The sequence below is a fragment of the Tachyglossus aculeatus genome, chromosome 14 (genome assembly GCF_015852505.1).
Source record: "Tachyglossus aculeatus isolate mTacAcu1 chromosome 14, mTacAcu1.pri, whole genome shotgun sequence".
NCBI lineage: Eukaryota > Metazoa > Chordata > Mammalia > Monotremata > Tachyglossidae > Tachyglossus > Tachyglossus aculeatus.
Window position 1 is genome coordinate 48,991,979 of NC_052079.1, and position 137,412 is coordinate 49,129,390.

At 50.8% G+C, this 137,412-nt stretch overlaps 1 protein-coding gene and 1 long non-coding RNA gene across 3 annotated transcripts; both read right to left on the bottom strand.

Annotated features, from left to right (window-relative positions):
* Positions 1–45,845: 45,845 nt before the first annotated feature.
* On the bottom strand, positions 45,846–48,342 carry ELFN2 (extracellular leucine rich repeat and fibronectin type III domain containing 2). The gene has a single exon (XM_038756629.1). The coding sequence runs from the start codon at positions 48,340–48,342 to the stop codon at positions 45,865–45,867; it is 2,478 nt and encodes an 825-aa protein (XP_038612557.1). The 3' UTR covers positions 45,846–45,864.
* Positions 48,343–48,615: 273 nt separating this feature from the next.
* Positions 48,616–97,934, bottom strand: LOC119937249. Of its 2 annotated transcripts, XR_005453957.1 has the most exons (4): positions 97,788–97,934; positions 85,918–86,146; positions 73,622–73,843; positions 48,616–48,799 (listed from the first exon to the last, which is right to left on the bottom strand). It is a non-coding gene; the product is annotated as an uncharacterized LOC119937249 (long non-coding RNA). The 2 variants fall into 2 exon arrangements; XR_005453958.1 differs by lacking the exon at positions 85,918–86,146.
* Positions 97,935–137,412: the final 39,478 nt, after the last annotated feature.

Here is a 137,412-nt window from a genome sequence, read left to right on the forward strand (position 1 = left end):
GGGCAACAGCTGTCACTTGATGGGGGCTCTGGGACAATCAGGAGGCAAGTGTGGGAGTGTTATAAAACCATAATGGCATCCTTTAATTGCTTACTTGGAGCCAAACTCTAGGATAGATGCAAGAAAATTAGATCAGCCAGGGTCTCTGTTCCATTCAGAGCTCATAATCGAAGAGGGAGGACAAGACCTACTCCAGTTTTACAGATGAGAAAACTAAGGCATAGAGAAGTGAAAAGACTTCCCCAAGGTCCCACAGCAGACAAGTGGTAGAGTTGGCATTCATTCGTTCATTCAATCATATTTATTGAGCACTTACTGGGTGCAGAGCACTGTACTAAGCGCTTGGGAAGTACAAGTTGGCAACATATAGAGAGGGTCCCTACGCAACAATGGCCTCACAGTCTAGAAGGGGGAGACAAACAACAAAACAAAACAAAATGCTATTATTATTATTATTATTATTATTATTATTATTATTATTATTATTACTACTACTACTACTACTATTATGTGGACAGGTGTCAAGTCATCAGAACAAAAAGAATTAAAGCAAAATACACATCATTAAAAAAATAAATAGAATAGTAAATACATACAAGTACAATGAGAACCCAGGTCTTCTGACACCCAAGTCCACGCTCTAACCACCAGGTAACCTGGCCTCTGCTGTGAGGCTTGCCCAGGTAGCCTCAGTCCTGGCCAGAATTGGGAGTAAATTTGTCCAGGGCAGGGATAGGGGCAGGGCTAGCTCCGTGCTGGACGGATTGGAGGTGAGGAGAGGGGGTTCTCAACCCACAGTGGTCTAATCCCTCCCTCACTGAGGTTCCTGGAATTCCCTCTGGGCTCAGCCACTCATTCTTATGGTGACTAAACACTGGAGTCTCGGGATTCTGGATTTTATCGCTCTGTGTGGGAGCGTGGGCTGTTTTCTTGTGATCAGTACAGATTTCACAGCATAGCAGTCGGCTTCTCCTTTCTGACACTTTCAAGCCCCACAGAATACCAGGTGCTTTCTGGAAACTGGACAGGAAAATGGCAATAATAATAGTATTTGTTAAATGCTTAATATGTGCTAAACACCGTGCCAAGTGCTAGGGCAGATACAAGGTAATCAGATCGGTCCATTTCCTGTCCAACATGAGACTCACAGTCCGAGAGGGAGGGAGAAAAGACATTAATTATATCCCCCATTTTATAGATGGGGGAATTGGGGCACACAGAGGTTAAGTGAACTGCCCAAGGTCATACGGCAGCCCGTGGTGAACCCGGGATTAGAACCCAGCTCTTCTGACTTCCAGGCCATGTTGTATCCTACCTGCCTAAGCCATGCTGTCACCCCTCTTGGTCTCAGTTTCTGCTTCTGTAAAATGGACGTTCCACATTCTTGCCGCCTTCCTGGAAGGCATGGACTGAGGAAGGATGGGCCTTCCTTCCTTCCTTCAAGCTTTCTTTCTGACTCCTGGCCCGATGCTCTTTCCACAAGACATGCTGCTTTTTTAATATGCCAAATCTATCTAGCTTCGAGCCCTATAATCCCAAACTCCCCAGATCAGCAATGGGGCACAGTGGATCTCATACATAGATGATGCTACCCATCTACTAGGGGGCCACTCTTAGCCCTGGGGAGAGCGACCAAACTCCAGATTCATTCATTTATTCATTCAATCGTATTTATTGAGCGCTTAATGTGTGCAGAGCATTGTACTAAGCGCTTGGGAAGTACAAGTTGGCAACAGATAGAGATGGTCCCTACCCAACAACGGGCTCACAGTCTAGACAGACAACAAAACAAAACATGTTGACAGGTGTCAAAATTGTCGGAACAAATAGAATTAAAGCTATATGCACATCATTAACAAAATAAATAGAATAGTAAATACGGACAAGTAAAATAAATAGAGTAATAAATCTGTACAAATATATATATATATATATATATATATATATATATATACAAGTGCTGTGGGGAGGGGAAGGAGGTAGGGCAGGGGGGATAGGGAGGAGGAGAGGAGAAAGGGAGCTCAGTCTGGGAAGGCCTTCTGGAGGAGGTGAGCTCTCAGTAGGGCTTTGAAGGGAGGAAGAGAGCTAGCTTGGCGGAGGTGGGGAGGGAGGACATTCCAGGCCAGGGGAAGGACATGGGCCGGGGGTTGACGGCGGGACAGGTGAGAATGAGGTACAGTGAGGAGGTGAGCAGCAACAGAGGAGCAGAGGGTGCAGGCTGAGAGGGAGAAGGAGAGAAGGGAGGTGAGGTAGGAGGGAGCGAGGTGATGGAGAGCCTGGAAGCTGAGAGTGAGGAGTTTTTGTTTGATAATAATAATAATAATGATGGTATTTATTAAGCCTTTACTATGTGCAAAGCACTGTTCTAAGCGCTGATGTACTTGATACTATGTGAGTTACTCCAGGCCAAATGTGATGACACTGTCCACCCCATCTTGCGGAAGTCATCTCAGGCCAACCTCAACTAGAGCTTTTCTCTGGGTGATCCCTGTCCTCCCAACAGCCACTCTATTCCAAAGCCATTGTGTTCCCTTACCAGGTTCCTATAAAACCAGGCATCGTTTCTGGGCCACAAAATTAGGAGGCAGGATCCACGGCAGAAGGGGGCAGAGGACTGAAAAATTAAACCTCAGACATAAAGGTGTCCAGTGCCAAGGCCAAGCCAGTTAGAGGAAAGGCAATAATAATAATACATGTGGTATTTGCTATGTGCTAATTATGTGCCAAACACTACTAAGTGCTGGAGTAGATCAAGATAATCAGGTTCCACATGAGGCTCACAAGGAGGGAGAACAGATATTAAATCCCCATTTTGCAAATGAGGGAACTGAGGCACAGAGAAATGATGTGATTTGCCCAAGAACATACTGCAGGCAAATGGCAGAGACGGGATTAGAACCCAGATCTTTCTGACCCCTGAGCCCATGCTCTTTACACTAGGCCATGCTGCTTCTGAAAAGCAGCTGAAATGTGGTCTACCCATCTGAGAACTAGACAAATGTCCATCCCGTCCCCACCTGAGGAGTCCAGCCCCCCCCAGATAGTTGGCCACAGGTGACCCACAGACTCCAAAGGAGGAGCCAGTGTCGGAAGCAATCACAGACGCCTGGCTTGTGACGTTCTCTCCCTGGCTGCAGCAGCTCTTGGACGCAGACCAGGGCTGGAGGAGGAGAAAGAGAGGGAAGCCAGACCTCAGTTTCCGGGGTCCGGGGTCGGAGGGATCTCGGAGAGTGGAATGAGAGCTTCTCTGGGGCCCTCCCCCAGCCAGGTGCTCAGCAAGCGCTGCCCGGCAATGGAGGCCGCATTCTCCCCGATCACAGACCAAGCAACACGCTCCGCTGCCATGGCAACTGGTTCTGGCTGGGCACTTGGAGAGATGAAGGCTGAGGGGGGAAGACTGGGGGGTCTGGTTCTGGAAGGATCGATTGGTGCGAGGCCAAGTCCCAGGCTGGAAGTCGGAGCTGTGGGCAGTCGGTGGAACCTTCTGATTGAGGGCAGGGCTGTAGGGGAGCGAGTCAGACTCCCTCATCACAGGCTCATAACCCCCTCAGCTCTCCCAAGCTCCAAACCCCCACAGCCACCCATTCCTCATACCGCCTCAGTTCTGTCATAGTGTACTCACCCAAGCACTTAGTAAAGTGCCCTGCACATAGAAAGCACTCAATACATGCCATTGATTTTGACTGATTCACCCACCCACTTTCCCAGCTCTCTCACCTCCCCGAAGACCCCCAGCCTGTCCCCTACAGTACTCTCTCCTAGCCCAGCCCCCACTCACAGCCTTCCCCCTTCTACCCTGAGCCTTAGCCCAGCTACTCCTTCCCCTCTTTAGAATCAAAGCTGCCTCCTCCAGGGAGCTTTCCCTGATTCACCCCCCACTATTTCCCCACGAAGTGTGACCAACTCCTTCCTAGACTGTAAGCTCCTTGTGGGCTGGGAATGCATCCGTTTATTGTTGTATTGTACTCTCCAAAGCTCTTAGTAAAGTGCTGTGCACACAGTAAGCACTCAATAAATACCACTGAATGAATGTATGAATGAATTAATTTTCAACTCTTTGGTATATCTGTTTGTGTGTGTTGTTGCTGATTTATAGATTTGGCATATTAGAAAAGCAGCATGTCTCTGTGGAAAGAGCATCGGGCCAGGAGTCAGAAAACCTGGGTTCTAATCCAGCTCTGCTGCTTGTCTGCTGTGGGACCTTGGGCACGGGTCTTCAGGCCTCAATGTCCTTACCTGTAAAATGGGGATTAAATGACTTTTCTCCCTCCCCTTAGACTAAGAACTCCATGAGGAACAGGACCTGTTTCGGGACTGATTGTATCCTAGCTACCCCAGAACTTAAGCTATTATATACCAATTATAATATATATATATATTATATATATACAGACACACACAAATATGCATGCAATGAAAACAGAGTAAGGGACTCTAGTGTGAATGTATGTACAGATGGCAGTGGGGGTATAAACCCAAGCATACCCAAAGTTCCTTACTTCCAATGCCCCCTTCCCACCCACAAGCTGATTTCGGGGACGGAGAGATTCTAAAATGGAAGCGAGCCAGCCTCTCGTGCCTCTGACTATGAAAACAGAAATTATCCTACTGAAAACATCCCACATGAAAACCGAGACTTCCTCTCAAAGGAGGAGAGAATAGGGCCGTCCAAACCTAAGGAGTCCTGACTTTTCTCTGATTTCCCCCTAGACCCTCTCCCAGCTAGGACTTGGATATCCATCCTGAAGAAACAAACATTCTGTGCTTTTCAGGCCTGACAGTAGCCTTGCAACTCCCTCTGAGGGTGGGAAGCGGTAAACAACTTCTTTCCATTATTCAGATGAGAGAGAGAGAGAAAGAGGGAGGGACAGAGAGGGGAGAGAGACAGAGAGACAGAGACAGACTAACACAGAGTCTAGGACTAAAATCTATGTGGTGGGCTATACTTTTCTAGAAAGCGCAAGATAGGAGGAAGAGAGAAGGAAAACTCGATCTAATAATACTAATAGTGGCATTTGTATGAATGAATGGATGTATGAATTAATTAATTTTCAACTCTTTGGTATATCTGTTTGCGTATGTTGTTGCTGATTTATAGATTTGGCATATTAGAAAAGCAGCATGTCTTTGTGGAAAGAACATCGGGCCAGGAGTCAGAAAACCTGGGTTCTAATCCGGCTCTGCTGCTTGTCTGCTGTGGGACCTTGGGCACGGGTCTTCAGACCTCAATTTCCTCACCTGTAAAATGGGGATTAAATTAAATGCCAAGCACTGCATTAAACACTGGGGTAGATACAAGATAATCAGTTGGGACACAGACCCTGCTCCACATTGGGCTCATAGTCTAAGAGGGAGAATGGGTATTGAATCCCTGTTTTATGGGTGAGGAAACTGAGGCCCAGTGAAAAGACTTCCCTCTGCACATCTGCCAAGCTAGCTCTATTCCTCCCTTCAAAGCCCTACTGAGAGCTCACCTCCTCCAGGAGCCCTTCCCAGACTGAGCCCCCAATTTCCTCTCCCGCTACTCCCCCTCCCCATCCCCCCGCCTTACCTCCTTCCCCTCCCCACAGCACCTGTCTATATGTATATATGTTTGTACATATTTATTACTCTGTTTTACTTGTACATATTTATTCTATTTATTTTATTTGGTTAATATGTTTTGTTTTGTTGTCTGTCTCCCCCTTCTAGACTGTGAGGCCATTGTTGGGTAGGGACCGTCTCTATATGTTGCCAACTTGTACTTCCCAAGCGCTTAGTATAGTGCTCTGCACACAGTAAATGCTCAATAAATACGATTGAATGAATGAATGAAAAGGTCACACAGTAGACAAGTGGTGCAGTCCTAGGCCTTTGCTGTTTCCACTTGGTCATTGTGCTTCCCTGGAGCTAGGCTCAGCCCAGCCCTCATGACAATACATAAGACACCTCCAGTCACCAGAGGCCTGACCCATTTGCGCACCTCAAAGTTAGAGTCTGACTGGTCAGCCTGAAGTCCCGGGAGCCGGCCTGGCCAGACCTGACCCAAGCCCCAGCATAGCTGGAACCCAACCTTAGGATCGTGAACTCCTTGTTTTGTCTTGCCTTATGCCATCGAGTAGCTTCCGACCCGTAGTGACACCACAGACACATCTCCCCCAGAATTCCCCGCTCTCCATCTGCAATCGTTCTGGTAGTGCATCCATAGAGTTTTCTCGGTAAAAATCCAGAAGTGGTTTACCATTACGGCCTTCCGCACAGGAAACTCAAGTGTCCGCCCTCAGTTCTCCCCAGTGACGCTGCTGCCCTGCCTGGGTGAGTTTATAGAGAAGCAGTGTGGCTCAGTGGAAAGAGCACAGACTTTGGAGTCTCAGAGGTCATGGGTTCGAATCCCGACTCCGCCACATCTGCTGTGTGACCTTGGGTAAGTCACTTAACTTCTCTGAGCCTCAGTTACCTCATCTGTAAAATGGGGATTAAGACTGTGAGCCCCACGTGGGACAACCTGATCACTTGTATCCCTCACCAGCACTTAGAACAGTGCTCTGCACATAGTAAGTGCTTAACAAATGCTATTATTATTATTATTATTATTATTATTATTATTATTATTATTATAACCTGGACTGAAATCCAGGACCTAGGGCCTTTCTCCTAGGAGTGTTGGATGTGTCAAGAAGCGTGGTTGCCCTTGGAGCTCTTGGGGCTTCTGTCAGTGAGCACATAGACTTTTCTTTTATGGTATTTGTTAAGCCAGGCACTGTACTACGCAATGGGGTAGATACAAACTAAGCAAGTTGGACACATTCCATGTCCCACAAAGGGCTCACAGCCTGAATCCTCATTTTACAGATGAGGTAATCGAGGCACAGAAAAGTTAAGTGACTTGCCCAAGGTCACACCACAGGCAAGTGGAGGAACTGGGATAAGAACACAGCTCCTTCTGATTCCCAGGCCTGGGACTTCCGTGCATTTAGAGTGGCTTGCCTGTGCATGACAACGGAATCAGTCAGTTGGTCAATCATATTTATTGAACGCTCACTGTGTGCAAAGCACTGTACTAAGAATTTGGGAGAGTACAATACAACGATATAACAGTAGAGCAGTACCTCAGTCAACCCACTTATCAGGAGACACTGTACCCTCCTTCAAATGGAAAAGATGTGAAACAGCTGGGGACGGGGAGTGGTTTAGTCCTGGTTTGAGCCCACCCTGCATTCCCAGGTCTCGGCCTGTGCAGAGCCCACCTGGGGGACAGCGCATCATAGGAATTTGCCTCAATGAGAAGGAGAGCTTAGATCCTGGTGACTGGGCCAAAAATAGAGCCCAGACATCCTGCCTCCCAGCCCAAAGAACTAGGCCATAATCCTTCCCCTCCCCCTTCTCCCTGTTCCCATCCTCCCTGCCTTACCTCCTTCCCCTCCGCACAGGACCAGTATATATGTTTGTACATATTTATTACTCTATGTATTTATTTATTTTACTTGTATATATTTATTCTATTTATTTTACTTTGTTAATATGTTTTGTTTTGTCCGTCTCCCTCTTCTAGACTGTGAGCCCACTGTTGGGTAGGGACTGCTCTATATGTTGCCAACTTGTACTTCCCAAGCGCTTAGTACAGTGCTCTGCTCTCAGTAAGCACTCAATAAATACGATTGAATGAATGAATGAATGAATCACAAAACTTGGTTGTCATGTCGATTGCATGGTGTCCTGTCCCCTTTCAGCCCCCAGAAACAGAGGTGCCCTTCCACAGAGGCGATGGCCCCCATGGAGGGGAGAGCTGAGCTCCCAGCCTCACTTACCCTAAGCCTGGAAAGATCCAATAGAGTGGCTTCCTGACACATTAATGCACCCTCCCCAGTAAAACCCCAATCCTTTTTCTGCTCCCCTGCTCACTGCAAAAAGTTGGTGCTTCTGCCCAGAGCAATATGGTGCAGTGAATAGAACACAGGCCTGGGATTCAGAGGGACGTGGTTTCTAATCCTGGCTCCACCACTTGTCTGCTGTGTGACCTTGGGTGATTCACTTCAATTCTCTGTGCCTCAGTTTCCTCATCAGTTACCACGTGGAACAAGGACTGTGTCCAACCCAATTTGCTAGTATCCACCCCAGCTTTTAGTATAGTGTCTGACACATAGTAAACACTTAATACCACAATTATTATTATTAAGTAGGTCTTGCTTTACCCACAGAGAGGTGGCAATGCCAGTGGGGAGTTTGCCACCCAAGGGCCCTATGAGGTAGGGGCTTCTTGCTTCTCTCTTTGTCTCTCTGGGACCTAAAACTGCCCTCCCACCCCCAACCCAAGAGCTGGCCAAACTCGGCTACTGAAGGGCATTGCAGAGGCAAGCTTCATGGCAGAGAAAACAGCTGAGATGCCAGAACGCAGCCAATTAAGAACTAAATGTAACAGATAAACAGTCCCAGAGTTTGGAATTGCCTGCTCTTCCCATTCATCATGCCTGCTCCCACCCCTGTCCCCATCCCACTCTTTTCCAGCCCCTCCCTATCAAGAAACAAGAAGAGGCAGCTCTCTGGGACATGAAATGGAATTTTTTTAAAAGGAACTCTGGGAAAGAGAGCCATGGATGACAACAGAGTCAGCAGAGGGAAAGGGGAGGGGGCAGGGGGTCACGTCAGTATTTGGGGGGATGGAAGAGGCTCAGACAGCTGCTGGCTGGACAGGTAATTAGCATCTGTCATGGTCGCATCCCACGGCTCCGTGGGGTGGAGGGTGAGTGGGATGGATGGACAACCCCAGGAGGCCACAAAGAGAACAAATGTGAGGAGAAGACTTGTGCCACTAAGAGGGTTAGAGGTAAGCAGGAGTGTCTATGGGGTGAGGGTGGGAGCCAGCACTGGGAGTTCAAAAACTAAGCCTTCGATGACCTTGACCTGAGTTGCCTTCCCAAAGTGGGACTTCCTCTGCCCAGTCAGCTAGGAGAAGTCAGAAGGTGAAGCATCTGGGATCGCAGGGCTTCTGGAGATCGTGAATGCCTTAATAATAATAACTGTGGTATTTGTTAAGTGCTTACTGTGTGCCAGGCACTGTACTAAGCACTGGAGTGGATACGAGCAAATAGGTTGGGCACAGGCCCTGTCCCACCTGGGGCCCACAGTCTCAATCCCCGTTTCCCGGATGAGGTAACTGAGGCCCAGAAAAGTGAAGTGACTTGCCCAAGGTCACTCAGCAGACAAGAGGCAGAGCCAGACTGAGAACCCATGACCTGCTAACTTCCAGGCCCATGCTCTATCCTGTATTCCATGCTGCTTCACAATGCCCACAAGCTGGTTGAAGACTGGGGCAAAAGTGGTGGCTCCCATCCCGAGTTCCCCGCCATGTCTGCCCTCTCAACCTTCAAAAGTGTGGGCACTCACCTTCCTCTCAGCCAGTGTCCGTCCAATCGGGAGGCTCCCTCTACCCAATCCTGAAGGAAAGCCAGGTCTAAAACTCCCACCCCAAAACCTTCTCTGCCCAGGGCCATCCTCAAGAGCCTGGGCCTTTCAAGAGATCTGGTCAAAGGGCAGTCATAATAACAATAACAATAATAACAATAATAATAATAATAATGGCATTTGTTAAGCACTTACTATGTGCAAAGCACTGTTCTTAGTGCTGGAGGGGTACAAGGTGATCAGGTTGTCCCACGTGGGGCTCACAATCTTAATCCCCATTTTACAGATGAGGTAACTGAGGCACAGAGAAGTTAAGTGACTTGCCCAAAGTCACACAGCCAATAAGTGGCGGAGCCGGGATTAGAACCCATGACCTCTGACTCCCAAGCCCGTGCTCTTTCCACTGAGCCACTCCCCAGAGTATCTCGGCCAGCAGGTCCCTAGAGGCATATAGAGCACTGGCTGGGAGTCAGAAGGTCCTGGGTTCTATTACCGGTTCCATCACTCATCTGCTATGTGACCTTGGGCAAGTCACTTGACTTCTCTGGGCCTCAGTTACCTCATCTGTAAAATGGGAATTGAGAGTGTGAGCACCATATGGGACAGAGACTGTGTCCAACCTGATTAAATTGTACCTACCCCAGTGCTTAAAACAGTGCTTGGCACATAATGAGCACTTAACAGTAGGGACTGTGTCCAACCTGATTAAATTGTATCTACCCCAGAGCTTAAAACAGTGCTTGGCCCATAATAAGCACTGAATAGTATCATAATAATTATTATTATTATCATTAGGTCCTTCAGAGTCCACTCCAGAGTCATCCCCATGATGAGAGAGGCAGTGTTGTCTAATGGTTAGAGCACAGGTCTGTGAGTCAAAGGGAACTGAGTTCTTATACTGGCTCCATCACTTGTCTGCTGTGTGACCTCAGGTAAGTCAGTTCACTTCTCTGTGTCTCAGTTACCTGATCTGTAAAACAGAGATTAAGGCTGTGAGCCCCATGTAGGATCGGGTCTGTATCCTACCTGATTTGCTTCTATCTACTCCAGCACTGAGTAAAGTGCCTGGAACATAGTAAGTGCTTAACAAATACCACAGTTATTATTATTATTATGGTTGATCTTCCAATTGGCAGACCAGGTTCCCAGCGAGGGCCAGACCCAGAGCAGAAAATGTGCTGTCATTTGGCCAAATGACTCTCTCCTCGAGGGATGGAGGTGGGGGTGGGAAGGGGCAGGCTGGGGCTATCCTGGGGAGTTTTTGCCTGTTGGTAGCACATAGTAATAATAATAATAATAATAATGGTATTTGTTAAGCGCTTACTATGTGCAAAGCACTGTTCTAAGCGCTGGGGGGATACAAGGTGATCAGGTTGTCCCACATGGGGCTCACAGTCTTCATCCCCATTTTACAGGTGAGGGAACTGAGGCCCAGAGAAATGAAGTGACTTGCTCAAAGTCACACAGCTGACAACTGGCAGTGCCAGGATTTGAATCTATGACCTCTGACTCCAAAGCCCGGGCTCCTTCCACTGAGCCATGCTGCTTCTCTAAGTAAGTGCTCAATAAATACGATTGACTGACTGACTGACAGACTGATCCATGCCCAGTGTCCTGATTGTCCAGGAGCCCTCTGCCCCACTGCTCCCAGGTTGCTGCTACTCGGCAACCCTTCCCTTCTTCCTTTCTGTGAGTAGGGGCCGGGGGGCGGCCCGGGAAGCCAGGGGAGCAGCCACCATTTCCAGGAGACAGTGAGCTCATTAGTCGAACAGCATGAGCTTTAATTAATGCTGGGAAACGGTGCCCACCGCCGCTGCGGCACCGCGGGCTCTAATGGCATCAGCGGGCACAGATGGGCAGCAGTGGGGGGAGGGCAGGGGCCGGGTGACCGGGGAAGGGTGAGATGTGGGGGAGTCAAAAGGCTGCTGCTCTGCTCTGGGAGCTCTTCTTCCCCTATTCCCAGCTTTTTGTTGTTTTTGTTGTTGTTATAGTACATGTTAAGTGCTTATTATGTATCAAGCAAGAGAAGCAGAGAGGCCTATTGGATAGAGCCCGGGCCTGGAGTCAGAAGGACCTAGGTTCTAATCCTGGCTCTGCCACTTGTCTTCTGTATGACCTTGGGTGAGTCACTTTACTTCTCTGGGCCTCAGTTACCTCATCTGTAAAATGGAGATTAACACTTTGAGCCCCATGTGGGCTAAAGACTGTGTCCAATCTGATTACATTGTATCTACTCCAGCATTTAGAAAAGTGCCTGGTTCATTCACTCATTCATTCATTCAATCGAATTTATTGAGCGCTTACTGTGTGCAGAGCACTGTAAGCACTTAACAAATACCATAAAATTAAAAAAAGCACTGTCCTAAGCCCTGGGGTAGATACTAGTCAATCGGACAGGTTATAGTCCCTGTCCCACAAGGGGCTTACAGTCTAAGTTGGAAGGAGGACAGATATTGAATTCCCATTTTACAGCTGAGGAAACTGAGGCACAGGGTCATTAAGTGACTTGCCCAAAGTCTTACAGCCAGCAAAGTGGAGGATCTAGGAGAGGCAGCGTGGCTCAGTGGAAAGAGCATGGGCTTTGGAGTCAGAGGTTATGGGTTCAAATCCCGGCTCTGCCCATTGTCAGTTTTGTGACTGGAGCAAGTCACTTCACTTCTCTGTGCCTCAGTAAACTCATCTGTAAAATGGGGATGAAGACTGTGAGCCCCCCGTGGGACATCCTGATCACCTTGTATCCCCCCAGCTCTTAGAATTGTGCTTTGCACATAGTAAGCGCTTAACAACTACTATCATTATTATTCAGCACTTAGAACAGTGCTTTGCATATAGTAAGTGCTTAATAAATGCCATCATCATCATCATCTAGGAATAGAGCCCAGGTCCTCTGGTTCCCAGGCCCATGTCCGCATTCCTACTCCAGGGGTGGGGCAGAGCCAGGGGTGAAGGCGTTGGCATATTGCTGGGTGCTGGCTACCTTCTCTGGCTTGTGTGGGTCCCCACCCGGGCTGAGCAGAGTGAACCCCAGCCCTGCCACTGCCCCAAGAACTAGTAGGTAGTAGGAGAGAACCAGTAGGAGGGAAGAGGGAAAAAGCATTTGCAGCTGCTGTGGCTGATCTGGTCCATTGCAGATGCAAGTACACACATAATCAGGTAACCACAGCAGCAGGTACACACCTGCTCACGCAACAGCTGATACACACACCCACACATACACTCATGCAGCAGCAGCAGCAGCAGAAGGTCCTGGGGGCAGCTGGCAGTTGGAAACCAATTGATTGCGACCGAGCTTCAACCAGAGATGGTTTGGGGCTCCTGTGCTTCTCACTTTAATAATAATAATAATGATGATGGCATTTATTAAGCACTTACTATGCCCTAAGCGCTGGGGAGGTTACAAGGTGATCAGGTTGTCCCATCGTGGACTCACAGTCTTCATCCCCATTTTACAGATGAGGTCACTGAGGCACAGAGAAGTGAAGTGACTTGCCCAAAGGCACACTGCTGAAAAGCAGCGGAGCCAGGATTGGAACCCATGACCTCTGACTCCCAAGCGTGGGCTCTTTCCACTGAGCCACCCTGTTTCTCTGACCCCAGACTGGTTAGCTGGCATCAAGCTAACAGGGCTGTCTCCCGCTGAGACAGCAGTCGGAACTGAGAGACCAAGTGCAGAGCAAATTAAGTGGAAGAGCTTCAGAGAAGTCAAAGCACAGCAGATCCAAACACTCCCTAGTCACAACACAACCGATACGGATTCACGCTCTTGCTTACTCTTTCTCTGTCTTTCTCTCTTCCTCCCCTCTCAGCAGTCACCTCCCTGTCTCTCACAAAGCCTCCTCTTTCTCCCTTTCATTCTGTTTCCACTGTGCTTTATGTGCATATCCGTAATTTCTGTATTCATATTTATTTATTCATTCTGTCTCCCCTTCTAGACTGTAACCTCCTTGTGGGAGGGGAACATGCCTAACAACTCTATGTTGTAGTCCTCTAAGTGCTTAGTACAGTGCTCTGCACACAGTAGATGCTCAATAAATATGATTGATGGATAATTGTTTCTGTTCACTCCTCCCTCTACCATTCTTCCCTTCTCTCCCCTCACCCCATCTTCATTCTCCCCATCTCCTTTCACCCTCTCACTCATCCTTTCTTCTCCCTCTCTCTATCCCTCTCTCTCTAACCTCACCTGTCTTTCCTTCGTCCTCTGGAATGCTCACATCTGCCCCAACTCCTTGTTTCCCAGCTTGCTGAAGGTCTGGGAAGCAGCAGGAGGGAGCTGGGGTAGAGAAGGAGGGCCCAGCTGGGCAAGTTTGCATCCCCTATTACCAGCCTCAAATATGCAGACAGCTTGTCTGGATGGACTGGGCAGATTTTTCTTCCCATCTTCCTAGAGAAGCAGCGTGGTTTAGTGGAAAGAGCACGAGCTTGGGAGTCAGAGGTCACGGGTTCTAACCCCAGCTCTGCCACTTGTCAACTGTGTGACTTTGGGCAAGTCACTTAACTTCTCTATTGCCTCAGTTACCTCATCTGTAAAATAGAGATCAAGACTGTGAGCCCCAAGTGGGACAACCTGATAACCTTGCATCTATCCCAGCTTTTAGAACAGTGCTTGTTTGTAAGTGCCTAACAGATACCATCATTTTTACCATAGTAATAGTAATACTATTACTATTATTATTATCTCTTCCAAATCCTGGGCCCTTCAGGACCTGTTGTCCCCTAAATCAGTGGCACAATATCAGACTGGGTTGACTAGAGGGTGGTGGGGAGTGGAGGGAGAGGGCAGGAACCAGCAGAAAGGAGACACTGCTACCTCAATACACAGATAGGCCTTGGTCTTTTGGTGTCACCAGTTCTGTCCAGATTGCACAAATGCCCTTCCCCCTACCCCAGGCCCCACTTTTTTTAGTGTACTCAGTCACACCTTGTGCACAGGAAACATGTCTACCAACTCTGTTATATTGTTATATTGTACTTTCCCAAGCATTTAGGATGCTGCTCTGCACAAAGTAAGTGCTCAATTAATATGATTGATTGATTGAATGATCATGAATAGCTGTAAGTTCATCCTCTAGACTGGAAGCTCATTGTGGACAGGGAATGTGTCTGTTTACTATTATATTGTACTCTCCCAAGGGCTTAGTACAGTGCTCAGCACACAGTAAGTGCTCAATACCTATGACTGAATGAATGAAGCTCTGATGGAATGCCTGCATCTTCTTCCCCGATTGATTCCCAGCATCCCAAATCATATTGCCTCTCACCCCCACAAGCAAATTCCCCAATTTACCGTTCAGGTTGCTACTTCATAGAAATAGATTTCAGGTATTGTGACTGAGGAAAGGACCTCTGACAGGAAGAGACTGAAAGGGCAGAGGTTCTTCATGGGTTTGGTATTCAATTTTCACTTCTTTCTCTACAAAAAGATTCAAAGTGAACAACAGACCTCACCCAGACAGTGTTCAAGTGCTTACTACAGTGCTCTGCTCACAGTAAGTGCTCAATAAATATGATTGAATGAAAGAAAAGCCAAGCCAGGTCGGGGGAGAAATGGTGAGAAGGGGACTGTAAAACCCAGTGGGCTTCAAGGAGATGGGACTGACAGTGGACAGACTGTAGGTTCCTGGAAAAGGCCACTGTGGAACCATTAACCCTTAGGAATTCTTGGATAGCCCGGGAGTCCCTGAAATTGGGAAAGAGCCAAGGCTGAGTCCATCTTTAAGGCAGGAAAGATTGCCACCCATCCAGTTTAACAGGGACTATCCTGGAACAGATCATCAGTCAATTTGAAACACTCTGGAAGAGCAGAAGACACTGGAAAGTCCCTGCACAGTTTTGTGAAGAGCAAATGGCACTAAATTTCACATCTCCCTCTGCTAGAGGAATGGACCCCACAGTCCAGAGGGAAGAGGTGTGGGAACTATCCCAGCTGCAGGAAGGAAACTCCACAAGCAGACCGGGAAAGAGGGGACTGAGCTGGCTGCTGACTCGAGGTTCATCTCCAAAGGGCAGATAGTGGCAATTCTTTGTGGGCAAGAAACAGGTCTCTTCCTTCTTTTGTACTTTCCCAAGCTCTTAGTACAGAGCCCGTGGTAGAACTGTGGAGGACTGAGCGGGGAGAGACTGCGATGGACCAGACCCTGCAGACATTACCAGGCTCTGGGAGTCATTTTGGCCAGGATGGAGGCTGAGGAGAGAGACTGGATGGAGATAGGAAGGAGCCCCTACAACCTCAGAGTGCCAGGCAGCCCTGAGCCTCCATGTGACTGGTCATCCGGAGGTCAGAGGAGACAGATCGGGCTCTTCTTTCCTGGGGCCATGCAAGGCGTCCCTGGCAGAGCAGGCCAGCAAGTGGGCAGACTAACAAGAGAAGGGCTGAGGCAAAATTGCCTAAAGGGCCCTCTTCCTGCCTCATCACTGGCAGCCTGCTGGTTCTTCCTGGGAAAGCGCCAGTGCAAGCAACATAACAACTGCTCTGCAGTACGTGCCCTCCTGGAGCCCAGTCAATTGGACCACACCCCTGCCACCCCTGCTCTTATAATAATAATAATATTTGTTAAGCACTTACTATGTGCCAAGCACTGCACTAGAAGCAGATCAAGTGCAGTCCCTGACTCACACAGTTCACAGGGAGGCCTACTGTATAGATTACAGGCCTGGGTGTCAGAAGAGCCTGGGTTTTAATCCCAGGTCTGCCACTTGTCTGCTTTATGTCCTTGGGCAAGTCACTTCACTTCTCCATACCTCAATTATCTCATCTGTAAAATGGAGATTAAAACTGTAAACCTGCTGTGGGTAGGGATTGCCTCTCTGTTGCTGAATTGTACTTTCCAAGCGCTTAGTACAGTGTTCTGCACGCAGTAACTGCTCCATAAATATGATTGAATGAATGAATGTATGACCGTGAGCCCCATTTGGGACAGGAACTGTGTCCAACCTCATAAGCTTGTATCCATCCTGCGCTTACTACAGTGCCTGGAACAAAGGAAGTGCTTAACAAATACCATATATCATCATAAGGGGGAGAGAGAACAGGTATTGAAAATGAGGAAACTAAGGCAGAGAAAAGTGAATAATAATGATGGTATTTGTTAAGCGCTTACTATGTGCAGAGCACTGTTCTTAGCGCTGGGGGAGGGGGATACAAGGTGATGAAGTTGTCCCACGTGGGGCTCACAGTCTTAATCCCCATTTTACAGATGAGGTCACTGAGGCTCAGAGAAGTTAAGTGACTTGCCCAAGGTCACACAGCAGACATGTGGTGGAGCCGGGATTCGAATCCCTGACCTCTGACTCCAAAGCCCGTGCTCTTTCCACTGAGCCATGCTGAAATGACTTGCCCCAGGTCTCAGACAAGGGGCAAGGTCCCCACTCTTTCCATTAAGCCACATGGCTTCCATGCTGCTTCTCCTGAGAGGTGGCAGCAGGCGTGAAGGTGAGTGGGCCCAACAAGGAAGAGAGGGAAACTGTACCAAGTTCACTGGGATTTGGAGCTACCACTCTGCAGCCTCCAAGCAAATTCCCACATGGTAGGCTGCTCTTGCCACCTAATGCACTAATGCAGGGTCAAGTGGGAGAGGAGCCAACAAGGAAGAGAGGGAAACCATGCCAAGTTCGCCGGGATTTGGGGCTACCTTCTGCAGCCTCCAAGCAAGTTTCCACGTTCATTCATTCAATTGTATTTATTGAGCGCTTACTGTGTGCAGAGCACTGTGGCATACTCCTTTCACCCCTAATGCACTGATGACCAGAATTCCTAAGTGCCCCGTCATGCAGACTGTTCTGGCCTTTGTTATTCACTGGAGCTCATGTGAGAAGGGAGAAAGAGAGGCAGAGCAGAAAATGGGTCTGGGGGACAGATATTCTGAGGTGGGGGCAGAATCTACCTCTGGAACTAAGGGGTCTTGGGTTTTATTACTGACAAGTTCATCCAAAGCCTCCGAACCAGGGCCTAGTGGAAAGAGCACAGGAGTCAGGAGACCTGGGTTTTAGAGGTTCCGGCTTTACTATTTGGCTGCTGCATGACCCTGGACAAGTCACCTGACTTGTCGGGGTCTCAGTCTCGTCATCTGTAAAATGGGGATTAAACACCTTTCTCCCTCCCCCTTAGATTGTAACATATGGGACAGGGACTACCTTTGATCTGATGGCATTGTACCTACCCCTGAGCCTAGTATAGTGTGTATCACATAGTAAGTGAATAACAAAGACTGTTAATATTATTATGTTTTTACCACCCACAAAAGATAGCTGTCTCCACCCTCTTCTAAGAGCCTCTCCGTCCCCTCTATCAGAGAGTTGTGGGGCTGTATGTGAAAAGAGGGGCTATATGCCCAACTGAATCATACCTTCCTTCTCCCTGGGATTAGCTTGGTCCTAACAACCTCTCATTATCTTGCCAACAGCCGATCTACCCACTGCCAGGACTGTAATAAATCTGAAATTGGACAACGATAGCCCTGACCCTCAGCCACCGCCATTGTCAGTCCATAAGGTATCTCTGAACTGCCTGGTTCCCCCTCAGCCCCCACTGGAAAAGAGTGGGTTTAGTCCTGCAGGAGAGGGGCTGGCCAAGGACTGAAGATACCTGTTATTTACTCACTCATTCCTTCAATCGTATTTTTTGAGTGCTAACTGTTTGCAGGGCACTATGTTAAGTGTTTGGGAGAGTACAACAATAAAAAATAAATTACAGATCTATACTTAGATCTATACTTAAGTGTTGTGGGGCTGGGAGGGGGAAAAAACAAAGGGGGCAAGTCAGGGAGATGCAGAAGGGAGTGGGAGAAGAGGAAAGCGGGGATTAGTAAAGGAAGGCCAGAGAAGACGTGCCTTCAATAAGGCTTTGAAGGTGGGGAGAAAGCTAAGGGAAGGAGCCAAAGACGTGAGGATTGGCTGCTGCCCGCCTCCACTGAGTCCCGGAGGAGAGGAAATGAGCTTGAATAGCAGTTGGAGGGACTCAGGATAGACAGGGGGATGTCTCTGCTAGGATGAAGGGTACCTTACTGGAATGGGGCACAGTGGAGACTTCCCTGGAGGTGGAAATACAACTCAATCCCCATCAGCCTAGGGTTTAGTTTAGTTCATTCATTCATTCATTCAATCTATTTATTGAACACTTACTGTGTGCAGATCACTGTACTAAGCGCTTGGGAAAGCACAATACAGCAATAAAGAGAGACAATCCCTGCCCACAACAAGCTCACAGTCTAGGGGTAGGGGAGGCAGGGGAACTCTCCCCAGATGCAGGGGAATGAAATTCAGATGCCTTCTGGAGTTTCTAGACTCTGAGTTCCATCCAGGTCTTCGATTCTGGGAGATTTTTCAATTGGGCCTAAAGGATTCTGTGCCTAGAGGAAAGCACCAGGAACAGGTCTAACACACTGGGTGTGGAGCGCCAAGCTAAGCCAAACTAGAACCACCGGGGCAATAGGGGGAAAGAGCCGCTGGCTTTTTGGCTGCAGACTCATGGCCAGTTTGGTTTGGCTCCACAGACCGCAGACCCCAACCCCATGACCATGGGAGGCAGATCAGTTCCAAAATCTTCTGTGGGATTGATCCACTTTGTTGTGTGTGGGCCAGCCAGCTGACCACATTCAGTCTAGGGCACATACAGTCCCTACCCCAGTGGAGGGCAGGACAGTGACTCCAACCTCCCCCCTGGCCTGGTTTCATCTTCAGAGGGTCCTCCACACTGGTTGTAGCTGGAGATCAACCTGAACTCCCAGGACCTGAACTGAAAGTCAGGAGGAAGTAGTGTGGCCTAGTGCAAAGAGCACGGGACCAGGAATTGGAGGACCTGGGCTCTAATCTTGGCTCTGCCACTTGTCTGCTTTGTGACCTTGGGCAAGTCACTTCTCTTTTCTGTGCTTGTTACCTCATCTTTGGGAATTAAGACTTTGAGCCCCATGTGGGATGTGGATTGCGTCCAACCTGATTAGCTTGCATCTACCCAAATGCTTAGTAAGTACATAGTAAGCGCTTAACAAATACCATTTTGAAAAAAGTCCCCCTCCCCTATCAACTCTCCCCAAGACTTCCCCAAGCCCCCCAACAGTGACTGAGAGATGTCTGGGGGAGGAGGGGCCTGACAGATGAAGGTAAGGAGCAGGTTGCTGGGAGGATGAAGCAAGAACCCTTAATGGGAAGGAGAGTCAGGGGTGTCAGTCAGCCCTCCAGCAGGGTTCAGCTCCTCCCCGGGGGTCCCAGCAGGCAGGCTGGGGGCAGGGGAAGGGGGGAAGGGGAGAAGGAACTTAGCTGATGTCAGTTCTCGCTGCCTAGAAGCATGTGAAAAGAGCAGTTGATTCAAATCAGTGTTGCCAGTGCCCCTTCAGCCATGGGTAATGGGCTTGGGCACAGGCAGCATGAAAACAGTCTGGAATCTCTAACTCCAGACTCAGGCTACCTGTTCCACTCCGGTTCCTAATTCTGACAGCGTGGGGAGAAAGAAATAACAAGTAACTAGTTTTCCTCAGTTGCCTCCAGGGTTAGAGCACCCAGGATCTGGCCCTGGCTCCCCTCCCTCCCCCTCCTTTTCCCTCCCTGCTCGGCTCCTTCATTTCCGCAGCCCTGAACAAAGGTGTCGCCTGCTTCTCCAAGACATTAGAGTTCCCATCCACCTCCCAGACCGAAGAGTCTGAAAAATAGCTGGGTTCAGTCCTGGGTAGATTCAGACACCCGCTGCAGGGGTCTGGGTTTCCCCCCATCCTTTGGATTCAGACACCCTGTGCAGTGGGTCTGGGTCTCTCTACCCCTTCAACCTCCCCATTCTACCTCAGATTCAGACATCCCTTGCCCCTGGGCTAGGTGACTTTAGCCCAGCCGCTGAGGCCCTGTAATGTGGGTGATTTTAACCATATGTAGTTGTCCCCTGGGCTGAGGGGACTGTAACTCCCAGCATTCTATGAGGCACCTACCCACCCACACCCAGCAGAATCTCCTAGAAAGGAGGACTCACTGATGGAGTGATTGACTTATTGACAAACCTAGTTGCAGCCCTCAACAGGAGCCATCCCAGTCCCCAAAACTTGGGCCCCACAAAGTCAGCTAGGTCAATCATTGAAGATCTCAAAGGTGCCAGTTGAGGGGTAGGAATGGCAAGAAAGCTCCCTCTTTGGGACTGGGTGAGAGGGCCAGAGATCAACCTTTCAGTGTGGTGTGGTGGGGCCAGCCCATGGCTGTTACTGGTGAACTCTGTAACACACCAGGGAGGGCTCCTCTTCCTGGAAGACCTCCACGCCTCAAGTCTCCCCAGGGAGCCAGCTCTGGAAACCCGGGGGCCCCAACCCTGAGAGAAACAGTGTGACCTAGTGAATGGGCCATCCTAGTGCATACTGTATGTGCCTGGGAGTCAGAAGAACCTGGATTCTAGTCCTGGCTCTGCCACTTCTCTGCTGCATGACCTTGGGGAAGTCACTTAACTTCTCTGTGCCTCAATTACTTTATCTGTAAAATAGGGATTAGGACTGTGAGCCCCATGTGGGACATGGACTATGTCCAACCTAATTACATTGTATCCACTCCAGTGCTTAAGAAAGTATCTGGCTCATAGTAAATACCAACCAAAAAAAAAAAAACCAACAGGAAAGCTCTGGGCCCTCAAGTCGCTTCCCATTCCTCCACTTTTACCGCTCTCCATCGGGGAACAGGTGACAGTTTGCTTCGTTTCAGTCCCTCCTGGCCTGTGGCTTGTCCTGGGGAAGCAGTGTAGGTCTTGTCAAAGAGGAAGGAGGAGAAAAAGAACCCAGATAATCCCCTGTCTGGGGGTTCAGCTCCCTAGGAACCTCCAAGCAGAAGCAGAAGCCTCCAAACACAGCCTCCAGGATCCTGAATCTGTAGCAAGGAACCCCACATACTTGGCCCAGGCCTGTGGCTTGAGGGCAAGTCCTGGGACCAGGAGCAAGGGATGGTCAGGCAGAGGAGCAGGAATTAAAGGACATGGGGATGGGGAGGAGTTGGAGAGGCAGAGCTAGGGAAGACGTAGGAGGTGAAGGGAGCAGGAAACTGCACCACTGTAAAAGTCCCTGGAGAAAGGTTGCAGAGAAATAGAGGCCTCCCCTGACTGAACTCTCCTTTCCTCTTCTCCCACTCCCTTCTGCATCACCCTGACTTGCTCCCTTCATTCATCCCCACTCCCAGCCCCACAGCACTTATGTACATAACCTGTAATTTCATTTACATGTATTAATTCCTTTCTCCCGCTCTAGATTGTAAGCTCATTATGGGTAGGGAATGTGTCTGTTTATTGTTATACCTACTCTCCCAAGCTCTTAGGATGGTGCTCCAAACATAGTAAGCACTCAATAAATATGACTGACTGACTGAGAGGGTTGGAAGCAAATGGGAAAATGGGAGGTAGAGAGGGGAGAAGAGCGCAAGGGTTTGAAAGGGAAAGAGAGAGAGAGAGAAAAGCAGCCTGGCCTTGTGGATAGAGCCCCAGCCTGGGAGTTGGAAGGACCTGGATTCTAATGCCGGCTTGGCTAATTGTCTCCTATGGGAACTTGGGCAAGTCACTTCACTTCTCTTTGCCTCAGTTCCCTCATCTGTGAGCTCCACGTAGAACAGGGACTATATCCAACCTGATAACCAGTGGTTGGTACAGTGCCTGGCATGTAATAAGTGGTTAACAAATATCATTAAAAAAATAGAAGGGAGGTGGGAGAGAGGAGGAGTTGGATGCAGGGCGGATCGGGGGCGGAGGGGCGGGGGAGGTCATTACCAGAGGCTGTTAGGAGGCAATAAAAATGGAAATTCTCTCGAGGTGGATCGATGCCACATCAGCAGATGAAACAAGGAGCCAAAAAGCAAAACCCAAACAAGGCAGTCCTGGTTGTCCGTTTAACTCCATCCCCAGTCTCCGCCCATAGCTTGCCCTTCTCTCCCTTTCATGTGGCCCATCTGATTGAGTTTGTGGCACCAACATTTAACTGGAGATCTGGGAGACAGTGGTGAGGGGGGTGGGCTTGGCTCTGAGGGGGAGGCCCTGGGTCTCCTCTGCAGGCTCTGGGACCAACCTCCTCCCCGTCCCCCAAGCCGGGCTCTCACTCTTCTCTGGCACTGGGATGCCTCCTCTCCTGGTCACACACAGGCCAGGAGGTGCCGTCACCATGGCGACCTCCCTCTTCCGCTCCAGCCGGCTTCCTTCTCTTCTGCTGTGCTGGCCATTTTCTAACGGGCCCTGAGAGAGCCATCAGCCTTCTTAATAGCCCCTGGGGCCCAAACCACTAAATGCCCATCTTTATCCGTTAATAATTTAATTACTCCCTCCCCGCAAGCTCCATTGGCTGCTAGGACCAAGATAGAGAGGGCAAGCTCTCATTGGCAGGTCCCTGGCCCTGTGGAACGATAATAGAGAGGTGGTCCTCAGTTCCTAGAAACCCAGAATCATTAGAGGTGGGAGCAGGAGAATGGCTGAAGTCACCACCTGGTCCATGTCTTGCCTCTGGACTGGAATGCCCTCCTCCTCAAATCCAACAGACAATTACTCTCCCTTCTTTCAAAGCCTTCTTGAAGGCACATCTCCTCCAAGAGGTCTTCCCAGACTAAGCCCAAATTTTCCTCATCTCCTACTTCCTTCTGCATCACCCTGACTTGCTCCTTTCGCTCTTCCCCCCCTTCCCAGCCCCACAGCACATATAAATATTTAAGTATTATATTTATATCTGTAATTTTATGTATTTGTATATCTGTATTGATGTCTGTCTCCCCTCCTCCAGACTGTGAACTAGATGTGGACAGGGAATGTCACTGTTTATTGTAGAGAAGCAGCGTGACTTAGTGGAAAGAGCCCAGGCTTTGGAGTCAGAGGTCATGGGTTCAAATCCTGGCTCCACCAATTGTCAGCTGTGTGACTTTGGGCAAGTCACTTAACTTCTCTGTGCCTCAGTTACCTCATCTGTAAAATGGGGATAAAGACTGTGAGCCCCCCATGGGACAACCTGATCACCTTGTAACCTCCCCAGCGCTTAGAACAGTGCTTTGCACATAGTAAGCGCTTAATAAATGCCATCATTATTATTCCAGTGCTTAGTACAGTGCTCTGCATACAGTAAGCACTCAATAAGTACGATTAAATGAATGAGGGTGGGCATGGCCGCTTTCCCACTCTTAGACTGTGAGCCCTGTGTGGGATGGGGACTGTGTCTGGCCTGGATTACCCTGTGTCTTGGCCCATAGTTAGTAATTAATAAAAACAGGCTCTATTAGTATTAATATTAATAAAAATGTTAAGAATATTAAATAATGACGCTAATAAAATCATAATCACAATCGGGGTGAGGAGAGAGGCATGACAGTATCAGGGGGACAGAGTTACTCCTTCACTTTGCCCCCCTGGGACCAGACGAGAAAGCAGAGGGAAATGAGGAATGTGGAGGGAGAAGGGACCTCACTTTGTCTCCCTCTGGACCACAAATCTCTTTCCCTCCTGAAGCCACTTACTGAAACAGGTAATCTGGTCATTAAGATTGGTTTATCCATCTGCCGGAGCTGGTTCCCCACCCAACACTATTGTTTGGGTGACAGCGTCTGACTGGGGCAATCCCCTGACCTGTCACCACTCTCCAGTACAGTGGGATGTCATGGGCATTCTCCATCTCCCAGCTCCTGCCTGGCCACAGGAACCCAGGGTGGACAGTGGTGAGAGGAGGGTGGTGTGAGGAGGCTGCCCACATCAAGAGGTCGGGGGGGAATAAGGGATCTCTATACCGTCCCCCTACCCCACCGCACACACACCACACACACATATTCCAGGTCACATGTCACATTGGCTGCCCAAAGCCCCTGCTCCCTTACTCAGGCTCTGCCTCCTCCCATTCCCACCCCCGCCTCTTCGGCCTCTCCTCAGGAAGTCCAAGCAGGTTTCTTCGGGGCTGGAAGCTGCTGGCTTCTGTGTTGATTTTTCACAAGTGATTATCGGAGTCGGAATTTGTCACCTGCACAAGGAAAGGAAAATGAACCTTTAATCAGAGACTCTGACTGGCCCCTGCAGGGGAAGCCATGGGAGGGAGGGAGGAGAGGAAATGGGAGATGGGGGTGGGGTGGTGGCGGAAGGGAGGAAGGAATTTAGAGGGGAGGCAGAGGGGAAAAGCCTCCAAAGAGAAGAGTGGGAGACAAAGAGGGAGGGAGAACAACCCATGTTTGGGAAATAGGACGTGGGACCTGGAGTTCATGGTAGAGGGAGGGGAGGGGAGGAAGAGGCCCAGTGGAATTCCCTCCTCAGCCTCTGCTCCTGCTGATGGAACTCTTCCCAGAGAGATTCTACCCGAGCAGCCTCCTCCAGACACCATCAGTCTTCATCATTCTCCGCTACCCTCTGCCACCCTCCACTACCCTCTGTCATCCTCTGTCAGCCTCTGCCAGCCACCACCAGCCATCACCAACCTCCACCAGCTACTGCCAGCCTCTACCATCCACCACCACCCTCTGCCAGCCTCCTCCACCCTCTGCACAGGCAGGGTTTCCCAACTTCCGGCTCGAGTTTTTTCTCCCTTGTTTCAAACCATCACTCCAGTTTTACCTCTTTGTTGCTCCTAAACAATTCCTCTTCCCACCCCCCGCCACCCGGTTCCCAAGACGCCACCCTCCAACCACTGACTGCCACCAGGGCTCAGGGATGATGATCAAAACCTGCTTTCCTTGTCCCTCAGCAGAGCTGCTCTTTGCCAGCTCCTTTCATCTTTGCTCATAAATCAATCCATCCCTCCAGCCCCCTAATCAAACTGTTGTTCTTTTCTCTGCTCCTCCCATTTGTCTTCATCTCTCCAGTGCCAGGGACTCTGCCATTCCAGGCCTAGCCAAACCAGAGCCCAGTGGAAGTGGCCTTAAATCAATTCAGTTTGGCACAGCAACAACCAGACTGCCATGGACACATAGGATGGGCACACCAGAGACAAACATACACACACACATACGGCCACCCACTCCTCCTGTATTCTCACTCACACATGTCCAATCCTTTCCACTTTTCCTCCCCCACACCTTCACACCCTCAGCCCATCCCTTCACAGTATTCACTTTACCCCTTGGGGGTGGTCTCCCCAAGTTCCCTGCTTGTGGGGTGGAGGGGCTGTTTCTTCCTCCAATGAGGGTTGTTCCTTTCTGATTAAGGGAGCCAGACAGTAAAAGGGAGAGAAGTGATGCCCAAAGGCAAGAGCTGACTTGTCTGCTGCGTGACCTTGGGCGAGTCACTCAACTTCTTTATGCCTCAGTTACCTCATCTGCAAAATGGAGATTAAGACTGTGAACCCATGTGGGACATGGACTGCGTCCAACCCTATTAGCTGGTATCTACCCCAGTGCTTAGTCCACACTGGGCTTGTGGTCTCAGAGGGAGAACAGGCATTTTATCCCCATTTTAAAGATGAGAAAACTGAGGTATAGAGAAGTGACATCACTTACAAGCAAGCAAGCAAGTTGAAGAGCTGCGATTAGATCACAAATCCCCTAACCCCCAGGCCAGTGCTCTTTTCCCTAGGCCACAATGCCTCCATGCTTCTTACCCCAAGTTGGCCAGTGACCTGCCATGTGGGAAAGTCATTTGATTGCTCTGTGCCTCAGTGTCCTAATCTGTAAAATGGGGAAAAGATAGCTACTCTTCTCTCTAAAACCATGGACTCTGTGAGGGGTGGAACTGTGTCCTATCTGATCCTTTTACACCCACCCCAGTATTTAGTACAATGTTTGGCACATAAGAAGTGCTTATTAATTGCCATAGTAACTAATAATAATGAAAAATAAGGACAGCCTGAAGTCAACCATTAGGAGTTTCTGTTATGGAAAGAGTAAGAAAGCCATTGGGAGATTTTGAGGAGGGAGGAAGTGCAATAGGAATGGTGTTTCAGGGGGCTGCCCAGCTGAGGGTAGGACGACTTGAAGAGGTGAAAGTCAAGGCTCTTCAAGGTGGGTGAGCTGGGGCAGGGCTAGCAATGAGGCCATCACTCATGTGCTTTGCACTCAGTAAGCGCTCATTAAAAACCATTGATCGATTGATGTTGGGAAAATTAGGAGGGGGAGGGGGTTCGAAAAGGAAGACATGGAGTTCGGGTTTGGCTACACTGAGTGGATATCCATGTCGAGATGTCCTGGAGGCAAGAGGAAAGAAAAAGAGAGAAAGGATGGGGAAGGGTTGGGGAGAAAGAAAGGGGGAAGAGATGAGAAGGAGGGGAGGTGGAGGAAAGAGGAGAAGCCCTTCCCAACTCCCCTGTTGCCAAATTGCACTGTCACCATCAACAGCAATGGGGAAAGCACCTCTGCTGGTCAGAGAGCTGAGCTAGGGGCTTGAGAACAGAAGCAGAAGTCTTTTACTGTAAAGCATCTCCCTTCTGAGGACTCTCCCCCTTCACAATCATGGGCTGCAGGGGCCAAAGGCCGGGCCCAGAGCAGTCTGATCCCCCAGAAGATCACTGGCTGGATTCAGTTCTCCAAAAGCCACTCAACCTTTAAGTGGCCAGAGCCTTTAGAGGCCACTCAGGCCCGGACTTGAGCCCCACCCCCTCAAGCAGGCCGCCACCCACAACTCAGGCATCTAAAGATCCTGGGGAGGGGTGTGGCAGGGCATAGGGGCTGGGCCAAGGTTCTTACCATTGCCGATTCACAGGATGAACCTCTGGATCATCCCAACTGGGGTTGACTTGCAGGTCTTAGACTGCATCCTTCTTCTCTTCCTCCTGCTCCTCTTCTTCCTCCTCCTCCTTCTCCTCCATCTCTTCCTCTATATCCTCTTCCTCCTCCTCCTTTTCTTCCTCTTCTTCCTCCTCCTCCTTCTCCACCTCTTCCTCCTTGCGCTCTTCCTCCTCCTTTTCCTCCTCTTCCTTTTCCTCCTCCTCTCTTCCTCCTCCTTCTTTCCCTCCTCCTCCTTCTCCTCTTTTCCTCCTCCTCTTCCACCTCTTCCTCTTCTCCCTCCTTCTTCACCTCCTCTTCTTACTCTTTTTCCTCCACCTCCTCCTCCTCTTCCTCCATGCCCTCCTCCTCCCCAACACCCTCCTCTGCCTTCCTTTCCTCCTCCTCTTTCTCTTCCTTCCCCATCACTTCCTCCCCCTTCCTGCCCCAGCCCGTTTCCTCCCACACTCTTATGTGTTTTTATTTCTCCTTGGTGTAACTACATAGAAAGTTCATTTCAAAAGAAATCGATTCTCAAGCCACTATGAGCTGCGATTTTGTTTTTCATTTTGAAGAAATGATTGCTAAGGAAAAGTTTGGTGACTATATCATTGGACAGCACCACTTAAATCAAGAATTTTTATGCCCTCTGTCTGAGACCCAATGTGCACACAAAGGGACTCTTTCCCAAGAATGCCTTCCACATATACACAGACACACAGACACAGACACAGACACAGACACACACACACACACACACACACACACACACACACACACACTCACACATCTACTCCCGAACAAGTCCAAATTCCCCAACCCCATCCATCCAAACCCACCCGGGATGTCGAGCAAGGGCCAAGCGGGTGGCTTGTGCAGGAAGAACGGTGGGCTTGAGGGTATGGAGAGGGGACTTACTGGTGTATGAATAAGGGTGTCCTCTGTATTAACACACACGCGAGTGTGTGAGTGTGTCGGTGTGTCTTCCTCTTCCTCCCAGGTCTCCGGCTCCATGGGGACTCTCTGGGGGCTCTGTAAAGCAGGCTCAGAGGGCCAGTATGGAAGCAGCAGCAGCAAGTAGGGACTGGGACCCAGGAGTCCACCGGGATCCCAGCTTGGTGGCCAGGGCTGCCCCAGTTGTCGAGGGACCAGGAACCACAGGGGAAGTAGGGGGGATGGGGCAGGGAGGGAGCAAGAGAGCGAGTGAGCAAAGGAGGAGAGAGAGAAGAAGGGAAGAAGGAGGTGGAGTGGAAGAAGGAGAGAGGGAGGGAGGCGAGAAGGGTGGGAGAGAGAGAGGAAGAGAATGGAGAAGGGAAAAAGGAAATGGGGAAGGGAAAAGAGAAAGGAGGAGGGAGGGGAGGAAGGAGAGGAGAGTTGGAGGGGGAAGGAGAGGAGGAAGGAGAGAGGGAGAGAGGGAGAGTGGAGAAAGGAGAAAGGGAGGAAGGAAAGAGGGAAAGAGAGATAGGAGGGAGGCAGGGAGAGGAGGAAGGAGGGAGGAGAGAGGGGAGAGGGAAGGGAAAGGAAGGCTGGGAGGGCGAACAGAAACTTCTGGTTTCCTTCACTGGCACAAGGCTGGGCTCCCTGGGCTGCAGAGACTTGAGGGGGACAGTTCTAAGCCCCCTCTCTTCATCCCTCCCCCCACCCCATCCTACACATACAAACACAAGCCCCCGCCCTGCTTCCCCTTCTTTCCTCGAGTAAGGTCCAGGGGCGTGGGGAGGAGGCGGAAGAGAAAGGCCTCGGCTGCAGGGGGAGGAGAGGAGGGAGAACTCAGCGTAGGCGAGAAAAGCAGCCTCCATTTCCCCTCCTCCTTTAATTAGAGCCAAACTGTGCTTAGGCGGGAGCAGGCAGCCGAGAGACAGAGGCTGCCCTGGGGGAGGCGAGGGGAAGCAGGAAAGAAACCAGGATGGAAGAGGAGGGGGCCAGCTAGACGCTGGTTCCTGAAAGACGGGGGAGATGGGATGGGGAGGGAAATTGTAGCTGGTATCTACCCCAGCGCTTAGAACAGTGCTCGATGCAAAGCAAGCGCTTAACAAATATCATCGTTATTATTATTATTACGGGAGAGAAACCGAGGGGCAGAGGGAGAGTCGATGGGGAGGGAGATGGGGTGGGGAGAGAAATCGGGTGGAAGAAGAGAGCTGATGGGAAGAAGATGGGATGGGGGGAGATGGGTTGGGGAAATAAATTGGGTGGAGGAGAGAGACCTGAAGAGTGAGGGATGGGCAGTGGAGGGAAATGGGATGGAGAAGAGAGGGAAAGGGGAAGAGGAGGAGGGAGGGAGGGAAAAAGGAAAGAGGGAAAAGGAGATAGGAGGGAGGCAGGGAGAGAGGAGAGAAATAAGGAGGGAGAGAAGGAGGAAGGGAGGGAGAAAGGGGAGAGGGAGGGGAGAAAAATCGGGTGGAGAAGGGAGAGCTGATGGGGGAGATTAGTTGGGGAGAAGAAGGGATGGGAAGAAGATGGCATGGAGGAGATGGAATAAGAAGATAAATAAAGTGGAGGAGGAAGAACTGATGGGGGAAATGGGATGGGGAGGGAGAGTGTGTGAGAGGAGTTGGGATGGGAAGGAAGAGCAAGCAGATTGGAGAGAGGACCAGCCTTAGGCTCCCACCAATCTGGGGGACAAGGGTGAAGTGCAGGGGTGGATGGGTCCCTCACAGCAGGTAGGACAGCGGATCAGCCGAACAGCAGGACAGGGGCCCTGGCACAGGAGTCTGTTAGAGAAGGAATGAGGACCTGCCTCCCCCCGCCCCCCACCAACTGGGAGAGAGAAGAAAAGGGGGAAGGAAGAGACCAGTAGGCTGCATCTGGAGATACAGGGTGCCCACCCAGACAGCTTCTTTTTTACGCTATACTATGTGACAGGCACTATGCTAAGCACTGGGGTAGATACAAGCTAATAAGGTTGGGCACAGTCCATGTCCCACATGGCTCCCAGTCTTCATCCCCATTTTACAGATGAGATAACTGAGGTACAGAGAAGTTAAGTGATTTGCCCAAGGTCACACAACAGACAAGCAACAGAGCCAGGGTTAGAACCTACATCCTTCTGGCCCTTAGGCCCGTGTTCTTTTCACCAGTGCACGCTGCTTCTCTCGCTCCCCACAGATGGGGAAGGGGTGGTGGGGCTGGAGTGTAAGGTGGGGCAATTCATTCATTCAATCGTATTTATTGAGCGCTTACTGTGTGCAGAGCACTGCATTAAGCGCTTGGTCAATGGGGTATGTGCTAGGGGACAGGCAAGAAGGGCACAGAGAAGAGAGACTAGGGCAGGGTCTCCGAGTCATAGCTTCTGCCTCTCCAGAAATAGTCTGCGCAGCCGTCTTGGGCGGGGGCCGCGGGAGGCGGTGCCCACTCAACTCAAAGGGTCAGCTGTCAGAGCTTACAGTCAGTCAGTCAGTCAGTCAGTAGCATTTATTAAGCACTTACTGTGTGCAGAGCACTCTACTAAGTGCTTGGGAAAGTACCATTGAGAAGGAGTGTGGCTCAGTGGAAAGAGCATGGGCTTGGGAGTCAGAGGTCATGGGTTCTAATCCCAGCTCTGCCACTTATCAGCTGTGTGACTTTGGGCAAGTCACTTAACTTCTCTGTGCCTCAGTTCTCTCATCTGGAAAATGGGGATTAAGACTGTGAGCACCATGTGGGACAACCTGATTACCTTGTATCTCCCCCAGCGCTTAGAACAGTGCTTGGCACATAGTAAGCACTTAACAAATACCAAAATTATTATTATTACTATTATTATTATTAATAACAGAAACATTCCACCCCAACACTCAGTAGAGTGCCTGGCACATAGTAAGCGCTTAACAAATACCACAATTACTGTTCCCTGCCCACAGTTAGCTTGCGGCCTAGAGGAAAGGTTGAAGCCTCAGACAAACACCCAAAGCCATGGTCAAGGATCACACTGGGGCCTGGTTGCCAGTTTCTGCTAGAGCCGAATGCCGCCTGTCTTTGGAGCTGGATCTTCCCGCCCCTCCCTCCCACCCCCAACCGCCCCCCCGAGACCATCCTGTCTGGTTTTCCTCTTCCGAACTGGCTCCGTCTCAGAGACTGACCAAAATAAATGAGCCCCTGTGTGCCAGCTCCCAACCCCCCATCTCCCACCCCTCCAGGCTCCTCCAGATGTCAGCGCCAGCAGAGGCTCACGGGACGGGTCAGTGTCCATGACCTCTGCCTGTAAATGCTCTTATCTCTGCACTCGCTTAAGTGCGGGCTCAGACCTTGTCTCCACACGTCACATAGATAATAATGATGGTATTTGTTAAGTGCTTACTATGTCCCAAGCACTGTTTCAAACTCTGGATGACTGGGGGGTGGGGGCTATGTCATGGGTGAGGCTGGAGGCTGGGGTGGGAACCAGGGGATGGGAACCAGGTCAGGGCTGGGGAGCTGGCACTGACAGCTCTCTGTGTTCTCCATGGGGGGCACTGCCTTCGTGCCACCCACCTCTGCCCGCATCTTTAGGGGATCCAGAAGTCCTGCTTTCTCCAAGAGAGCGAATACCTGTTCCTATGTGCCCCGTATCCAGTCCCTACCCTACATGGGGCTCACAGCCTAAGGTGGGGGGAGAACAGGCATTTTATTCCTATTTTACAGATGAGGAAACTGAAGCCCAGAGAAGTGAAGTCGCTTGCCCAAGGCCATAAAGCAGCCAAGTGGCAGAGCCAAGATTAGAACCCAGGTCCTCTGACTCTTAGGCCTGAGCTCAATCCCCTCAAGCTAGAGCTATTTCTAGCCTCTCCCAAGACACAAGGGGCAGCAGAAATGCCCCCCCCCCCCCCCCCGAGCCAGATACCCTCTTTCTGGCTGCAGGCCTGGTCTCTTGGTTACCTGGCCCCTCAGTTCCCTGGTCAGCAAGGTTCCCCACTGTTGCCCCTTAGGTGTGGCCTTCTGGAAAGAGAGCAGGCCTGGGTAGGGGGCGGAGTGGGATGGCAAGGTGTTAGCTCTGGAAGGGGCTTTCTCTCGGGGCACAGCCTGGCACCAGATTGCTGCCCCCCACCCCCAATTTAAGGGGATGTCAGAATGAAGGCTTGCAGGCCTCTTTGCCAAAGGTCCCTTGGGCACTAGACTGGATTTTGCCAGCCTGCCTCATCCCCCGCTGCCTCCAGGGAGCAAGGAGATTTCGGTTCTTACCAGGTTGATCGCCTGCCAAGCCAGAGGCAACCAGCTGGGGTAGGAAGGGAAGCTGAGGCTGGGATGATTGCTGAGGCTGCTGCTACAGCATGGCCTAGTGGCAAGATCACGGGCTTGTGAATCAGAGGATGTGGCTTCTATTCCTGGCTCTGCCACTTTTCTGCTGTGGGACCTTGAAGCAAAGTCATTTAACTTCTCTGTGCCTCAGTTACCTCACCTGTAAAATGGGGATTATGACTGTGATCCTCGTGTTGGACAGGGACTCTGTCCAACCTGATTACCTTGTACCTACCCCAGTGCTTAGGAAAGTACTTGGCACATAGTAAGCGCTTAACAGATGTCATAATTATTATTACTATTACTATTATTAGTAGTATTACTGCTGCTGCTATAGCTCCTGCTACAGCTGCCACCACCTAGGAAATAAACATCCCAAGCTAAAATTTTTGCTCTTCCCCTCTCTTCCCCTCCCCGCTCCTCCTGCTTCTCCTTTCATTCAATTGTATTTATTGAACAGTTACTGTGTGCAGAGCACTGTACTAAGCGCTTGGCACTGTACTAAGCGCTCTTCCTCCACCTCTTCTTCCTACCCCTGAAGCCACTCCCATGGCTACCCCATCCTGTAAACCCAGGCCAACGATGAGAGAAAGCAGTGTGCCCTATTGGAAAGAGCACAGGACTGGAAGTCAGAGGATCTGGGAGTCCACCACTTGAGGGCTGTGAGACCTTGGGCAAATCATTTTACTTCTCTGGACCTCTCTCTAAATGGATCTCTAAACTAATCTCTAAAATGGGGATTAAATACCTGCACTCCACCCCTCAATTAGACTGTGAGCCCCACGTGGGTCAGGAACTGTGTTGGATCTGATCATATTTATCCTCTCCAGCACTTGGCAAAGGGTAAGTGTTTAGCAAATACAACAATTATTAGATTTATTACGGATTTTTCAAAGGCGCCTTCCCCACTCCACCCACCCAGGCAGCCTCAGGGTAGCTCAGCCTGCTGCTGTCAGTCTCCATTTGGCGTGTGCTGCTTCTGAGACATGACAGCCGGGTGGCAGAGGGCCCTGATCCCTAGAAGTCTAAGGGATTTGGGGACCCTTGGTCTGGGCAGAGAAGCAACGTAGCCTAGTGGATAGAGCCCAGGCCTGGGAGTGAGAAGGACTTGGGTTCTAATTTTGTCTGCCGCATGACCTGGGTCAAGTCGCTTATCTTCTCTATACCTCATCTGTAAAATGGGAATTAAGACTCTGAGTCTCACGTGGGACATGGACTGTGTCCAAGGTTGTATCTACGCCAGCACTTAGTACAGTGCCGGGCACATAGTAACCACTTAACAAGTACCATAAAAAAGGGACAGGGTGCAGAGCCAACTCTGGGGCCAAGCAACAGGTCTTGGGTTCTAATCCCGACTCCACCACTTGTCTGCTGTGTGAACTTGGGCAAGTCACTTAACTTTGTTCCTCGGTTACCTCCTCTGTAAAATGGAGATTAAGACTGTGAGCCCCACGTGGAACAACCTGATTACCTGTATCTACCCCAGCGCTTAGAACAGTACTTGGCACATAGTAAGGGCTTAACAAAAACCATTAAAAAAAATGAATTGCATTCCTGGTGTGGGCACCAAGGTGCCACTGGGCAGACCAACAGTGTATGTCACAATGGTAATAACAATAATAATAATTGTGGTATTTGTTAAGCACTTACTATGTGCCAGGCACTGTACTAAGTGCAGGGGTGGGTACAAGTAAATTGGTTTGGGCATAGTCCCTGTCCCACGTGGGGCTTACAGTCTCAATCCCCATTTTACAGATGAGGTAACTGAGGCACAGAGAAGTGAAGTGACTTGTCCAAAGCCACATTGCAGACAAGTGGCGGAGCCAGAATTAGAATCCATGACCTTCTGACTCCCAGGACCGTGGGAGTCAGGCCCGCTGTACCTAGCATTCACTATGCTAGGTACAGCGAAGATGAGCTGTCCTGTGTGACTGCACAGTTGCTCACTGCTTCCCGTTCCCCACATGGATCCCCAGGCTTCTGTTACTTCTCCCTCCCCATCCCAGGGATGCCCTGTCCCTGTTCCTTCTCCCACTCTCGCAGGATCCCCCCTCCACCTGCAATCCCAAGCAGCAGCTCCTGGGCGCTCAGTAGGGCCCCCTCACCTCAACACCAAACCCAGAGCCTTATCCCCTCCTTCAAACACCAAACCAACCCCAGAGCCCTACAGGTCCGACTTGGGCAAATGGGCTGGGATCAAGGGCCCTGTCTCTTCCTCCCTGAGGAATTGGTCCAGTTGGGTATCGCAGTTCACATCCCCTCTCGGTGCTCCAGCTGTACAACAGGAACATTAGCAAGGAGATGAACACCGACCAAAACCAAAACTCCCAGCGACCCAGGGCCGGTGCACAGAAAGAATGTAAAGTGCTTGGAGCTCCTCCGGAGAAAGGCATCATATAAATCAGCCTGACAGAACCATCAACACAGCCTCCATCTCCCTAGCCCTTCCCACACTTAGTAGTGTCATAGCAGAGAGGCAGCAAATAGCTACAAATTCTGAAGAAATACCAAATCCACGCTGGGTGGTTAATTTCTATTTTTGCTATCATTCTTACTAGCTAACAACCTGGTTCCTATTAGGTTTGGCCTGCTTTCTTACAAGTCATGACCAATGACCCAAGCTAAATTGCTTAAGCTGATGTAAATGCCAGTTATTAGAAAGCCAGTAAATTCCAGTCAAATCTTATTCTGAACGTCCCCTCTCCCTCACTGCCCGCTCCACCCAGCCCTTCAGTGCCTGCCAGGAGTTTTCACTGGAACCCAACCCAACGGCCCAGCTTCCGTGTCAGACCCAAAGGTGGCCAGAGGAGAGTTGGGTATTGGTATTGGGGCAGCCACGGAAGGGCCACCTAGAATGATGGATCCACCAAGCCACAGAGAAATGACAAGCAGGACGAGAATGAGGAATTTCCATGCCAACGGGTGAACGAATTTCATCTCCAGGAACACAGCCCCTCACAGCTGAAGCGTCAAGATCTGGAAGAGATAGGAAGTCCTCATTGAAAGGTGCCACATCATGGGAAGTGAGGGGACCATCCCTCCCCTGAGCACAAGGTATTAGCTAGGCCTCAACCTCACTATCTTGCCTTCATCCTTCCTAGTTCCTCGCTCTCCTAGATACTCCCAGAATCCCTAGGGAAGGAGGGATACCCAGGATCTCGTGCCAGGCACAATCCTGATGGCTGTGATGGATGCCCTCCTCCGTCTCCCTACCCCAGGCACGAGAAAGCAGGGAAGCCCGAAGGCCGGCTGTGGAGCCCATTCCCTCTCTCTGGGCCATGAGCTTCCCCTTCTCTCGTTGCACTTCCCCCAAAGACGGACCTGAAAGCGGGCATTAACACCCCTGAGCCTGTAAGGAAAATGAGAGCCCCATAATCTTGCAATTAGCCCTAATTACTTCAATCATCGCCTGGTTGTAGCGGCTCTCGCCACAGAACACTCAACAGACGGTGTCAAAAATACCAATTATCTCCCAGGCTGCCACTCCAGTGAGCACGAGAGAGAGGGTGGGGTACTGCAGGGTGGCCACGTGGACATCAGGGAAAGGCATAGAGCCAGGGAAGGCAGCTCTTCTCCCCTACCTCCTCCCCCACTTCCCTCACGCCAAACTGGAGGGAAGAATCAGCCAAGCTCCAGACCAACCCCCACTCTTAAATCTCTCTCCTTTCGCCCCCCTACCATATCCAACTTGTACTTCCCAAGCGCTTAGTACAGTGCTCTGCACACAGTAAGCGCTCAATAAATACGATTGAATGAATGAATGTCCCTGAACCAAGGAAAACGGCGGGGGGGATTGGAAGAGACGTCAGAAGAGGCGGGAAGCGCTTAATACAGAAGCGCTCAACAAATACGATTGATTGATTGATCGATTGAAACGCTTCATCGACTTAAAGAGGGCAGGTCAGGGACTCAGAATTCAGTCCACTGCCGAACACCCCCTCAGGCCACTCTCAGGGCCAGCCCCCAACACACGTTTCAAGCACCCACTGAAACTTGTTAAGGAGAGAATCGCGGGTGTGAACATCCCATTTGGGGGCCGGGAGCAAGGGCCTATTAGCCGTGCTGTGCTCTACCGACGCCCACAAACGTATGCCCAGCCTCCAATAAGGACAGAAGTATCTCGTCCATCCTTACCAAGGCCTCTTGCCGACAGATCCTCCTCTTTCCTGAACCCCTGTCCGAGATAGAATTAATCCCCCGAAAAATCAAAGTTGTCCCGAGAGGTGTGATGGAGCGAGGGAGACTCTTGTCCTGGGTGCTGAATTGTTGCCGCTGTCCTCATGGCTGCCCCAGACGATAGTCGTAGTAGTCGTAGCAGCAGTGGCAGGAGGAGGAGGAGCAGCAGCAGCAGCAGTCGAAGTTGTAGTTGTAATCTCCTTACGGTCGTCACTGTAGTAGTTGTATGGCATTTGTTAAGCTCTTAGTATGTGTCAAGCACTGCTCTAAACGCTGGGTAGATACAGTACAATCAGGTCGGACACCGTCCCTTTCCCACGTGGGGCTCACAGTCTAAGAAGGAAGGAGAACAGGCATTGAATTCTACAGATGAAGAAACTGGAATACAGAGATGTTAAATGACTTACCCAAGGTCACATAGCAGACAAGTATCAGAGCCGGGATTAGAACCCAGGTCCTCTGACTCCCAGCCCTGTGCTCTATCCACTAGGCTCCTGGTAGTAGTATTTTAAGCATTTACTGGGTGCAGAGAGCGCTGTACTAAGCACCGGGAAAAATGCATGGGTGAGAATAAGTCCCAGTCCCTGGTCTTCAGGGGGTTCACAATTTTAAAATTAAAAGGGGAGCAGGGACTGGCGACAGACACATGAGAGATGAACAAAACATTACAATCCCATAAAGACAAAAAAGACAACTCAGTAAGGTAGTATCACCTGTGCCACAACCCTGTCCTCGAAGGTCATATGCACGTACCCCTGGTGACCCAAAAGCCAGAGGGGCTAGGGGTCAAGCCCAGACCTCTGGCTTATCCGGCCTGGGACTGTCTCCGGATGCTTGGGCTGGTTGCCCTCGTGGTCATCCTTCCTCTTAATGCCTAGGACTAGAGCCTCCAACAACCCTACTGTTTTCCCATTACATCCCAACTGTCCTGCTAGCAACCATTATGGACGGCTCGTCCATGGATTTACCCAAACCCCTCTTGAACCTGCTGTTATTTTCGGCCGGGCAGGCTTCCTGTCGGGTTGGATTTCCCCAGCTGCATAAAGAAATGTTTTCATTTCTCTCACCCTGGATGAGAGGGTCAGGGGTGCCCCAGGGAGAAGCACTGGATTCCTGCGTGGGCCTCTCCAATCCAGCAGAAGAGCTCTGACCCGGAGGTAGTTCTGCCCTGGGCTGGAAGGAGGATGGGGGCTCTCCCCTGCCCCAGCTCCTACTTCTCTTCTCCCCAGACCCACTCTCCTATCCATGCCCTGGACCCCAGTTTCTCGAGCTACTTCCAGAAGAAACAGCCCTTCTTCTGAAGCTCCTACTCGCTCCCAAGAAAGATTGAATATTCCTTCCTCCACCCACTGAGATGTTACCAGCCTTCTCCACCCCCTCTCCGGTTTGGGTCAGCGTTTCCCCTTTCCCCCTCCTCCTGCTTCTCTTCCTCCTTCTCCTCCTCATCCTCATTTCTCTTTCGTCAATTAGGCTTGGCTCAGGCCAGAGCAGAGTGAGGAAAGCAAGACAGAGCACTCAGCTGGAAAATTGGGTGGCGGGAGCTGCCCTGAATTCCTAATGTCCTCTTTCCTGCGTTTATTTTGAGTCTGGCAAGGCCTTCTCCCTCACCTCTTCCCTGCCTGGCCCGGGCCCAGGCCCCTGCCCTAGGTCCAATCGGTTGATGTAAGGTCCACTGAGCGAAGGCCATGGGGAGCCAGGAATTAGCCTAACCACCGCCCACCTGCTGCCTGCATTCTGTAGCACTGAGCTGTGCCCCCCGAGGGCCTGCATCCTCTAGCTCACCCCTCTACCTCGCCCCGCTACTCTGCTCAGGCCGACTCAGCCCGGGACTCAGGGATATCGCCCTTTTCCACCCTCGGAGCTGCTCCCCGCCCCCCGCCCCCAAAATGGAGTCACTGGGCAACCAGGCCCAGCCCCAGGCCCTTAAATTGACCAGGTTACGAGGCCCCTTTGAACTCACCAGACTGGTAACCCCAGCCTTGAGCCCCTGGGCTACCAGCCCCAGCCCCAGGACCCTGAACTCCCCTGGCCATCAGGCCCAGCCCCAGGCCCCTGAACTCACCGCAATTTTGAGAGCCACTCACCGCAACTTGGAGAGCCACAGCAATCGGTCCAAGCGACTCAGAACAGCAGCTGCGGGCTTGGGAGACCCGAAGCCCAGCTCACCCTGAGCTGGCCTTACTCCTGGTACTCCAGGGCAGGACAGAGACAGCCAAGGGGGCGACAATGACCTCCCACTCAAAGGGAGGACTTTGCTGGAAGAGGACCGAGTGACCCCTGGAGGGAAAGGACAAAGAAGGGGACACTGGGACCCTCAGGAGAGACAGAAAGAGGATGGATTCCTGGGAGAGGGGCAAGAGACTGGAGAATGTAGCTGGGAAGGGCGAGGGGGGAGGCAGCAGGGAAACAAGGAGAGCTGCCTGTAGAGTCTGGGGACATGGACCCGTGGGTAATGAGAAAGGATGTGGGCGCAGGGATGGGGTGGTAAATGCAGATGGGGGGCGGTTGGTTCGGGGAAGGAGTGTGGATGCAGAAAGGGAGGTTGAGGGCTGAACCTGAAGGTAACACCTGACTGCTGAGAGATCCCTCTGCAGCCACCCCAACAAGGGAGGCATTTAGCCTAATCAGAATTAGAGAAGCAGCGTGGAAATTGGTTAGAACACGAGCCTGGGAGTCAGAAGGCCATGGGCTCTAATTCCAGCTCCGCCGCTTGTCTGCTGTGTGACCTTGGGCAAGTCACTTCACTTCTCTGAGCCTCAGTTGCCTCATCTGAAAAATGGGGATTTAGATTGTGAGACCTACATGAGACAGGGACTGTGTCCAACCCGATTATCTCGTATCTACCCCGCTGCTTAGAACAGTGCCTGACACATAGTAATGATTTAACAAATACAATCATTATTATTATTATCATTATTATTAAGAATAATAGTAATAATCCTCACCCCCACCCCCGAGTCCCTGCTCACCCCACGACCAGCATCCAGGTGGGAGCGGAAGCCCAGGAGAGCAACTTTCACCAGCCCCTCCCTCCTCCAGCCCCCGCCGGCCCCCAGACCCCCGCGCCCTTCATATTCCCGGCCCTGCCCACTAGAAGCTCTCCCTCTAGCTCTCTCCCATCTCCTACCCTCTCAAGCACCCGACGGCCACTCTCTGACCCCTGGGACAGATGACCCTGGAGGAGCGAGGCAGAGGGCTAAGTGTGAGGGGCAACGTGCTGAGAAGAGCAGGGAACCCACCCACCCACCCACCATGGGGAGACCGGGCAGGGTCGAACCCAGGGGTCTGATGTGATGGCGCCAGAAAACAGTAGTCGAGGGAAAAGAGGGGATGGGAGAAAAAATGGAGGAAAAATGGAGTTATAATAATGGTGGTATTTGTTAAGTGCTTACTCTCTGCCAAGCACTGTGCTAAGGGCTGGAGCATGAGGAACAGTGTGGCTTAGTGGAAAGAACACGGGTTTGAGAGTCAGAGTTCGTGGGTTCTCATCCCAGCTCCTCCAGTTGTCAGCTGTGTGACGTTGGGCAAGTCACTTCACTTCTCTGTGCCTCAGTTACCTCAACTGTAAAATGGGGATAAAGACTGTGAGCCCCGCGTGGGACAACATGATTACCTTGTATCTACTCCAGGGCTTAGAACAGTGCTAGTAAGCGCTTAACAAATACTATTATTATTATTATTATTATTATTAAACAATATAGTCAGACCAGACACAGTCCCTGCCCCACCTGGGGCACACAGTCTGAGGGGGAAGGAGAACGGGTGTCTTATGCACATTTTTACAGAGGAAGAGCTGAGGCCCAGAGAAGTGAAGTGACTTGCCCAAGATCACACAGGAGACAAGTGGCCGATCCGGAATTAGAACCCAGGTCTCCTGACTCCCAGGGCTGTGTTCTTGCCACGAGGCCTCGCTGAGAGAAAAGGACGAGAACAAAAGAGAGAGGGAAGAGGGAGGAAAGAAAGGAGGATGGGAAGAAGAGAAGGAGGCGCCCAGGCGATGGTTACCTGAGGGAAGTGGGAAGAGGCCGGCCGCTCACACAGACCCAGACCCGCCCAGACTTGGTTTTAAATAAGAAATTTATTGCAAATATAGAAATTGATTTCTCCATACAGGAATCTCCGATTTGAGGAAAACGATTTCGTGCCATTCAGTTTAAAACAGGGAAAAAAAAAAACTAAAAGAAAATTAAACCAAATGAACAAACGCAGAAGAGGAGGAGGGAGAGGGGCAGGAAAGTGGTGGGAGGGAGAGCGGGGAGGAGAGAGGGGAGAAGGCCGGACCCGGAGGGGACAAGGATAATGTCCTCCGGGGTGGATCGGGCCGGACCGGGCCCGGCGGCAGGAGCTGGGGACTCTGCGGGCGGCTGCGAGGGGACGGGGAGGGCCAGGGGCCCGTGTGGCCGGAGCCCCCTCCTCCGCCGTGGGGTGACCCCGGGCTGTGCTTGCTGTGGGGGCTGCGGGGGCAGAACTGTGCCTTCTGATCATCGCCCCCGCCCCCCTTACCCCGCTCCCCTTGGGGGCAGAGGCCCAGAGCAGCCCGAGAAGAAGTAAGGCTTTAGAGGCTTGGGGTCGGGAGTGGAAGGGCTTGGGACCACGCCGAGGGTAGAATGGGTGTCCCCCGACTTCCAGAGGTGGGGGTTGGAAGCATTTCATAGGGGAGAAGGCGGGGGGACGAGAGATCACCTTGGGGGTGCTCCTGGGGGGGGGGGGATGGCCTCCTCTGGCCGTGAAAGCGGAGGGGGTGGGGGGACAGGTTTGGGAGGGAAGGGTAGGGAGCCCAGAGGGGAGTGGGCTGCCAATTGAGCCACAGCTCGAGGAGGCTCCCCCGGGCCTGGGTCCGGAGTCCAGCGCTGAGACAGGTCTCCGAGAGGACCCTGGCTAGCTCCTTGGCCGGAAAGACCGGAACAAACCGAGGCGGGACGGGGGCGGGGACGGGGTGGGAGGGGTCCCCACCAGCTATCAGGAAAAGCAGCGTGGCTTAGTGGCAAGGGCACGGGTTTAGGGAATCAGAGGACGTGGTTTCTAATCCCGACTCTGCCACTTGTCTGCTGTGTGACCTTGGGCAAGCCACTTAACTTCTCTGTGCCTCAGTTACCTCATCTGTAAAATGGGGATTAAGACTGCGAGCCCCACGTGGGACAACTTGATTACTTTGTAACTACCCCAGCGCTTTGAACAGTGCTTGGCACATAGTAAGCGCTTAACAAATACAATAATAATAATAATAATAGTTATTATTATTATTATTACCAGCTCCAACCACATCCGGCCCTGCCCCGTGCTCTGGGGCAAGCTGATCTCTCTGGCTCAGCTCTCCAGAGATGGGGACAGGTCAATGGGGCATCGGTGACGGAGGCACCCAACTCGGCGTGTGGGATTGGGGGACCCTTACAGCAAAGAGCAAATGGGCAGTTTCTCTTCCCTGGGCCTCTACACTGAGGGCCCCTCCTCCCAGCCCCTGCCTCCAGGACGCCCACCCTCCCTTCACCCTCCTTTCCCCATAGCAGCCCGCTCCTGCTCTTGCCCTTCGGGGTCTCCGCGTCCCCTCGGAATGAGTCCGTTGTTGGGTAGGGACCGTCTCTATATGTTGCCGACTTGTACTTCCCAGTCGCTTAGTATAGTGCTCTGCACACAGTAAGCGCTCAATAAATACGATTGAAGGAAAGAATGAATCTCAGCTTCCTGCGGAGCCGGCCAGCCGGGATCCGGGCTGGGATTCGGGCCGTGATCCGGGCCGGGATCGTGGGCTGATTAGCATTGCAAACACACGGACACCGCCTCAGCCAAGATTTCTTGACATAAATTTTCATTTGTCGTTCATGAATATTTCACGCCCGCCTCGGGAGGAATTCTCCGATGCGGGACGCAGGGCGGCGGGCAGGAGGAGGAACCCGCACTGCAGCCTCTCAAGGTGGGACGGCCCCCGACCTCCCCCTGCAGCGCTGCATGACTTCACCCCAACACACGCAGAAAGGCACCGGCTCCTCCAGGAAGCCTTCCTTGATTCATCTCTCATCTCCCCACCGCATTTCCCTCATCCTTGGTTTGTTCTGTTGTCTGTCTCCCCCTTCTAGACTGGGAGCCCGTTGTTGGGTAGGGACCGTCTCTATATGTTGCCGACTTGGACTTCCCAAGCGCTTAGTACAGTGCTCTGCACACAGTAAGCGCTCAATAAGTACGAATGAATGAATGAATCCTTATGCACTTCAGCCCTCACCCCCTAAACAGTTGGGGAGTCAGCCCCTCACCTCTCCCCCAGAGTACTTACATACATATCCGTATACTCTGTGGTTTCCCCTAGCTGTAATGTATTTCGTGGTAGACTAAACGCTTCTCGAGGTCAGGCATCGAGACTACCCACTCTACTGTCTTGTGCTCTGTTCAATGCTTAGTCCAGTGCTCCACACACAGTAAGGGCTCGGTAAATCCCATTTGATGGATGGATTCATCGACAGGTCAACTCCGTCACTCTAATTCCTGGGACCCACCGGGCTGCCCCAGCGCGCCCCCCGCCCCCAAACCCGAATTCCAGTCTGGTCCAAGGCCTCCCTTTCTACCCTGGGGTCTCCCATCCAGCCCCGGGCGCAGGGAAAGGAGGGGTGGAGGCAGAGGGGGCGGGAGGAAGGGTGGGATGGAAAAGAATAGATGGAAGAATTAGAGGTGGGGGCTAGGGGAGGCAGCACTAGTGAGGCGAAGGGCTCCCGGCCAGGAAGGAGCTGGGAAGGGAGCTGTGGGGGGCGGGAAGGGGACCCTCAAGGGTCCCCTTGGTTGGGGTTAAAGAGGCCTCGCCCCTCAGATTTTTCAGTTGCTCATCAAATCACAACAGTGGGGAATCCGGAGGGTCGGGAGGGATGGGCCGCCGGGAAGAGGGGAGGGAAAGGCGGAGGGAAGCGGGGGAAATCTCGACAAACTGGCACATACACAACAGATGTTTGCTCAGAAAAATACAGTAAAATCATCATGCAAATATAATTTCTCACATCAGCGGCTTCTCCGTGTACATTGTTTTCTGTTTCTCAGATCGGGTGTGGGGAGGAAGAGAAGGAGGATGTGGGCAGGGGGAACAGAGGAACCGGCCGGTTTCTCCCTCCCCTTTCCCCTTCCCCTTTCTCCTCCCCCCGCTCCCCGAAACAGTCCTCCTGTGCAAACTGGGCTCTGGGCTCTTGCCTGTTCTCCGGAACCGGGGTGAGGGGGAGGCTGGCACGCCTGCCCCCTTCACCCCCAACAGGAAGATCCTGGAAAATACACAAGGGGACCTCAAGAGATTTCAGATCAAACATAGCAGCTGCAACTCCTCATCCACCTCTCTCTCCCCACCCCGCGATCCCGCCCGCAGCTTTCTCCTCGTCGTCCCGCCACCCGGATTTTGCCAATGGGGACTCTGCAGCCCCCGCCCCCTCGTTTCTCCCCATCCAGCCTCCTCAGTCCCCAGGGACCCAAACTGAGGGAGATTGCTGAGGAGGAGAACGGGTCCCGACCGAAGGTCAGGGGAAGAGCGATGGGGTGGGGATGGATGCCAGAGTCGGGCCCCCTGAGATATCTTCCCGCTGGGCCTGGGTCTCCGCGGGAAGCCCAGATTGAGGACCGCCAGAAAGAAGATGTCTTAAGGGTCTCCTCCAGGATTCCTCTCCCCAGCCCCAATCCCTCTTACTGCCTCACCTCCTCCCTCCCGCCTCTCGTCGCGACCTCCCAAGGACGCATCCATCCCGCCTGGGCCCGGATGGGGCTCGCCTTGGTGGTCACTGAGGTCCTGGGAGTGGGGGAGACCGGCCCGGGTTTGGGGAGTAAGGAAGGGGAGCAATCAATCGCAAAATTCTGATTGGTCCCTACCCCCCACCCTCCCACCCATTTTTCCCCACAAACCCCACCTCCCTTCCCCCAAACCCTCCACGCTCAAGTGGCTGCCACAGATTGTGCTTTTTCGGGTACAGCCACTCCCCACCCTGCTCCCACAGAATCCCTCCCCCGCCTCCGGCCTCGGATGGGGTGTCAACCGCTGAGGGTCCCGGTTAGATGGGGCCCAGGAGTCGAGGAAAGGGGAGGGGCGTCCTTCCGTAGGGCTGCCGGCTGGAGTGGGGAAGAAAACGTTGTGGGGGGGCCCTTCTGGGTCCTCTCCCCAAAGTCAAAGGCAGGGATCAGAAGCCTCCAGAAAAACCCCATCCTTCCGCAACCCCACCTGGCTGCAGCTCCTCAAACTCTCTTCCCACAACCCCTACTTTGGGCCAAGTGGGATAGGAGAGGCAGAAAGCTGGGTTTTACCAGGGGGTGGGGGTGGGGAGAGGGGGGAATAAACAAGGAGGGAGGGGAAGAACTTCCCTGTGGCCCTCTCCCACAATCACGCTCTCACTCTCTCTCTCTCTCACGCACGCATATACACCCACATTTTCAGAGCACCCCTAAGGGATCGAGCCTCTGGGCTGGGGGAGCCCCAGGGCCATCGCAGAGGAGCTGGCGTTTGGGGGGGGGGGGGCAGAGGAAGCACCTCCTTTTTCCCCCAAAAAAATTACAAAGGGGAAAAACCCCCGATGCCCTTTGGATACTCGGGGGCGGGCGGGCCTTACTGCCACTCCCCTCGGCCTCTCCCCCAAGCCAGGGACCCACGTCGCCTGGGTCACATTCCTAATCACTACTTGGAAGACACTTAAAAAAAATTCTGACAGGGTGACCCCTTTCCCCTAAGGAGCAAGCACCTTCTCCGTCGGATTCAGGGAGAGGGACTGGGAAGGGCGTAAATGAGGGGGCTCTCCTCTCTAACCCCCCCTCCCCCGCCCCTGCTCTGGGCGGGGGGAGGGAATTGGAGGGCTTCTGAGGCCTTTCTCTAAGGTTGGGGCAGGACTGACTGGCTGGGCCGGCTTGGGACGAAAGCCACAAGGCCTCGGGAAACAGGCGGGACGTGGGGAACCCTGTGGGAGTGAAAGAGTAACTCCCTCCTGTCTGGCTTCATGTTTCCAGAAGCTTCTGCTTTCCTCCGAGACGGGAGGGGCCGGGGAAGACCCCGGGGAGGGGCGGCGACCCTCTCCCTCCCCCGGCAAAGTCCGGAACGGAACTCCGTTAGCCCCGTCGCGTGGTTGGGTGAGGACTCCGTCTCCTCCCCCTCTTCAACCCTCGACTTTTCGCACCTCTCCCCGCTCCACCCGCGGAGCGCTCCCACCAAACGCGCCCGCCCCCGGGGTCCTCCCGAACCTCTCGTCGGAACAGTCCCCTCGGCACACAGTAGAGACAATTAGTTTCGGTTTGTAAACTTTAAGATTTTTTTTTTTTCCTGTCCGTTTTCATAGGGTTTTTCACAGTCAGGTGGTGGTCAGGTGTGCGTGTGCGCGCGCGCGCGTGTCTGTGTACAGTTGTGTGTGAGAGAGTGCGTGCGAGTGTGTGTATGTGTCTGCTCCTCCTCCTTTTTCCCTCCCTCCCTCCTCCTCCTCCCTCCCGCACCCCCACCGGCTCCCCTCCCCTCCCCCCCCTCCCCGCCCCTTCGTCCCCCTCCCCAGCCCACCCCGGCCTCACCGCAGGAGGGCCAAGTCAGAGCTTCTGCTGGGCCGAGACCCCCTTCCAGTAATCCAGGATGTCGTGGAGGTCCTCGTCCTTGGCGAACTGAACCTTCTTGCGCAGGGCGTGTCCGGCGGCCATGCACACCTCCTCCCGGGGGTGCTTCTTGTAGGGGCGGAAGCGCTCCCAGATCTTGTGGGTGCTTTCGGAGGAGTACTCGGGGCTGGAGGAGTAGCCCGAGAAGTAGTGTCTGGGGGACAGCTGGGAATAGGCAGAGTCCCGCTTGGAGCGGGCCAGGGGCTTGAGGAAGGGCATTCGCGGGCTCAGGGTGTCGGCGCTCTCTTCGTAGTAGAGGGCCGGAAAGGAGTGGCGGTGCTCGCTGCAGTGATAGGGGGGCTGGACCTCCAGGTGCTGGATGGCTCCGGCCGACACCAGGGGCAGCCGGTCGAGGGGCCCGCCCTGGTCCAGGTACTTGGCGTCCAGGCCCTGGCCCAGCCCCGGGGGCGGCGGCGGCGGCTCCGGGACGTCCAGGCTGAACACCTTGGCGCTCTTGATGGACCCGCTGGACGAGACGCTGCAGGTCTTGCGGGCCACGGCGGCGTCGGCGCTCAGCTGCCGCTGCAGGGGGTGGTGGGCGCTCTCCTTGTAGGGGGGCGAGAGGAAGCCCGGCCGGTCCAGCCCCGTGGCCGAGCCGGCGGGGATGGACTGGCAGTCGAAGGCCAGGTCCGGGTCGCCCCCGGCCCCCCCGACGCCGCCGCCGCCGCCGCCGCCCAGGAAGGAGGCCGTGTCCAGCTTGAGGGCGTCGATGCAGTTGTTGATGATCTGGTTGACCTTGTCCACCTCCTTGGCGATGGTGGAGATCTCGGCGGCCGAGCCCCGGCCGTTGTCCAGGTCCCGGAGGTCGTCGTCGGGCCGGACCAGCCCGTCGCCCCCGCCCCCGCGCACTTCCATGTAGTTGCCCTTGGTGGCCGCCCTGGGGGTGTCCGGCCCGGCGTCCAGCCCCTTGGGCGGGGGAGGGGGCTTCTCGCCGATCATGGAGGGGATGGAGGACATCCGGGAGACGGGCAGGACCGGAGGGTCCCCCAGCTTCGGGCCCGCCTCGGCCTCCGCCCCGTAGCGCATCTCCAGGATGGTCTTCTTGACGCTGAGCGACTTCTGCTTCTCCTCCCGCCTCCGCCGCTTCCGCAGGCAGTAGTAGACGGCCCCGAGGACGAGGACCATGCCGAAGAGGCAGCCCAGGATGGTCATGATGTAATGGGTGGTGGTGGACGTGCTGGGCGCCGGGTCGCCGGGGACCGGGTCCCGCGTGGCGAAGGACAGGCAGGTGTGGTTGTAGCGCTTGGAGTTGCGGATGGAGGCCACGCAGAAAGTGTAGTCCGTGCGGGCCCTGAGCTTGCTGAGCGTGACGATCTCCTTCTTGTTCTTCAGGGTCATGACGTCCGACACGAAGCTGTCGTTGTACTGCACCAGGACGTACATCTTGCTGAAGGGCGACGGGATGGTCACCACCAGGGTGGCCGAGGTGAAGGTGACGTGGTGGAGCTTGATGGTGGGGCTGAAGGCGGAGTCGGTGGTGGAGGACGACGACGAGGACGACGACGAGGAGGAGGACGACGACGAGGACGAGGAGGAGGAGGACGACGACGACGAGGCCGGGGGCTCCACCGACAGGAAGTCCCCCGGGTTGAACCCGGAGTTCTCGTCCGGGTCCCTCTGGGGGTCCGGGGCGAAGGGCGTGGGGCGGCCGGAGGGGCGGGACGGGGCGGCCCCGTCCCGGCACATGGCCTGGAAGATAGTGATGGCGTTGCGGCTGTGGTGCGGCCTGGGCACGAGCAGCGGGTAGCCGGCGAACTCCCGGGGCGCCTCGCACTGCAGCCGGTCGTAGTTCTTGGTCACGTTGTTGAAGGCCACCAGCCAGGCCAGGAAGCCGTACAGGCCGCAGTCGCAGCGGAAGGGGTTGCCCGCCAACTCGCACACCATCAGCCCGCCCAGCCCGGCGAAGGTGGTGCCGTCCAGGCGGCTGAGCCGGTTGGAGGACAGGTCGATGCTGATGAGGCCCGGGCACTCGGAGAAGGCCGCGGGCGTGACGGCCTCGATCAGGTTGTGCTGCACGAAGAGGAACTGCAGGCGGGCCATGCCCCGCAGCATGCCCTCCGTCAGGTTGCTCAGCTTGTTGTAGCCCAGCTGCAGCACCTGCAGGTTCACCTGGCCCAGGAAGGCCCCGTCCTCGATGTAGGAGATCTCGTTCTTGGTCAGGTTGAGGTCCGTCAGGTTGCCGAAGCGGCTCAGGGAGGAATACAGCACGGCCTTCAGCTTGTTCTCGTTGAGGCGCAGGTCGTGCACCGTGCTGTTGATGTGCTGGGGGATGGTCTCGTAGGGCGGCTGGTTCTGGCTGCAGATGGCCAGCCACACGTAGCCCTTGTCCCCTTCGATCAGCCAGCAGTCGCCCCGGGCCGGGCCGGGCTGGCAGGCGCAGAGCAGGGCGGTGGCCCACAGCCCCAGGCGCAGCATGGTGGGCGGGGGGCTGGGGGGCTGGGGGGCCGGGAGGGAGGGAGGGAGGGAGGGAGGCGCTGGGCGAGGGGAGGGGGCCCCGGAGGACGGGCTAGCGACCACGGGGAGATCCGGCCGTCGCCGGCCGCCCCGGGGCGACCACCATCTCAGGGCCCGGGCCGGGCCCTCCTCGGGGCTCTGCCCGGGGGGAGCGGGCTCTCGGCCGGGTGTCGGGCCGGGTCGGGGGCACGCCTCCCCCTCCCCCCCGCCGCCCCCCTCCTCCTCCTCCTCCTCTTCCTCCTCTTCCTCCTCGTCGTCGTCTTGGTCCTCGTCCTCCCGGGCCACGTGCCTCTCGCCCGCCCGTCCTCCTCGCGGCCCGGCCCCGCCCGCGGAGGCGTACTAGACGCTCGGATGGCCCACGGGGCTAGCGAGGCGGCAGCGCCGGGGACGGGTTGACCGGTCCATCGGCCCGAGGAGCCTGGAAAGGAAAAGCCCGGACAGGGTCGGCTGTCAGGGAGGGGCTCCCGGCGGTCGGGGACCGGGGGGAACAATAATAATAACAACAACAATAATAATCATAACGGTGTTCGTTAAGCGCTTACTACGTGCCAAGCACCCTACTAAGCCCCGACGTGGATACCCCTCCTCCCCCTCCCCATCCCCCCCCACCTTACCTCCTTCCCCTCCCCACAGCACCTGTATATACGTATATATGTTTGTACGTATTTATTACTCGATTTATTTATTTATTTTATTTGTACATATTTATTCTATGTATTTTAGTTTGTTAATACGTTTTGTTTTGTTGTCTGTCTCCCCCTTCTAGACTGTGAGCCCGCTGTTGGGTAGGGACCGTCTCTAGATGTTGCCCGACTTGTACTTCCCAAGCGCTTAGTACAGTGCTCTGCACACAGTAAGCGCTCAGTAAATGCGATTGAATGAATGAATGCATGAATGCAAGCAAATCGGGTTGGATGCAGTCCCTGTCCCGCCTAGGACCCATGGTCTTATTCCCCATTTTATGGGTGAGATAACTGAGGCACAGAGAAGTGAAGCGATTTGCCTAAAGTCACACAGCAGACAAGTGGCAGAGCTGGGATTAGAACTCATGACCGTCTAACTCTAGACTGTGAGCCCGTTGTTGGGTAGGGACCGCCTCCATCTGTTGTCGACTTGTACTTCCCAAGCGCTTAGTACAGAGCTCCGCACACAGTAAGCACTCAATAAATATGAATGAATGAACTCCCAGGCCCGTGCTCTATCCACTACAGCATGCTGCTTGATTTCCCTTCTGTTCCGCTGGGCGGGGGTGGGGAGAGCGGAGGCTGCTGCCAGCTCAGCTCCCAGGGAGGCACCCCGAAATCCTCTCCTGTTTCAGCGAGGGCTCCTGGACCTCGTTACATAAGGGAGGAACTGGCAGCTGGGTGGAAGCGAGAGGAGGAGGAGGTGGTGGTGGTGGTAGTTGGGGATGGGTGGGTGGCAGGGAGACACTTGGGAAGAAGAGGGGTAGGGAGAAGGGAGACTGAGCTCATAGGGAGGTGGGGCGCGGGGGGGAATCAGGGGGCCCTCAGCATCTTTTACCATCTCAATCCCCCCGGGAAAGAAGGTGGTTTAGGGGCAGCAGCGTGGCTCGGTGGAAAGAGCACGGGCTTTGGAGTCAGAGGTCAGGGGTTCAAATCCTGGCTCCGCCAATTGTCAGCTGTGTGACTCTGGGCAAGTCACTTAATAATAATAATAATAATAATAATGGCATTTATTAAGTGCTTACTATGTGCAAAGCACTGTTCTAAGAGCAGGGGAGGTTACAAGGTGATGAGGTTGTCCCACGGGGGGCTCACAGGCTTCATCCCCATTTTACAGATGAGGGAACTGAGGCACAGAGAAGTTAAGTGACTTGCCCAAAGTCACACAGCTGACAATAATGGCGGAGCCGGGATTTGAACCCCTGACCTCTGACTCCAAAGTCCGTGCTCCTTCCGCTGAGCCACGTTGCTTCCCCAACTTCTCTGTGCCTCAGTTCCCTCATCTGTAAAATGGGGATTAAGACTGTGAGCCCCCTGTGGGACAACCTGATCACCTTGTAACCTCCCCAGCGCTTAGAACAGTGCTTTGCACATAGTAAACGATTTATAAATGCCATCATTATTATTAAGGTGGTTTAGGAGCACATGGAAACACACGCGGTGCAGGTGGGCCTACAAGAATTCAAGTGATGACATGCAAACAGGTGTGTGCACCTGTGCGCACACACACATACACACACACACACACACACACACACACACACACACTGGTGAGTCAATCAATCATACTTATTGGGCGCTTACTGTGTGCAGAGCATTGAACTAAGCGCTTGGGAGGGTGCTCTAAGCCAGTTGTACATGTAAACTATCATCCAGGCATATATGCAAGTTTGCACGCACTCCCGCCCTTCTTTCCAAGATCAACGGCCAAGAAGCCGGGTTCAATGCCTTTCCTTCTCAGAGTGAAAAAGGGAAATAATTCACGTGTCGGGTGCCCACTCTACTGCAGAAAACAACTCCCGTGTGTCCAACCTGGAGCCAAGGCCGAGGGAGGGTCAGCAGGGGCCTGGGGCTCAGGATGCCATCACATGATGGGGTTGGGGCCTGCAGGATGGAGCACAGAAGAGGCATCTCCCTTCAAGGGGGATATCTGATCCGACACTCCTCAGATGGGAAGGGCCCCCCACCCCCACCCCGGTTCCCAGACAGGACCCCTCCTTGCCTTGGAGAGAGGTGTCTTCCCCCTCTCCATCTCTATCCTAGAGGATAGGTCCAGGGAGAAGGGAGAAAGAAGAAGGAGAAGAGGGAAGACAGAAGGGAGGGAGGAAAGAGGAAAGAAGGGGAGAGCAGAGAAGGAGAGAAGAAAGAGATGGGAGGCAAGCTTAGGAGGGAATAGGAGGCGGCAGGCGCGAAGAGGAGGGGAAGGAGAGACAAAGACGATAGAAGGGGGAAAGGGAAAATTCAATGGAGAAAAATGAAGGTTTGGATAAGTCTATGACTCCACACTCCCTCTCATCGGAACACTCTCCCCTCCCCGTTCCTGGGGGGAAATCCACAAAAGCAATTGTTAAAATAAACACTTTGCTGTTAAAGCTAAACCAATTTGCAGCCCTGGGTCTCACAGGGCAGGAAAAGAAGGAAGAGAAAATAAAACAGGGAAAATCCTAATCATCAAACCTTGAGGACTAGGGCTTCCATCCAGCAAGATAGCTGACTGATCTGGGTCTGGATTCCAGGCTCAGAGACTGGGAGAGACTGATACGTGGATATTCCATAAATCAGAAAGGAGAGGGAGGTGGGGGTGAGAAGAGATGAGCAGAGGGAGGAGGGATGGGGGGTGGGAGGTGGGCAGAGGGGGTGAGCGGAGATGAGAAAAGTAGTACCTGGGAGAGGGAGGAGAGGGTAAGGGGAGATAACCACTCTCCCCCTCTAGAGTGTAAACTTGCTGTGGGTAGGGAATGTGTCTATTCACTCTGTTGTAGTGTACAGTGCTCTGCACACAGTAAGCGCTCAATAAATTCCACTGATGATGATGAAGAAGATGATGATCCCTGGAGAGGGAATAGGAAGGGAGGGGTAATGAACAAGAGGGTGGTCCCCTGGAGAAGGAAGAGGGGGTGAGGAGAGATGAGCATAGGCTGTTCTCTGGGAAAGGGAAAAGCCAGAGAGAGCCCCTGTTCAGATTGTAAGGCCCATTAGGGAACAAGGATTGCTCTTTCCACTAGGTCACGGAGCTTCCCCATGATGTACAACAGCCATTTCTCTCCGTCCCTCACCAATCAGCTCCAGGGAGTGGAAAACCTGATAGACAGCTCTAACCCTCCATTCTGAGCCCCATTGCTGAGTGGCCCACGAATTCTGCCAGGAAAACGGGGTTCTGGGCTCCCCTCCCCAGGGAGGGAGGAGACCACAGCAGCGTGGCTCAGTGGAAAGAGCACGGGCTTTGGACTCAGAGGTCATGGGTTCGAATCCCGGCTCTGCTGATTGTCAGCTGTGTGACTTTGGGTAAGTCACTTCACTTCTCTGTGCCTCAGTTACCTCATCTGTAAAATGGGGAATATGACTGTGAGCCCCACATGGGACAACCTGATCACCTTGTAACTTCCCCAGCGCTTAGAACAATGCTTTGCACATAGTAAGCGCTTAATAAATGCCATTATTATTATTATTATTACAGATCATCTTGCCTATTTCTTCCTACCAGTCACCCCTGCAGCCCACCCATTCCCCTGCTTGGTGCCCCTGAACCTCCATGATTACTAAGGCTCCATCCAGGACCCAAGACAGGCTCTAAAAGTCTCCCCCTCCTTGCTCGCCAGCCCTCGATCACCTTGCCCCCTTCTACCTAACCTGGCTACTCTCCTACTATAACCCAGCCCACATACTTCACTCCTCTAATGCCATTCTTCTCACTGTACCTCAATCTCGTCTATCTTGCCACCAACCTCTCATCCATGTCCTGCCTCTGTCCTGGAAACCCCTCTCTCCTCATATCTGTCAGAAGATTACTCTCCCTGCCTTCAAACGGTTATTGAAGACCCATCTCCTCCAAGAGGCCTTCCCTGACTAAGCCCTCCTTTCCTCTTCTCCAACTCCCTTCAACGTCACCCTGACCTTCCAGCCCCACAGTACTTATGTCCATATCTGTAATTTATTTGTTTCTAGTAATGTCTAACTCCCCCTCTAGACTGTAAGCTCATTGAGGGCAGGGAATGTGTTTGTTTATTGTTATATAGTACCCTCCCAAGAGCTTAATTCAGTGCTCTGCCCACAGTAAGCACTCAACAAATATGATCAACTGACTGACTGATTCTCCCAGCCCCCCTCCACCCCCAAATCCCTCGATCAGCCGGCCCCGGGCTGACGTAGCCATGGAGATGGGCATGGGCTGGCATTGAGGGTGGGAGAGAGCAATCTGGCCTTTCTTGACCAGAATGGGGCTGACACCAGAACTTGGCCCCAAGCCCAGGGCTCAGCTCATCACGGGCCACAGCAAGGTGACCGGAAACAGAGGCTGAGAGTGGCCAGGGAGGAGGATCACCTCGGAAACCAAGAAGGGGAGGACCAGCTTGTACCGCACAGCTGGGCAAGTAAAGAAGGTGCCAGAGAGTGGAAGAGCGAGGGTGGGCTGGAGGTCTGGGAACAGAAAGGGCAATGGTGGTCCCACAAGAAAGGGCCATTGTGGGGGTGCAAGAGGTTTGCCTTGGAAAGAGAGAGAGATTCGGCAGGTGTCTGCCACCTCCCTGGTGACCCTCCCTGACTTTCCCAGGGCTTGGGAAAGAGAGCTGATTGGTCAAGGTTTGGGGGTGTGACAGAGGAGGTGCGAAAACTTGCTGGGTACACAGACATGAGTGGCAAGGGACCCGAGGCAGAGACGGTTGGGGTGAGGGGAGAAAAGCAGAGAGAAGAAAAAAGGACCTGAGGCAGAGACAGGTGGGGTGAGGGGAGTAAAGCAGAGAGAAGGAAAAAGGAAGGGAGAGAGGGGAGAGAGAGAGAGAGAGAGAGAGAGAGAGAGAGAGAGAGAGAGAGAGAGAAAAGGGGAGGGGGGAGAAATTGCATTGTCAAACAGAAACTGTGGTTTCTGGCCCTGAAATTAAAATGCAGTCAGTGCCCACAACCCAGTGGATGTTGGGAAACCAGGGTTATTCTACTGTTGCCTGAACTGTGCTAGGAGCTGCCCCATTGCAGACAGGAATCTTTATGCCCACAACGAGCCCCAGGCCTCTCTAAAGAATGGTTACCAAGACTCAACAGGGTCTCTCTCTCTCTCTCTCTCTCTCTCTCTCTCTCTCTCTCTCTCTCTCTCTCTCTCTCTCTCTCTCTCTCTCTCTCTCTCTCTCTCTCTCTCTCTCTCTTTCCCAACCCCCTGTCCCTGCCTCCATATGCAGCTGTTCACTGTCCACTGCCCACTGCCTCCTCTGCCTTTGGGGAAGAAAGGAAGGAAGGAAGGAAGGGGGAAGGGAGGGAGGGAGGAAATGAGGAAGGGAGGAAGGAAGGAAGGAAGGAAGGGAGGAAGGAAGGAAGGAAGGAAGGAAGGAAGGAAGGAAGGAAGGAAGGAAGGAAGGAAGGGAGGAAGGGAGGAAGGGAGGAAGGGAGGGAGGGAGGGAGGAAGGAAGGAAGGAAGGAAGGAAGGAAGGAAGGAAGGAAGGAAGGAAGGAAGGAAGGAACGAAGGAAGGCCGACAAAACCTGCAGTGAGATCGGGTCTTTCTGCAGGGCTTCTCCCCTGGCGGAAAACCGACAGGTGGGATTGGGAGCTGGGGAGGGGGAATCACATCCGGGGACCGAAAAGCTTGCAACGCGGGAGAGAGGCTGAGCCTTGGAAATCTCATTTGCCACCATTAAGCTTTGGCATTGGGTTCTCCCGTCTCGCTGTCGGCTCCCCTGTTAGGGTGGGGAGGGAGGTGGGATCACCTCTGAGGTGAAATTGGGACCTTTTGAATTCGCATCGTCGTGAGGGATTCCGGAGGGTTTGTATCGGGCCCCTCGGCTGCCCCGGCCCCAAGAGAGGAGGAGGTTGGTTTGGCCGGGGCCAAAGGGAAGGCCTGAGCCTCCAGAAGGAGCCTCAGTCCAAAAGCCTGCTGGGGGTGGAGGAAGGAAGGAAGGAAGGAAGGAAGGCAAGTGATGGAGCTGGGATTAGTACCCAGTTGCCCCAACTCCCTGTCCTGTGCTCTAACCACTAGGCCAAGCAGCTTCTGAAATTAATTCAAATTCTTCTTGGGCCTATTGATATCTTCTTCCTGCCCAACCCATTGTAGTAATGAGCTCCATCTTCTTCCTGTTCCCTGGCTGGAGAAGTGTTTCCATGTGTTTGTCTGGAATCAACAATATTTGAGCTTTGATGGGAGCCCCTTAGCCTGGGTTGGGAAGCACACCTTGCCCTGACATTGCCCTCCATTTTGCTGCTTGTTGCCTGGTGTTTTGCTGCCCGCCACTGCAGTTGAAACCAACCCCTCGAGGGTGAGCAGTGCCAGGGTCTGTGTGACCCCTCTCCTGAGCTGGGGCTGTAGCTGGGAGCTGTGCACCCGATAATGGCTGGCTTCCAATGACAATAGGGCTGGCACTCCAATGGGAGGAATGGCATAGGGGCAGTGGGGACACGAGGGAGTGGAGGAACGACACTGTGGGTTCCCGGAGGGCATGGTCTTCCTCCGGCTGCGCACTCAAGTTGCGGCTGTAGCTGGGAGCTGCGCGCCTTGTGCGCGCCTTCCATTATATCTCCTGATATGCATCACCTCAGTTATCCCTAGATGCCTGTAGAGTGATCACAAGGGTTCAGCTCAGTCCATAGCTCTCAGGCCTCCCTCTGTTGAACCTAGACCTAAACCCTGGGATCACCCCAGTCCGATCAACATCCTCGAGGGCTCACTGGACCAGGACCAGCCTGGGCCTGAAATGGGCCACCCAGGGCAGACCCCTTCCCTATGGTTTGCTGGGCCACCCCTCTGACCCCCAAGGCAGTCCAAACCAACTTGGGTTCTTCCACGGGCCTGGGGCACACCTGGGACTGGCTTCCAAAGATAAGCAAGGTAAACCATTGCCTCAGAATGCTAAGGGAAGGGGGTGATCTCAAAGGGCCTCCCAAAGATGGCAGCCACACAGGAACTTCCAAAGATGGCTCCCAAAAGGGACCTCCCAAAGAAAGATGGCAGCACTTTGCCCTCCTCAGGTATAGCCAAGTGATCTATCTGTTAACAGACTGGGGCTGAGCTGCCCTGATCCTGGCCAAGGGGCAGCCACAGGAGCTGTTGGGGCAGGACAGCAGTGACAAAGCATTAGAGAAATGCTCTTCTGCAAAATTTTGGCATGACATCATGTTATGATGTAAGTGCACACAGTGTGACATCAGATGGAGCAGGGGTGTGGTGATTTTTCCCAGCCTTGGGGTTGCTGATATCTGAAGCCTGGAGGGACGGATGCTCCCCTTCACCTGGGTACCTGGGGGACCACCGCCCCGCCCTTCTGTTTCTTCCCTACCTTCTCTCCCCTGCCCCACCCTTCCTGCTTGCTCTAGTGCCTTCCTGGGTTTCTCTTCCACTGCCAAAACACAATGACTGTTATAATTAACAGATTATCTCAGTGCGACAGCTGTGGTCCTTTGAAAATTAGGTTGAATAACAACATCCTGGCGTATGGTAATTTCTTTTCTTTTCATCGCTGGAATATTTCTCTCTCTCCCCGCCTTGTTATGCACTGGGGTTTCTCTCCCTTCCCCTCCCGGCACACGCCTTTTCCTCCGGAGTGCTACTTCTAGGGGTGAGGCCAGGTTGCGGGCTGCTCCGCTTTCTTTACTTCTCGCCTCCCCATTCATACCCTGCCGTGGGAGTGGGAGGTGGGGTGGGTAGGGGAAGAGAAAGGGGCGATGGGAAGGGCTTCACTCTGGCCCCAGGAGGAGGGCAGAGAGGAGACTTCACCCAGAATCTGGAACTCCCAGTGTGTTGGCTTCTCCAGTTTGCCCTCGGCCCTTGGCCTTGGGAGCATCAACCAGGCCATCAGGAGTTGGCACTGAGCCCCCACGGTTCATGAAGCCCTGTAGGGAGGGGCAGAGGCAGAATAAAGTTAGTTCTTGCCCTCCGTGGAGGAGCTGTGCGGTGTAATGACATCACCCAAAAGCAGTCTGGAAGCAATGTGGCCTCCTGGCAGGATCCTGGGAGTCAAGGTAGCTGGCTTCTAAGCCCAACTCCACTACTTGCCTGCTGTGTCACCTTGGGCAAGTCCTTTGACTTCTCTGGGCTTCATCTGTAAAATGGGGATTCAATACCTGTTCTTCTTCTCCCTTAGACTGTAAGCCCCATGTGGGACCTGGACTGTATTTAGTGGGCGCTTACTGTGTGCAAAGCTCTGTACTAAGTACTTGGGAAAGTACAATATCATCATAAACAGACACATTCCCTGCCCACAATGAATTTATCCACCCCAGCTCTTAGCATATAGTAAGCACTTAACAAATACTACCATGATTTTTGCGAAAATCTGTCTGAACATGAGAAGTATAGTGGATGGAGCACGAGTCTGGGAGTCAGAAGAACCTGGTCTGCCACTTTTCTTCTGTGTGACCCTGGGCAAGTCACTTAAATTTGAGAGGCAGCATGGCATAGTGGGTAGAGTCCGGCCCTGGGAGTCGGAAGGTCATGGGTTCTAATATCACCTCTGCCACATTCTGCTGTGTGACCTCCAGGCAAGTCACTTCACTTCTCTGGGCTTCAGTTCCCTCATGTGTAAAATGGGGATTGAGACTGCGAGCCCCATTTGGGACTGTGAGCCCCATTTGGAACAGGGACTGTGTCCAACTCAATTTGCTTGTGTCCACCCAGCTCTTAGTACAGTGCTTGACACATTGTAAGTGACTAACAAATACAATTATTATTATTATTATTCTCTGTACCTCAGTTACCTCATCTGTAAAATGGGGGTCAAGACACTGAACCCCACGTGGGACACAGACTGTCCAACCCAATTTCCTTGTGCTCACCTCAGGGCTGAGTACAGTGCCTGACACACAGGAAGAACTTAAGAAATACCACAGTTATTATTAAAAGCAATTAACAAATACCAGTTATTATTTTTTATGACCACCCTCTAAATTATTGCAGATTCATCCCTCAAATCTTCCTCCTCCATCCCCAATCAGAGTTCTTCAACTCTCCCGCTCTCTCCAGCTCCATATTACCCTTGTTTGCTTATGCGATTCTTCCAGTTCATTAATACCCACCTGCTCAATGGTTGATCCAACTTCCCATAGACATGCAATATTCATATTTCCATAATCAGTGACTCACGCACCCTTTCAGAGGCCTTCAGAAGTCCCATTAATCATTTAGACACACCTGCATATTCATTGCCTTCTGTATTAATACATGCCTCCTTATTACCACAAGTCGGCTGCCTGCATTAAATGATGCACTTCAACTTCATTCATTATTAAATTCCACTGATAAATGATCATATCGCACTTTCGGAGAAGGGGTTGGCCCTCGGTGTGTTACATTGGAAGCCGGGAGACCTGGGTTCCATTTTTAACCTCGGGACCAACTCCCTGGGTGACCTTGAGCAAGGTGCTTGCCCTCTCTGGGCCTGCTACCTTCTCTTTAAGGGAAGACGGGCTTCCTGTGCCTGGTGCTGAGACTAAAGGTTCCCTCCAAAAAGCAATGAAAATGGTGTCCTTACATCTGCTGGTTAGACTGACTTAGGATCCCCCTTTCCAGCAATAGCAAAACAGAAATTATTGAGCATCATCATCATCATCATCAATCGTATTTATTGAGCGCTTACTATGTGCAGAGCACTGTACTAAGCGCTTGGGAAGTACAAATTGGCAACATATACAGTGATGCAGTGCATTGTGGAAAACCACAACACAAAGAAGAGACAAATTCTCAGGCCCACAAGGAGCTTTTGAGGGAGGTGAAATGCCCCCCCACCCCACCCCCACCCCAGGACATCTTCACAAGGTTGATGAAACCCCTTGAGGGCAGGCCCTGTACATTGCATTTTTCTTGGATTCTCCCCTCAGTTCCTGATCCAGGGTTCTGCACACAGAGGAAGCTCTATTGAGGCTGAATCTTTCCCCCTGTCTCCTATCAGGGCCGGATTTTACTTTCCCATTTTATACAAGGCAGGAGAGGCCCAGAGAGGCTCAGTTAGTGACTAAGAGAAGCATCATGACCTAGTGGAAAGTGCATAGCACTGGGAGTTGAGGGAATTGGATTCTAATCCAGCTGCTGTGTGACTTCAGTTTCCTCATCCATAAAATGAAGATTAATTTATTCTCCCTCCCCATTAGACTGAGAGAACCCCACATGAGTCAGGGACTGTGTCCAATCTGATTATCTTGTATCTGCCCAAGTACAGAGTGTGGCACACAGTAAGCCCTTAAATACTATTATTATTATTATTATTGTTACTATTATTATTATTACTGCATGCAGAGCACCCTACTAAGCATTTGGGAGAGTACCATAGAAATAGTAGACATGATTCCTATCCTCAAGGAGCTTATGATAAAGCAAGGGAGAGAGACCCACAAATAAATTCCAGATAGGAGGAAGTAGTCGAGCATAAAGATCTGTACCCAAGTGTTGAACTGGGATTGGATTGGCAGAGGGTTGAGGGTGAGTATATTGGTGCTTACGTGATGTAGAAGTGCTGAATTGACCATTGGGAGCATAAAGTACTCAATAAATAAGACAATGAATAAAATGGAGAGATTCAAAACTTGGGAGACCAGAAATCAATGGGAAAACTGGTTACTTTACTGTCATTTTTTTAATATCATATTTCTTTCTTTCTGTTACTATGTACCAGGTTCTGTACTAAGAACAGAGGGAGGTACAAGCAAATCAGGTTAAACACAGTCCATGTCCCAAATAACAATAATAATAATAATGACATTTTTAAGCACTATGTGCAAAGCACTGTTCTAAGCACTGGGGAGGTAACAAGGTGATCAGGTCATAGATCACAGTCTTAATCCTCATTTTACAGATGAGGTAACTGAGGCACAGAGAGGTGAAGTCACTTGCCCAAAGTCACACAGGTGATGATTGGTGGAGCCGGGATTTGAACCCATGACTTCTGACTCCAAAGCTCGGGCTCTTGCCACTGAGCCACACTGCTTCTCTTATGATGCTCACAGTCTTAAACTCCATTTTACAGATGAGGTAACTGAGGCCCAGAGAAGTGAAGTGATTTGCCCAAGATCACACATCAGAGATGGGATTAGAACCCAGGTCCTTCCGACTCTCAGGCCAGCGTTCTTTCCAGTAGGCCATGCTACTTCTCATGGGGGAGGGGGGTGCTCTCCCGATGCAATGACAACCCAGGACAGGACAAAGGAGGAAAGAGAGGGACAGAGGCAGTGGAAAGAGTCAAGTAGAGAAGGTATCACCCAAAGTGTTCCCCATTTCATCACCCATCCGCTATGCATCCGTTTTGTGATCTTTAATTCCCAGGTTACTATAGCCATCTGATCCCAGGTCCACCACTGAGTGACCTTGAGCAAGTCACTTGACTTCTCTGGGCCTCAGATTTCTCAGGTTACTATAGCCATCTGATCCCAGGTCCACCACTGAGTGACCTTGAGCAAGTCACTTGACTTCTCTGGGCCTCAGATTCCTCATCTGTAAAAGGGGACTGAGCCCCCTCCTTCCTCTCCCCCTCCTCCCCATCCCCCCCCCGCCTTACTTCCTTCCCCTCCCCACTGCACCTGTATATATGTATATATGTTTGTACATATTTATTACTCTATTTATTTATTTTACTTGTACAACTTTATTCTATTTATTTTATTTTGCTAATATGTTTTGTTTTGTTGTCTGTCTCCCCCTTCTAGACTGTGAACCCGCTGTTGAGTAGGGACCATTTCTATATGTTACCAACTTATGCTTCCCAAGCGCTTAGTACAGTGCTCTGCCCACAGTAAGTGCTCAATAAATATGATTGAATGAATGAATACCTTGTTCTCCCTCCTCCTTAGACTGTGAACACTGGGTGTGACAGCAACTGTGTTCAACCTGATTATCATGTATCTACCCCAGTGTTTAGCATTATGTTTGGCACCTAGTAAGAACTTAACAAATGTCACTATTAAAATTACTAGCTTGCAAGACATTTACAGAGGAAAAGCAAGGCATGGGGGCACAACCCCTGCCTTTGAGGTGCTCAGAGTCTACTGGGGTAGACAGAACACACACAATAAATGCACAGTATGCAAACAGATCTAAAACATCAGAAACGCAGATATGTCCATGGACAAACATTCCCATAATTTAGATTGCATTATTATTATTCATGATACTAATAATTGCTATAATAAATAATGTATAATTAAATAATATGCGATTATTTGCATATAAATGGAAATTTATATGTGAATTAATTGTATGTTGTGTAATTAAATAATAATTATGGTAATATGTTGTAATGTAATGTTGTATTATTTACAATAATAATAGAACAGTGCTTGGCGCATAGTAAGCACTCAAATACTATTATCATTATTATTAATCATACCTTGGCTTTTATATATTATCTCATTTTTTCCCTCACAACAACCTGTGAGGTAGGAAGAAAAGCAACTAGTATCATCCCGGTTTGCAGGTGAGAAAACTGAGTTAGGGTGATTTATAAATTCTGGGAGGAACTGGAGTCATTAGGGACCGTCTCTATATGTTGCCGACTTGTACTTCCCAAGCGCTTAGTACAGTGTTCTGCACAAAGTAAAGTGCTCAATAAATACGATTGAATGAATGAAAGAAGGATTTTTTTCCCCAGTTTGCAGGTGAGGAAACTGAGGTAGAGTGATTTATAAATTCTGGGAGAAACTGGAGTCATTGGAGGAACCAAGAGGGATTTTTTTAATGGTATTTGTTAAGGACTTACTATGTGCTAAGTACTGTACTAAACGCTGGGTCAGAGAAAAGTGAATCAGATTGGACACAGCCCATCCCCCACTAGGGCTCACAGTCTTAATTCCATTTTACAGATGAGGTAATTGAGGCATAGAGAAGTTTAGTGACTTGTCCAAGGCCACAACACAGACAAGCAGCAGAACCAGAGTTAGAACCCAGGTCCTCTGACTCACATATCCGTGCCCTTTCCCCTAGATCATACTGCCAGTTTGTACTTCCCAAGCGCTTAGTACAGTGCTCTGCACACAGTAAGCGCTCAATAAATACGATTGAATGAATGAATGAATGCTTCCCAAATATTTAAGCACTAACTCATCTATACATCCTTTTCCTTCTTCCTCCTATTTGTAATTCTTTTAATGTCTGTCTCCCCTTCTAAACTGTAAGCTCCTTGAGGGAAGCGATCGTGCCTAGCAACAATATTAAACCGTACTTTCCCGAGAGTTTACTACAGTGCTGTGCACACACAGTCGACGCTCCAAAAACAGCTGGGTTTTCATTGGCTGGTTGATTGGAATTCGGAACTTGAACAGGGGTACAGGAGAAGAGGGCAGTTAACAGGTGATCCCTTGGGGATCCAGAATTTGAACTGGGGCCTATTCCTCACCACCCTCTGATGCCTCAGTTTCCCAAGTGAAAAAAAGTGCATAATATGCATCCCTCCCTCCAACACTTGTCAGGAAGCTCAGAAAGTATACATGCCTACTTTACCAAGCTAATGTTCCCTAGGATTCAGGACCCAGACAGAGAAGCTGTGTGGCCTATTGGATAGAGAACGGGGCGGGGAACCAGAAGGACCTATGTTCTAATTCAGGCTCTGCCATTTGTCTGCTGTGTGACCTTGGGCAAGTCACTCAGATTCTCTGTGCCTCAGTTCCCTCATCTGTAAAATGGGGATGAAGACTGTAAGCCTCATGTGGAACATAGACTCTGTCCAACCTGATTAGCTTGAATCAACCTCAGCGCCTAGTTTAGTGCCTGGCACATAGTTAGTGCTTAACAAATACTATTAAAAAAATAGGCACCTGCTTATGGACTCATTTCTACATGCCCGAGGAATTCACTCCCCTTCCATACTGTAAGCTCGTTGTGGGTGGGGAATATGCCTGTTATATTGTATTCTCCCAAGCGCTTAGTATGGTGCTCTGCACACAGTAAGCATTCAGTAAATACAACTAACTGACTGACTGACTGACTCACAGGGCAGTGGAAACGCTAGGCTGTTTGACTACAGACATCCAGCTAACTGGGTACTTACTCTCCTTGCCTACCTGTGGTCAGGAAAAATGCCTGTTTGGAAATTGGCAGGACAAGGTCTAGCATTAAGAAGCTGGAAGCCCACCTGCAGTCACTGAGAGGGAGGTAAGTGGCTGGGGGTGGGGGCATGAAGGAGGAAGTAGGGAAGGAGGGCTCAGAGACAGCGTGAAAGGAAATAAATTTCTCCATGAAACATTGAAATACCTCTTTCTCCTTTTCCCCTCCCCCCAGTTCCAAACTAGGCAAGCCAAAGGGAAAAAAAAGAGAGAGAGAAATTAAACAAACAAGTGATAGCTGATCAGCCAGGGAAGAATAACTGATTTTTTTTATGAGCTTGTTAACATTTGTGAAGTTAAGTAATCCTAAATTTATGCCATTAATTTGCATGTATTAAAGATTTCTCTCCTCGCTGTAGGTTCATAGTCATTGTGAAACCTTTTTTAAAACACCATTCTCCCCCCCCCCCCAATAGTTTTGTTTAGCACCATTGATATCATTGTTTATTTGTGCACAAACCCCCAGTCCTTTCCTTAACGCCCCCCTTCCGACCCCAACTCTTGTCCCAGAAGAGACTCCCTTCTCTTCCTCCCCCTGTGAGGGGGTGTCCTTTGGTCCTAGGTAGGATGCCCCAGAAACAGGAGAATTTGGTGGGTCCCTCTCTCAGTCCCAACCAAACCTAAGTGGTTGTGGGGTACCCTTGTCTTGGCTAAATCCTGGAAAAGAAAGGGTTAACAGCAGGCCAGAGTTGGTTCCAGGTTTCACACTCGGCTCCTTCTGGAGCTGGCGGGATTGGCAGACACCTCATAAAGGGCTGGAGCACCCCAACCCCGACTCCCCCAAGGGCCCGAGAAGAGGGTGTCACCCACTTGGGTTCCAGTATCAGCCTCACCACCCCACCCCATCGCACCCGGAGGAGCTCCTTAATCCACCTAGGGTCTTACTCCCCATCATCCTTCCCTGACTAAGTCCTCATTTCCCTTTCTTTCCCTCCCTTCTGCGTTGCCCTGATTCGCTCCCTTTATTCGCCACCCCTTCCTCAGGTGGCAGCACTTATGTCCATATCTGTAATTTATTTATTTATATTAATATCTGTCTCCCCCTCTAGCCTGTAAGCTCATCGGAGGCAAGGAATGTGTCTGCTTATTGCTGTATTATACTCTCCCAAACAGTACAGTGCTCTGCACACAGCGAGTGTTCAATAAATATGATTGATGGATTCATTCATTCGTTCATCCTCCACCCCCAGATGTCCCATTGGGGCCACGTGCAGGGGAGCAGAATGGTCACTGGGGTGCTTTCCTCCCTACGTGGACCCAGGGGGTTGAGAAAACGGGGTGAGGAGAGGTTTTCAGCCACCCCGATTCTGTGGACACCCCAGCTTGACCCAAGAGGCTCAGGTCTAGCAAATGTCACAGCTTCTCCATGCCCTCTCCTAGGCAGCCCCTTCCAGGCCCGATCACCTCCCACGGGTCCCTGGGAGGGGCCAGTTTCCTGCTTGTCAGTCCCGTCTTGGGGTGCCAAGCCCTTGGGAGAGGCGAGGCGGGCAGGGGAGGATGGGTTCCTTTACACTCTGGTTTTCTGTTGCTCTGGCAACGCGAATAATGACTTTGCACTAAGGATCCATCTGCGATGTGCTGTAATAGGTGGTTTGGGTCCTCCATTTGTCTGTTTGTTTGTTTGTTTGTTTGCTTGGAGGATAAGAGTAGTGCGGAGATGAGCAAAGGAGTGGGGGGAGCTAGTGGGTAGGAGTGGCACGTGACATGCTCTCTCCCAGACACCCAGACAGGCAAACACACAGACACAAACACAGAGTTGTGGGCACCTGCACCATCTCCCACAGACACCCGGACAACCACCCCTCTCAACACCCACGCAGTTGACACACACAGTCCTGCATAATCCTACCCTGGTACAGGAATTCAAATCTGGGCACCAATGCACCAATGTTGGGAAACACGCCAATACACACCCAAACCCCTCCCCGCCCCCCCCCAACCCCAGCCCTCCCCTCACACCCCTTGACGATCTGGCACAAGGCAAGCCTGGAGGGGCATGGTTTTTAATTATGGTATTTGTTAAGCATTTACTACATGCCAGGCACTGTACTAAACACTGGGGTAGATGCAAGCAAATTGGGTTGGGTACAGTCCCTGTCCCTCATGGGGCTCACAGTCTCAATCCCTGTTTTACAGACGAGGTAAGTGAGGCCCAGAGAAGTGAATTGACTTTTCTCAAGGTCACACAGCAGACAGGTGGCAGAGCTGGGATTAGAACCCATGACCTTTGGACTCCCAGGCCTGTGTTCTATCCTTTATCCCCCATGCTGTGGTTGTCACATGCACCTCCAGGCATCCCTGCCCCGCATGGTTTGTGGGAACAGTTCCTCACGGCGCACCCTGGTTGGCTCTCTTCCTGGCATTCCAGGCCAGGCACTGCCCAACTCCCTGTCCCCCTTCAGCCTGTGCCTAGGCCTCTCCCTCTGCCATCACAGCTGAGGGGGAACGGGATCTCCTTCGTTCCTTAGCTGCGCTCCTCCCCCTTTCCTGTCTGCTCACCTCTACAACTTCCTAGCTCTGATCCTGAGTACTACAGCAAGGCCTCCTCAGCTCTTTTGAGGGATGGGGTCTCCCCACCTACCCCACCTCCTGGACCCCTGCTATCTCATGAGAAAAAGCCCGATTAGCAATCAATCAGTCTTATTTATTGAGTGCTTACTGTGTGCAAGAGCACTGTACTAAGCGCTTAGGAGAGTACAATATAAGGCCGAGACTCTTTAGCCCCCACCCTTTTGGGATCAAGCTTGGGAGTGGGGTCCGTCCCAGATGGAGTTGCTTTCTAGAGAGGGAAGAGGAGGCTAGAGATAGGAATCTTCCAGGAGGCTGGCCAGCCCCTGGCTACTGAAACTGTCCCCAAGATCTGGGCTGAGGCCCCTCAAGTCAAGAGCTCCCAGGACCTGGCCAGGAGGGGGAACTTCCCTGGGGCAGGGCTGGTGGAGGCTCACTTTACCTGGGAGGTACTATCCGGCCTAGGCCTAGGCTAGAAAAAGAGTCATGTCCCCTCCCTTTCTCCCTCCCTCCCTCCAGCTCTGGGTAGCCCAAAAGGCTTTCGGCTTCCAATTAGACTTCGCTGATGCTTCCCTTCCCAACCCTCCATCTGCTCAATTAGGGAAACGGGAAGTGGGAAAACAAATACTCAATTTTTAATCTAATCAGTCCTCCTCTCCCTAACTCACATCCTCTTGGCTCAGGGGCCCACTTCCTGGGGACGGGAGGGGGACAGCGAGTAGGACTGGGATGCCAGCCCTCCCTCTGCACCCTGTCTGCACAACTTTGGAAATGGGAAGACAGTTGAGTGTGTTTGTGGGGGTTGGGGGAGGGGGGAGTCAAGTGAATGGCACCCCCTCCCCTCAGGGGGGTTGAAACTGGCCTGGGACCATCCCTTCCAGCCCCTCTCCCAATCCAGTCCTTATCATCTCTATCCCAGGAAAAGACTTGGCAGGAGGATCCTGGGACCACCAGGTGCTTGCTGAAAGAGGGAGGGGGTGCTCAGCCAGGCAGCAGCGGCAGGGAGTTGGGGTGGGGCAGCATATGTGAGAAGCAGCTTGGCTCAGTGGAAAGAGCACGGGCTTTGGAGCCCTCTGGGTCATGGGTTCAAATCCCGGCTCCACCAATTGTCAGCTGTGTGACTTTGGGCAAGTCACTTAACTTCCCTGGGCCTCAGTTCCCTCATCTGGAAAATAAGGATGAAGATTGTGAGCCCCCCGTGGGACAACCTGATCATCTTGTAACCTCCCCAGGGCTTAGAACAGTGCTTTGCACATAGTATGCACTTAATACATGCTATCATTATTATTAGTAGTAGTATTAGTAGTAGTAGTATTATATGCTGGTCACTGTCCAGCTTTCTGGCACCACCAAATCATGTGAAACCATCACATCCAAGGCTTCATAGTTGGGGCGGGGGGCTCAGCAGGCTACCGGGGTTGGGAGTCGCTCAGCTCCTCGTGGCTCTCCCATCTCCAGTAGCAGCTACTGTCAGGGTGGCATGACTCCCGGGGGTCAGACTGGGCTGGGGTATCCCCAAACACAAGCCACGTGGCCCAGTAGATAGAGCACGGACCTCGGAGTCGAAAGGACCTAGGTCTAATCCTACTTGTTTGCTCTGTGACCTTGGGCAAGTCACATCACTTCTTTGGGCCTCAGTTTTCTCATCTGTAAAATAGGGTTTAAGACTGTAAGCCCCCTGTGGGACAGGGGCTGTGTCCAACCTGCTTTGCTTGTATCTATCCCAACCTTCAGTACAGTGCCTGGCACATAGTAAGTGCCTAACAAATACCACATTCATTACTATTACTATTTGTTACATTTATTACTATTATTACCATGAGCCAGGGAGAGAGAGGAGGCGAGGGAAACTCCCAGAGGTGAAGTTAGGGAAATTTCAAGAGCTGTCAAGAGAGAAGGAAAATCACAAGGGGCAAGAAAGAAAAAGTCCCCCAAAAGTATAGTCAACTGTTGCAGGGAAAGAGGAACTTTTTTATGGTATTTGTTAAGTGCTTACTATGTGCCAGGCACTGTTCTATGCGCTGGAGTAGATACAAGCTAATCAGGTTGGACACAGTCCATGTCCCACATGAGGCTCACAATCTTAGTCTTCATTTTACAAATGAGGTAACCGAGGCCCTCAGAAGTGACATGCCCAAGATCACACTGCAGACAAGTGGCAGATCTGGGATTAGAACCCAGATCCTTCTGAATCCCAAGCCCATGCTCTATCCACTAGGCCATGCTGCTTCTCTGCCTCAGAGCAACTCAATAATAATAATTGTGGTATTTTTTAAATGTTTACTATATGCCAAGCATTGTGGCAAATACAATACAATCAGATTGGACTCAGTCCCTGTCCAAAAAGGGGCTCTAGCCTAAGGGGGAGGCAGAACAGGCATTTAATCCCAATTTTGCATCTGATCAAAGTGAGGCCCAGAGAAGTTAAATGACTTGCCCAAAGTCACACAGCAGCTGAAAGGAGAAACTTGGATTAGAACCCAAGTCTCCCAATGCTTAATTTTCCACTAGGCCATGTGGAGGGCAAATCAGCAAAAGAAAGGGGGCTTCGAGAGTCTGGAAGGCAAAGACTGAAATCAGAGAAACTTGCTGTAACAGAAGAGGTAGAAGGGGAGAGAGAGGAGAGATGGAGACCACAGAAGAGAAGGAAGGAAAAGAAAAGGAGCGAAGGAAAACTTCTTTCCTTTCCCTGTCTGACCCTAAACCTGGCTCCTAAAATCCAGAGTCTCAGCCAAGCCAATCCCCCAAAACTGAGAAGTCAGTCCTCCAAGACTGAGTTGAGTGAGTCTGACCTATTCCCCACCGGGCCAACTGTCCTCCAATTCTCCTCCCTCACCTTCACCCAGGCCTCATTAGCTCCCTCAGCCCTCTGCTTCCTCCAACGATCCTAGCCATGGATTCTTCCCCTTCCTCCCTGCCTGATTCTCACTCCCACCTCCCACCTGTTCCCCTGCCCAGTAAGGCTGGTAGCCCTCATTTGCCCCAGCCAGTGCCAGGGGGGCAGGATGCCCACACACCCCTCCCCTTTGGGCACCACCAAGGGCCCAGCCCTCTCACCCCTTCTTCTAGGCAGCTCAGGGTCCCAACCCCCTTCTTCCTCTGGCTCTTTCCCTGCTCCATTCCCCAGATCCTGTAGGGGGAAGGGGAGAGCCCTCTCCACTTTCCAGAAGGATCCACAGGGAAGTTGAGAACCACTTTCCTGTCTATCTCTCCCAGCCAGGCCAAGAGCAGAGATTAAGATCACTGAAGGCATGACCCAGGTATCCGTGCTGGCCACAGCTCCATCTAGACACAACTTTCCAACCAACAGAATTGGGGCGGCTTTGTTTCAGCCTCCAGCTGGATTTCCAGGTGACCCATGGTGGCCCTCCTATGCTCCCGTAGCCCCAGACTGGAAGGGGCCTTCTGAGGCATCCTGTCCAGCCCCCTACCTCCAGGCAGTGAATGCTTACCCCATTCAAGAATAACAGGGGGGCTCATCTTTTTTTTTCCTAGCCACCTCCAGGAACAGAGACTTGGTGGTTCCTCCCAGAAGCCTGCACCAAAATTTCATCCCCTTGACAGTCCAGAAGTTCTTCCTTGGGTCTTCCCAGACTGCCCTTTCCCTCCTGTTTGGTCCTCCATGAGGAGAGAGAAATGGGCCAGCAGCCTCCTTTCCCACCTCAAAGGGAGAAGAAAAGTCTGGGTTTGCCCAAATCTCAGCTTTCTGCCGATGCTAAAACAATTTCTCTGAGGCTGGGATCTGCAGCTCCAGGGAAGAAACTGAGGCCCAGAGAGGGTGATGGATAAAAAGCCCCACAGGAAGTCAGCAGAAGTCCCAGGAATAGAACCCAAACAACCTGAGTCCCAGCCCCTAGCTCCATCCAATGGCCCCCACTACCTTTCAGAGAGAGAGAGAGAGAGAGAGTGAGAGAGGGAGAGAGAGTGCGAGCCAGCAGCTCTCCTGAAAAGCAGCACTGGATCCCCACCATGGAACTAAGGAAATTTTCCCATCTCAACCCCCACTGACACCCCCAAATCTGGCCTAGAGTGTTGGCCCCAGATCGAAAAAGTCAAGTTTTGGGTGGTTGACTGGATCCAAGACACTGGGGGGAAAACTGGTTCGAGGAGGACAGTGGATCTAGTTTCCCCACGGGGAAGATATTAGTGAGTGTTGTACTGTCCCAAGGACTTAGCACTGTGAGTTGAATAATAGAGTTGGTAAACACATTCTCTGCCCAAAAGGAGCTTACAAACCAGAGGGGAAGATAGACTTTACAATAAATTACAGATATGTTCATAAATACTGTGGAGTTGAGGGTGGATGAAAATCAACTGATTGTGGGAGTAAAGAGTCAAGTGCATAGGTGGCATAGCAAGAAGGGCAAGTAGTGGGAAATGAAGGCTTAATTGGGGAAGGCCTCTTGAAGGAGATGTGATTTTAATAAGACTTTAAAGGTGGTGAAAGTTGTGGTCTGTTAGATATGGAGTTCCAAGCCAGAAGGAGAATGTGGATAAAGGGTCAGTGGTGACATAGATGAGAAGTATGGTGAGTAGATTGGCATCCGAGGAGCGAACTGTGTGGGTAGTTATAGTAGAAAATCAAGAAGGTAAGGTAGGAGGGGGCAAGTGACTTAAAGACAAGGATAAGGAGTTTCTGTTTGAGGCAGAGGTGAAGGAGTAACTACTGGAGGCTCCTGAGGAGTGGGGAGACATGGGCTGAACATCTTTTTAGAAAAATGGTCCGGGTAGCAGAGTGAAGTATGAACTGGAGTGCGGAGAGACAGGAGGCAGGAAGGTCAGCAAGGAGGCTGACGCAGTAGTCATGGTGGGATATGACAAGTGCTTGGATCAGTGTGGTAACAGTTTGGATGAAGAGGAATGAGCAGATTCTAGAGATGCTGAGGCAGAATCGACAGGATTTGGTGACAGACTGAATGAGAGAGATGAGTCATGGATAATGCCAAGGGCAGGGGAGTTAAAGAGGATAGAGAGGTATTGTTGCCGGGCGGAGGAGAGGGCAGAATTAAAGTAGGCGAGGATAAGTTTGAGATGGACAAGGTCAGCCTGGTGTCTGGATTTCTGCCAGCAGCGCTCCCCGTCTCCTGCACAAGAGCAGAGGAAGTGTATTTGTGGAGGTGATCAAGGGCTGTGGGTTGGTAGCACAAGATCACAGAGGGACAAGGAAGGGAAAGAGCTGAGTTCAGTGGAGAGGCGGATGTTGAGGGTGGGGATTTTTATGTTACGAGGTGGTAGATTGGTTATGGAGACCAAATGGGGCATGATGAGTTTGGATAATGGGAGGGGGTCAAAGGATCAGAGGTCTCTGTAGGGGAACCAGACAGATCTGCAGGGAGAGGGTGAGTGGGAGAAAAGGCAGGTCAGGAGGTTGTAGTCGGAGAGTGGAATTTCAGAGTTGGTGAGGTTGGAGGTGGCTCAGTGACTAGAGGTGATGAGATACAGTGGGTGTCCAAATTGGTGAGAGGGTGAGGTGGAGAGGAGCAGGAGGTCGGTGGAGTTGAGGAGTGAGAGGATGAGGGCAGCAGGAAGGTCACTGGAAACATCCACGTGGTTACTGAAGTCCCAGAGAATCAATGTAGGGATGGAGAAAGATAAGATTAGAGGTTTTAGCTAAGCTCTGTCCGCAGAACTTGGGTTTTGTATAAATGTCTTCTCCAACGTACTGGAGGAATTAGGCTGTTTTTATTAAGTGATTTTAGAAGGCTTTCTCTGGACTGTACCCTTTATTCACCCCAACCCCCAGCTCCACAGCACTTATGTACATATCCATAATTTCTGTTTTAATAGGCTAAGTGGAAACAGCATGGGCTAGGGGATCAAAGGACATGGGTTCTAATTCCAGCTCCACCACTTGTCTGCTGTGTGACCTTGGGCAAGCCACTTAACTTCTCTGTGCCTCAGTTTACCTCTTCTGTAAAATAGGGATTAAGACTGTGAGCCCTACGTGGGACAACCTGATTACCTTGTATCTACCCCAGTGCTTAGAACAGGGCTTGGCAAAGAGTAAGTACTTAACAAATATCATAATTATTACTGTAAACAGGAAATGTATCTTTCAACTGTTCTACTGTACTCACCCAAGTATTTACTACAGTGCTCTGAGCACAGTAAGTGTTCACTAAGTAACTGATTGACTGGAGTAAATCCCAAAGTACAAGATAAATTAATGTTTGCATTCTGCAAGGGAAAGTCATTTGCAATTTCCCAGGCACCAGGCCACTGCCCGTTTTCCAAGAGAGCTAGCATTAAACTCCTAACCGTTGGCTTCAAAGCTCTCCCGCAGCAGTTTCCTTTCTGCTATCCTCTAACAATGGTATTGACTGGGCACTTACTGTGTGCACAGCACTGTACTAAGTGCTCTTCCCCCACTGCAACCCAGTTTGTGCTCTTTATACCTCGGTCTCAACTCTCCCATTTCCACCCCACTGTTCACAGCTTTCCCCCAACCGAGAGCTCTGCCTCAAATGTACCAAAACCCAACCCCCTCTCAAAGCCCTCCCAAAACCCTCCTCCTCCAGAAAGTCGTCCTAGACTTATTTCCACTCATCCCATCAGCCCCACCACTTAGCATGCAGGTGAATTTCTGATTGTGGATTAATTTGCCTACTTTCTATCATTTTTATCACTGCTCATCCTATAATAGCTTGGCAATTTATGCCTGCCTGTCTCCACCAACGAACTGTAAGCTTCTCAAGTGCAGGAGTGAATCTTTGACTCTTATGGTATGTTCCCCTAGTACAGCCTCTACACACATAGGATTCTCAATAAATACTGGTGGAAGTGGGGATATGGATGTGAACAGAGCTGTGACGTAAACTCCTCACTATTGGCTTCAAAGCTCTCCATCACCTTGCCCCCTCCTCCCTCACCTCCCTTCGCTCCTTCTGCATCCCAGCCCACACAGTCTGCTCCTCTGGTGCTAACCTTTCTGTGCCTCGTTCTCACCTGTCTCACCATTGACCCCTGACCCACATTTTAACTCTGGCCTGGAATACCCTCCCTCCTTAAATCTGCCAAACAATCACATTTCTTCCCTTCAAAGCCCTGCTGAAGGCTCACCTTCTCCAAGAGGCCTTCCCCAACTAAGCCCCCCTTTTCCTCAGCTCCCCCACACCTCCCCACTGCCCCAACTCGTTCCCTTTGCTCTACCCCTCTCCTCACCCCACAGCACTTGTATGTATGTATATATATATATATATATATATATATATATATATATATATATATATATATATATAAATAATTCTATTTATTTATATTAATGCCTGTTTACTTGTTTTCGTATGTATGGTTCAATAATTCTATTTATTTATATTGATGCTATTAATGCCTATTTACTGGTTTTGATGTCTGTCTCACCCCTTCTAGATTGCAAGCCCGTTGTGGGCAGGGATTGTCTTTATTACTGAATTGTACTTTCCAAGCACTTAGTACAGTGCTCTGCACACAGTAAGCACTCAATAAACATGATTGAATGAATTAATAAATATCATTATGTAAATAGCCTCATACTGTACTACTTCCCCCCATCTGCAATTGATTTTAATGATATTTCCCTTGTAAGCCCTTTGTGGATAGGAATCATGTCTACCAATTCTATTATACTGAAGAACAGTGTACCCTAGTGGAAAGAGCATAAGCCTAGGAGAAAGAGGACCTGGGTTCGAATCCCAGCTCTGCCATTTACCGCTATGTGACCCTGGGCAAGTCACTCAACTTCTCTGGGCCTCAACTCCCTCATCTACAAATGGGGATTTAATATGCATCCTTCTTCCTATCTAGACTGTGAGCCCCCTGTCGGGGTTTGGACTATGTCAAACCTGATTAGCCTGTACCTACCCCAGCACTTGGCTCATTGTAAGCGCTTAAAAAATAATACAATTATTGTTATTAAATAGCATAATCATTACATTTCCCAAGCACTTAGTCCAGTGCTCTGCACACAATAAGTGCTCAATAAATACAATTGATGGATCGACTGACTGATGCTGATGATACCCTTTGGGGACTTCTTCCCTGAGATGACACACAAGAGAATGAACTGCTTACCAGATCAGAAATAGGGTCTGGGCTCAGGTCTGGAGAAAAGGATCCTAGAGAAGACTGGTAGAAATCTCTCCTCTATGGTCTCTAGACAGCCAAGGAGTCGAGAACCCAGGCAGAACTCGGAAAGCCTTGTTGCTGTACAGCACACCGTGTGCTGAAAGTTGAGGCAGGCAGAAGGCTTCCTTGGAACGGGGAGGGCTGAGCAGGCTTCTGGAGTCTGAAGACCTGAAATTATAGTTCCAAATTAAGTCTAAGGAAAGAAAAGAATGTACTTTTAAAATGGTTTTCATTTCATGCATTTTGCTGATGTTGTTTAGAACAGTAAAGTCCACGCTTGCTAAATACGAATTGCTGGTTTGTTCTTTTCCTAATCTCCAAAAGCTCTGGGTTTTTTATTTTTAATAAAAAGAAATGCCTGTATACACTGTTTCAGGTCTCCCCCATTCTTGAATCTAACCCCATCACCAAGAGAGGGGTCAGTGCCCCTTAAGTAGCTGTATTTTAGGCCAGACCAGAAAACCCAAGGGTTTCCAGTACTCTTTTTGGAGGGTCATTTTCCAATTTGTAGCATGTTGGCGGTGTATTGTTGAAGGACACTCAAACAGGGAAATACTGCCTCAAATCATTAGAGAAACAGCATGGCCTAGTGGATAGAACACAAGCCTGGGAGTCAGAAGGACCTGGGTTCTAAACCCGGCTCCGTCACTTGTCTGCTCCGTGACCTTGGGCAAATCACTTCACTTCTCTGTGCCTCAGTTCCCTCATCTATATAATGGGGGTTAAAATGTGAGCCCCTTGTGGTACAGGGACTGTGTCCAATCTGATTAGCTTGTATCTACCCCAGCGCTTAGAACAGCGCATGACACGTAGCAAGGGGTTAACAAACGCCATCATTGTTATTTTTATTATTAAAGTCCAGCAGAGACCTTGGGTTCAGGTTCTGCTACTTCTTGTCCTAGAGGCCTTGAGCAAGAACAGTCCTGGGGCACTGGGTATTATAGGACATTTTGACAGGCATGTTTCTGGAATCTGGTCCTGGGTGTGTGTATTTGTGTGTGTGTGTGTGTGTGTGTGTGTGTGTGCGCGCGCGCGCGCACGCGTGTGTACACACTGTGCCGTACCTTCAGTGAGTCCACACTAGGCACTGTGAGGAGCTACAAAGGAAAAGAGAGATAATTGCACTCAAAGAGCGTTTGGTGCTACGTGTCAGCCTGGGGCAGTCCCAAATAGGCCAGCCAAGCCCAGATAGCCTCAGTTTCCCCTCCTCTACTTCCTCCTCAGGCAAGCAATGATAAATTCCCAAAGATGCCATGGATCACCCCCCACAGCGGCCTGGCTCAGAGGGTGGTCCCCGGCTCCCACTGTGAGAGGCCAGGGACCCCTGGGGGCCCCTGGGCACCTGTGGAAATTGTGGACCCCTGGTCCTTCAGAGGGAGTTTCGGGTCCTAGCGCTAGGCAGGATAGGAACAGGGAGGTGAGAGCCTGAGGTCAGAGAGGTGAAGACAGGACGGTCACCAGGAGAGAACCACTGTGGCAGCATTCATGCTCACCCCCTGTGTGGAGCAGAGGGGCAGGTGGAGGCCCAGCGTTGGGTGCCTTGAGCACGGGGAGAACTCAGAGGGTCTGTGGGTGGGGAGCTTACAGTCGGAACCGGCTGTTGCTGCTGCCCGTTTTTCCTTTTCTAATCTCTGTGATGTAAATCCATTCCCAGCCACTGCCTACGGACTTTTAATTCCATTGGCATTAGGCTCCCTAAAACCTCTATTACCAAAAGCTTTTAGGATTTTCCCTGCAATCTATAAGGGACAGGGCATTCTCTCCTTCTCGGGGGCAGTAAAAATTAATTTGTGCATTCTCCAGGTTGAGACTGACCCACTAAGACCTGAGGCGAACAGACACGGGCACCCAAATCCTGCAATGATGCCCAAGAGAAGCAGCATGGCCTAGCAAATGATAATTAGTAGTAGTAGTAGTAGTATTGTGGTATTTGTTAAGCACTTACTAGGTGCCAAGCACTGTTCTAAGTGCTTGGGTACATATAAGGTCAGCAGGTTGTCCCACATGGGGGTCAGCAGGTTGTCCCACATGGGGCTCAGGTAACTGAGGCACAGAGAAGTTAAGTGGCTTGCCCAAGGTCACCCAGCAGACAAGTGGCAAGAGAAGCAGCATGGCCTCGTGAATAGAGCATGGACCTGAGACTCAGAAGGACCTGGGTTCTAATTCCAGCTCAGCCACTTGTCTGCTGTGTGACCTGAGATAAGTCACTTCACTTCTCTGTGCCTCAGTTACCCATATGTAAAATGGGGATTAAGACTGTGAGCCCCTTGAGGAAAATGGACTGTGCCCAACCTGATTTCCTTGCATCTACCCCAATGCTTAGTGCAGTGCTTGGCACATGGTAAGCACTTAACAAATATATTTTTAAAAAAAGGACTGTGTAGGTGGGTGGGCAGACAGCATTCCTGCTCTTCACTGGTCTACACCCTGGTCTAGGCCAGCCAAGTGGGCCCGAGGGCATTGTCTGCTGGTGGTGACCAGTTGTCCTATCACTTTGAGAATGTCCAGTTCTCAGAGAAGGGTGGAAGCAAAGAGACTGCAAGAAGCCCCATGGCTATATCCCTGTCTGCTGTGGAGGACTAGGGGTGAGGCTTTGCCTCAGTTACCGCATCTGTAAAATGGGGACTGAGTGAGCCCCTTGTGAGACATGGATTTTGTCCAATCTGATTAACTTGTATTTACCCCAGCGCTTAGAACAGTACATGACACATAGTAAGCACTTAACAAGTACCATAATTATTATTATTGCTATTCTGGGCATTGCTGATTGCCCAGCTTCTCCCTCAGATTGCAATGGAGATGCCAGCTGAGGAAGGAAAAACAGCGGCATCCACACGATGCCATCCCCCAGGGAGGGGCATCCAGGTTCCAGGCTCCGGATGAGAGCCTGCAACAATAATTAAATAATTAATTGTGGTATTTGTTAAGCACTTACTACGTGACAAATAGCGTTCTAAGAGCTGGGGTGAACACAAGCAAATCCGATTGGACACGGTCCCTGTCCCAGATGGGGTGAGCAATCTTAATGCCCATTTTACAGATGAGGAACTGAGGCACAGAGAAGTGAAGTGATTTGCCCAAGATCACACAGCAGACACATGATGGAGCCGGTACTAGAACCCAGATAATAATAATAATGATAATAATGGCATTTATTAAGCGCTTAACTATGTGCAAAGCACTGTTCTAAGTGCCGGAGAGGTTACAAGATGATGAGGTTGTCCCACGGGGGGCTCACAGTCTTAATCCCCATTTTGCAGATGAGGTAACTGAGGCACAGAGAAATTAAGTGACTTGCACAAAGTCACACAGCGGACAATTGGTGGAGCTGGGATTTGAACCCATGACCTCTGACTCCAAAGTCTGTGCTCTTTGCACTGAGCCACGCTACTTCATCCCTTTGACTCCCAGGCCAGTGTGCTAACCATTGGGCCACGCTGCTTCTCTAAGGCCAGGAGTGGAACGGCTAGGCTAGTTTGCTAATCAGACCTGCATGTGCCCCTATTCGGGTCGGGAGACAACTGGGCATTTCGCCCCTGGCTGACATGTAGCCCCCAAAATTATCAGATTGGTTGTGGGTGCGAGACGTCCAGACCCTGGTGCCCAGGCTTGGTAACGGGAGGAGGTCCAATAAAGCGGTTACTGGGTTTCCCACCTCTGCCAGCCCTGAGACAGGGCTGTTTCCCCAGCTCTGGGTAGCCCCAGTGAGGATTCCAGTAGGCCAGAGGCTGGGCAACCTGAGATCAACTGATGCTGCCCCTCTCTTCCTATTACTTCGGTTTGTTTGGGTTTTTTTCAAATTGTATTTAAGCTCTTACTATATGTTTGCCCTGCTCTAAGAACTGAGATAGGGGTGAACTTTTTAAAATAGTATGTGTTAAGCGCTTACTATGTGTTTGCACTGTTCTAAGCGCTGAGATAGAAACCAGTGGATTTTTAAGAGTATTTGTTAAGCGCTTACTATGTGTTTGCACCATCCTAAGCGCTGAGATAGAAACAGTGGATTTTTAAAAGAGTATTTGTTCGGCACTTACTGTGTTTGCACTGTCCTAAGTTCTGAGATAGAAACAAGTGGATTTTTAAAATGTTATTTGTTAAGTGCTTACCATGTGTTTGCGCAATCCTAAGTGCTGAGATAGAAACAAGTGAATTTTTTAAAATGGCATTTGTCAAAGTACTTACTATGTGTTTCCACTTTTCTAAGTGCCGTGATAGAAGCAAGTGAATTAGGATGGACACAGTCCCTGCCCCGCATGGGGTTCACTGTCTAAGAAGGGAGAAGAGGAGAACTGAGGCACAGAGAGGTTAAGTGATTTGCCAAGGTCACACAGCAACCACTTGGCAGAGCCAGGGTTAGAACCCAGGGCCTCTGACTCCCAGGACCAAACTGGTTCTAGCTCAGGCCTAGATGAGTCCTTACGGGTGTGTCTGAGGATAGGTGTCGGAGTGACGGGGACTGGTGTGAATGTCTGTACATCTGAGTCTGAGAACAGATGCCAGGCTGTGTGTATCTGTGTGTGTGTGTGTGTGTGTGTGTGTGTGTGTGTGAGTGTGTGTGTGTGTGCGCGCGTCAGACTGAGGACAGGTGTCAGAGTGTGTGTGTGTGTGAATCTGTGTGTGTGTGTGAAAGTCTGAGAATAGGTGTCTGTGGGGGTTGGGGGGAGGAAGAAAGGACCAATCAGCAGCAGAGGCTAAGGACCTGCCCAGGCAGGGAGCTTGAGAAAGAAGCTGTCAGTAGTCTGTATCCCACGAGGAAACGGCCAATTACCCAGTTTCTGAAGGAACAAATGAATCTGGGTGACAGTCTATCCTGCCTCATACCCAGAGGTGACCAATTCCTGCAATTCCCTACACACTGATCCTACAGTATTCCTGCTGTTCCCCCAACCTGATCCTAGAGAATTCCTGCTGCTCCCAGACCAGACCTTTCCCCTCCCCTTCACACCCCGCAGATCCCAAACAGCCTGAAATCTGTTCCGTGAACTCAATGCAAATCCCCACCCCCGCAAAAAAGATATCCTCCATATTCCTTTCCTTGGGACTTCCAATCTGCTGTAGCCCCTTGTCAGCCCCCCATCCCTTTCCCTCCTCTGATCCCATCCTATTTCACAGCTCTTCAGCAAAGCCAGCCTATTTGGAAAAAAAAACAAGGCTAGGGGTCAGGAGACCTGGATTCTAGTCCCAGCTCTGCCACTTGCCTGCTGTGTGACCTTGGATGAGTCACTTAACCTCTCAGCCTCAGTTTCCACCTGCAAGATGGGACAGGGACTGTGTCCAGTCTGATTACTTTGTATCTACCCCAGACTTTAGCACAGTCCTTGACACATAGTAAATATTTTAAACAAATACCAATCATATTTATTATCAATCAGTGGTATTTATTGAGTGCTTACTAGGTGCAGAGCACTGTACTAAGCGCTTGGGAGAGTATAATACAACAGAATTAGCAGAGTTTCCTGCCCACACCAAGCCAAAGCATATTGTGTGCACAGCACTGTACTAAGTGTTTGGGAGAGTACAGTATAAGAGTTGGTAGACACATTCCTTGCCCACAAGGAGTTTACAGTCCTGGAAGTTGATAGCGTAGCAGAGATTATTATTGCTTCTCTCCCACAACTGGGCAGAGGACAGAGAGCAGCAGTGGTCCGGTCCGAATCCTGGAAAGGGAACCGCACGCAGAAATCAAGGAGCAGGCGCTTCCAGCCCCTCCCCCAACACCTGTGGACAAGGCTCCACATGAGCCCGAAGTCAAACTGTCACTTTTGGGGACCCTAACCCTGTCCCGGGGCTGGGGGTTTCCAAATCCTTCACAGCTCTGCGGACCCAAACCCCCTTCCTATGGTATTTGTTAAGCACTTACTACATGGTAGTCACTGTTCTAAGCACTGGGATAGATAGCAAGTTGTCACGTTGGACAGAGTCCCTGTCTCGTATAATAATAATAATGATGGCATTTATTAAGCGCTTACTATGTGCAAAGCACTGTTCTAAGCGCTGGGGAGGTTACAAGGTGATCAGGTTGTCCCACAGGGGGCTCACAGTCTTCATCCCCATTTTACAGATGAGGGAACTGAGGCCCAGAGAAGTGAAGTGACTTGCCCAAAGTCACACAGCTGACAAGTGGAGGGGTCGGGATTTGAACCCATGACCTCTGACTCCAAAGCCCGGGCTCGTTCCACTGGGCCACGCTGCTGCTCCGCTCACAATCTTAATCCTCATTTTACAGATGAGGAAACTGAAGCACAGAGAAGTAAAGTGACTTCAATCAATCAATCGTATCTTATGGAGCATTTACTATGTGCAGATCACTGTGCATGGTAGAGTACAATTCAACAGAATTAGCAGACATGTTCCCTTCCCATAATGAACTTGTCTAAGGTCACACAGCAGATAAGTGACGGATCTGGGATTCGACCCCTGCTCCCACATGCCAAACCACAGCTCCTCCTTCCCCCTCCTACCCTTCCCCAACGGCCTGGCTATTTAACTTGACTACTCTAAACCAGCCACCCCTGCAGACCCTCAGATCCCCCCCTACTCTTCCCTCAACGGTGCTCCGAGGTCCAGGCTCACTCTGGGTTAATTCTATAGTCCACTAAGCCAAAGGCGACTCGAGGACTACCAGGCAGGCCTAGAGCTAAATTGAGGTCAGAACTGCCCTGGGCCCTCAGGAAATCTTCGCTGCCAAGAAAGGTGGCATTGACAAGGTCTGAGCCACCCTGCTTCCTCTCTTGCAGGGTTCCTGTCTGCTCCCTTAATTCTAATCCTGGCTTTGCCACTTGTCTGCTGTGTGAGCTTGGGCAAGTCATTTTATTTCTCTGTGCCTCAGTTACCTCATCTGTACAGTGGGGATTGAGATTGTGAGCCTTATGTGGGACAGGTACTGTGTCCAACCCGATTTGCTTATATCTACCCCAGGGCTTAGTACAGTACAGCCTGGGTTGAGGTGGGGGGCAGGGTTTTGGTTGTGGAGGGAGGCAGGGTTAAATGGTATTTGTTAAGCACCTACCTATCTCCCAGGCACTGTACTAAGCACTGGGGTAAATACAAGCTAATCAGGTTGGACACAGTCCATGTCCCACATGGGACTCACAGTCTTAATTCTCATTTTCCAGATGAGGTAACAGGCACAGAGAAGTGAAGTGACTCCTCAAGGTCCCACAGCAGACAAGTGGTGGAACCAGAATCAAAACTCAGGTCCTTTAACTCCCAGGCCCATGTTCTTTCCACATAGGCCACGCTGTTTCTATTTCTTCCCCTCTTCACGCTCCCTTGCTCTGCCTTTCTTTCATTCAGTACTGTTTCTGATGTGGGTGGGTTCTCTCCCTCTCTCTCTCTTTCACCACATATCTCTCCATCCCACCCGCTCTCTTCCTCTCAGACCCATTTCCTTACTTGTGTGGGCACAGTGCGTACCCAAGTCAGGCTCCTGGCCAACCTCCAACCCTGCCCTGTATCAGGCTTCCCTCGGCATCCCTGGCACACGGGCCGTGAGGCTGCCCCACCCACCCTAGCGTCCCCCTCCCCGCCCCCCGTTCCCCATGAATCCCCTCTCTGTTGCTGGAGGGGAAGGCCACAGACCTCCTTTTCTCACTGGCAAACAAACGGAGTCTTCAGAGAGAAAGAGACACTGCCACGGCCCTAGAAAACAATGGGGGTTCTATTCCTCGTGTCTCTTCTCTACCCTCTCATTACTGGCCAGAGCCACTGCAAGGCCCTTCCCTCCGGCCCCTCGAGGGCTGGCTCAGGTTGGCAGTCAGTCCAGAGGGGGATGCTGGGGGCCGGGGAAGGGGAGGGAGCTCCGACTGTCACATCTCAGCCCTGGATCTGGAAATGGATATAAAATTCAGTGTCCCTTCCACGGGCCCGTCTCCCAAGTTCAACCTTTATCACCAGCCAAGAAACCACCACCACCACCATGACTGACACCGCCATCAACACCAAGGCAAAAACCACTACCAACACCACTACCCCAGCGTTTAGTAAGCACTTAACAAATACCATCATTATTATTAACACCATCCTGCCTGTCTATGATGCAATCACCATCATCTCTACCCTCTGAGCAGTCCAGAATGAAGCTTTTTTTTACGATATTTGTTAAAGGGTTAGTATGTGCCAGGCACTGTACTAAGCGCTGGGGTAGATACAAATTTATCAGATTGGACACAGTCTATGTCCCACCTAGGGCTCACAGTCTTAATCCCCAATTTACAAATGAGGTAACTGAGGCACAGATAAATTGAGTGACTTACCCAGGGTCACACAGTAGACTAGTGGTGGAGCCGGGATCAGAATCCAAGGCTTTCTGACTTCCAAGTCCCTGTTGTATGCATTAGGACATGCTGCTTCTCTATGCTTCCCTGGACTGTCTACCCACCAGGCAACTTTGAGAGATACTGTCACCTAATTCTAGATCCCTCCGAGCCTCGGACAATCCTCCTGCTGCCCACCTTCTCCCCCTCCTTAAATCCCACCTATACCTTCCCTACTTTCTTCTTTATTTCTTTAATGGTATTTGTTGAGCACTTACTATGTGCCAGGCACCGTATAAGCCCTGGGCTAGAGACAAGGTCATCAGGTTTGTCACAGTCCCTGTCCCACATGGCGCTCAGTCTTAATCCTCATTTTACAGATGAGGTAACTGAGATAGAAAGAAGTGAAGCGATTTGCCCTAGGTGACACAGCAGATGAGTGGTGGAACAGGATTCGAACCCAGGTCCTCCTGACTCCCAAGCCCCTGCTCTACCCACTAGGCCATGCTTGTAGAGATCCAGCCCTTCAGGGGCAAGTCCATGACCAGCCTGGTGTACCTCTCCCATGATCAATCAATCGATCATATTTATTGAGTGCTTACTGTGTGCTGAGCACTGTACTAAGCACTTGGGAGAGTACAATATAACAGAATTGGTAGACGTGTTCCCTGCCCACAATGTGATGATCTCAAAAGCTACAGGTTGTGGAAGGGAAGAGATGGAGAGTTTGGGGTGCTCTGCAGGATGAGTTTAGGCAGAAGGAGGAAGGGAAGAGAGCCAGAGTTCTCCCTAGAGAACCAGCTCTGTTGGGTTCAGTTCCCTTTCTGTTTTATTGGGGTCCTGCCTTCTGTCCAGCCTCTGAGAACTGACTTCCACCCTCAACTCTGACCCTCCTAGAGCCCATGGGTTCAGCAGGGGCTGAGAGGGCAGAACCTCTGCCAGGAAAGCAAGGGGGAGAGAGAGATGCTCGGTAACTATTGCCGTAGAAGGGTGCCTGCAGGGAGGTAGCACTTGTAAAAGCAGAGACGGAGGGAGAGTCTGGTGGCCAGGTTTTCCCTTTGGGGGCTCCGATGCCTGAGCAAGCAGAGGGAGGAAAGCTGAGCTGAGCAGGGCCCAGCCTGGTCCCACTGGGCAATGGGAGGGGGCACTTAGTCAGAGCGGCTTGTCCAAATTTCTAAAGAGGGAGGGGAGGGGAGGGAAGGAAAGAGGAATCAACAGCTCCTGACAGAGACCCACCTCCTTCTTTGTGGTGGCCACCAACACGAGGACACCGACCCCTGACCCCCACAAGTGGTGGCTACCAACACTGTGACAGGGACACCAAATCCCTTCACCTGGTAGCCACCAAAACTGACGCAGGAACATCAACCCCAACAAAATGGTGGCTATCAACTCTGTGACAGGAACACCAAGCACTTCACGTAGTGGCTGCCACCACTATGACAGTGACACCAAATCCCTTCACATCAAAGTAGCGTGGCCTAGTGGGTAGAACATGAGCCTGGGAGTTAGAAGGATCTGGGTTCTAGACCCAGCCCCTCCATTTGTCTGCTGTGTGACCTTGGGCAAGTCACTTCACTTTTCTGGGTCTCAGTTACCTCATCGGTAAAATGAGGATTAAGAGAGTAAGTCCCATGTGGGACAGGAACTGTATCCAACTTGATTTCCTTGTATCTACTCCAGCATTTAAAACAGTGCCTGGCACATAGTAAGCACTTAACAAATACCATTTAAAAAAAAATGGAACCACCAACACTGTGACTGGAACATATCTTTCCACGTGTGAAGGGACAGAAACAACATCTCCCTCTAAAGAGGGTCAGGGACCCCCTACCTGTCTCCACATAGTACTCTCCCGAGGGCCTTAGTGCAGAGCTCTGCACACAGTAAGCACTCAATAAATACGATTGAATTAATTAATTAATAGAAGACCCAACTCTAAGCCAATGACAGTTTTGTCCAGAGTAGATCGGCAGGAAGTACCTGCCAGGGAGAGGGACCACATGTCCCAGCAGGTGAGGTGTAGGCCTGGTCTTTCCAGGACTGTGACCCTTCCCAACCCGGTTTCTCTCTCCAGAGAGGGGGTGAGCCAGGCTTCGGCCCCCTTCTTTAAGGTGGCTACCAACACAAGGACACCGATCCCCTCCCCCAACAAGTGGTGGCTACCAACACTGCGACAGAGACACCAAATCCCTTCACCTGGTAGCCACCGAAACTGACATATGCATATCAACTCCCGAGCTCACCCCCCACTCAGCCCCGCCACCCCCTCTAGACAATACAATTGAATGAATGAATGAATGAATGAATGTAAACTCTTTGTGGGCAGGGAATGTGTCTGTTTAGTTTTGTATTGTACTCTCCCAAATGCTTAGTACAGTGCTCCATACAGTCCACACTCAATAAATATGATTGACTGACTCTCCTTCCACCTGGGCTGCTATGGGGGTGACTCCAGATACACTTGCCATGGCCCTGTGCCAGGCTGATCGGCAGCAGGAACTGTCATTCAACCCGGCACCCCCGGCTAATCCTAGTAATAATAATGGCATTTATTAAGCTCTTACTATGTGCAAAGCACTGTTCTAAGCACTAGGGAGGTTACAAGGTGATCAGATTGTCCCACGGGGGGCTCACAGTTTTCATCCCCATTTTACAGATGAGGTAACTGAGGCCCAGAGAAGTGAAGTGACTTGCCCAAAGTCACACAGCTGGCAATTGGCAGAGCCGGAATTTGAACCCATGACCTCTGACTCCAAAGCCCATGCTCTTTCCAATGAGCCACGCTGCTTCTCTTCTAGTAGAGCCCAGGCCCTTCCCCCTGCCATTGGCTCCACCCAAGCAAGCACAACCACCCTCACCCCAGGGGCTCCCGAGAGGCTGACGATGCCAGCCACCCCCAAGACCCCCCTGTGCTCCTACGGGAGTCCCACCCATGCCACAGCCTCCTCTTCCCCTCCTGCCTCAGCATCACAACCCCTTCTAATAATAATAATAATAATAATAATAATAATAATTGCGGTATTTGTTAAGCGCTTAGTATGTGCCAGGCACTGTACTAAGAACTAGACAGGATACAAGCAAAGTGGGTTGGACACAGTCCCTGTCCCACGTGGGGCTCACAGTTTCAATTCCCATTTTGCAGATGAGAGAATTGAGGCCCAGAGAAGTTAAGTTGACTTGCCCAAGGACACACAGCAGGCAAGTGGAGGAGTCAGAATTAGAACCCATGACCTTTTCTGACTCTCAGACCTGTGCTCTATCCATTAGGCCACACTTCTCCTCTCTACTTCTCTCTCCCGCTCTGGCCCCGAGCAGCCTGGTGGCACGGGTGAGAGGCCTCCCTCTGCCCCCCGGAGCCTCGGTACCAAGCTCCCCCCACCCCCTAGAACTCCCCTCTTCTAACCACAATTCTTGTCCAAAGGAGACCAGGAAAGAAAGAGAAATCTCTGGAGGGAGAGGCCAGAGCCCCACTCTGCCTGTCTTCATTTCCCAGTCTGGAAGCCCACCCGCTGCTTCCAGAAATGCGGAGAGACCCCTCAGAATGGCTGGCATGGGCAGAGGAGCTCAGAGGTCTCACCCCTTCACTCCCAGCTCACCGGGGGTGACGGACAGATAGGGAACCCAGCTCTCCGGGATGATTGATGTGTGAGAGAGAGAGAGAGAGAAGGGAGAAAGAGAAGAGGGAGAGAGAGAGAGGATGGGGGTGGGCAGGGGCAGGGGGCAAGCTCCCTGGGGGGACAGACAGAGAAGCCCAGCTCTCCAGCTTCCCTGGAGGGATGGACGAGTGGTTAGCTCCCTGGGAGAATGGATGTGGGGCATGCTTCTCTTTAGCCCTGGACCATCTTACCTAGCGGTGTGGGCCTTGGCCTTCCCTCAGCGCCAGTCGCTACCCTTTCCTGCACACACACACACAACCATACACGTGTACACACGCACACATGACCCACAGAGCAGGAAACCCCAGTGCCAAGCTCAGCCCCTTACCCCCAGCCTCAGGGTCCAGGAACACGATGCCTCCGGCTCAGGGAAAGCTCCAGCCTCCCTGCCTTTCCTGGCCCCTCTCTGGGCCTCGACCCCCGGATGCTGCTGCTGAGGTGGGGGCGTCTGGGGAGGGGGCGACGACCACGTCCCAGGCCAAGGTGGTGGCGTCTCCGGCCCGGAGCTCCGGGCCCAGCTTCCCCTGAGAAGACTGCCTCACCGAAGTGTTCGCCTTCTGCAAGGAGAGGGAGGAAAAAACGCTCGTGTCTTGAAGGGTACGCTCACTTTTTTCTTAGGTTTCCCATGGCAACGGAATATACCACAAATGAATATCCAGGGCTAGCGCGTGCGTGCATGTGTGTGTGTGAGAGAGAGAGAGAGAGAAGGGAAAGACAGAGAGAGAGGAGGGAGAGGAGAGAGGAGGGAGGGAGAGAGGAGGAGAAAGAGGAGGGAGAGAGAAAGAGAAGGAGGAGAGAGGAAGGTGAGAGAAAGAGAAGGGGGAGAGAGAGGAGGGAGAGAGAGAGGAGAAAGAGGAGAGAGAGTGGACAACTGGGCATTCAAGGTAGGACCGGGAGCTGGGGGAGGGTGAACATGGTTGGGAGGCCCAGTGCCTAACGCCGGGCAGCGGGCCACGGCTGTGGTCATGGGGAGAGGAGCATAAGGGCAGCCCAGGACCCCCAGACCACCCCACCGTGGACTGGCCACGGCTGCTTCTGTCCCAGAAGCCTCAGCGGGATGGGGAGGGTCCAGCCCCGGCCATGACCAGGTCATGACCGGGCAATGACCGGGCCAGAGTGGGCAGGAGCGAGCCCAAGGACAGGCCTGGGGGTGGAGAGGGGGGCTGCATCCATATCCCACAGGCTCCACACACATTTACACCAAACACACACACACACACACACACACACACACACACACGCACACACACACCCTGCTTCACACCCCACAGCCACTACGCATAACCCCCAACTCCACAAGCAGTACATACATACTGGTCTCACACAACTATAAGCACACCCTACAACACACTACCCCGACACAGGCACAACTTTGCTAGCCCCCACCCTCCATGGGGACACACGCACACTGCTCATGCATCTTCACAGATCCCGCCCATCCCCCTCTCCCCCTCCTCCTCCCCCCCCCACCCCCACACACCTCGAGACAGTCACAACCAGACACCGTCCTCTTTTCCCTGCCCTTCATAAGCCTTCCCTGCCTGTGGCTCACCCTGGAGATTCAACACAAACCCTCACCCCTAGAAATCCATCTTTCTCCAGCACACGCACAGCCGCTAGACTGCTCTTGATGCTGAACCCTTGGAATGCACACACAGACACACACACACACACACACACATACACACACAAAAAAGCCCCAGTAAGTCTGGGAGGCGACCCACCCAGAACCTCACCAGCCAGCAGTGAGTCAAGCAAAGACGGACTTACCGACACACACACACACACGCATACACAGAATCTAACACATGTGCATCCCACTCCCTCAACTCAACCCAGCATGCACACAAACGCCCACTCCCCTCTTGCCAGAACAGAGGAACAGGAGCTCAGTGAGGGGAGAGTCGCTTCTATGGCTCCTTCCACCTACGCAAAACCACAACCACAACCACCCCCCACACACACACACACCCTCAGCAACGAACTGTGTCAAGCTGTCTTTTCCTCTGTCTGCCTCCCAGCCTTCCCACTGCTTGCTTCCAGGCTGGTTGCCCCTTCTTCATTCTTCATAGTCCGGCTGGCTGTGGTTACTGTGGACGGACACACACACCACACACACACACACACTCTGCAGCTCAGAATCCGAGTGTGCTCAGAAGCAGCCTTGTGCGGGCGCGCGCCCGGAGAGCACCTGAATCAACCCACACTTACGCACACACACACATCCCTCCCCTTCCTTCCTCCAGCCTGCTTCTTTTTTCTCCTGCTCCCACCCCACCGGGCTGCCATGAGCCATGGATCATTTGCATGCAGAAAGAAGCTCAGGGCCCACCAGCCCAGAGCGCTGTGAAATTGGCAGAGAGGAGCGCTGGAGGATGCGAATTCACGTCCTAAACACCGGGAAGAAAGGTAACCCCAAACCCAGCAGGCGCAGCGAGCCGGAGGAAGCAGAGGGACCCAAGAGAGGTGAGGCCTGGCAGGATCCTCCATGTAGAGGAACAATAATACCTGTCTTCTAGATAACCCTAGATAATAATACAGTCTTCTAGATTGTAAGCCCGTTGTTGGGTAGGGACTGTCTCTATATGTTGCCAACTTGTACTTCCCAAGTGCTTAGTACAGTGCTCTGCACACAGTAAGCGCTCAATAAATACAATTGAACGAATGAATGAATAATAATAATGGTAAGTATTTATTAAGCGCTTACTGTATGCCTAAGCGCTGGGGTGGATACAAGCCAATTGGGTTGTACACAGTCCCTGTCCCAAGTGGGGCTTACAGTCTTCACCCCCATTTTCCAGATGAGTTAACTTGAGGCCTAGAAAAGTGATATGACTTGCCCAAGGTCACACAGCAGACAAGTGGTGGAGTCTGGATTAGAACCCATAACCTTCTGACTCGCAGGCCCGCATTCTATCCACTACACCATGATGCTTCTAGGTCAGAGGGACAGTCGGAGGCAGGGGTCACTCCGGAGGGTTCCCAGTGACCCCAGGCTCTGGGAACAGACCGGATCCCAAATCTTGGGGCCCAGGAAATGGGAATGGGGATGGTACAGAAAGGACAGAAGTGTGTGGTCCCTGGCCGGTGGGCGGAGGAGGCAGGGATGGGAGCAACTGTGACTCAGGAGAGAGGAGCTGTTCTGGGGGAAGGCTTTGCCGGGATCGAGGGTTTGGTCCAGTTAAGAGGGATTGTCATGGGCTGGGGACTGGAAGGAGTGAATCCGTGTCTGCTCTCCCAGCTGATGGCTCAGCAGGTCAGAAGTCAGCGGGTCAGAGGTCAGCAGATCGGCTGTGAGAGCTCTTGGCCTCCCAGGACCGACCCCAGCCCAGGCCTTGGCCCCAGCCACCACCGCACCCAGACAGGCCCCTCTTCAATCAGGGCCACGTGGCAGCTTCTGGGCAGACTAACCACTGTGCCCAAGTGCGCGCATGTACACACACACACACACACACACACACACACACACACACACACACACACTTTCTCTCTCTGTCTCTCTCCTCTCTCTGTCTCTCTGTCTCTCTCTCTGTCTCTCTCTCTCTCTCTCTCTCTCTCTCTCTCTCTCCTGGCCGGCACCACTGCCAGACTTTCTGCTCCCATTCCCACACACAGACACACTCAGACTTGAGAAGCAGCGTGGCTCAATGGAAAGAGCCCAGGCTTGGGAGTTAGAGGTCATGAGTTCAAATCCCGGCTCCGCCAGTTGTCAGCTGTGTGACCTTGGGCAAGTCACTTAACTTCTCTGGGCCTCAGTTACCTCATCTGTAAAATGGGGATTAAGACTGTGAGCCCCACGTGGGACAACCTGATCACCTTGTATCCTCCCCAGCACTTAGAACAGTGTTTTGCACATAGTAAGTGCTTAACAAATGCCATCATTATTATTATTATTACTTAGCAACCCTCACCCAAAAGGCCAAGAAATTCTCACTGGTGCAAGACCAGTGGCTCGGAGGTAGGAAGGGGCACCCCAACTCTCGGGAAGGGTGGGGCAGGAGGGAAATAAAAACCAGGTATGGGGGGAAAGGAGAGAGAGGAAGCCCCTTAACGCTGCCAGGGCCTTACTTATTTCCCGCTCCGGTCTCTCGGCCACCCTCACACTGGAGACCGTCCCAGATGAGCAGAAGAACTACATCAGTGCAACCCCCAGTACCCCAAGCACAGCACATCATCCCCCAGCCTCCCAACCAGGCCCCCTAAAAGTATAGTTAGCCCCCTTCTCCTCCTAACCCCTGGACCTCTGCTCGCGCCCAACCAACCCACAGGAAACGGGAAGCAGCATAACAAGGATGATTGAGAGGGAGGGACCCCCAGAGAGTTTGTCTCTCCTCTCCTCCGAGGGCCTGGTGGAGTGGATGGCTATGGGAACCAGCGCACCTGGGTTCTAGCCCTGGCTCTGCTACTTGCCTGCTGTGTGACCTTGGAAAGTCATTTAACCTCTGGACTGTAAGCTAGTTGTGGGCAGGGAATGTGTCCGTTTATTGTTACACTGTACTCTCCCAAGTGCTTAGTGCAGTGCTCTACACACAGTAAGCACTCAATAAATACGATTGACTGACTCAGTTTCTCCACTTGTAAAGCAGGGACATTTTCCCTACTGTAGAGGGGTGCTTTGAGGACAAAATGGAGATAAATATTGAGTAATAAATGGAATCGAGGGAAGGGAGGGTGGAAATGAGTGTGGAAACGAGGGTGAAAACGAGGGAGGAAATGAGGGTGGAAATGACGGAGGAAATGAGGGAGGAAACAAGGGTGGAAACAAGGGAGAAAAAGAGGGAGGAAAAGAAGGGATTTAAGGCAGAGGGATCACAATAGCTCATTTTTCAGTTTAGGAAAAGAAAGCCAAGTCCTGGGGCTCCTCAAGTTTCCAGGCCCGCCTCGCTGGAGCGCCCAGAGTTGGGGAGTTTTGGGAGCCCTATCCTAGAGACAGCAGAAGCCTCCACCGGAAAGTCTTCCCCCCACACCCCTGTCCCTTGCCCAGGGTGAGTGATGATGATGACCAGATGAGTGGAAAGCAATCTCAGCATGACTCACACCGCTCCCTGGGTCCTCGGATGAAGGTTGGGGGCTGGAGACACGTTTTGAGCCTGGTCAACTTCGGGGGTACCCTTGGGGCAACTCCCCGAAAACCCACCAAGACAGGGCTCTGACTTGGAACTTCTGATTCCCTAAAAGAGGGGGTAAGCCTCTCCCTCAGCTTCCGGACACACACACATCGTCCACGTTTCTGCCTCTCTCTCTCTCTCTCTTTCACTCCTCCTCTTCCACTCAGTTCCCCAGTCTCCAGTCCTTAGCCTCTGGCTGGGGCGTTTTAAAATGCTTTCAGTTGAGCAAGCGAGGACTTGGAATAAATCTTTGCTCACACATTTGAACAAATCTAGCCCCAGGCATAGGAACCACAACACATACATACACTGACCCATGGACACACGTGTGTGCACACACAAGTGCAGGAGGCATGCTGAGGCTGTGGACCAGTCTCCCTCTCAGCTCAGCCTGCCCAAGCAGAGTTGTCACAGTAGTGGGCTTCAACTCACAGCCCTTTTGCCCAACCCCAATCCCCCAAACCTGCCTCAAGGCCCCAGCTTCTGACCTCTGACCCCGGGGCTCAGAGCCAGTGGTGAGGGATCTCCTGGCAGGGGATGGGGAGGAGACAGTTGCCCAGCATGAGGATTTAAAAGCTGTCCTTCAACTGGACAGTCCCAACCCCAGATCCCAGCTCTCCCAAACTTCAAACTTTCCTCCCGACCCAAAGAGCTGAGTTCCACCCTCCCTCCACCTCCTTCTCTGTGGGCCCCCCTTCTTTGAGCACCTCCAGTATTCCCCCACACCAGCGACACACCAAGCAGAAGCAGCGTGGCTTGGTGGAAAGAGCACGGGCTTGGAAGTCAGAGGTTGTGGGTTCAAATCCCGGCTCCACCACTTGTCAGCTATGTGACTTTGGGCAAGTCACTTCACTTCTCTGTGCCTCAGTTACCTCATCTGTAAAATGGGGATTAAGACTGTGAGCTCCATGTGGGACAACCTAATTGCCTTGTAGCTACCCCAGCGTTTAGAACAGTGCTTGGCACATAGTAAGCACTTAACAAATGCCAACATTATTATTATTATTATTATTATTAATCCATTCCATTCTGCCTATGACACTAGCCCCGGCCCCCGAAGAATGTTGTAGAGAAAAAGGATGCTGTGAGGGGCTGTTGGGACCCCTTTCCACCCACCTCATAATTCTAGCATCCTTGAGGCCAAGAGAGGCCATCGTGTCCATCCCCCTGCCTCTGGGCAGGGTTCGACTTGGCCCATCTCGGGCTTTTCCTGTACCAGCAATTCCTTCCAGATGGTCAGCCCAGCTCCTTTGTCACAGCCTCCTGGAGGCCGCCTCCGACCCCGACAGGAGCCGTGCCCCGCCGACAACATATGCATATTGGGGGGCAGAGGGAGGGCGGTGGAACGGCTTCTCCCATAGAGGATAATCTCCCCATTAATAACTCCACCTCCGCTTCAGGTGCTAATTAAGCCTTGAGGACGTTCATTTAATCGGGAATTTCGGCAGAGACGGCGTGAGGTGGGTTGGATTAAGTTAACCTTATGGATTATTAATGTAGCTCCTGAAGGGGTCCCTTCTTATTAATGAGAATCCAGCTTGAACGGCAATCAGGCACGGCTCCACGGGCCCTCTCCCTCCTCCTTCTGCCCCCATCCCCCCAGCTTCTCCTTCTCAGGGGCTCTCTCTGCCCCTGGGGCTCCCAGGGAGCAAGGGAAGTGGAGGAGTAGGACGCATAGACCCAAACTTGGAGAGCAACAGGCTGAGCCGGGGAAAACCAAGAGCAATCACAGTGTCCCAGACAGATACCCCAGCTCTCCGACCTCTCCCCGCTGGACACCCCAGCTCTCTGGTCTCCCCAGGCCCTGCTCTGAGAACCTGGCAGACAACTCCCTCCTTCGCCCCTGGACCAGGGGCTGCCCAGAAACCCAAACCCCTCTTCATCACCTGGAGCAAGAGAAGGTAAGTCCTCCCAGAGAGGGTAAGGCAGTAGCAGGAGGCAAGAGCTCAGAGCTGGAAGGGAGAGGGTGGAGGTTAAGAGTGAAATGCGGGTGAAAGTGTCTCTGGCAATGCCAGTGTGTCACCTCGCACCTCGGTGGGCACCAGAGGCACTGGCTCCTTCTCCCCTCCCCAGGCACTCTCCCACAGGGAGGCAGTCTCTGAGGTGCCAGGAACTACAGTTCACTGTCAAGGGTTCACCCGCCTTTCATCCCCCAGGATCCACATGCTTCTGGGGCCAGGGCAGGGCACTGCCTCCTAGCCCATTCCTTCTGAATAGTCCCTGTGACCTTTCCAGAGTTTAAAAGCCACCCCCACCCCCACCCCCGCCACCTAGCACGGAGCTACCCAAGCCATCCCACCAGCCAAATGCTCACAATTCATTAATAGTATTTATTAAGCACTTACTGGGTGCAGAGCATTGTAATAAGCGTTTGAGGCCATATGATATAATAGGTTGGTAGACATATTCCCTACAGTCTAGAGAGGGGTCACAGACACCCAGTTTAGGGGCCAGCCACACCAGCCACACTCTTGGCAGAGACCTGAATCTCAGGCATGGTGCACATAGAAACACACACACACACACACACACACACACACACACACACACACACACACACACACACACACACGCATCCTTGTTCACACTGGAGCCCCAGCCAGGAGGAGGGCAAGGGGTGTCTCCAACCCGGAGCCATGCTCCAGCCCGGAGCATGGGAGGTTCCTCAGATAGGGCAGGGGTCCCTCAGGTGTCCAAGAGTGAGAACTCTCCCTCCAATTCCATCCTCCTCCGTTCCCTCCACTGCACCCCGATCTCCCTGCCAGGGGAATGGGTATGGCCATCACTGAGTCTCCTGGGAAATCTTGCCAGGCTGGGCCATTCCATCTGAATTTGAAGGCCTGGGGAGATGAGGGTGGGGGGTCAGAGTCCAAGTAGGTGGGCTTGGGCAGTGGTAGCCCCACCCTTGGGATATCCAGGCCCAGCTGAGAGGCAGAGGCTGTCCATAATAAGTAAATTAAATTAAATTTTAAAAGGTTCCATGAATCCTATACTCGGTGGCACACAGGTAGGTGTATACCCAGGGTCGTGCTGGATGTAAGGTTTTATCTAATGCACAGTATATGAGGGCCTGCGAGTATATAATAATTAATAATTATGGCATTTGTTAAGCACTTACTATGTTCCAGGCACTGTACTAAGCACTGGGCAAATTGGGTTGGACACAGTCCCTATCTGATGTGGGGTTCAGTGTCTCAATCCCCATTTTACAAATGAGATACCTGAGGCCCAGAGAAGAAGAGACTTGTCCAAGGTCGCACAGCAGACGAGTTGTGGAGCCGGCATTAGAACCCATGACCCCTGACTCCAAGGCCTGTGCTCTATCCACTATGCAATTCTGCTTCCTACCAGGTGGGTAGACCTGAAGTTGGGCACTTCGGTTCAGGTGGGTCTTTCCAGTCTTGGATTTCTTGCCCTCACACTGCCTTAGTCCACAGCCCCGGACTTTGAGTAAGGAAACACCCAGCCCTCAGCCGGGTCCCGCCATTCTCCTCCTTCTCCTCTGCTCCTCCACTCCCAGTTCCATTCAGCCAACCAGCTCCCAGGGGCCTGTTGTCCAGACAGTCTTTGCTCCACGAAGCTCTCCCAGTCTAGCACCCCCACACCTAGCCCTAAGCCAGAGGAAGCAACTGGTGGCGGAAATAGACATCAGAATCCCGGCCTGGCCCCGTCCTGTCCAGTATTCCTGCACCCTCTGGACATCTGTAAGGTCAATCCATCCCCAATCAAGCCGTCCCCCTTCATTTCCCTTCCTGCCCCCCACCCCCGCCTCACTGTCCTTCACACTCTTCCCCTCCCACCTGCCCGCTTCCAAACCTGTGTGCCAGGGAGGCCCTAATCACAGGGGGCTGCATCTTCTCCAAGAAAGAGGGGATTCTTGAACCTAGTGAGCCCCCAGATGCAGAAAGCTCGTTGCCCTGCCTGACCCCCAGGGTAAGCACCTTCTTGCCCTTCAGTCCAACGACTCCCTGCCACCTCAGCCCTGACCGTTCGACTCCTGCCTAACCCTGGGTCATCACCCAACTGCCCAGGCCTGCTTCCCCTGCCCCCCCAGGAGAGAGAGCTCAGAGAGGGTCAGAGGGACAGGGATGGGGGAGAGACAGAGAGATCCAAACAAGATCCAAGTCCATCTCTGCATGAGGAAGACCTCTCACTCCCCTGTAGGAGATTTGTCTTCTCCCAGCTTTTAAGGACAGAGGTGAAGGGCAGGGGTCAACCAGTCCCAGACTTCTTCCAGCTGTGTGTCACATACACACACACACACACACACACACACACATGCACACACACACACCTGCTAACTCTCTGCAGCCTGAACAGAACAAGGAAGAATCAGGTGGAGGCCAGGCGAGGGACAGGGCAAGGAGGTGGATGAGGCAGTCAAGCCAGGTCCAGAATAGGAGGAGGGAGGCCAATCTAGCCAACAGTGATGCCAGAATCATGCCACCAGACCCAGCTCCCCATCGTCACCACCCTCATTCTGGCTTCGGACAGCCCCGGCCATGAGGAAGGACCCAGCTCCAGACAACAAGGAGAATTATGAGAAACGAACTGCCTTTCTTCCCCACCTCTCCACCCGGCCAGCAGGCAGTGGTCCCAGGATCTTCAGAGAGCATGGTCAGAGATGGAAAGGCATGGGGGTGGGTGGGAGGGGTGAGAAGGGACGCATCCTGGGGACGACCCGGCCCATCACCGTCTGAAGCACCGGAAGAGAGACCCAAGCACTTCCAGATGCCCCTGGGGTCAGGTGGCTCAGTTCTGACGATTTTGACACCCGTCTACGTGTTTTGTTCTGTTGTCTGTCTCCCCCTTCTAGACCGTTACTGGGTAGGGACCGTCTCTATATGTTGCCAACTTGTACTTCCCAAGCGCTTAGTACAGTGCTCTGCACACAGAAAGCGCTCAATAGATACGATTGAATGAATGAATGAATGGAAGAGGGACCAGGGGGGTAACAAGGGAAAGTCATAGAAACCAAACTAGACCACCCCAGCCCTAACTCTGTTCTCCCTTGTACCAGAACAGAATCGACACCTGGATTTGGAGAGGGGTTTGTGGGGCGGGGGCGGGGGGGACAAGTGTGCATCCCTGTCAACTCTTGGAAATCCCCTGGGACCCTCTTGTTGGTCTATCGCTCCCCTAAAATAACCTCTGCTACTGAGGCCCAGCAGGGTGAGGGGCCCACCAAGCAGCCCTGCTCACTCATGTTCACATGCACTCTCATACACACATGGATGTATGACTGCTTACAGGGATAACCCCCCAACCCACACACAAGTCTCTTCCTCGGCAGCCACTATTTAATCAATCAGTGGGATTTATTGAGCACTTACTGTGCACAGAGCACTGTTTAAAGCACTTGGGAGAGTATGTTATTATTAGTAGTAGTAGATTATTATTATTATTACATTCCATAGAGTTGGTAGACACCATGCCCGCCTCAAAGAGTTTACAATCTAGATGAAGGTGGCTACTTTAAAATGTGAGAAGCAGCATGGCCTAGTGGAAAGAGTACGGGCCTGGGAACTCAGGGGATGTGGGTTCTAATCCCGGATCTGCCACGTGTCTGCTGTGTAACCTTGGGCAAGTCACTTGACTTCTCTGTGCCTCAGCCCCCTCATCTATAAAATGGGGATTAAGACTGTGAGTCCCATGTGGGACAAGGACTGTGTCCACCCCATCCCAGCGCTTAAAACAACGCCTGGCACATAGTAAGCGCTCAACAAATACCGCAGTTATTATTATTATTAGAGTCACGGAGGCCAGAGCGTACCAACTTCAGTCCAGGTCCCTGAACTGCCCGCCTTTGGGTTTGTGGTTGTATGCGCAAGTGTACGCACGCAGAGAGAGAGAGGGAGAGTGAGAGAGAGAGAGAGAGAGAGAGAGAGAGAGAGAGAGAGAGAGAGAGAGAGAGAGAGAGAGAGGAGAGGCCTGGCATCTGTGTCTTTCTGGCAGGTGGTTCTAGCGTGCTCAGGGACCCCGGGTTGTTGGGGAGGGGGCACCCACAGCTGCAGATGGAGAAGGACTGTTTCCCTCACAGGCCAGTGACAATGCCAGGAGGCTCTCCGAGGCCCTGCTGTGGGGGGCAAGAGGCTCGGCGAAAGGAAGTCAGAGACAGAGAAGTGGAGGTGAGGGGGAGAGGAGAGAGACCTACCTTTCTCTTCCCAGCCCCTAATCGGGATCAGCCCCCCACTTTTCCAATGGGATCCTCAGGCTTCCCGCACCCATCTTCTGTATGAACACACGCACACCTCCCCAGCACCCAAGAACACCACGTCCACACCCAGACCCTCAGGATTTGAGTCCAACCTCGGCCAAAATCCTGACAGACTTCAAATGCCCCCCACTCACCCAGCAGCAGGCAGGCGTGTTCACGCCCCGCAGAAACAGTCAGCCTCCCACACCCACCCAACACAACCGCGCACCCTGACATCTCCAGCACCGATACCGCACATGGCGCGGCGGTGGCGGCTCTGAGGCTCGCCGGCTACTGCAGTATTAGCAGATTTATGCAGCTCTCAGGCCAGATCCCCACTCCAGCAACGCAGCGGCGGCAGCTGTGGCGAGAGCAGGGTCCACCCAAGGCCGGAGAGACGGCTCGGGCCTCCTCCCTCCCCCCTCTCCACCGTACCCCACAGACACCCAGCCTCGCTGTGGTTCCGCTCCCGAAATCCGACCGTGGCCTCCTTTTCCCGGGGAATTGGGGAGAGGGAGGAGACCCGGTTCCTAATCTCCCCCTGCAGACTCGAGGGTCCCAGCTGCCCCCGCCCCCGGCCCTGCCAGCTCCCCCAGACCCAGGCTCCTTTCGGGGTCCCAGCCCCCTGGGAGGGGGAGACCTGCCTCCCCATCTCCTCCTCCAGCACCCACCCACACCCCCGAAGTTTCCAACGAGAGGGGGTTGGAAAATGGAGAGGGCCTCACAGCCGCGACCCTTTCGGGGGAGAGGGGGTCTCGTGGGAAGTCTTCCCCCTGGCCCCCCGCCCTGGGGACCGCTCCATCACCGGCCGGCCTTCTCCCACCGCCCCCTCCCCGGCCTGAAAGCCCCTTCCTCCCTCCCCAGGGGGACCCCCCATCCTTCCACCCAGCTCACCTGCCGGCCGGGTCGGGGGTCCTGTCCGGTCCTGCCTCGGCGGGAGGGACAGCTGCGGAAAAAGCGGGCGGTGGGCGAGATGGAGAGCCAGGGCGCGGGGGTCTGTGTGTGTGTGTGTGTGTGTGTGTGTGTGTGTGTGTGTGTGTGTGTGTGTGTGTGTGTGTGTGCAGACAGGGTCCGCCCTCCCGCTTCACATCAGCCCGAGCCAGGGCTCAGCCCCGGGCTGGGGAGGGGGAGCTTGGGTGGGTTGGGGGGCGTCTTCCTTCCGTCTGCGCTCCCCGCCCTCTCAGCAGTAATTTCCTTTCCTCCAGCGCCCCCCCGATCATCCCCTCCTCCTCCTCCTCCTCCTCGTCGTCGTCGTCGTCGCCCTCCCCCTGGGCTGTCTTGTTCTGGTCCCCCGGCTGAGGGGCAGGAGCTGGGGTGGGGGGGGGGGGGGGTTGGAGCCCCTCCGGCCCCGCCCCCTCTACAGCCGCCGCATCGGCCCGGAGAGGAGGGAGCGGGACGGTGGCTGTGTTGGCATTTAACGTGCCAGGGATTGATGCCTCCAACGCCCCGATGAGGAGGGTCCAGGCGCGGGGCTGGGGGCCTTCTCCTCCCCAGAACATGCAACAGCTGCGCCCTGCGCAGCCAAAGCAGCGTCCCCCCCTTTTCTTCCTCGCCCTCCTCCCTTCCCCCCAAATTCCCTATCCCCCTCCCGTGCGCACACAAACGCACGCACACACACACTCCATCACGCAACAGTTTGAAACCCCATCTTCTCCGGGCCACCACAAATACGCACACAAGCATCTGTGAGCTTGTTAGACTGTGAGCCCAATGTTGGGTAGGGACTGTCTCTATATGTTGCCAATTTGTACTTCCCAAGCGCTTAGTACAGTGCTCTGCACATCGTAAGCGCTCAATAAATATGATTGATTGATTGATTGATCATCACCACATCACCGCAGACACACTGTATCTCCCCACTCTAATAATGATGGTGGTGGCATTTGTTAAGCGCTTACTATGTGCCAAGGATTGCTCTAAGCTCTGGGGTAGATACGAGCTATCTTGTATTCATTCAATCGTATTTATTGAGCGCTTACTGTGTGCAGAGCACTGTACTAAGCGCTTGGGAAGTACAAGTCGTTGTGTCTTACCTTGTATCTACTCCAGCGCTTAGAACGGTGTTTGGCACATCATAAGCACTTAATAAATGCCATTGTTATTATACGAGGTTAACAGGTTGTCCCCACGTGGGGCTCACAGTCTTAATCCCCATTTCACAGATGAGGTAACCGAGATGCAGAGAAGTGAAGTGACTTGCCCAGAGTCACACAGCTGACAAGTGGCGGAGCCGGGATTAGAATCCAAGACCTCTGACTCCCAAGCCCGTGGTCCTGACACTAAGCCACGCTGGTTCAGTCATGGTAATAATGGTATTCGTTAAGCGCTTACTATGTGCCAAGCACTGTTCTAAGCGCTGGGGTAGATAAAAGGTGAGATACAAGACACCTTGTATCTACCCCAGAGCTTTGAACAGTGTTTGGCACATAATAAGCACTTATAAATGCCATTATTCATTCATTCATTCATTCAATCGTATTTATTGAGCGCTTATTGTGTGCAGAGCACTGTACTCACAGTCTTAATCCCCATTTTACAGATGAGGTAACTGAGGTGCAGAGACTGTGAGCCCGTTGTTGTGCAGGGATCATCTCTATATGTTGCCGACTTGTACTTCCCAAGCGCTTAGTATAGTGCTCTGCACACAGTAAGCGCTCAATAAATACGATTGAATGAATGAATGGAGTTGCCCAGAGCCACACAGCTGACAAGTGGCCGAGCCGGGATTATTCATTCATTCATTCAATCGTATTTACTGAGCGCTTACTGTGTGCAGAGCACTGTACTAAGCGCTTGGGAAGTACATGTCGGCAACATATAGAGATGGTCCCTACCCAACAACGGACTCACAGTCTAGAAGGGGGAAACAGACAACAAAACAAAACATGTAGACAGGTGTCAAAATCGTCAGAACAAAAAGATTTAAGGCTATATGCACATCATTAACAAAATAAATAGGATAGTAAATATGTACAGGTAAAATAAATAGAGTAATAAATCTGTACAAATATATATACAAGTGCTGTGGGAAGGGGAAGGAGGTAGGGCGGGGAAGGATGGGGAGGAGGAGAGGGAAAAGGGGCTCAGTCTGGGATTAGAACCCAAGACCTCTGACTCCCAAACCCGTGGTCTTGACACTAAGCTACGCTGCTTCAGTCATGGTAATAATGGTATTCGTTAAGCGCTTACTATGTGCCAAGCACTGTTCTATAAACACAGTCCCCCCACCTCCACTTATAAACGCACACACATAACTTCCCCGCACCACCACAAATACGCACACATAGACACACTGTCCCCACACCACCACAAACACATCCACACATTGACCGACTCACTCATACAGATACACACACCCAAAATACAAGGCTAGGAATCCCTAGGTACCCCACACAAAAGCAACGGTGATTGAGAAACCTCATTTCCTTGCATAATAATAATAATGATAATGATGGCATTTATTAAGCGCTTACTATATGCAAAGCACTGTCCTAAACTCTGGGGAGGTTACAAGGTGATCAGGTTGTCCCACGGGGGGTCAAGTCTTGTTGCCAATTTGGACTTCCCAAGCGCTTAGTACAGTGCTCTGCACACAGTAAGAGCTCAATAAGTACGATTGATTGATTGATTGATTAATCCCCATTTGACAGATGAGGTAACTGAGGCCCAGAGAAGTGAAGTGACTTGCCCAAAGTCACACAGCTGACAATTGGTGGAGCCGGGATTTGAACCCCTGACCTCTGACTCCAAAGCCCGTGTATCTTTCCCCAGTGCTTAGCACAGTGCCTGGCACCTAGTAAGTGCTTAACAAATGCCACAGAAAAGGAGAACTGGAGGTGGGATTGCTCTCCCAAAGGCCGTCCTTCTCACTACCAGGCCGATTCCATCTTTCCCTCTCACAGGCCCAAGGGGATTGACCCCTTGGGCGACAGAAGGAAAATTCGGGGGAGGGGTTCCCCCCTCCGGGCCCGCCTCGGCTTCCCCCACCTTCCCCCAGCCCCGGATGGGCATCGGCAAGGGAAGCAGTTGCACACTGGCCATATGTAATCATAATAATAATGATAATAATGACATTTGTTAAGCGCTTACTATGTGCCAAGCGCTGTTCTAAGCACTGGAGCTCTGCCAATTGTCAGCTGTGTGACTTTGGGCAAATCACTTAAATTCCCTGGGCCTCAGTTCCCTCATCTGTAAAATGGGGATAAAGACTGTGAGCCCCCCGTGGGACAACCTGATCACCTTGTAACCTCCCCAGCGCTTAGAACAGTGGTTTGCACATAGTTAGTGCTTAATAAATGCCGTTATTATTATTATTATTGTTATTACAAGGTGATCAGGTTGTCCCACGTGGGGCTCACAGTCTTCATCCCCATTTTACAGATGAGATCACTGAGGCCCAGAGAAGTGAAGTGACTTTTCCAAAGTCACACAGCTGACAAGTGGCGGAGCCAGGATTTGAACTCATGACCTCTGACTCCCAAGCCCGGGCTCTGTCCACTGAGCCACGCTGCGTACAACAGGTGGACGCAGGGACTGTTCAACTCGCCCAGCCAGGGTACACACATCCAAACGCACACACACACACACGTATCCCCCACCTCCTTTTACCAACCCACTCACGCACACACCCCCAGCATCCTCAACACCGCACCACCCAACAACCCCCTCTCAGGCCAGTTATACACCCACACGGCAGCCTTCACAACCACTTTCACAGCACCAACTCCACCGCAAACACACAGTCCCCCACCACCACTTATACACCCACACAACATCCGTCACAGCCGCTTATACAGCATCCTCTCCACCGCAAATACACAGCACCTCCCCCACCATAAACACAGGCCCGCCACTTCCACTTGCACACACATAACATCCCCACACCACCACAAATACGCACATAGCATCCGTCACAACCACTTGTACGGCAATCTCTCCACCACAAACACAAAGCATCTCCTACCGTGAACAGTCCCCCACCTCCTCTTACGCATACACATAATATCCCCACACCACCACTAACACACGCACACAACAACACACACACCACCACAGACACATTGCATCTCCCCCACTATAAACACAGTCCCCCCCACTTCCACTTGCACATACACAAACTTCCCCACGCCACCACAAATACACACACAGACACACTGTCCCCACACCACCACAAACACATCCACACATTCACGGACTCACTTATACACAAACCTAAGATACAAGGCCAGGAATCCCTAGGAATCACACACAAAACAACAGTGATTGAGAAACCTAATTTTCTTGCATTTTCCCCAGTGCTTGGCACCTAGTAAATGCTTAACAAATACCATTAAAAAAAGGAGACCTGGAGGTAGGATTGATCTCTCACTGAACTGGACACCTTCTTTTGGATGCCCCCCCCCCCCCCATCAATCAATTAATACCATTTATTGAACACTTTCTAAGCACAAAGTACCAAACTATTTGCAATTGAGTAAATCAACATGATCCCTGACCTCAAGGAGCTATAAAATGAACTATATGAGGTTGATGGTATTTGTTAAGCACTTACTATGCACCATGCACTGTTCTAAACGCTGGGACATAAAACAGAACTCATTGCCTTAGACCACTCCTCCCCCAAACTCTTCCCCCTTCCCAAAATTCCTATTTTCTTTTTGCTGATTTTGAATTTGTCACCTTCTTACACTTCTGGAAAATATTTGCACTTACAGATAAGTGCTTAGTATAGTGCTTTGCACACACTAAGCACTCAATAAATACGATTGAATGAATGAATTAATTAATGAATACAGGGTCCTAGTTTCCCAAGTGGGTAATCCAATAGTAAATGTAGACTCCTCAATTCTTTACTCTCAGTCTGCCATTCTTCCCCAATTATAGAAACATAGGACAGTACCAAGGCCATTTCTAGACTGGATCAGTGGTCTGGACAGCAAAAGTCCAATGTTCAGTCTTCAACTGAGGCATCAAAGTATGTCTGGGAGTCAGAAGACCAAGGTCCTAAACCCTACTTTGCCATGGGCCTGCTGTATGACCTTGGACAAGACGCTTGACCACTCTATGCCTCAGTTTCCACATCTATATCATGGTGATAAGATCTCGGTTCTCCCTCCCTCTTAGATTGGGGATCCTGTATAATAATTTTGGTATTTCTTAAGTGCTTACTATGTGCAAAGCACTCTTCTAAGCGCTGGGGAAGATACAAGGTGAACAGGTTGTCCCATGTGGGGCTCAAAATCTTAATTCCCATTTTACAGATGAAGTAACTGAGGCACAGAGAAGTTAAGTGACTTGCCCGAAGTCACACAGCTGACAAGCGGCAGAGTGGGGATTTGAAACCATGACCGTGCTCTTTCCACTGAGACAGGCTGTTTCTCTGTATGAGACAGGGACTGTGCCTGACCTGATTATCTTGTATCTATCAACTTTTGGCACACAGCACCGAAAAAATAGCCCTCCATCCACCATTCTCAGAGATGTTTTTAGTCATGTAAATTCTTAGAGTCGAAGAGGCACCATCGAATACATCTTACCCTCCTGATAGCTCATCTGGGATTCCATGGGTAGGTGAAAAGCAGTTAGAGAAACCCTGCGCTTTGAAGTTGATCGATCCATCAACCAGTGGTGTTTACTGAGCGCTTTCTGCGAGCGGAACACCGTACTCAGCACTTGGGAGAGTTTAACACAACAGTGCCAGTAGACATATTCCCTGTCCACAGTGAGATTGCCTCTGAGACCATGAGGAGAGAGAACCTCTTTACACGTTTGTGCACCTTGTGCTTGTAATTACTCATGCACTTTTCTGGCCCCTTCCCAGAAGATTTCACAGCTGGAGGGAAAACCCCTAGGCTGGGAGAAGCAGAGGGAGAAAAATTTTGTTCACAAAGGGCCAACCTGCCTTGGCCATCTCCTACAGTTCTCCTCCCTCACGGTCTCCTCTCTAGGCTTAGAGGTGGACATGGCAAGTCTGAAGATTGGGGAGGGATATAAAGAGGCCCTAGTTGCTGGGGATTTCATTTTCTACCACTTGGGTTTAAATAATAATAATAATGGCATTTATTAAGCACTTACTACGTGCAAAGTACTGTTATAAGCACTGGAGAGGTTACAAGGTGATCACCTCCTCCAGGAGGCCTTCCCAGACTGAGCCCCTTCCTTCCTCTCCCCCTCGTCCCCCTCTCCATCCCCCCATCTTACCTCCTTCCCTTCCCCACAGCACCTGTATATACGTATATATAGTTGCACATATCTATTACTCTATTTATTTATTTATTTATTTATTTTCCTTGGACATTTCTATCCTATTTATTTTATTTTGTTGGTATGTTTGGTTTTGTTCTCTGTCTCCCCCTTTTAGACTGTGAGCCCACTGTTGGGTAGGGACTGTCTCTATGTGTTGCCAATTTGTACTTCCCAAGCACTTAGTACAGTGCTCTGCACATAGTAAGCGCTCAATAAATACGATTGATTGATTGATTGATTGATCAGGCTGTCCCACGGGAGGGCTCACAGTCTTTGTCCTCATTTTCCAGATGAGAGAACTAAGGCACAGAGAAGTGAAGTGACTTGCCCAAAGTCACCCAGCTGACAGTTGGCAGAGCCGGGATTTGAACCCATGACCTCTGACTCCAAAGCTCGGGCTCTTTCCACTGAGCCACACTGCTTCTCTATGACTCTGCCCCCACCATTAGATGTGAGCTCCACCCAGGCAGGGACCGGGTCCTTAGTGGTTCAACCGGTGCCCACCTAGTCTGGCCCTGCCCTGTGGCAATGCCTCCTGGGAGGAGTTGGCCCGGATTTTACCCAGGCCTGGGTCCCAGTTTAAACTGGGTCTGGCCTAGGGCAAGGAAGTCCAGGGAAAAAATCAAATCACTCCAGAGGAAGTTGAGCGGGCATGGGCCTGGGGTCAGATGGTCCTGGGTTCTAGTCCCGGCTCTGCCACTTGTCCGCTGTATAACCTTGGACAAGTCACTTAACTTCTCTGTGCCTCAGTTACCTCATCTGTAAAATGGGGATTAAGACTATGAGCTCTTTGTGGGACATGGACTGTGTCTAAACTGATTAGCTTGTATCTACCCCAGTGCTTAAAACATTGCCTGGCTTATAGTAAGCACTTAATAAATACCACAGTTATTATTATTATTGTCAAAGAGGTCCAACCCAATGGACTGGCTGTAATGCCACTTTGTGGTGGGGCGTGGACAGGGCTAATCGATACCAGGTAGTATAAATTAATGCCAAGCACTGCGCTAAGCACTGGGGTAGATACAATCCAATCAGAGCAGACATTGTCTCTGTTCTAACTGGGGCTCGCAGTCAAATGAACTGGAATTCTGGGACACATCATGCAGGGAGTCCAGGTAAACTTCTGCCCTTTTCTGGGTCTCAGTCTCCCCATCTGTAGAATGGGTGGAGGGACACTGACCGCCCCCACATCGGTGAGGACAATCCCACTCTACTTCCAGCCGACACACCCCAGTGATTTTCCCTGGCAGACCTCCATGCCCTCCTTTCTTCCAGGTCAGGAAACTGAGGCCCAGGAAGAGGCCAAGCTAAAACGGAAGACCCTCGGCCTCGTCCCATTCCAGAAGTCCCCCTGAACCTCTGTCCCAGAAAGATCCGCCTCCTACCCTCATTCCTGGGCTGATCCAGAGCACAGCATTGCATACTCAGTTGTGGAGTCCGCTGAGACCAGCAGACACATTTATAATCGGGGACACCCTGCCCAGCCTCATCCCAGTTTCCAGACAAAGCCTATCTCTCCCTGGCACCATCACAGGGCAGCTGGGATGCTTCTGAGTCAAACAAGAAGCAGCATAGCCTAGTGGATAAAGCACAGGTCTGGGCATCAGAGGACCTGAGTTCTAATCCCGACTCTGCCAACTGCTTGCTGTGTGTCACCTTGGGCAAGTCACTCCACTTAATAATAATAAAATATCTCCAGTGGCTAGCAATCAACCTGAAAAATCTCTAGTGGCTACCAATCAACCTACGCATCAGGCAAAAACTCCTCACCCTCAGCTTCAAGGCTGTCCATCACCTCGCCCCCTCCTACCTCACCTCCCTTCTCTCCTTCTACAGCCCAGCCCACACCCTCCACTCCTCTGCCACTAATCTCCTTACCATGCCTCGTTCTCGCCTGTGCCGCCGCCGTCGACCCCCGGCCCACGTCATTCCCCTGGCCTGGAATGCCCTCCCTCCGCACATCTGCCAAGCTAGCTCTCTTCCTCCCTTCAAGGCCCTACTGAGAGCTCACCTCCTCCAGGAGGCCTTCCCAGACTGAGCCCCCTCCTTCCTCTTCCCCCTTCCCCCTCCCCATCCCCCCCACCTTACCTCCTTCCCCTCCCCACAGCACCTGTACATATGTATATATATTTGTACAAATTTATTACTCTATTTTATTTGTGCATATTTATTCTATTGATTTTATTTTGTTAATATATTTTGTTTTGTTCTCTGTCTCCCCTTTCTAGACTGTGAGCCCACTGTTGGGTAGGGACCGTCTCTATATGTTGCCAACTTGTACTTCCCAAGTGCTTAGTACAGTGCTCTGCACACAGTAAGCACTCAATAAATACGATTGAATGAATGAATGAATAATATTAATAATTGTGGTTTTTGTTAAACACTCACTATTTCCAAGCACCTAGTACAGTGCTCTGCACACAGAGAGTGCTCAATAAATACGCTTGAATGAATGAATGTGCCGAGCATGATTCTAAACCCTGATTACAAGGTAATCAGGTTAGACACAGTCCTTGTCCCTCATGGGGCTCACAATCTTGATTCCCATTTTACAGATGAGGTAACTGAGGCCCAGAGAGTGAAGTGACTTGTCCAAGATCACACCACAGACATGTGGCAGGACTGGGATTAGAACCCACAGCTTCTTATTCCCAGGCCTGTGTTCTTTCCATTAGGCCATGGGGCTTCACTCTCTGTGCCTCAGTTTTCTCAACTGTAAAATGGAGATTCAATTCCTGTTCTCCCTCCGATTTAGACTGTGAGCCCTCTGCTCACAGTACCTACCCCAGAGTTTAAAACTTGTACCTACCCCAGTGCTTAGAACAGTGTTTGGCACATAGTAAGCACTTAATAAATACCACAAAAAAAAGACCAAACCTTCCCAGAGCTGGAATTGGAACAGGACCTGAGGGCAGAAGATGGTGGGATCCAGTCTTTGCCCAGAACTTCCCTGCAGCTCTCTAGACTGTAAACTCATTATGGGCAGGGAATATGTCACTGTGGCCTAGTGGATAGAGCCTGGGCGTCATAAGGACCTTGGTTCTAATCCCCACTCTGTCACTTGTCTGCTGTGCAATCTTGAGCAAGTCACTTCACTTCTCTGTGCCTCAGTTACCTCATCTTTAAAATGGGGATTAAGTCTATGAGCCCTATGAGGTACAGGGACTGTGTCCAACCCAATTATCTTGTATCTACCCCAGCACTTAGTACAACGCCTGACACATTGTAAGCTTTTAACGAATACTACTCTTAGTATTATTGCTAATTCTGTTGTATTGTACTCTCCCAAGAGCTTAATACAGTGCTCTGCACATAGGAAGTGCTCAATAAATACCAGTGATTGACTGATGGATTGATTTCAGGAGGCAGGAGATGGCCAGTGGGCGAGCCAAAGAGCTGCTGGGTTTGGTCCTCGGCCTGAGGGTGAGGAGCCTGGGACGGGGTGCGGGAGGAGATGCTTAGAGCCATGGTTTTGTGCCTGGTGGGGAGTGGGACCTTGGCGTCCGTGCCGCTGATACTGTTGTTTGGGGCTTGGCCCGATTACTGATGGTTTTTAATTATGTAAATCGGCCCCAGGGCCAGGCGCTGGGCATGGATCTGGCATAAATCAGCAAGCAGGGAAATAATAAATAAATAAACCACTATTTATGGCCCTGGCACCGTGGCAAGTGCCTGGGTGTGGGGGGAATTGTCCATTCGGGGGGTGGCCATGTGCAGGGCAAGGGGACCCTTAGCTGGGTGGCTGGGTTAAGGCGGGCCCACGTCACACACCCACAGGGCTACACCCACACCTACACACTCATGTTCATCCGAGCACATATGTCACGTATACACAGGCAGATATACCCCTCATCGGCCTTAGGGAAATGACCCACATACCACACTCTCACACGCACTCCCCAGCTTAGCTTTAAGTCTATGGGTCACTGATATTACATTCTTCCAAATGTCCAAACCTGGCACCCACTCCTCCCTGGGTTTTAGGAAAAAGGGGAAACTACCCAAATGGCGCAGGCAGCTTTAGGTGGTACCTAAACATGCAATTATTTAGATCATTTAGGCCCAGCATATACCCTTTGGCTTCAGTGATCCAAATATGTCAAGAAAATGGATTTGGGGTTCTAAACTCTGGAAGGGGCCAAAGTGTATTTCTGGATTTCCTTATCTCCAAAAGCTAGGGGGAAAACTGCCCCCCACCCCAGCCCCGTTTCAACACACATTTCAATCAAACAATCAATCATTTGTATGCAGAGCACTGGACTTAGCGCTTGGGAGAGTATAGTATCACGGAGTTGGCAGACACATCCCCTGCCCACAAAAAGCTTACAGTCTAGAGGGGGAGATGAGCATTAATATAAGTAAAGTGTGGCAATGTACATAAATGCTGTGGGGCTGAAGGGGGTGAGGTGAATAAAGGGAAAAAAATCAAGGGGATGCAGAAGGGAGGGGTAGAAAAGGAAATGTGAAGGCTTAGGGAAGGCTTTGAAGGTGGGAAGAGTAGTTGTCTGTTGGATATGAAGAAGGAGGGCATTCCAGGCCAGAAATGTCATCCTGCTGAGGGCCCCATCCCCTCAACTGGGCATCACTCAGGCCTCTCCCCATCAGGGCAGGGCAAGGGCACCAGGAGCTGCTGGGCAGCTTTGGCCCGCTGACAAATGGTAGTCCAGGCAGGAAGGAGAAGAAGGCAGCACAGGCCCTGTTCTGTTGGCCCAGAGTCAAGGCCTGGGGTGGATTGAGCAATTATTCCACTTGTTTGTTCCATATAGATAGCCCTACTGGATAATTCAGACTTCAAAGTTAGGCCATCTTCATGGAAGACAACAACTTGTTAGTTACCTGATCCCCCAGCACCCAGCCGTGGGCTGGCCCAGTGTAGTTAGAGAGGAGGGGCATTGGGCAACTTCACAAAGACTACTACTGAGTATGGAGAGTTGGGAATAAGAAGACGGGGAGAAACAAAATGGAGATGCTTGTTCCCCCTCTTCTCACTTCCTGCACCTCTCTGCAGATATTAAACCCACCCCGACTTGGTTTCTCTCTCCCTCCCTTCTTTCCTCCCTCTCTTCCACCTTCCAACCCTTTCTCTTTTCCTCCTTCCATCATCCCTTCCTTCCTCCCTCCTTCCATCCTTTCATTTCTCTCCCTCCCTTCTCTCCTCCCTTCTATCCTCCCTCTCTTCCTCCCTCCATCTCTTCTATCCTCTATCTCTTCCTTCTTTCCTCCATCCCTTCTTCTGTCCCTCCAATCCTTCCGTTCTCTCCCTCCCTCCTTCCCTCCCTCTCTTTCTCCATCCCTTCTTTCTTCCCTCCTTTTCTCCTTCCCTCCCTCCCTCCATCCATCCCTTTCTTTCTCTCCCTCCTCCCTTCCTTTCTATCCCTTTTCTCTCCCCTCCTCCCATTCATTCGTTCATTCAATCATACTTAACTGAGCACTTCCTGTGTGCTGAGCACTATACTAAGTGCTTGGAAAGCACAATTCAGCAACAGAGAGAGAATCCATGCCTACAACAGGCTCACAGTCTAGAAGGGGGGAGACAGACATCAAAACAAGTAAAGAGGCATCAATAGCAACAATATAAATAAATAGAATTATAGATATATACACATCAAAACAAGTAAACAGGCACTAATATAAATAGAATTATAGATATGTACATATATACACAAGTGCTGTGAGGCAGGGAGGGAGGGTAGAGCAAAGGGAGTGAGTGGGGTGATGTGGGGGGGGTGGCTGAGGAAAGGGGGGCTTAGTCTGGGAAGGCCTCCCTGCGGAGGTAGGCCTTCAGTAGGCCTTTGAAGGGGGGAAGTGTGATTGTTTGGTGGATTTGAGGAGGGAGGGCATTCCAGGCCAGAACTCCCCCCTTTCTTCTCTTCTTCCCTCCATACCTTTCCTCTCCCTCCCTCCTTAATTCGCTTCCTTTTCTCCATCCCCTCTTTCCTCCTTCCCTCCCTTCCTCCATCTCCCCCTCCCTCCTTCCCTTTTTCTCCCTCCTTCCCTTCGGGCTCCCTGCACCAGAGGCCTAGAACCGAGGTTTGGCAGGGGTAGGGACAGGGATGTGGGGGATGCCAAACCCTGAGCCCAGCAGAGAGCCTCAGAAGAGGCCTGGCCCGGTAGGATCTGCCCTGGGTATTTCTCCCTCCGCTCCTCGCTGCTGCGGGCAGCAGAGCCAGATTGATTGTACGGCTCCACATGTAAAGCCTGCTGGCCCTGGGCAGGGGATGAATCAGCTTTCTCCCAGTCTTGGCCTTCACTTCTTTCTTTTCTTCGATTGCTTTGCCTTTCCCCGCTTCCAGGCAGCTGAAGACCAACAGATTCGGAGAACACAAAATTAATAGGAAGTTTTCCTTTCTGCCTCTGCCCTTCTCTCTGGATCGCCCTGATTCTGAGTGTCTCTCTGCCTCTCAGTGTACCTCCCTTTGTCTCTCTACCTCTCTTTCTCTTTCTGGGTGTCTTTATTTACGGACAGAAGCAGTGTGGCGTAGTGGATAGCACGCCAGCCTGGGAGTCAGAAGGTCATGGGTTCTTATCCCAGCTCTGTCACTTGTCTGCTGTATGACCTTGGGCAAGTCACTTCGATTTTCTGGACCTCGGTTCTCTCATCTGTAAAATGGGGATGAAGGCTGGAAACCCCATCTAGGACAGGGACTGTGACCAACCCTATTTGTTTGTATCTACCCCAGTGCTTAGTTCAGTGCCTGGCAACTAGTGAGCACTTAACAAATACCATAATTATTATTATCGTTATTATTATGGTACCTGCTGAGCACTTACTGGGGCCAGACACTGTATGAAGCACTGGGGTAGATACAAGATCATCAGGTTGGACCCAATCCATGTCCCACATGGGGCTCACAGTCATAATTCCCCTTTTACAGATGAAGTAACTGAGGCTCAGGAAAGTGAAGTGACTTGCTCAAGGTCACACAGTAGACAAGTGGTGGAGCAGAGGATTAGAACCTATGTCCTCTGACTCCCAGGCTGGTGCTCTAGCACTAGGCCATATCGCTTCTCCCTGGGTCTCTCAAATTCTCTCCACCTCTGACTCTGGGTGTCTCTCTACCTTCCCGTATGCCTCCATGTCTCTTCTGCTCTATCTCTTTGGGTCTCTCTGACAATACACTTGGATCCCTACCCCCTAAGCACTTGATACACCCCCCCAACCCCTGCCCCACAGCCCCAAGGTACATATCCTTACACTCCGCTAATTTAATAAATAAAATCTGTAATTGATTTTACTATGTCTGTCTCCCCGCATAGACTGTAGACTCATTGTGGGCAGGGAACGTGTCTACCAACTTTAATGCCCTGTACTCTCCCAAGTGCTTATTGAGGTGCTGTGCACACAGTAACCGCTCAATAAATGCCACCGATTGATTGATTCGGTGTTGCTCTGCTCTGTCTCTGTATCTCACGTTGTCTCTTAGCTCAGGCTGGTATGGAGAGGTCTCTCTCCCAAGAAGCAGACACACATCCATGCCTGAGCACGTGTGCACACATTCACATACACACACACGTACGCACCTGCAGCATGCTATGTGTGGGAAACGTGGAAGGGTCGTGCCGAGGTCTTCCCGAGGAAGCGCAAGATGTGGTCCCTGCCCAGGGAGGCGTCTCCCTTGGCAACGAGAGTATCTCCCCCAGTGCTTTCGAGGAACTAGTCCCCTCCGCGGTCTGCACCTTCCCTCGCCCACCCCTGCAGCTAAGTGGGCCGGGCAGGAGGGAGGAGGGCGACCCTCAGAAGAGGGCGAGAGGAGGGGGAAGGGGAAAAGTGGGAAGAGGAAGAGGGAAAGGAGAAGGAGGGAGGAGGCCCGGGGGAGGAGGAAGGGGGGGAAGGGGAGAGAATAAGGAAGGAGATTAGAGAGACCGAAAACCAGGTTTTCGACCTGGTTGCATGGGGAGGTGCGGGAACACAGAGTAGAGCCAAGCACAAGGCGCCTGGGAGTCAGAAGGTCATGGGTTCTAATCCAGACTCCACCACTTGTCTGCTGTGTGACCTTGGACAAGACACTTCACTTCTCTGGGCCTTACTTACCTCATCTGTAAAATTTATTCATTCAATCGTATTTACTGAGCGCTTACTGTGTGCAGAGCACTGTACTAAGAGCTTGTAAAGTACAATTTGGCAACAGATAGAGACAATCCCTACCCAACAACGGGCTCACAGTCTAAAATGGGGATTGAGATTGTGAACCTCATATGGCACAGGAACTGTGTCCAACCCAATTTACTTGTATCCACCCCTGTACTTAGTACAATGCCTGGCACATTGTTAGTACTTAACAAATAACATTATTATTTTTATTATTATCTCCAAGGGCCTCCAGGCTAAAGGAGAAGAGAGGGGAAAACACCCATTAATATTCAGATGAACACAAAACACAAGTGGCAGAAATATATACCGTATGAAAGATATATTATATATAAATCATATGAAGCCCAAGTATATTCATGATTTATATACCCAGTACATAATTTATGGTAATCAGTCAATCGATCAATCATATTTATTGAGTGCTTTCTCTGTGCAGGGCACTGTACTAAGAGTTTGGGAGAGTACAATATAAGAATATAACACATAGTTGGGAGACACATTCCCCGCTCACAACGAGCTTACAGTTTAGAGAATGGCACAGACCTTCATTTGATTTTAAAGCTCACTGAGGGCAAGGACCTAAGGTCTTGGGTCATTCCTGCAAGTGCTGGGATGGGGCCCAAAAATCAACCAATCAATTAATGGTATTTATTGAGGGTTTACAGTGTGCACAGCACTGTACTAAGCACTTGGGAAAGTACAGTAGTGAGTTGGTAGACTCCCGCAAGGAGTTTACAGCCTAGAGGGAGAGATAGACATTAAAATAAATTACAGAGATGGGAAATGGAGTGTAAGGACATGGACATAAGTAATTTTTTATAGTATTTAATAATAATAATTATGGTATTTGTTAAGCACTTACTATGTGCCAGGTACAGTATTAAGCACTGGGGTAGATACAAGCTAATCAGGTTGGACACAGTCCCTGTCCCCCAAGGTCACACAGCAGACAAGTGGCAGAGTTGAGATCAGAACCCAGGTCCTCGGATTCCCAGGCCTGTGCTCTTTCCACTAAGCCACATGGCTTCTCTAGTCCTCTGTCTTGTGAATTGATGAGTTCCCTTCTCTCCAGCATCAAGCCGGAGGAGAGAGACAGGGAAGGGACAGGAGACACCCCACTCCCAACCTACACCCCCGCTTCTTAAAAATTTTGATTCGGTTTCATGCCCTAGGCGAAAGATTAAAGCAAAAGAGATTAAAAGATTAAAGCAGAGGGGAAGACCCAGAATTTGCCGTCTCTCTCACAGCTGTTGCGGGGAGTGGGGAGAGCAGGGAGTCAGTGAGACCCTCACTCCAGCCCCACCTGATTCATTCAGAGAAGCAGAGTGGCTCAGTGGAAAGAGCCCAGGCTTGGGAGTCAGAGGTCATGGGTTCAAATTCCAGCTCCTCTAATTGTCAGCTGGGTGACTTTGGGCAAGTCACTTCACTTCTCTGTGCCTCAGTTCCCTCATCTGTAAAATGGGGATGAAGACTGTGAGCCCCAAGTGGGACAACCTGATCATCATGTATCCTCCCAGCTCTTAGAACAGTGCTTTGCACATAGTAAGCGTTTGACAAATGCCATCATTATTATTTATTCAATCGCATTTGTTGAGCATTTACTGTGTGCAGAGCACTATACTAAGTGCTTGGGAAAGTACCATACAGCAATAAAAGAGACAATCTCTGCCCACAACGAGCTCACAGTCTAGAGGGCCAGGGGGGAGACAGGCATCAGTACAAGTAAACAGAAATCAATACAAATAAATAAAATTACAGGTATATATACATAAATTCTGTGGGGAGGGGGAAGAGCAAAGGGAGCAAGTCAGATGTGATGCAGAAGGGAATGGGAGATGAGGAAAAGTGGGGCTTAGTTTGGGAAGGCCTCTTGGAGAAGATGTGCCTTCAGTAAGGCTTTGAAGGGGGAAAGTAACTGTTTGGAAGATTTGAGGAGAGAGGGATTTCTAGGTCGGAGGTAGGACGTGAGCCAGAGGTCGGCAGTGAGACAGGTAAAATCGAGGCACAGTGAGAAGTTTAACACCAGAAGAGTGAAGTGTGTGGGCCGGGTTGTAGAAAGAGAGAAGAGAGGTGAGAGGAGGGGGCAAGGTGATGGAGAGCTTTAAAGCCAATAGTGAAGAGTTTTTGTTTGTTCAGGAGGTGGCTAGGCAACCACTTGAGATTTTTGAGGAGGTGAGTGCCCATACCCTCTTTTCCCTCCATCAGCAGCGGGGAGGAAGTCTGGGGGCCTGTGGCTGAACTCGGCCTGGCTCTCCCCCCTCAGCTCATCTTCCCTTGTTCAGGAGCTCTGGGCTGCTCTTCTGGTTGAGGGATGGGGAATGCAGGAGCTTGGGGCAAGGAGTGGGGGCCTTTGCTCACTGCAAATAAGTGGGCACCTCCCCCCACTGATCGGACCCCCTTTACTCAATCGTCCTCCTCCACGATTGAATGAATGCCCTGCCCTGGCTGAGTGGTTTAACCCACTGCCCTCTGAGCCTGCTTAGAGGGAACTGGCCCTTCCTCCAGCCTCCCCCCGGCCCACCATCCTTCTCATTTATTCAGTTGTATTAATTGAGTGCTTACTGTGTGCAAAACACTACACTAAGCACCTGGGAAAGTACAATATAACGATAAATAGACACATTCCCTACCCACAACGAGCTTTCTCCCCACCTCCAAACCATATCTCTTCTTTCCCTTGGAGCCTCTGAAAATCCATCCACCTCTCAAGATTATCCCTGCCTGATTCCATTTCCTCAGGAAGCCCTCTGCCCCCTCACCCTCGGCAGTGTCGAACATTTACATGGGAAGCAATGTGGCCTAGTGGAAAGAGCACAGGCCTGGGATTCAGAGGACCTGGGTTCTAATCCCGACTCCACCACTTGTCTGCTGTGTGACCTTTGGCAAGTCATTTCACTTCTCTGGGCCTCAGTGACTTCATCTGTAAAATGGGGGTTAAAACTGTGAACCCCATGTTGGACATGGACTGTATTCAACCTGATTAGCTTGTGTCTAGTACAGTGCCTTAGTACAGCGCTTAGTACAGTGTCTGGAACATAGTAAGTGCTTAACAAGTACCATAAATCCTATTTCCTCTGACTTAGACTATGAGCCCCATGGGGGACAGGGACTGCGTCCGAACTGAATAACTTGTATCTACCCCAGTGCTTAGAACAGTGCTTGTCACATAGTAAATGCTTAACAAGTACCAAAAATATTGCTAGTATTAGGAAAGTTTAGAGATATTTATAAAGAATGCATCATCCTCTTCCTCCTCAAGAGCACTGCACATACACTGTGCAGAGCACTGAACTAGGGCTTAAGGCAACATTGGGGGAAGTAACATGACCTCGTGGAAAGAGCATGGGACAAGGAATCAGAAGACCTGAGTTCTAACCCCAGCTGCACTACTCGCCTGCTGTGTGACCTTGGGAAACATCACTTAACTTTTTCCGTGCCACAGTTTCCTCCTCTGTAAAATGGGGATGAAATACTTGTTCCTCCCTTTAGACTGTAAACTCAAAGTGGGCAGGAAACGCATCTCTCAATTCTGTTGAATTGTACTCTCCCAAGCGCTTAGTTCAGCCCTCTGCCCACAGTAAGCACTCAATAAATACCATTGATTGATTGATGGATGGATTGTTCTCCCTACCCCTTATATTGTGAGCCCTGTGTGGGACAATGACTGTGTTTGATTTGACTGTATTGTAACTATCCCACCTTGGCACACAACTGGCACTTAACAAATCATAACAGAAGAAGGAAAAGGCATGATGATCCCTGTCCTGGCCTGATTTACAATTTAAAGCATGAGCCAAAGGAAATAATGCTTGACTGTTCAGAGAGTGAGAGAATAGACACTCATGACAAACACAAGTGTGCAAACAGATAAATTAACAGATAAATTCAGGTCGGCTAAGGTGGGGCTGATGGTGAGAATTAGTCAGGGAAAGTGTCATGGAGGGATTGGCCTTTTCGGGGGGGTTATGAAGGTAGGGAGAGGTGTGGTTTGGTGAATTTTAGGGTGGAGGAATTGTTGGACAGAGGGAAAGGCATTAGCACTGAGCCATCTATCTCTCTCCGATCTCCCCCCCCTCCCCGCCAAACAAACACATCAAGCAAAAGCTACCTGGTTTTTCCTTCTTACCCCTCCAACTTCTTCCGGGTGGAAAGAACACAGACTAGGTTCTCACCCCGGCTCCCTAATTTGCCTGCTGTGTGCCCTTGGGCAAGTCACTTAACTTCTCTGGGCCTCGGTTTTGAGCTCCATGTGGGAAGGACCTGCGTATGCTCTAGTTATCTTGAATCTACCCTATCTTTGTCTCTCTCTCCGTATGAGAGAGAACACATTTCTATGTGTGAAGGGGTGTGTGTGTGTGTGTGTGTGTGTGTGTGTGTGTGTGTGTGTGTGTGTGTGTAAGCCTAACTAGGTGTGTGTGATCTTCCGCCTCTTTCTCTCCATCTCCCTTTCTGTCTTGGTCTCTCTCTCCTTCCTCTCTTTCTCTGTCTCTCTCCTAACAATAATAATAATAATTTTGGTATTTGTTAATCGCTGGGGTAGATATAAGCAAACCGGGTTGAACACAGTCCCTGTCCCACGTGGGGCTCACAGTCTCAATCTCCATTTCACAGATGAGGTAACTGAGGACCAGAGAAGTAAAGTGACTTGCCCAAGGTCACACAACAGACATGTGAGAGAATCAGGATTAGAACCCATGACCTTCTGGCTCCCAGCCCCTTGCTTTATCCACTAGGACATGCTCCTTTCCTTCTCTGTCTCTCTGCCTTTCCTTCTTTCCCTCCCTCCCTCTCTGTCTCCATCTTTCTCCTCCCTCTCTCTGTTTCTCTCCGTGTCTCTTTCTATGTTTCTTGCCTTCCTCTCCCCAATAATCTTGGACCACAGCCCTACCCCCTGGGAGAGCCCCACCCATTACCACGGTAACTGCAAGAAATTAACAAGGAGAGTTCTTGTCACCAATTTCATTTCCTTTTGTTCTTTTTAATAATAACGCCTCAAATTGCTAATTATCGCGGAAGGGATTTATCGGTAATTTGCCGCGTTTTTCCAGGGCAGCTGGGATGGGTGAATCCCCGGCAAGGCAGGGGCAGCGGCCCCCTAGGGGAAGAGTCTGTTCTGGGCTCTTCCAGCCAGTTCCCTCCCTCCCTTCTTCGCAGGTGCCAGGGTCCAATGGTCCAGGCCAAGAGCAATATCCCCAATTCCTTCCAGCCCAAGAAACCCTGTTCACCTTCTCCCTCCCTCCGCCTCCCCAGCACAGCAGGCAGACGGGTACAGAGCCAGAAGCCCCAGAGGATGTTACATGTCCTCACCCCTGAAGTCCAAACCCCCTAAACCCTCGACCCCATGCCTGCATTAACTTCTCTGTGCCTCAGTTACCTCATCTGTAAAATGGGGATTAAGACTGTGAGCCCCATGTGGGACCACCTGATTACCTTGTATCTCCCCCAGCGCTTAGAACAGTGCTTGGCACATAATAAGTGCTTAGCAAATGTTATTATTATTATCCTCTGCTGCTTCCCCTTCCTCCAATTTATTTTTGGTGTCTGTCTTTCCACCACCGCTAAGTTGTAAGTTCCTTGCGGGCAGGGGTTGTGTCTATTTACACCATCAAACTCTCCCAAGCGTTTAGTACAGTGTTCTGCCCAAAGTAAGCTTTCAATAAATATGATTGATGGATGGGCTCTTCCAGACCGTTCCCTCCCTCCCTTCTTCACAGGTGCCAGGGTCCAATGGTCCAGGCCAAGAGCAATATCCCCAATTCCTTCCAGCCCAAGAAGCCCTGTTCACCTTCTCCCTCCCTCCACCTCCCCAGCACAGCAGGCAGATGGGTACAGAGCCAATAGCCCTGGCTCTGGCTCAGTAACCAGTAGCAGGAGGATCCCAAGGCAGCTCACCTAGATGTGGGGGGAGTGGTCTGAGTCCCCAGATTTTTAGAGCAAGTCCCCAGGCAAAATGAAGGACTCAGAGACTCCCTCCCTGACCACAAGCTTACATGTAGAGTGTCCTAACTTTCAGTGTAACACTGATGGGGGCCTCAGTTTCCCCCCACCTGTAATTTGGGGGGAAAGATGCTGGGTCCCTCCTTCCCTCCCACCCCCAGGGCAGAGATCGGGCCAAGAATTCTTCTCTTCAGGGTGACAAGCAGTACATCAGTCAATCAAAGGTATTTAGTGAGTGCTTTCCGAGTTCCAAGTACTGGACTAGGGGCTCGGCGAGGACAGCAGAAGCAAAGCTCTCATTCCCTGCCTTCTGAGAGCTCCCAATCTAATGGGGGGAAGGAGGAAGGGGGCAGCCTCCTCCATGCCCGACAGGGACTTGCGGGTGAGGTTGATGACCCTCAGCACGAGAGGTGGAGACCCCAGAACCGTACTGAGGCAACTGGGGCCTTCTACCTCTATAAATAATAATAATAATAATAATAATAATAATGGCATTTATTAAGAACTTACTATGTGCAAAGCACTGTTCTAACCCAACACACCTTTGGGACAGAGTGGCCAGCAGATGGGGTTTCCATGGAGACCAAGTAAAATAATAATAATAATAATAATAACAATAATGGTATTTGTTAAGCTCTTATGTGCCAAGCACTGTTCTAATCACTGGGGTAGATACAAGTCAGTCAGGTTGGACACAGTCCCTGTCATTCATGCATTCATTCATTCATTCATTCATTTAATCAATCGTATTTATTGAGCATTTACTGTGTGCAGAGCACTGTACTAAGCGCTTGGGAAGTACAAGTTGGCAACATATAGAGACAGTGTCTACCTAACAGTGGGTTTATACTCTTAACCCCCATTTTACAGTTGAGGTAACTGAGGCTCAGAGAGCTGAAGTGACTTACCCAAGGTCACACAGCAGACATGTGACAGAGTTGGGATTGGAATCAGGTCCTTTGGACTCCCAGGCTTGTATTCTACCCACTAGGTCATGCTGCTTCCCTGACTCCCAAATGTGACCCTCTTCCCTTTCCCAGTTATGGAACAGGTGACCCCCAAGGAGGGGGACACACCGGTTGCTTTCAGTCTTCAGTCCAGGCTTGGCCTGGGTCACCTTCAAGTAGAACCAACCCGACTCTAAGGAGTGACAGGCATCACACAAGGTGCTGAAAATGATCCTTTTCCTTTGGAGTTTGGGCTAATTTATAATCTATAAAAGTCGCTGCATAATTGGGTCTTGATTAAACTGGTATAATTAGGCACTCTGGATCCCTTTCCCCTTTCCCTAAGATTATTTCTGTCTAATTGCTTTAATCTGTGTTTTCACGCACCCACTAGAAAATCAAAGGCTTCTCTTGGGAGGACGAGCTGGTGAACTAGGCCAGTGATTCAGGAGACAGAGAGGGGAAACCGGCATCTCAATTCATCAATACATTGATAGGGAGAAACAAATAGAGGGAAAGGGGATTTTTCTCCCCAAAGTGAGGTCCATTTTACTGGTAATTAAGGGCAGCATGGAGAGCCAATGAAAACCCCAGTGAGAGCCAGCCGTGCTATTTGGTGGATGGAAAAGAGCCCAAGTGAGCCAGGGAAAGGGGCTCAGGGGCTCCTGATTAGGGGCAAACATCGAGGGTTTTTTTGCCGTATTTGTTAAGCACTTACTATTAGCCAGGCACTGTTCTAAGCGCTGGGGTAGGTACAACACAATCAGATTGGACACAGTCCGTGTCCATGTCCCCAGTGGGACTCACAGTCTAATTCCCATTTTACAGATGAGATAACTGAGGCACAGAGAAGTGAAGTGACTTGCCCAAGGTCAAACAGCAGACAAGTGGAGGAGCCAGGATTAGAACCCATGTCCTTCTGACTCTCATGCCCGTGCTCTACACACTAGCCCACACTGCTTCCTTGGCGGGATGGGGGGGTGGGCGCAGGCAATGACGGGGAGAGGGAGGAAGGGAAAGATGAGCAGAGAGAAGGGGCTCAGGCAGAGAGGATCATAGGGGATGGTATATGTTTGTGTGTTGCTACTTGTGAGTGACTTGAGGGGGTTCTATAAACTCTCTGTAGGTAACTCATGGTGCCACGGGGGAATTAGTTGGTGGGGGGTGAGGAGAACAGCTATCCAAGGGCCTGTGGGGTTCATGAGAAGCAGCGTGGCTCAGTGGAAAGAGCACGGGCTTTGGAGTCAGAGGTCATGGGTTCAAATCCCTGCTCCACCAATTGTCAGCTGTGTGACTTTGGGCAAGTCACTTAACTTCTCTGGGCCTCAGTTACCTGTAAAATGGGGATTAAGACTGTGAGCACCACGTGGGACAACCTGATGACCCTGTATCTATGCCAGAGCTTAGAACAGTGCTCGGCACCTAGTAAGCACATAACAAATGCCATCATTATTATCATTACATATTCCCAGACTGAGCCCACTTTTTCATCTCCTCCCCATCCCCCCAACGCCCTACCTCCTTCCACTCCCCACAGCACTTGTATATATTTGTACAGATTACTCTATTTTACTTGTACATATTTATTTTGTTGATGATGTGCATATTGCTGTAATTCTATTTATTCTGATGGTTTTGACACCTGTCAACATGTTTTGCTTTGTTGTCTGTCTCCCCATTCTAGACTGTGAGCCCATTGTTGGGTAGGGACCGTCTCTATATGTTGCCAACTTGTACTTCCCAAGCACTTAGTACAGTGCTCTGCACACAGTAGGCGCTCAATAAATACGATTGAATGAATGAATGAATGAAGTGACGTAGCTGGGATTAGAATCCAGGTCCTCCTACTCCCAGGCCCATGCTCTTTTCACTAGGCCATCCTACGTCTCACCTCCCTTTCCTTCTCCATCCCTCCTCCACACATAGACAAAGATGCTTGGAGCTGGCAAGAATCTCCAGAGAACATCCCAGCCATCCCCCTGCCTCTGATCTCAGTGAGCCCACCTCAGATAATAATGATAATAATAATGATGGCATTTATTAAGCGCTTACTATGTGCAAAGCACTGTTCTAAGTGCTGGGGAGGTTACAAGGTGATCAGGTTGTCCCTCGTGGGGCTCACAGTCTTAATCCCTATTTTACAGATGGGGTAACTGAGGCACAGAGAAGTGAAGTGACTTGCCCAAAGTCACACAGCTGACAATTGGTGGAGCCAGGATTTGAACCCATGACCTCTGACTCCAAAGCCCGGGCTCTTTCCTCCTAGCCACGCTGCTTCTCTAAGAATCTCTGAGAGAGATCTCAGATGAGATCTCTCTGGCTTCTAAGGACATTCAGAGAGGGAGATGTCACCGACTCCCTCTGTCACTGTGTTGGCTCCCATCAGCTCTTTCCAGGGACGTTCTCCCGTAGCCACCAGCATCCCGGGGGAGAAGGAAACTGTCCAGATGCTCTGAGGGGAGTTACAGAGGAAGAATGAGACTTAGCCTCTGCTCTTAATAATAATAATAATAATAATAATAATGGCATTTGTCAAGTGCTTACTATGTGCCAAGCACTTCTCTAAGCGCTAAGGGGATACAAGGTAATGAGGTTGTCCTACATGGGGCTCACAGTCTTAATCCTCATTTTACAGATGAGGAATCACACAGCAGACTAGTGGCCGAGTCGGGATTAGAACCCACGACCTCTGACTCTCAAACCTGTGCTCCTGTCATTGAGCCATGAAGTCTTAAGGGGGAGTCGGAACAACAAGCACATCACAGTCATACAATTAAACAGCCACACAAGCCCAACAACGTCTAAGGGAACATAAGAACAGGAAGCAGCGTGGCCAAGTGGAAAGAGCATGGGCTGGGAAATCAGAGGACTTGGGGTCTAATCCCGGCTCTCCAGCTTGTCTGTTGTATGACCTTGGGCAAGTCATTTCATTTCTCTGGGCCTCAGTTCCCTCATCTGGAAAACGGGGATTCAATACCTGTTCTCCCTCCTACTTGGATTGTGAACCCCATGTGGGACCTGATGATCTTGTTCTGAGAAGCAGCGTGGCTTAGTGGAAAGAGCCCGAGCTTGGGAGTCAGAGGGTGTGGGTTCTAATCCCAGCTCCACCACTTGTCAGCTGTGTGACTGTGGGCAAGTCACTTCACTTCTCTGGGCCTCAGTTACCTCATCTGTAAAATGGGGATTAAGACTGTGAGCCCCATGTGGGACAACCTGCTGGCCTTCTATCTAGAACAGTGTTTGGCACATAGTAAGCACTTAACAAATGCCACTGTTATTATTATTATTATTATCTTGTATTTACCCCAGAGCTTAGTACAATGCTTGGCATACAGTAAGTGCTTTATAAATGCCATTATTATTTGCCCTTTTACAGAACTGGGTGGAGGAGATCTAGAAAGGCTACCTGGAGGTGGTGGGGTTTCAGAGTTTTGAACAAGGCCAAGTATTTTGTTTGGAAAATAAGAATGATGAGTTGGGGGAATAATGCAGTTTACGTGCATGCGCGCACACATCATCAACATCATCATCATCAATCGTATTTATTGAGTGCTTACTATGTGCAGAGCACTGTACTAAGCGTTTGGAAAGTACAATTCGGCAACATATAGAGATGCTCCCTACCCAACAATGGGCTCACAGTCTAGAAGGGGGAGACAGACAGCAAAACAAAACAAGTCGACAGGCCTCAATACTATCAATATAAATAGAATTAAAAATGTTCATTCATCCAATCGTATTTATTGAGTGCTTACTGTGTGCAGAGCACTGTACTATGTGCTTGGAAAGTACAATTCAGCAACATATAGAGACGGTCCCTACCCAACAACGGGCTCACAGTCTAAAAGGGGGAGACAGACAGCAAAACAGAACAAGTAGACAGGTGTCAATATCATCAAAATAAATAAAATTATAGATATGCACACATCCTTAATGGAGAAGCAGCGTGGCTCAGTGGAAAGAGCACGGGCTTTGGAGTCAGAGGTCATGGGTTCAAATCCCAGCTCTGCCAACTGTCAGCTGTGTGACTTTGGGCAAATCACTTAGCTTCTCTGAGCCTCAGTTACCTCATCTGTAAAATGGGGATGTAGACTGTGAGCCCCCCGTGGGACAACCTGGTCACCTTGTAAACTCCCCAGCGCTTAGAACAGTGCTTTGCACATAGTAAGCACTTAATAAATGGCATTATTAATTTATTTATTTATTATTTATTTATTTATTTAACTTGTACATATCTATTCTATTTATTTTATTTTGTTAGTATGTTTGGTTTTGTTCTCTGTCTCCCCCTTTTAGACTGTGAACCCACTGTTGGGTAGGGACTGTCTCTGTATGTTGCCAACTTGTACTTCCCAAGCGCTTAGTTCAGTGCTCTGCACACAGTAAGTGCTCAATACATACGATTGATTGATTGATTAATTGATTATTGTTATTAAATGTATGCAAGTGCTGTGGGGAGGGGAAGGGGGTAGGGCAGAAGGGGGAGGAGGAGGAGAGGATGTGGGGGGCTCAGTCTGGGAAGGTCTAATTAGACAGATAGGCATAGCCACCAAGAATGGGAATTTGAGGTTTCTAGAAATCCCTGGAAATGCGTATCTTAGCATTTCTTCCCCTAGCCACTGAAATCCCAAGGTTCAAAGCAGAGAGGAAGAAATTAGGTGTGTGGCAGGAGTGCCCCCCGCTGCCATCTCCACGCAACAGCCTGTCCCTCTATCACTGGCCTCTTCCCTGCCTTCAAAGGCCTCACTCACACCATTCAAGAACTCCCTTCCCTGACGCTTCCCTTCCTCTCCCTTCCCCCAGTCTCTCTCCAAGGTGCTCTCTGGAAAGGATCCTGGAGGGAGAGGCTAGCAGAGAAAAGGCCGGCAGGAGATCCTCAGAGTAGCTGGGGTGTAAGTGGTGATTAGGAGGCCTTCCCAGACTGAGCCCCTTCCTTCCTCTCCCCCTCGTCCTCCTCTCCATCCCCCCCATGTTACCTCCTTCCCTTCCCCACAGCACCTGTATATATGTATATATGTTTGTACATATTTATTACTCTATTTATTTATTTATTTATTTTACTTGTACATATCTATCCTATTTATTTTATTTTGTTAGCATGTTTGGTTTTGTTCTCTGTCTCCCCCTTTTAGACTGTGAGCCCACTGTTGGGTAGGGACTGTCTCTATATGTTGCCAATTTGTACTTCCCAAGCGCTTAGTACAGCGCTCTGCACATAGTAAGCGCTCAATAAATACGATTGATGATGGTTGATGATGATAAATAAATTTTCCTGTGCAGGTTTTTTCCTCTCTGGTTTCCCATACCAGTCCCCCTGGATCCTTCCCCCTTCTTTCTCACTTCCTAACTCCTCCAGCGCAAGTACAGCCTGACAAACTCCACCCCAGTGGAAGCAAGTGGTGGCCAAGGTGATCCCCTCACCCCACTCCTCATCCCAACATTGGAGAAGCAGCGTGGCTCAGTGGAAAGAGCCCGGGCTTTGGAGTCAGAGATCATGGGTTCCAATCCCGGCTTTGCCAACTGTCAGCTGTGTGACTTTGGGCAAGTCACTTCACCTCTCTGGGCCTCAGTTACCTCATCTGGAAAATGGGGATTAAAACTGTGAGCCCCCTGTGGGACAACTTGATCACCTTGTAACCTCCCCCAGCGCTTAGAACAGTGCTTTGCACATAGTAAGTGCTTAACAAATGCCATTATTATTATCATTATTATTATTATTATTATTACTCCCCTCCCACCCATCCACCCACGGTGGGGCAGACCTGGGATGGTTGAGAAAGTCCCTCCCCTCCTCCAGGGATTTGGGAATATCCAGGGTTTTCATAGCCTAAATGGTAGAAGTCTCACGATCAGGCATTGATCAGGCATGGACACTGTGCAAGACACTCTACTAGGGGCGTGGAGAACCTGAAAAAGAAGTAGAAGCAGTATGGTCCAATGAAAACAGCACAGGCCTGAGAGTCAGTTGAACTGAGTTCTAATCCCAGCTCCATCACTTGTCTGCTGTGTGACCTAGGGCAATTCACTTCACTTCTTTGTGCCTCGGTAACCCCATCTGTAAAATGGGAGTTAAGACTGTGAGCCCCTTCTGGGACAGGGACCGTGTCCAATTTGGCTAGCTTGCATCCATCTCAGAGCTTGGTACAGTGTCTGGCACATAGTAAGTGTTTAACAAATGCCATTAAGAAAAGTAGACACTTCCAGTCCAGTTGACAGCAATTGATGAATGGAGAGTAGTTGAGAGAATCGACTGCAATATTAAACACAAGAGAATAAATGAGACCAGAACGAGAATCGATAAATTCCCAAATGCTGAGGAGGCTGACGGGATGGTGGGAAGGAGGGGGAATTAGCCAAGGAGAGAGGATAACGTTGAGGCCTGCAGAGAATGGATCAGGAAAGAGGCCAACCTCAGTTCTTGCAGAAAAGAAAGCTAGGTGAATAGGCCTTAGCTGGGGGACCACTGACACCCGCCTATGGCCACTGACCCGCAGGAACTAGCACCCTGGCTACCATCTCTCTTTCTCGCAAGCCCCCACCCGGCCTGGGTCGTTCTGTACCTGAAGTATCAATGAAACAATCAATCGTATTTACTGAGCCATCTTTGTGTGCAGAGCGCTATACTAAGCATTTGGAAGAGTACAATGCACCAATAAACAGACATATTCACTGCCCACAGTGAACTTCCACTCTAGAGGAAGAGCTTACAGTCCAGAGGTAGTCTGGAGGAGCCTGCCAGGAATCAATTCAACCCTTTCCATGCGTGATCCCCAGTGCTCAGGCCTAATATTTCCTCACCCTTCATTCCCAAAACCTAGAAACGTTGGGGGCAGAGATTGCAATGACTTAGCAATAATAATAATAATAATTGTGGTATTTGTTAAGCACTTACTATGGGCCAGGCACTGTATTGTGTGCTGGGGTGGATTCCAGCGCAGTCCCTGTCCCACGTGGGACTCACAGTCTCAATCCTCATTTTACAGATGAGGTAACTGAGGCCCAGAGAAGGGAAGTGACTTGCTCAAGGTCACACAGCAGACACGTGGCAGAGCTAGAATTAGAACCCACGACCATGTGTGACTAGCCCAGAGCACAACATACCTATTACAGTCAAGACTAGAACTCGGGGCCCGGCACATGATTTTCTTCCCTTAATGGACCTCACAGGGGCTGGGAGGGAGGCTGGAAAATCAGCCAGGGCTTTGACAAGGGCTACCATCTTTCTCCCTTCCCCTCTGTCCACTCCCATCCCAGCTTCTCTCCCTCAGCACAGTACTGGGGTTCAGACAACTCATCCCTCTAGCCAGAAACACTTAATTCCTTGGAGATGGGCTTTGGGGAGCGGTGTTGGGAAGGTAGAGAAAGAAAGAGTGGTGGAGAAGGAGAGGGAGAGAGAGGTAACAGAGAGAGAGAGATGGGAGTGGATAAGGAAGAGGCTTCGTTAAGAAAGGAGCTAACAGACTAAAAGGAAGAACCACAGGCTTAGTGATATATAATTCTCTAATTCTATTTATGTATATTGATGATATTGATGCCTGTTTACTTGTTTTGATGTCTGTCTCCCCTCTTCTAGACTGTAAGCGCATTGTGAGCAGGGATTGTCTCTCTTCGTTGCTGAATTGTACTTCCCAAGCGCTTAGTACAGTGTTCTGCACATAGTAAGTGCTCAATACATATGATTGAATGAATGAATGGAAATAAGGGGTGGAAGAGGCAGAGAGGGGAAGCAGAGGAGAAAGTGAGGAAAAATTGAGGCTGTCTAAAAGGGTCCGAAAAGGCCTCTGAGGAGAGGCGGGAGAGTTGCCGAGGTGAAGCAAGGAGGCCAAGGAGGGTGAAGAGAGGGAGAGGAGAAGGGGGGTGGGGAAGGGCTGACGTCATTTCGGATTAAAGCGGATTTATCTGCAAAGAAAATAACCCAGCCCTAAACTGGATAGAGGCTGCTGTCTCCAAGCCATCGATGGGGCCGGCCGGTCCCTGGAGGGAGGGAGGGAGGGAGGGAGGGAGCTCCGGACACCCGGATCGTGGCTGCTGAAGAAGCGGTGGCGACGTAGTGGCCGCCTCCCCTCTCCTTCCCCTCCCCGGGGGCAGGCCGGCGGCAGTGTGGCTGCGTGGAGGAGAGGGCAGGGGACGGCGGTGGGGAAAAGCAGCGTGGCCGGGTGGAGACAGCACCGGCCTGGGAGTCAGAAGGCCCTGGGTTCTAATTCAACCTCCGCCACTTAATAATAATAATAATGGTAGCATTTATTAAGTGCTTACTATGTGCAAAGCACTGTTCTAAGCGCTGGGGAGGTTACAAGGTGATCAGGTTGTCCCATGGGGGGCTCACAGTCTTCATCTCCATTTTCCAGATGAGGGAACTGAGGCACAGAGAAGTGACTTGCCCAAAGTCACACAGCTGACAATTGGCAGAGCCACTTGTCTGCTGTGTGACCTTGGGTAAGTCATTCACTTCCTCCGTGCCTCAACTACCTCATCTGGAAAATGGGGGATTAAGACTGGGAACCCCACGTGGGACAGGGAATGTATCAACCTGATTAACTTGTACCTACCCCAGAGCTTAGTACAGTGCCTGACACGTGGTAAGCGCTTAACAAATACCATTTAAGAGAGAGAGAGAGCAGGCCTGGTGTCAGTGCGGCACAGTGAGCATACAGTCTAGAGAACTTTGTCCCTTTGCTAAGTTTGGCTTGGGAGTTACATTCATTCATTCATTCATTCATTCATTCAATCGTATTTATTGAGCGCTTACTGTGTGCAGAACACTGTACTAAGCACTTGGGAAGTACAAGTTGGCAACATATAGAGACGGTCCCTACACAATAGCGGGCTCACAGTCTAGAAGGGGGAGACAGAGAACAAAACAAAACATATTAACAAAATAAAATAAGTAAAATAAATATGTACAAGTAAAATAAATAAATAGAGTAATAAATATGTACAAACATATATACATATATACAGGTGCTGTGGCGAAGGGAAGGAGGTAAGGCGGGGGGGGTGGAGAGGGAGAGGAGGGGGAGAGGAAGGAGGGGGCTCAGTCTGGGAAGGCCTGTCTCCCTCTTCTAGACTGTGAGCCCGTTGTTGGGTAGGGACCCTCTCTAGATGTTGTCGACTTGTACTTCCCAAGCGCTTAGTCCAGTGCTCTGCACATAGTAAGCGCTCAATAAATACGATTGAATGAATGAATGAATGCGGCTGCGTGGAGGAAAGGGAGGGAAACTCTGACCGTGGTGCTGAACATTGCTTTTCTTTACTCTTTTGAACCACCAAGGGATCGTCGGGATCTCACCGCTTTCCTGGATCTCAGCCTCTGCCAGAGGAGAGAAGCCCCCTCCCCAAAGGGCAAGGGGCCTGGAAGATGAGAGGGCATGGGAAGCACTATGAGAAAGGATGACAACGAGAAGCAGCATGGTTTAGCGGAAAGAGACCGGCCTTGGGAGTCAGAAGATCGTGGGTTCTAATCCCGACTCCGCCATCTGTCTGCTGTGTGACCTCGGGAAAGTCACTTCACTCCTCTGGGCCTCAGCTACCTCATCTGTAAAATGAGGTTATGAGCTCCACGTGAAATAAGGGACTGTGTCCAGCTCGATTTGCTTGTATCCACCCCAGTGTTTAGTACAGTGTCTGGCGCCTAACAAATACCATAAAAAAAAAATGGTCATCTGGACCATTCCCGTGCCTCTAGGAAAAACTGTCCTCAAACTAAATGTAGCCCATCCTATTCATAGGTTAGTACATAGACACAGAGAAGACACAGAGAAGCAAAGTAATTTAACAGATAATCGTGGTTTTGTTAAGTGCTTACTATGTGCCAAGCACTGTACTAAGGGCTGGGGTAGGTCTTCCGGTTCCATATGGAGTTCACAGTCTAAGTAGGAGGCAGAACAGGTCTTAAATCCCCATTTTGCAGATAGGGGAACTGAGGCACAGAGAAGTGAAGTCCCAAGGTCCCACAGCAGACTAGTGGCAGAGCTAGGATTAAAGTCCAGGTTCTTTGATTCCCAGGCTCTTTCCATTAGGCCTCGCTATTTTTCATATATTATTATTATTATTATTATTATTATTATTATTATTATTATTATTATTATTATTCAGCAAGTTGATGGAGAGAAGGAGGATGGTGGGAGAGGTGGGGGGAGAAGCAGCCCAGACTCCACCTTTCTTGGTTTCATTCATTCATTCATTCAATCGTATTTATTGAGCACTTACTGTGTGCAGAGCACTGTACTAAGCGCTTGGGAAGTACCAGTTGGCAACATATAGAGACGGTCCCTACCCAACAGCGGGCTCACAGTCTAGAAGGGGGAGACAGACAACAAAACAGAACATACTAATAAAATAAAATAAATAGAATAAATATGTACAAATAAAATAGACTAATAAATACGTACAAATATATATATGCAGGTGCTGTGGGGAGTGGAAGGAGGTAAGGCGGGGGGATGGGGAGGGGGAGAAGGGGGAGAGGAAGGAGGGGGATCAGTCTGGGAAGGCCTCCTGGAGGAGGTGAGCTCTCAGTAGGGCTTTGAAGGGAGGAAGAGAGCTAGTTTGGCAGATGTGGGGAGGGAGGGCATTCCAGGCCAGGGGGAGGACGAGAACCGGGGGTCGAAGGCGGGACAGGCGAGAACGAGGCCCAGTGAGGAGATTAGCGGCAGAGGAGCGGAGGGTGAGGGCTGGGCTGGAGAAGGAGAGAAGGGAGGTGAAGTAGGAGGGGGCGAAGGGATGGACAGCCTCGAAGCCCAGGGTGAAGAGTTTCTGCCTGTGTTTTCCTTCTGATGTTGGTGTTTTCCTCCCGATTTCTTCTACCTTACAATGGCGCTCAGACACTAAAGGACGATCCCCACAGCCTGCCCTACTCAGTGCAAGGACGAGACCTGGGACTTGGGACACCAGTGTCCACAAACACCTGCTTGACAGTAAGTTCTCTCCTCGTGGTCTGTCTCCTCCTCCTCCTCCTGCATCTCTCTCTCTCTCTCTCTCTCTCTCTCTCTCTCTCTCTCTCTCTCTCTCACACACACACACACACACACACACACACACACACACATCCCCTCCTCCTCCCCGCCCCCTCACTGTTCCAACCCCCACCCCCAGCTGCTATTCCAGGACAATGGAGCAGATGGCAAGATGCTTGTTCTCTACCTCCCTTTGGAGAGTCAGCTCTACTATCAAATCTGCCTCTGTTTCTAAAAACAGGCACGGCAGTCTGATACATTGTTGGGGAGGGCGGGGGCTGAGGGGGTCCCAGGGGAGGGAGGGGGAAGGAGGAAGGAGAGAAGACTCAACCCTTTTCCAAAATGGGTCGTAGCATGGTGAAAATCCTCCCTAATAAATGTGATTACTATTATTACTCCTCACTTTCCTCTCCTTCCCCACACAGCCTGTAAAGTCCCATCCTGACTATGGCCATGGAGGAAGTTGGTAACAAATTATTAGTTATTATTGTTATTATTATGATACTTGTTACGCACTTACTATGTACCAAGCACTGTTCGAAGCACTGGGGTAGATAATAATAATAGTAATGATGGCAGTTATTAAGGGCTTACTATGTGCAAAGCACTGTTCTAAGCGCTGGGGAGTTTACAGGGTGATCAGGTTGTCCCACGGGGGGCTCACAGTCTTAATCCCCATTTTACAGATGAGGTAACTGAGGCCCAGAAGAGTTAAGTGACTTTCCCAAAGTCACACAGCTGACAATTGGAGGAGCCGGGATTTGAACCCATGACCTTTGACTCCAAAGCCCGTGCTCTTTCCACTGAGCCGGTTGGACAGAGTCCCTGTCTCACATGGGGCTCACACTCTTATCCGTATTTTACAGATGAGGTAACTGCGGCCCAAAAACGTAATAATAATAATAATTCACTCAATCGTATTTATTGAGTGCTTACTGTGTGCAGAGCACTGTACTAAGCGCTTGGGAAGTAAAAGTCGGCAGCATAATAATGAGGATGGTGGCATTTGTTAAGCGCTTACTATGTGCCAAGCACTGTTCTAAGCGCTGGGATGGATACAAGGTTATCAGGTTGTCCCACGTGGGGCTCACAGTCTTAATCTCCATTTTACAGAAGAGGGAACTAAGGCACAGAGAAGTGAAGTGACTTGCCCAAAGTCACACAGTTAACAAGTCGTGGAGCGGATTAGAACCCACCACCTCTGACTCCCAAGCTGGGGCTCTTGCCAATAAGCCACACCGCTTCCCAAGGTCCACAGCAGACACGTAGAGGAGCCGGGATTAAAATTTATTATTATTATTGTTATTATTAAAAATAGTGATACTAATAAATATAATAATAACAGTGGTGTTTCTCAAGCGTTTACTACGTGCCTCTCCCCCTCCTCCCCATACCCATCCCCCCGCCTTACCTCCTTCCCCTCCCCACAGCACCTGTATATATGTATATATGTTTGTACGTGTTTATTACTCTATTTATTTAATTTGTACATATTTATTATATTTATTTTATTTTGTTAATATGTTTTGTTTTGTTGTCTGTCTCCCCCTTCAGGACTGTGAGCCCGCTGTAGGGTAGGGACCGTCTCTCTATGTTGCCAACTTGTACTTCCCAAGCGCTTAGTACAGTGCTCTGCACACAATAAGCACTCAATAAATATGATTGAATGAATGAATGAATGAAGCACTGTACTAAGCGCCGGGGTAGATAGGAGGCAATCATATCAGCTAGGTTGTGCTTTCGTGTCAATCAATCAATCAATCGTATTTATTGAGCACTTACTCTGTGCAGAGCACTGTACTAAGCGCTTGGGAAGTACAAGTTGTGATGCTAGTTTCACCCCCCGGGTTCTACGCCTTAAAGGGAAGTCTTTTGGGTCAAGGAAGCCCCTACCAGCTCCTTTCAGACTGCAGGATCCAGAGCTGGGCCCCCTCTAGACTGTAAGCTCGTTGTGGGCAGGGAACGTGTCTGTTACATTGTTGTATTGGACTCTCCCAAGTGTTTAGTACAGTGCTCTGCACACGGTAAGCACTCAATAAATGTGGTTGAATGAATGAGTTAGGTGTCAAGGGGACTTCTGGTCACAGCCTAAAACTCTGTGTGGATAATCCTCCCAGAGAGGTTATCAAGCCTGGTAATAATAATAATAATAATAATAATAATAATAATGGCATTTGTTAAGCGCTTACTATGTGCAGAGCACTGTTCTAAGTGCTGGCCATGGAGGGGGAGATGGGCTGGGGGCACAGACGCTGCTGGGACTGACCTGATGGGACGGGAGCACGGTGGCTCCCACTTTGAGACTGTGAGCCCACTGTTGGGTAGGGACTGTCTCTATACGTTGCCAACTTGTACTTCCCAAGCGCTTAGTACAGTGCTCTGCACACAGTAAGCGCTCAATAAATACAATTGATGATGATGATGATGATGATGGTGGTGGTGGCACGGTCAGCCATGGACAGGAATCTGGGGCCTCGAGGGAAACGCCCTGGGCTCTAGGGATTTCTGCAAAGAATCCCTGTGGATGTCCGTAATAATAATAATAATTATTATTATTATTATTATTGCTATGTGCCAAGCACTGTTCTAAGCGCTGGGGTAGATACAAGGTAATCAGGTTGTCCCACGTGGGGCTCACAGTCTTAATATCCATTTGACAGATGAGGGAACTGAGGCAGAGAGAAGTTAAGTGGTTTGTCCAAGGTCACACGGCAGACAAGTGGCAGAGTCGGGATTAGAACCCACGACCTCTGACTCCCAAGCCCGGGCTCTTTCCACTGAGCCACGCTGCTTCTCTAATGATGCTCTCTCCCCATTTTCGCATCAATCCTTCGCCCCTTCCTCCCTCTCCCCCCCCCTCGCCGCTGGTCCTCTGCCCAACTAAACCCCATCATCTGAGGCGGAGGGTTTACGTAATTCATGAAACAGATTCGACAGCCTCGTTTATGTAACTTTCGTAATCTCTGTAAATTATTTAATTTACCTAACCTTCCCGCCGCCCCAGCTCCTGGCAGGAAAGAAGGGTTAGGACTGGCAGAATCAATCAGCCAGTCGATCAATCAATCGTACTTACTGAGCACTCACTGTGTGCAGAACACTGTGATAATAATTATGGTATTTGTTAAACACTTACTATGTGCCAAGCACTGTTCTAAGCACTGAGGTAGATACAAGGTAATCAGGTTGTCCCACGTGGGGCTCACAGTCTTAATCCCCATTTTACAGATGAGATCATTGAGGCCCAGAGAAGTTAAGCGATTTGCCCAAAGTCACACAGCTGACAAGTGGCGGAGCTGGGATTAGAACCCACGACCTCCGACTTCAAGCCCGTGCTCTTTCCACTAAGCCACGCTGCTTCTCATAAAATGATTGTATTTGTAAAGTGTTTACTATGTGCCAAGCACTGCACTAACCGCTGGGGTGGGTAAGAAACACTGTGGCTCAGTGGAAAGAGCACGGGTTTTGGAGACAGAGGTCATGGGTTCGAATCCCTACTCCACCACATGTCTGCTGTGTGACACTGGGCAAGTCACTTAACTTCTCTGAGCCTCAATTACCTCATCTGTAAAATGGGGGTGAAGATTGTGAGTCCCACGTGGGACAACCTGATCACCTTGTATCCCCCCAGCGCTTAGAACAGTGCTTTACACATAGTAAGTGCTTAATAAATGCCATTAAAAAAAATACAAGCAAATTGGGTTGGACACAGTTCCTGTCCCACATGGGATTTACAGTCTCAATCCCCATTTTACAGATGAGGGAACTGAGGCCCAGGGAAGTGAAGTGACTTGCCCAAGGTCACATAGCAGAGGAGGGGTGGAGTCGGGGTTACAACCCACGGCCTTCTGATTCCCAAGGCCAGGCTCTTTCCAATAAACCATGACAGCCTCGTTTATGTAACTTTTGTAATCTTTGTAAATTATTTAATTTACGTAACCTTCCCGCCGCCACTGCTCCTGGCAGGAAAGATGGGCTAGAACCGGCAGAAACTATAAGCCAGTCAGTTAATCAATCGTATTTACTGGGCGCTTACTGTGTGCACAGCACTGTAATAAGCACTGTGCCTCGTTCTCGCCTGTCCCGCCGTCGACCCCCAGCCCACATCCTCCGCCTGGCCTGGAATGCCCTTCCTCCACACATCCACCAAGCTAGTTTTCTTCCTCCCTTCAAAGCCCTACTGAGAGCTCACCTCCTCCAGGAGGCCTTCCCACACTGAGCCCCCTCCTTCCTCTCCCCCTCCCCACCCCCCACCCTACCTCCTTCCCCTCCCCACAGCACCTGTATATATGTTTGTACAGATTTATTACTGTATTTATTTTACTTGTCCATATTTACTATTCTATTTATTTTGTTAATGATGTGCATCTAGCTTTACTTCTATTTATTCTGATGACTTGACACCTGTCCACATGTTTTTTTTTGTTGTCTGTCTCCCCCTTCTAGACTGTGAGCCCGTTGTTGGGTAGGGGTCATCTCTCTATGTTGCCAACTTGTACTTCCCAAGCGCTTAGTACAGTGCTCGGCACACAGTAAGCGCTCAATAAATATGATTGAATGAATGAATGATAATAATGGCATTTATTAAGTGCTTACTATGTGCAAAGCACTGTTCTAAGCGCTGAGGTAGATACAAGGTCATCAGGTTATCCCACATGGGGCTCACAGTCTCAACCCCCATTTTACAGATGAAAACTGAGGCACAGAGAAGTAAAATGACTTGCCCAAAATCACACAGCTGGCAATTGGCGGAGCCGGGATTTGAACCCATGACCTCTGACTCCAAAGCCCGGGCTCTTTCAACTGAGCCACGCTGAACAAACACATTTCCTGCTCACAATGAGTTTGCAGTTTGGAGGGAGATACAGTCATTAATATAAATCAACCAATAACTAAATAAAAATAATATTTGTTCAGCGCTTACTATATTGCCAGGCACTGTACTAAGCGCTGGGATAGATACAAGCAAATCGAGTTGGACACAGTCTCTGTCCCACAGTGGGGCTCAAATTCTCAATCCCCATTTTACAGATGAGGGAACTGAGGCTCAGAGAAGTGAAGTGACTTGCCCAAGGTCACTCAGCAGGCAAGCGGCTGAGCCGGGATTAGAACTCATGATTTCTGACTCACAGGCCCAAACTCTAACCACTACACTACGCTGCTTCTTATGATGATGATGATGATAATGGCATTTATTAAGCGCCTACTATGTGCAAGGCACTGTTCTAAGTGCTGGGGAGTTTACAAAGTGATCAGGTTGTCCCACGTGGGGCTCACAGTATTAATCCCCATTTTAACAGATGAGGTAACTGATCTGAGAAGTTAAGTGACTTGCCTAAAGTCACACAGCTGACAATTGGCGGAGTCAGGATTTGAACCCATGACTTCTGACTCCAGAGCCCGTGCTCTTTCCACTGAGCCACGCTGCTTCTCTGATAATAACATTTATTAAGCCCTTACTATGTGCAAAGCACTGTTCTAAGCGCTGGGGAGGTTACAAGGTGATCAGGTTGTCCCACGGGGGGTTCACAGTCTTCATCCCCATTTTACAGATGAGGGAACTGAGGCCCAGAGAAGTGAAGTGACTTGCCCAAAGTCACACAGCTGACAATTGGCAGGGCAGGGATTAGAGCCCCTGACCTCTGACTCCAAAGCCCGGGCTCTTTCCCCTGATAGATCTAAGTTGAGTCTTCCTCATCAGCGTCCTCAAGTCCCGGATCTCTCCCAAAATTTTGCTTTATAATAGGAGGAAAAATCGGGATTAGGAGTTAGGAGACCTGGGTTCTAGTTCTAGCCTACTGTGCTACCTTGGGCAAGTCACTTAACCTCTGTTAAAATGATCCCTTCTCTACTAAATGGGGATAAAATAGATTGGGAGCCTCGAGTGGAAGAACGGTGTAGATTAAGTAGGTGCTGCATTTTACACGAATAGCACAAATTGAATCTGTCATACCTGTTATATAATTTATGTGAATTGCGTAGGTTACACATTTTGCATAATCTACAAGATTCACTCAACGTATGCAATTTGCTTATTTTATGCAATTCACATAATAATAATAATAATAATAATAATAATAATAATGGCTATGGTATTTGTTAAGTGCTTACTATGTACCAAGCACTATTCTAAGCACTGGAGTAGATAGAAGGTAATCAGGTTGCCCCACATGGGACTCACAGTCTTAATCCCCATTTTACAGATGGGCACAGAGGCACAGAGAAACGAAGTGACTTGCCCAAGGTCACACAGCAGACAAGAGGCAGAGGCAGGATTAGAACCCACGTCCTCTGACTCTCAAGCCCATGCTCTTTCCACTAAGCCACGCTAAAAACATTATATATTTTCCTTATTTTACACAATGTCTGCAAACATGCATAGTTTGCGTAGTATATGCAATTTTCACAAAGAATGGGTAAATTACGCACTTTGTGTCATTTGTGCAAAATACACAATTTGCATAACCTGGCTGAATTTCATATTTTGCCCCCTTTACTTAAACTCAATTTATTCCTCTCACCCGTCTTCCTGCTATGGAAAAAGAGGGGAGACGGGTCAAATAGCTCCAGAAGGTGGGAGTCAGAAGGACCTGGGTTCTAATCCCCTCTCTGCCACTTGTCTGCTGTGTGACCTTGGGCAAATCACTTCACTTCTCTGTGCCTCGGTGACCTCATCTAGAAAATGGGGATTAAAACTTTGAGCTCTATGTGGGTCAGGGACGGTGACCAACTGATTATCTTGTATCTACCCCAGCGCTTAGAACAGTGCCTGGCACACAGTAAGTGCTTCACAAATACCACAGTTAATATATTATTATTATTATTATTATCCAGGGGGCCCCTGGAAGTTCCTGGCAGACTGTAGGATCGAGATCCCTCATCTCTGCACCCCAGTACTCCTGCCTGAAGATGGAGAGCACTACCCACCTGCCAGAGGGAAACAGGGAGGGCCAGGATGCCCACCGTGAGGGCATCCCCCAGCCACGTCTCCGCACCCCACCCCAACCAGGGGTTCACACACACCCACACACCCACCACCACCAATCAATCAATCGTATTTATTGAGCACTTACTGTGTGCAGAGACCTATACTAAGCTCTTGGGAGAGTACAATACAACAATATAACAGACTCATTCCCTGCCCACAGCGAGCGTGGAGAGTGGCATGCAGGGGTCTGTGGTTGACCACAGAAGGGTCATTTTAACTGACTCGGGCAGCTGATTCTCCCTTTATTCTAACAGGGTCTCTAGGGCCAGGAGAGAGAGGCCTGCAGAGAGGTAGGGGGAGATGAAAGGCAGAGGGGGTTGGGGGTCCTGGCCAGCAGGTTATGGGTGAGGGAGGG

Excerpts from the sequence above, each read along its gene's own strand:
- ELFN2 (XM_038756629.1), bottom strand. The coding sequence starts at position 48,342 with ATGCTGCGCCTGGGGCTGTGGGCCACCGCCCTGCTCTGCGCCTGCCAG.